This window comes from Engystomops pustulosus, chromosome 7, assembly GCF_040894005.1.
Source record: "Engystomops pustulosus chromosome 7, aEngPut4.maternal, whole genome shotgun sequence".
NCBI classification, from domain to species: domain Eukaryota; kingdom Metazoa; phylum Chordata; class Amphibia; order Anura; family Leptodactylidae; genus Engystomops; species Engystomops pustulosus.
This window is the reverse complement of record NC_092417.1, coordinates 71,622,902-71,767,080: the sequence shown is the minus strand read 5'-3', so window position 1 is coordinate 71,767,080 and position 144,179 is coordinate 71,622,902. Positions and strand designations below refer to the sequence as shown.

Genomic DNA, 144,179 nt, shown 5'->3' with positions numbered 1-144,179 from the left:
TGCTGTGTAATCCACAAAATATACTGGCAAACTTTTATCATGTACCGATATTATTTGAGCGCTTCTTGCTCACCTCCTTTGGTTCCTCTCTGACACCCATTGGTTTGAAGCCTGAGTCCAATTAGGGTATGTCGCCATGCCACTCTCTAGCCTGCTGCCGCTGCCTCTGCATGCCGTCCCCTATAGTGTCAGGGTCAATTATTGGATGTTTTAGATGCTATCTAGCTTCATTCTGTCACTCTGTCATGGCCATGCTGTTGCCCATAATTTTGGCATAATGGTGCGATTAGGCAGCCTCAGAGGCATCCATGCATGCTGCCCCTGCTGTTTCCTGTCCATTTCCGTGGTGTTTCCATCCTTTTCTGAGGTTCCCAGGTGTTTGGCCAAGCTTCCCTGTGCAGAGCCTTGGTCCCCTTGAAAAATGCTCGAGTCTCCCATTGACTTCAATGGGGTTCGTTATTCGAGACGAGCACTCGAGCATCGGGAAAAGTTCGTCTCGAATAACGAGTACCCGAGCATTTTAGTGTTCGCTCATCTCTAATCGTAACCAATCAACAATACACATGCTGATTTTACTCAACAGTTTATTGAAATGTCCTGGCCAAGTGCCATGACTTTATCATGCCTTTTATGCCAGAAAACTGATGTACTAGGCATGATAAACGCCTCCCACTATATCTATTTACCCATATAATTCAAATATGATGTAATTTATTCACTTTGGACTAATATATTAGAGATTGTATATGACTTTAGGTGCAAACTGTGTTAGAAGTACTTTTACACAAAATCAGCTTGAGTTGAGCTTGTAGTGACTTTCCTAAACTGCATCCTATTTATCTTTCTCGGACCCATGTTTCAGCAGGTTAATTGCTTTCCTTCCTTTCACCCTGTGGGGGTTTCCAGTTTAAGCAATTAATACTAAATGTCTACAAAACTTGAATCCTGTTGCCAAAACAGCCAGTTAGTAGTGACCTCCCCTGATTACCAGCTCCTGGGCCAGGTAGACAACAACGAGGAGACAATTCAACTTGTTTAGAGGAACCAGCACTAAATATGATAAGTATACAGGGAAATATACACTGATGCCATACACTGATGGGAATGTTGACTGGTATAACACATTAAACCACTGACATCATGTTATTTAAGATTCTTGCTCCCAAAAACCCTCATCATATGCGTGAAATTATGAGGCTAGGGCTGCATGGGAATAGATGCCCAAAATCCACAGTTATGTACAGGCAGTCCCCGGGTTACATACATGATAGCTTGCATAGGTTTGTTCTTAAGTTGAATTTGTATGCAAGATGAAACTGTATATTTGTTTTTCCAGTCAAAAAGTTTTTTGCCCCAGTGACAATTGGAGTTTCAAACTTTTTTCCTGTAATCGGACCAAGGATTACAAATAAAGCTTCATTACAGACACCTTACAGTTGATCATTGGGTGTGTCGCGGATCGCGGGCACACCCGTGCCTCTCCGTGTGGCGCGACACCCCCCTGCCCAGACTTACCTTTCCACGAGCCTGCTTCCCGTCCGACAAGGGCGTGCGTGCTCTTCTGCACTTTAAGGGCCAGCATCCTTCTGATTGGTGCTGGCTAATCTGGCTCAACCCTTATAATCTGGCACCTCCCTTCCTTCCTCGCCAGATCTTCAGCAGCATTTCCTAGGAACTTCCAAGGTTTCCAGACCTCGCTTACCATAGCGGTCCCTGTTGAAGTGAAAGCACTTCCCAGCCTTTCCAGACGCTCCTATGTCTCCAGCATTCCCAGACGCTCCTGTGTCTCCAGCGTTCCCAGATACTCCTGTGTGTCTCCAGCGTTTCCAGATGCTCCTGTGTGTCTCCAGCTTTCCCATACGCTTCCAAGTCACCAGCATCCTACCGTGGGTCTATCCGTTCCTGTCTGCCTGTGTCGTGTGCCAGCTCCTGCTTGCATGCCGTGAGTTCCAGCTCATCCTTCCAAGCCGTTCTCCTGCTGTCACCCCAGGCTTGGACTGTGTCCTGCATTTCCTCCCGCCGCACCCAGCCGCAGCAAGACCATCCCGCTTTTCGGCAGGCGCTGATAAAGACCAGGGGCCACTTAGACTCCGGTCCCGGGTGTCGGCTAGTACCATCATCTCCCACAGTGGTCCAGAGGGTCCACAGACTCTTCCCAAAGAGACTCTTGCTCCTGGTAGTCCCTAGTACCCTCTGTGATTGTGACACTGAAAGTAAAGAAAAGCATCCAGAGAGGTCACAGCGGGCAGAGGGGTTCGTCTTTAACTAGGAGTCGTCTGTAAATCGGGTGTCCTTAAGTAGGGGACCGCCTGCATTTGGAATTAGTAGGGGTCCCACCACCTAAAGAAAAGTTCTCCAAATTTGTAACTTACTTTTATTGTTTGTTGCTCACCATAATAAAGATCTATAATTTTTGGGGGGAGATACACTCCTGTGTCTATGAATATGAATAAAACTGTTCATTTTCATTGACAGCAAGCAGAGTTTTTGAAAATAATGAGAAACTAAAGCATCAATATTATTACAATGTCACAGAGCTTTAAATTATTCAATAAAAAAAGCTTTATTTTCAAAAACTGGCTTTTTAAAGTAGACTGATTGATCGTTCCTAGTAGAAGTGGAGGTAAAATGGTCCTTAGTGGGGCCACGGTAGAGATGCCTAGGCATGTGATCTGAAGAGGAGAAAACCCTCCATAATTCTCACAACAGGCCTTCTGCGTTGCCAGCAGCTAAATGACTGGTAGATGAGTGACATTCTCTGTATGGCTCCACGTTCCATCCCTCAGGGGTCATCAAGTTCAGTCCTCAAGGACAAATAACTTGCAGGTTACTATAAACATTCCCAAGATGTAACCTGAGCTGAGATAATTGGATAATTAAAAAATGGCAAGTAACACAATGATGGTGACCTTGGGAGCAGCACTTTTGAGATCCGGAGAGGATGAAATATATGAGGGATGTAACATGTTATAATATACCATTAACCCTCAAGTCAACAGCTTATAACACTGCAGAACTGCTATAAGAGAAGAAGATGATCTCACTGACACAAGGGGCAAATTTATCATTAGATTGTAATCTCTTGTCTTGAGCAAGACCCACATTCCTATTGTTTTATCAAAGAAGTTTATTATTTTGAAATGTCTTTTTTTGGCTTTGTGCACTGTGTTGTTTGCAGACAGTGAATAACAGACTCTGGTCCTTTATTTGCAGACCTGTCATCACCAATGACAATAGAAAGAGATTGTCACGGCTGCAAACACTGTTGGAGCTCGAGCAGTTGGCTCATACACTGGACCATGGAATTTATGGCCTTATGCAAGACCCCATAGGAAGAAATGCACTTCTGTCTACCACATCTGGATTAACATGATAAATCTGTAGTAAGACTGCATTAACACAGCCATTGTGTGGTCGTATATCCGGCTAGTAAAGTCCCCATAGACAGTCATGGAGGTACGGTGCCACACATGTGCAGGGCCAGTTTTAGAAAAAATGAGGCCCTGGGTAAAACTCAAAGTGAGGCTCCAAAATATAAATCTTCAAGCAGCACACTTAGGTTTTAAAATATTGGATGGTTCCATGCTACCTTAGGACTGGACAAGCAAAGCCCTCCAGAAACATACGTCGGAAATTATGCTATTTTTTCTAGATAGATAGACAGATAGATATGAATACATTATATATTAAAGATAGACAGTGACATTAGTGACATCAAGTTCTATACGGTCCATCAGGAAGAGAACTTCAATACCACTTCTCCCGGCTGTGACTTATCACTGCTGAATTCCCTACCAGATGTCTTCAGCTCTGTCGAGCACATTTCCACACTGGGCACCTAAAAATACCACAGTCACTTACAGTATACTGTCATCTAGATAACAGTGCTTACATACAGGAACCCCTAGTTATTATTATTAATATATATGTATTGTGGGTCTTCTCTACCCTGCTCTGCATATTGATGGCACCTGTGTCTAAACACAGCTGCCATTGATATGTGTAGGTGCTTACTCAAGCAATGCCCATGAGTAGCGCACATGCCTCCTCGCTTCAGCATGTTGCCGTATGCTCACCCGGCTACATGCGTGTAAATGAGGCCTAAGTGAAATGTGGAGTAACATTTTGAAATAAAATTGACACCTATACAAAACTGCCCCCAGTGTTTTTGAAGGTTATAGAAGAGCTGGAGCATTATAAGAGGATCAGTTGTTATCAGTCACATTTCATAGAAGAATGTATCTCTGGAGGTTGTACTAGTGCTAGAATATTGCATGCCTCCCTACTTCTGCAGGACAGAAAGAGGGACAAAAGATTTGTTGCGCGTTGCAACCTGTGGAAAACCTCTGTGCCCTGAGCACTGCCTGAGCTCTCCCTCATATTACCGCTATTACCGCCACAGCAACTCCCCCTTATATTACCACCCTGAACAGCTCCCCCTGATACAACACCCCTCAAGCAGCCCCCCTTATATTAGCCCCACCAAGCAGCTACCCCTTGTTGCTCCTTTATTAAAAAAAAAAAACAATAAACACCAGGTACTTACCTCTGCCCCTTTCCAAGCAGCAGCTATCCTCCTCTCCACCTGTGTGTAGCATTGGAGGCAGCATAGAGGCCTAAAGTTTAAGGGAACCTGTCATCAGAAATTGACCTAATAAACCACTACAAATATGTTGTCAAGCAGCATCACACCTTACAGATCATGTTTCCTTCATGACTCAGTGTGGTGGCATCATTCAAAAAATCTACTTTGAAGTGAGATGTACCCGAGTATAAGCCGACCAGAGTATAAGCCGAGACCCCTAATTTCAACACAAAAAACTGGGAAAACCTATCGACTCGGGTATAAGCCAAGGGTGGGAAATGCATTGGTCACAGCCTCCCAGTATATAGTCTGCCAGCCCCTGTAGCATACAGCCCACCTGCCCCCTGTAGCATACAGCCTGCCCAGCCCCTGTAGTATACAGCCTGCCCAGCCCCCTCTAGTATACAGCCTGCCCAGCCCCTGTAGTATACAGCCTGCCCAGCCCCTGTAGCATACAGCCTTCCCAGCCCCTGTAGCATACAGCCTGCCCAGCCCCTGTAGCATACAGCCTGCCCAGCCCCTGTAGCATACAGCCTGCTCAACCCCTGTAGCACACAGCCTGCCCAGCCCCTGCAGCATACAGCCTGCCCAGCCCCTGTAGTAGGAAAAAAAAATAACACTGTACTCACCTTTCCGACGTCCCCCGTAGCTCCCCTTCTGTCTCAGAAGAGGACCTACGTGTGCCGTTGGAAAGGTGAGTTTTGACTATTTTTTTTAGTTGACTCAAGTATAAGCCGCGTTAGGGTTTTTGAGCACAAATTTTGTGCTGAAAAACTAGGCTTGTACTCGAGTATATATGGTAGGTTGGTTGTAAAAAGTCACGGAGGCAGAGATTTTAACACCGAAGTCAAGCCCCGATCCCTATAATTGTTGATCCTTCATCCAAAGACGTCACTAACCAGATCTTCTGAAGTCTGAAGCATGATGTCAATCACAGAAGAGGAGGTGTTCCGAGCTCCCCACCTTTACTTCAGTGTTAAACTCTCTGCCTCCTTGAAATTGCTGATGATAGGTTCCCTTTGATGCAGAGAGCGGACGTGGATTTTGAGTTGAAAAGTTTTTCTTAATTATGATAGAAGTTGGAGGGTGGGCACTGTAGGTTGCTTTTTTTATTTGCAGTCTAGGAATTACACAGTATAGTATGTGTGGTGGAGGTGCTGGAGAGGTGTGATGCCATTTACATGTTATATGGGTTAACAGTGCTCACTCTGCTTCGTTGTAATTTTGTTTATTCCTCCTAATTTGGGATTGGCCGTCACTCATGTTAGGCTCTGCCCCCTGCCTGTTTCTGGGTGTCATATAACCGAGGTAGTTCCCCATCAGGTATGCCTTTGTACAGTATACTTTTGCTTTGCCGTTTGGTTCCCCTTCAGGTCCACCCATTTCTTGATTAAAAAGGGATTAGCTCTGCTCCCTGCCTTATGTGATTTGGGGCACCTGAACCTCAGGTGGGAGCGGGCTATTTGAATAGTATATCTAAGGCCGGCGGCACACTAGCATTTTAAAGCCGGTTTGGACCGTTTTTATGCAGTCCGTTAAAAACCTCATGTGTTTTAAAAACACATCCGTTTTTTGACAGTTTTTTCAAATGGTCTCATTCAGTCCTAATGCCACTGGATACCAACTCCATATAGGAAATGGGCTAACGTTGAGGGTGCTGTCACACGGGACGTTTTGGCTTCGTTTGCAAACGCAGACCAAACTACACCCACCGGGCCACGGCCCGATCGCATCGGTGTTTCTATGGAAACGCCTGCGATCGGGAACGACCCGCCGGTGTTTTGCATTACTTTATATGGAGTTGGTATCCAGTGGCAATAGGACTGAATGAGACAACTGAACTGAATGAATAATGGCGGGATCCCAATACTTAACTTCATATAGTGTAGGGGACAACACTGACCCCTTACCCTGAACAACTTAATCCAAACAGGTTGTTCTGCAACTTACTTAGAAATATAAATAGCCAGGGGCGCTGTTTATAGTGTGCTGGATTCTGCTTATTGTAAACTGAGCCAGCGTGGCATAGATTTAGGGTGCGATCACATATGGCGTTTATTTTGCAATGCAAACGCACAGAGCTTGGGACGATTGCATATGCATTTCCATTGTAACTCATGTAATCAGTAGCCACCTCCTCCTGTTTTACAACTCCAAAGTTCAAAGTTATGGACAAATCTCTCCATGCTAGATAGCCCTCAGGCGTATAGCTGTTTGGCTAATGACTGCTCAAAGGTGGCTAGCAGTCCAAATACAGTAAAAGGTGTGGCCCCTTTAATAGGAGGTTGCTCTTCCCTCTCTCATCTGCATGTATGAGAGGGACATGTGTTGGGAGCGGGGCTAGTAACATGGGCGGTACAAGAGGTGAGCACATGCTTCAATACTCTGAACAGCAGAGACTCAGTTTTCCCTCCCTCCCTTTTTTAATATAGTTTTTTTCAAGTTTTTTGTCACAGTGTCCGGGTTTTCTGAGGTAACACTGCCCTACATGCCCTTACATAAGGCATAGTCCAGTATATTACCATACCTCCCAACTTTTGGACAAGAGAAAGAGTCACAAAAGCCCCTCCCCCTTTTCTAAACCACGCCCACTGTCCCACCCACAAGCATAGTATAATATCAATTTTGACAGTCCCCACATAGTACAGTGCCCCTTAATTTGGCCACCCCTATGGACCCGTACAATATCCCCTAAAGCAAATCTGCAACATATAAAAACCCCTCTTTAATTTTATCCTCCCTTTACATTTCGTTTTCCACTTTTATTTATCTCCCCAAACTTACACATAATCCTATCTGTACTCCTACCCCCACCCCTCCTGGTCCCTGTTCTCTATCCTCCTAATAATGTAGCCTCCTGTCCTCCAGCCTTCTCCTTCAGCATCCTCCACCTGTCCTCCAGTCCCACAGTCCCCTCCAGAATCCTCTTGTCCTCCGACCTCTCCCTCAAGCATCCTCCTGTCCTTCAGCCTCCTCCTCCTTTCCCCCAGCCTCCTCCTGTAGCCCCCTGTCCTCCAGCCTCCTCCTGTAGCCACCTGTCCTCCAGCCTCCTCCTGTAGCCACCTGTCCTCCAGCCTCCTCCTGTAGCCACCTGTCCCCCAGCCTCCTCCTCCTGTCCCCCAGCCTCCTCCTCCTGTCCTCCAGCCTTCATCTGTCCCCCAGCAGTGTCCACCTGTCCTCCTGTTCCCCAGCCTCCTCAAGCATCCTCCTGTCCCCCAGCCTCCTCCTGTAGCCTCTTGTCCTCCAGCCTTCTCCTTCAGCATCCTCCACCTGTCCTCCAGTCCCACAGTCCCCTCCAGAATCCTCCTGTCCTCCGACCTCCCCCTCAAGCATCCTCCTGTCCTCCAGCCTCCTCCTCCTGCAGCCCCCTGTCCCCAGCCTCCTCCTCCTGTCCCCCAGCCTCCACTTGTCCTCCTGTCCTCCAGCCTCCTCAAGCATCCTCCTGTCCTCCAGCCTCCACCTGTCCTTCAGCCTCCTCCTCCTGTCCTCCAGCATCCTCCTCCTGTCCCCCAGCCTCAAGCCTCCACCTGTCCTCCAGCCTCCACCTGTCCTTCAGCCTCCACCTCCTGTCCCCAGCCTCCTCCTGTCCCCCAGCCTCCTCCTCATGTCCCCAGCCTCCTCCTGTCGCCCAGCCTCCTCCTCCTGTCCCCCAGCCTCCTCCTCCTGCCCTCCAGCCTCCTTCTGTCCCCCAGCCTACTCAAGCATCCTCCTGTCCTCAGCCTCCACCTGTCCTCTAGCATCCTCCTCCTGTCCCCAGCCTCCTCCTGTCCCCAGCCTCCACCTGTCTCCAGCCTCCACCTGTTCTCCAGCCTCCTCCTGTTCCCAGCCTCCTCCTCCTGTCCTCCAGCATCCTCCTCCTGTCTCCAGCCTCCACCTGTCCTGCAGCAGCCTCCTCCTGTTCCCCAGCAGCCTCCTCCTGTCCCCCAGCAGCCTCCTCCTGTCCCCCTGCAGCCTCCTCCTGTCCCCCTGCAGCCTCCTCCTGTCACCCAGCAGCCTCCCCCTGTCCCGCAGCAGCCTCCTCCTGTCCCCCAGCAGCCTTCTCCTGTCCCCAGCCTCAACCTGTCCCGCAGCAGCCTCCTCCTGTTCCCCAGCAGCCTCCTCCTGTCCCCCAGCAGCCTCCTCCTGATCCCCAGCAGCCTCCTCCTGTCCCCCTGCAGCCTCCTCCTGTCCCCCTGCAGCCTCCTCCTGTCTCCCTGCAGCCTCCTCCTGCCCACCAGCAGCCTCCTCCTGCCCCCAGCAGCCTCCTCCTGTCCCCCAGAAGCCTCCTCCTGTCCCCCTGCAGCCTCCTCCTGTCCCCCAGCAGCCTCCTCCTGTCCCCAGCCTCCACCTGTCCCCCAGCAGCCTCCTCCTGTCCCCCAGCAGCCTCTTCCTGTCCCCCTGCAGCCTCCTCCTGTCCCCCTGCAGCCTCCTCCTGTCTTCCTGCAGCCTCCTCCTGCCCACCAGCAGCCTCCTCCTGCCCACCAGCAGCCTCCAGCCCCCCTGTCCTGCTCCTGTGCCCCAGCCCCCCTGTCCTCCTGTAGCTTCCAGCACCCCCTGTCCTCCTCCTGTGCCCCAGCTCCCACTGTAGCCTCCAGCACCTCCCCTGTCCTCTTCCTGTGCCCTAGCCCCCCTTTTCCTCCTCCAGTAGCCTCCAGCCCCCCTGTAGCCTCCAGCACCCCCCTGTCCTCTTCCTGTGCCCCAGACCCCCTTTCCTCCTCCAGTAGCCTCCAGCCCCCCCGTCCTCCTGTAGCCTCCAACCCCCCCCCCTCCCCCTCGTCCTCCTGTAGCTTTCAGCACCTCCTGTCCTCCTCCTGTGCTCTGCAGCTCTAAACTACGGGGGCTGGAGGAGGCGGGACAAAGCGGGGAAAGTGTCGACTGGAAAACGGGACTGTCGCGCTGAAAGCGGGACGGTTGGGAGGTATGTATTACATAGTCCAGTATATTATGTCTATAAAAGTGCACATCCTTCATTCATTAGTGTGTCAGGTTGGAAGCCGGTGCCCCCTGACCCTGCGGGCCCTATAGCAGGTGCTACCACTATATTTATGCCCCTGATAAATGTGGTGCCAGATTTTTTTAATGCAAGTTATGACAGGATTCTGTTGTAGCCAGATTAATAAATCTCCCCCATTGCATATTATTTGCGCTCATTTTTGTGTGCATATTCCTCAGTGTACGGCTCCATTCAAACAATGGGGGGATATAATAGTTCTGGCGCAAGCACGACTGTCGGAGATCAGTCGGATCTCTCCAGAAAGCACAGCCCGATGTTTTAAAGTGGTGCACGGCTGTAAGTAAATAATGGGTAGACGGTAATAATCAGTCGTGCGCCATAAAAATGCCGACATCAATGAGATGTGCACCAAAATCATACATGGACTGCGCCTTAATTTTGCTCTCTGACCATTTTTTTCCTGGTCTATTGTGCGGCAAAAATTGCGCCTAAAAATGCAGACAAAATACACATAAATGTGACGGATAATGTGGAAACGTTAGGGCACGCCCACTTGCGCCAAAAAAAGACGGAGGAGTCGGGATAGTCGGAAACATCTGTTCTTTCTGGCAAAAACTCATTATAAATGATCCGCAACAATTCTGCGCCCAAAAAATGAAAGATGACAGCATCTTTTAGGCGCAGATACAACAATACATGGCCCCCAATGTGTTTTTTGTATATGTGCTAGCACTGTTTCAGCAGTGTTTCATGCTGATACACTGTAACAAAGACTCAGCTGTGAGGGTCATGCAATTAGGACATTTTTTTGAAAATGGCGAAAATAAAATGTGCAAGAAAGTTGCAGAAGTTACAACCAATTTGAAAGGGGAGACTGAGCAGCTGATCTCAAACAATGAATTCCTGAAGAGGAAGTCAGTAATGTTAGTTTATTATTTCACATTTGCGTAAGAGGTTCCTTTTATTTTGGGCACAGCTGTCTTTCAGGATAATGGAAAAGCTCAATTGTACTCCAGCATCACCCAGCTTTTAGTTGTGGCTTACTCTACAGATCTATAAATCTCTATGCTATGTGATGTCATATCTCTTGGCCGCCCTCTTCTCCTCTGCAGTTCAGGGGCGGAGGAGTTGCCATGTAAATTCTTGTGATCTCAGATGTGCAGGGAAGTCAAGCAGAATGAGTGCAGCTCTTCCACCGGAGGATTGAGATGTAGAGGTTGTTGAAAATAAAGTTTGCAAGTCAGTCAACGCTAAAAGAAGCTGCCACAAGAGGGAACTTCTGTGAAGGCGATAATTTATTTCGTAATCTGAAAATATGAAGAAATTGATGGTTCTGCTTTCACACAGAAACCACTGATATGGGAGATGGGTGACTTCTGGCTCGAGTGAGTATTTTACTTTATACATGAATTTGATTTCTAGATACAGATAATGCTATGTATGATTTAATGTGAGGCTACGTTCACATTGTGTTCACATTTCATAAACTTTGTGTTTACATTGTGCAGACATTGCATCTACTTGCAACCTTAACATGATATAGATGCCATGATAACATAAACGCAGTTAAATTGTAAATGTAATAAGAAACGCAACGTGTGAACACAGCCTTAATGAGAGATAGGTATAGCTAAGCTGATAGTAGTGTGTGTAGTACATTTAATGTGGTAAGAAATCTGATGTGTTTACATGTAAACACTTTCAGCTAATGCACCAGGAAAGCTCTATGTGTCTAGACATCATCTATCTTTATATCTGTCTAATATCTACAGCATAAATCCCATATCTTCGAAAAATATATAATCATCTTTCTCATCGATCCATATATCTCACCTCTATCTGTATTTTTTTGATTAACAAACTGACACCACACCAGAAATGTCTGTGAACATAGCACATATACATGGAACGTGTCAGGAGTGTGGCTCCTAACACAAAGTCCAGCGTCACATCTGAGGTGGTGTTGATATATGTCAGAAAACCTAAAACATACCTGTTATATAAACCCTACAGCAAAACACAAAGGAATAGATTTATCAACATATATAAAAGTAAGACAGAGCAAAACTAAATAGTCTTAGGGTGATGGCACAAGTGGCGTTTTGTACGCATTTTTGGTCCATTTTTAAGCAGTCCTTTAAAAAACTGACCAGTTTTTTTAAAAACGCTTGCGTTTTTTGAAAACGCATCCGTTTTTGACAGGTTTTACCAATTATCTTAATTAAAATTGGTCAAAAACGGATACATTTTTTAACGCATTCATTTTTTAACGGACTGCTTAAAAACGGACCAAAAACAGGTTCAAAACGCCATGTGTGGCATCACCCTTAGGCTGAATTTATACGAACATATACCCGCTGGGCAGGCATACGTCCGGCGCAATGGAGAGGAGAAGGGGTGACCCCTCCCCTCTCCATAGAGATGCACGGCATACGGGCATGTCCTATCTTTTCCCCGTGTACAGAGCAGTACGGTGCCGCACGTGTTTAGCACTGTATCGCTTCATGCGGCATTTGCCGTAAGCTTGTAGCCCTACATACGCCCCCCATACGGTCGTATGAATGCGGCCTTAAACTGTGCCAGATTTATATAGTATCTGATGGTGAATGATGAATCTAGACTGTGTAGTCGAATTTGTTGGCCATTTCACACCCCAAAAATGTGCCAAGTCACACCCCCCTTGCTTACAAATTGTAAAGGCATCTAAAACCCTTTCTAAATGTGGCTTGAGGTTTTTTAGAATTTTTGGGCACACATCACAACAGATTATTGTCATAAAAAGATAATAGGGGTGATCATTGTTTTTTTTTGTCTATGTTTGAACTGCGTTTTTTGGCACAGTTGTAGTACAAAAGACTACAAAACTAAAGTTTTAAGACTTTCCATTGGGCCAAATGAGCATAGGACAGTGCAAAGTCTCTTTGGCATAGACCCTGCTTGTACCAAATCCATTATTTGCATAGACTTGTTTTCACAATAGGACTGAATTCATGATTTGGGGTTTTCCATTTAGGGACAGTTCTGGCGCAAATTGATGCCAGTGCCTACCGTGTCCTGTGACTTTTGGTGTTTTTTTTTTTAGACTCTTTATCACAAACAACCCCCTTAGCGTAAGATGCTGCCAGCAGGTTTATCAAGGTACTTGTAGATTTCCTTTAAACTACACATACTCACCTATTGTATGCTTTAACCCCTTAGGGACGTGGCCCTTTTTCGTTTTTGCATTTTAATTTTTCACTCCCCACCTTCAAAAATCTGTAACTTTTTTATTTCTCCATGTAAAGAGCTCTGTTTGGGCTTGTTTTCTGCGTAACAAATTGCACTTCATAGTGATGGTACTTATTATTTCATGCCGTGTACTGGGAAGCGGGAAAAAAATTCAGAATGCAGTGAAAATGATGAAAAAACGCATTTGCGACGTTTTCTTGTGGGCTTGGATTTTACAGCTTTCACTGAGCACCCCAAATCACATGTCTATTTTATTCTTTGGTTCGGTACGATCACGATGATACCAAATCTGTACAGGTTTTATAATGTTTTCATATATTTAAAAAAATGAAAACCTTCTGTACAAAAAAAAAATTCTTCATTTTGCCATGTTCTGGCACTGATAACTTTTTCAAACTTCAGTGCACGGAGCTGTGGGTGGTGTCAATTTTTGTGAATTTTGATGACATTTTTAATGCTATCATTTTGAGGACTGTATGGGCTTTTGAACACTTTTTATAGAATTTTTTATATTTTTCAAAATGGCAAAAAAGTGACATTTTCGACTTTGGGCGCCAATTTCTGTTACGGGGTTAAACGCCGGAAAAATTCGCTAGTATATTTTGATCGGACATTTTGGGACACGATAATACCTAAAGTGTTTATGATTTTTACTTTTAATTTATATTTATATCAGTTCTAGGGAAAGGGGGGTGATTTAAACTTTTACTTTTTTTTCATATTTTTTTACATTTTTTTTACCATTATTTAAGATCCTCCAGGGTAATTTAACCCTGCAGGGTCCGATTGCTAATACTATATACTGCAATACCACTGTATTGCAGTATATAGCAATTTTACAATGATTTTTAATAGCCTGCCCTCTGGCTATTATAAATCATTGCACATGGCAAGCCTACGAGTCTCAAAGAGACTCTAGGCTGCCATAGCAACCGATCGCCGCCCTCCGATGACATTCCAGGGGGCGGCGATCGTCCATCTAAGATGGCGGCGCCCATATAACGGTATGTTATGTGCCGCAGTTGCGTTCGACGGCGGCACTTAACAGGTTAACTGCCGCGATCGGTGCCAGCACCGACCGCGGCAGTGACAGGCGGGTGTTGGCTGTGTTATACAGCCGTTACCCGCTGTGTATAGAGAGAGCTCAGCTCGTGAGCTCTCTCCATACACCCCTTGCCGCGCGAGGACGATATAGTTCGTCCTCGGTCGGCAAGGTGTTAAGCCACATGCCAGGATCGCCTGAAAAGAAAAAGCAGGCCGAGCGTGGGGACATGATGGCTGACGTTTTGGGCTCACTACCTCCCTCTCCCATGCTGGAGAGGGAGGTGACGTCAAGCAGGAGGTGAGAATATTAAGCAGCGTGGAGCACCGGACATTGTGTACAGACGCTCCAGCGTGTTTTTTATAAGTATTTTTTTCAGGCGATCCAATGTGTCAAGATTAACCCCTTAATGACCAGATACTTTTTTTTTTTTTTGCATTTCCATTTTTAAATCCCTTCCTTCAAAAATCTATAACTTTTTTATTGTTAAGCTTGTTTTCTGCATAACAAATTCCACTTCATAGTGGCAGCATTGAATATTCCAGGCTATGTACTGGGAAGTGAAAAAAAATTCAAAATGCAGTGAAATTGGTGAAAAAACATTTTCTTGCGGGCTTGGATTTTACGGCTTTTACTGTGCGCCACAAATGACATGTCTACTTTATTATTTGGGTCGGTGCAATCACGGGGATACCAAATTGTATATGTTTTATAATGTTTTCATTCATGTACAAAAATTAAAACCTCCTGCACAAAAAAAAAAGTACTTACCCGGTCCGGAGGAGATCCCAAAAGTGCTTTGTTCGACTTTGACTTTAGGCACTATTTTCCGTCACGGGTTAAACACAGTAAAGAAAACGTTATTATATTTTGATTGGGCATTTTTGGACACGGCGATACCTAACTTGTTTATGATTTTTACTGTTTATTTATATCACTTCTAGGGAGAGTGATTTGAATTTTTAGTTTTTTTTTATATAATTTTTTTTTTTTACTTTTTTACTATTTTTCAGACCCCTTGATTGATCCTACCATTAGGTTAATTGATCCTACTAATACAGTATGGCAGTATATGGGGATTATCCTCTTCATTCATTACAATGTGCGAATTGTACATTGTAATGAATAGGTTAAAACCAGACAGCCTGTGCCATGCGCCGCCATCTTTTTGAAGCCACTCGTAGCTTTGCGGCGGGGATAGAGGGTGTTACCAGTAAGTGTTTGCTGCAAGTGTATTTTTTTTCAACGCTTTCCAGTACATTGCATGGAATATTAAATGGGCCAAACAAAAAGTGCAATTTGTCCAGCAATCCTGAAATGACTGAAGATCCTACTATGACAGCCATGAAACCCTTGGTTATGACCTCTGATGACATCACGGGGGGTACTGGCTGGATCCAAGATGGATCATGTTTGATGGCGGTACCATTCAAGGGTGTTAGAGGCGTTATTAGCTGCATAATGCAACTACCAACCTGCTAAGTGTGGAGCAGCCTCAGCTTTAACAATTATAAGTGCATTGGAAAACATTTTTCATGCATGGTGTCAAAACATAGGTACTGTATTTTTGGACTATAAGACCCTCCTTACTATAAGACGCACACCAGATTTAGTCTTCCAAAAAAGGAAAATTCTATTTTTACATATTATTTATACAGTACAGACCAAAAGTTTGGACACTCATTCAAAGAGTTTTCTGTATTTTCATGACTATAACAATTGTAGATTCACACTGAAGGCATCAAAACTATGAATTAACACATGTGGAATTATATACTTAAAGGAAACCTACCACCACGGATCTACCTATTAAGGTAAATAGGGTGGTAGGTGCCTCTATTGTACGTGAGGATAGCCCTTTTAAGGGCTAATCTCACGTCCCCTGTATCTTTTTAAAACTTTAATTGTGGTTATATGCTAATTTTCTAAAGAGGGGTGTGAAGTAGCCGGAGCTGAGGCTACACTGCGTGGCTACTCCACACCCCAGCAGCCTCATTGATCCTCCTACCAAGACATCTTCAGCGCACAGCTACAAGGAGCTGCGCGCACTTGTCCGCGAAGCCGGAGTTGTGTGCATGTAGTGCGGAGAAGTGCGGAGGATCTCCTCTCTAAAAGATTGTGTGAGTTAAATGGGGTGTCCTCACGTCCTTTTGATCCATCCCCCAGATCTACCTTTATTGGTAGATTCGTGCTGGTAGGTTCACTTTAAAACACTCTTTGCGCCCAAAGTATACCCCACACTGAAAAATGTCACCTAAAACCTTCATCTTAACAAAAATAACAGATGTTCAGTTCTACAACTATAAGTCTGATCTGAGTTCTCTTTTTGAACTTCTTTTTAAATTCTGCACTTGGATATTTCATAGATCAGTAAGAGGCAGGATGCATTTACTGGCTACAGCTTTCTACAGAAACTTTCTTTTTCATGAAATTTAAGCAAATATATAGAATGGGTACCTGCTGGATAAAGTAAAACAAACTAGGCTATGCACTGAATGAATCCATAATCCACAGAAGTGCCGTAATAGAATCCAACATAGAGTATTATCACTGCAAACAGAGATAATACAGAATGTAAAGAATGAACAGTAAATAATATCCTACTCTTCCAAATGTATTCACTGCCATGCATGCAGTCGGCCAAAGGCAAAATCATGTCACTTTTGGCTCTGTCAGGCCACGAAAGTCTAGAGGGGAGACAGTGCAAGGCTCCCTGAAGACATTTCCTTATTGGCAGATCACTCCTAAACAGTATGGTGCAGAAGGGGAAGCTGAACAGCTTCATGAAATCTTGTTATTGGGATCCCAGGTGAATACCTTCTATGTCTCCTAACTTGCACCAGTCTCCCTGACTGACATCCTGCGGTTGCTCTGCAGCAGACTGTTATTTTGGCTCAGTGCTGCCCTGTATCACTGCTGGTTTAATATAGATTCTTCTCCCTCTCATGAGAAATTGCAGGCGGACAGCATGAAGTGATAAGACAGGCTGCAGCGCCCAGCTGTGCACAGCATAGGTCCTTGCCATGTTGGATACTAGGTAAGGAAATGATGTGCTATGTTCTGATGAAAAACAAGTTACCCAGTGAAATTCAATAGAGGTGGTGTCCTCTATCCCTGTCTAAAATGTAGTTATTCATTGCATTATTAGTTTCTGAAATATATGAACTTAAAGAGAATGGGGCCTACTGGAATTAATATAGTAGCCTAAAACAAATGAGCTGTGAGATCCATTATCACATGGCAGATAATGGTACCAAGTTCTAATAATAGTCATAAAGTGTTTCTTAGCATTTTTTCCCAAGTCTTACAGTATATAAGTGACATTTCTTCCCTAAAGTGATCAGAAAAACTGGGTAAAATATTGATGAATATTTTACCCTAATTTTGTAGTTTCCATTGGGTTCTCAAAATCCTCTGGAGGAATGTACACTAGGGAGAATTTATTAAGCCTAGCACATGTCATGATGGATTTACTAAGAGGTTCTAGCTACTTAGAAATTTCAGCACAACATACATGCATTAGAATAAAGTCTATCCAAGGTTCTGCCAGACATAGATTTCATCTGTAACCTATGGCTTGCTATTGTAAATTCGTCAGCCCAGGGTATCTCTACTCTGATCGCCCTGAGCCCTGTCCCTCTACATTCACTTTTTTAAAAAAAAAAAGTGCTGTGAGGAAGAAGGAAAAGTCTCTTAGCGGTGGGTAGTTTTCTACAGACTCTACACTCCACACCAGCATAGTGCCATGTCCTAGCCGCATCAGATTATGGCCACTATGTGGTCTATGGAATCCGGTCACAGAGTGAACACCATGTCTCACCACACTATGACTTGGTCGGGTGTCGGCTCCGGAAGAGAGAGATCATTTGTTTCCTATGAAAAGAGGAGGGGTGAGGAGCGCACAACCCTCTTCTGCATCCAACCTTGTACTATGACAGAGTTGTGGCCTAATTGAGTAAAAAAAAAAAAAATCAATCCTGAAATCCCAATTTCAATGGGTTGACCGTGTAGCCATTTACCCCGTGATAAAACATGAGAGAATTTTAGAGATGAATCAAGTAAATTAATGATGGTAAGACCCAGAGTTTCCCAAATGGAAAAATCCCATCTACCTTTTGTAGGACAATTTCATCCCCTAATGTACAAAATTGATAAAGTCATTGGAAAACACTACCATTTGATGAAAGAGTCATAACCACAGACACCGGAATTTTAGGAACCCCTGTTATGCAATAAAAAAAATTACCTACCCTACAAAATAGATTGGTAAGAGCAGATTTTGGCAGTGACAGAAATGTAATGCGACAAACCCTATTGGCCACAAGAAAAAATGTCACCTTTCCGTGTTTGGGTTTCCAACAGTACAGCAATATGAATAAAGCTGAATCCCTTTTCCATCCACACTTGGGACAAGCTTATAAAATCATAAAATGCCTCTGCGGCCCCCTGTACGTGGGCGAAACACGGAAAACCTTCCTTACAAATAAGACTTAACGAGTCTGTTCAGTAGTTGTATGATCGAAGTCAGGAAGCTTGTGACGGATCACATGACATAACCACATGAGTATGACGTGGATGATGGATGACGTGTAGTCCAGCCCAGTTTCAGGCTGGGTTTCCTTAGGCCCACCAGAGAAAATCAATTTGGGGGCCCACTCTTCATTATTCCCCAGGAAATAGAATCTAGCAGCCTTCAAATTGTGGTGTTTTATGATGGACCTCTGGGGTTCAGTATTGGGTTGAGGATCCTCTGGTACTCTGGTGGGCCCGTTCCGACACTGGTCTGTACTACTGGAAAAGACATACACGTATTGGACACAGGATACTTTAAAAACCAGTGCATACTAGACAGACACTAGATGATAAGACGCTAGATGAGGCTCAGGAGAGCCGAAAAACGTGTTTTCTGCATGTTTTTTTGTGAATGCATTATAAATAAAAGAAGAGATTTCATTCACCTACCTCGATGTGTTGGGATTCCTTCTTTTCACATTACTAATTCAGTAAATGGTCATGCACGTGAGGCCTAAAAACTATCGTGGAAGCACACAGCTCTGTGTCTCAGCTATCTGACGGGATTTCCAGGAGTAGCAGAAACGCTGAGGCAGTGAGAAGTTCTCTGGGGTCCTGAAATAGCCAGAGCTCAGAGGCACTGGTGAAGCCTCCCGGAGCACTTGCAATTTATTTACATAAAAATAAAGTTCTTTTTATAAGTAAAGGAGCACTGATCCTCATAACATATATTTTTATTTATGCTTCTGGGATTTACCAAACAGCCGTAATAGTTAGTCTACCACAAAGGAAGTGGTAGATCAAGTAAAATTATAGATGTTTAAAAAGTATGCAGTAGGTACTTAGGGCTATTAAAATGTATAAAAGGTGGAGGATTTTTTTGTTTGAGGAAGAAAAAGTAAGTTATGGAAAATAGAAGGCCAGGAGTGACCATCCTAAATAATATCTAAATAACGGGTAGATACAGGTGGGTACAGTGATAAAAAATAGAAGCTAGGTCAGGTGGGATCAGAAAGGCAAAGGCATGAATTTGGGCAGAGAGTTATGTAGTTTATGTCTTATAGATAAACTAGTTGAATACAGTGGTATAGTATATGAACTAGACTATACTTCAACTGATCCACCTAACCTGTGATATTATGGGCTTACAACAGCTCAGGCTGTTGTGCAGTAGCAGAGCTGTCAGCAGATCATGGGGATTCCGAAATGTCTTGTAAATTAATAGTTCATGTTAACTTATTATATTGTGGGGCAGATTTACTTACCCGGTCCGTTCGCGATCCAGCGGCGCGTTGTCTGCGCTGGATTCGGGTCCGGCCGGGATTCATCAAGGTAGTTCCTCTGCCGTCCACCAGGTGGAGCTGCTGCGCTGAGAAGCTTCTGAACGCGCTGGAGTTCACTGGGCTGGACCAAGTGATTTCCGATTTCCGTCGCGTGCATGCCGGCGCCGATGCGCCACAATCCGATCGGGTGCGCCAAAATCCCGGGGCAATACAGGGGAAATCGGCGCAAATCGGAAATATTCGGGTAACACATCGGGAAAACGCGAATCGGGCCCTTAGTAAATGACCCCCATTGTCGTATATTTTATCAGAGGGAAATCCCTCCACCACTGCCACCAAATCTCCTGTGCTAAGTCATCTCCTTTCTGTTAAACTGAAAGTTTCAGTGAGACGTGTCAGGATTCGGGATGAGTGGATTCACTGGACCACCACGGGAGGTGATACTAGCCGACACCTGGGACCGGATTGTAAGTGGCACCTGGTCTTCACCAGTGCCCGCCGGTGCGGCAGGGTACCACCAGGTCGTTCCACAGGTGTGACTAGCCCGCGGTGGCAGCCAAGGTTGAGATAGTCTTGTGGTCAGGCACAAGGTCAGGGCAGGTGGCAGAGATGCAAGGTCAAGTCCAATCCGAGGTCAGCAATGGGAGGTCCAGGTAGATGGGAATGGGAACACAGGCACATGGGACACAGGAACGCAGGAACACACAGGAACACAGTAACACGAGAACACAGGAACACACAGGAATACGGGAACACAGGAGCTGGAACACACAGAACCGCAGGAATATCGCTGGGGATCTTTCTCTAAGGTGTAGGCACAATGATCCAGCAGGGTGTGTTGGGAGAGGCAGGTTTAAATAGCCTTCCAGGAAAATGGGCAGTGCCAAATAATGGTGCGCTGGCCCTTTAAATGTTATGAAGCCCTAAGACACAGGGAAACGTGGGCACGGAGCGAGGACGGAAATCAGGGGTGGGGACAGGTGCGTTGCGTTGGAGCTGCGCCCACGGATGAGCTCGCGACCCGCGATATGGGTCGTAGGAACACTCGTGACAATGAGCAACTGTGTATGGGGATACATGGAGGCAAAGACATAGGGGAGATTTATCAGAAGTGTCTGAGAGCAGAACTGTTCTGGTTAATCATGAAAACCAATAAGAGCTCAGCTTTAATTTTCCTAACAGCTGTTTATAACATTACAGCTGATCTCTGATTGGTTTCCATGGGCAACTGAAACAGTTTTACCTCAGACATTTCTGAAAAATATCCCACCTATTAAAGAGATAACTGGAAAGTGATAACAATAAGATACCTTTCTAACCAGAGCTTTACTGTAATTGGGGCTTACTTCCATACAGACTTGTTAAAAATACATCTGTTAAAGGAAACCTACCATTTAGAATGGTAGGGGTAAGCTGTAAGTACCGGGCACCAGCTCAGGGTGAACTGGTGCCGGTACTTACTTTCGTTAGTGTTATAAACCGCGGTATCGCGGTTTTAACACTTTTTAAACTTTAGAGCAGAAGGGGCTTCGGCGCTGCGCGCAACCGTGCGCGCGCAACATCTCCACTATTTCCTATGTAGGCGCGCGCACGATCGTGCGCACGCAGCGCCGAAACCTCTGCTGCTCTAAAGTTTAAAAAGTGTTAAAACCGCGTTACCGCGGTTTATAACACTAACGAAAGTAAGTACCGGCACCAGCTCACCCTGAGCTGGTGCTCGGTACTTACAGCCTACCCCTACCATTCTAAATGGTAGGTTTCCTTTAAGTGTTGGTAATAGGTAGCAACCACTAGCAGGATCACTCCTTAAAGGCACACTATCACAAGATTTAACCCCATTACACTACGTGCACCCTCAGGTTGGATATGAAATGTCCTTTTTAGTATTCCCTATTTAAATGTGAAATCTCACCTGTTTACATATAAAAAATTATCTGAAATGCCATCTGCAAATAATGTGGGATGAGTCACTTGTAGAGGCTGGAGAGGCAACGTTACTTTATATGCCTGTATCTTAATTTCTGTAGTACCTTGGTGACAAATGAAAAAAAAAGAATCTCATCTGGAAAGATGTGTCAGCACTATTCATTTTCATAGTTTCATAGTTTATACGGTTGAAAAAAGACACTTATCCATCAAGTTCAACCAAGGAAGGGAAGGGATTGGATGAGGAAGGGATTTAGGGGAAACCATTCTATATAACATAACCATCAATGTTATTTAGGTTTAAAAAGGCATCTAGACCCTTCTTGAAGCCCTCTAGTTTTGACTAATTAAAACCATCACTTTCTCTAATGTGTTTCTGATTTTAGATACTGATATACACTAGGCATAGCATACATATGACTGAACTTGTGTTTATGTTAAAATTATAATTTTTTTTCTCTAAATGTGAAATTGCTTGTGTTTTATCCTAGAAATCCCTGAGAGAACATAAAGAGAGCTGATCTGGACATTGGGCAGTGATGGAGATTTATAGGTGGCAGAAAAAATGTCATCGATAAACCAGCAACTGCAGACATCTGACTATGAGCAGCAACATCATAGAATTAAGGACTAGTATTTTATTATAATGAATCATAATCATTCAGTTCACAACGCCAGTGAGATCTGCATCCCGGACCACAACCTAGATCAATACCTATTCCCTATCACTTACATCTTTGTGTTTGTGCTGAGTGTCCCAGCCAACTGCATCTCACTATATGTATCTTACCAGCAGGTTATGAAGAAGAATGAGTTAGGCATCTACCTGTTTAATCTGTCTTGCTCCGACCTCTTCTATGCCTTCACTTTCCCTCTATGGATTGACTTCAGTCTGCATCATGATAACTGGAGGTTTCCAGTGTGGCTGTGCTCCTGGGTTGCATACAGCCAGCACACAAACCTGTACTGCAGTGCTGCCTTTCTGACATGCATATCTCTGGATAGATATCTGGCTGTGGTCTATCCTCTAAAATTTCAGCATCTTAGGACTAGGAGAATGGCGATTTGTATAAGTCTTGGCGTGTGGATGGTGCAAAGTGCATCTAATGTCATCATCCTACTAAATGAGGAAGCTGTTAATAACTCAAAAGACCTATTCTGCTATGATATTTTCCCAATGGAGAAATGGAAAGCACAGTTCAGCTTCTTTAATATCAGCATCGGCCATTTTCTTCCACTGTTGATCATCATCTTGTGCTACTACAGAATCTACATGGCAGTAAAGCAAAACCAAGCCACAGAGAGTAAGGAGAAACAGAAGATCAAGCAGCTACTGCTCATCATTGTGGTCATGTTCATCCTTAGCTTCACTCCCTACCACGTTGTGCTCTTAATGCGTAGTATATGGGAGAGTGAAAATTGTACATTTGCAGAGAATATATTTGTCCCCTACAAACTGACTGTTGCGTTATCAAGTATCAACTGCCTGGCCGATCCCTTACTGTACTGTTTCATGAGTGAGATCGGGCGGGCTGACGCAAGGAACATAGTACAGTGCTGCCAAGCCTCAACACACTCTGTGCCAAGCTCGGAGCTGCAAATGTTCACTCCATCCGAGCGGTTACATAGAGACAAAGAGTTTATTGTTGTAACATAAATGTAGAATTATTACTATATATTTGTTAACACCCAAACAAATTAGACCCGTATTGCACTGGAGTTTTAGAAATACTGTTTCTTTTTGTGTTTTAGAATAGTGAGCAATGTCTAGGGTGAAACACGTCAGCAAGTCCTATTAAAGCAGTACTACATTATTTTGTTATGGCTTTGTATACATCTCTTCAATTTTGTTAGAAGACAATGTAGAAGATAATGTTAGAACTAAGATCTTAGCTTCCTTCTATGAAAACTTAAAATACAATTTATTATTTAAAAATATACAGATGGAAGGGTATTTATACTGTCCATCCAGGAGGCTGACACTGTCCATGTGATGCTGTGCTGATGCATGATTAATTGTGCTGGTGCAGATTTATGATTGGGGACTGAGGAAAGGCTGACCAGAAGGCACATGAATACAGTATTCATGAGAGAAACAAATGTGAAAGTAACAATGAGGTGAGCGGTGCAAGGATGGGGGAAAATGTGTTTGCTCTTGGAGTCCTTCTACATATCCTTAAAATGAACAGAATGCACTATATGAGCTCAATAACAAACAGAGCTGCATTGAGTTAAAGGATATGTATTGCTAATTTGATTTGGAGACGTGATTCCTTTAAGCCCAATAGCCAAAATAAAAGTTGTTGGATATAGTATTTTTTTGTATTATATGTAGACAGACATTGAGACATTTTTATATGCTAATCAAAAGTGTATGGAATTAAGGGATTTGTTCCTAACATTCTAGGATGTTTTTGCATGCTGGACCCATTGCTGCACGATTGACTGTTAGATTGCAAGTTATTGGTCTTGTCCTATTAATCCCACTATAAAAGTCACCTGCAATAAGTGACACGTGGAGTATTTGATTGTATTCATATGGAATACAGTAAACTAGGTGCAGTGTATACATCCAGGAAGTGGTTATTATATCTGCTGAGCTTATCTGTGATATTCTTACTGCAAAGCCTGGTTATGGTTTCCACTCCCTGCACTTGCTCTACTTCTACACCGCTGGCCTCTTTACACCACTCATGCTATGTGTTCACTTCCTGCAAAATGACATTGCTCTGAGCCATCATCGAGTCCACCAACAAACATCAATGTTTCCTTACTTCTTTGTGAACCTCCATTTTCATGGATTGAAAAAATATTTCTTTTTTGTGAAAAATGAATGCTGCATCCATTATTGTTCTCTGTTCTGATCCATCTGCATATCAGTACAACGGACAATACATCAAGAATATGAACACAGCCTCACTTTGCTGTGAAGTAAAGCCTTGTAGGCTGATGTGAGCCAGAATTCTGGAGATCACATATATCAGGTGAGTCCTGACCATGCTGGCAGATACTACAGACAACCCCAGCACCTACTATTCACTACTTAGATGACACTATTAATTCCAACTGCGTCTCTTTCAAGTATCACAGCCCAGAAACTCAGGTTTGCAGCAATTAATTTCTCAAAGCCTACAGTCTATCAAAGACTCCGCCATGATCATGATGCCACCCCCTCCCCTAACCGTGACATTATCGCTGATAGGTAGCCATCACTTCTGGAAGCCTAGCAGAGCAAAACATTGCCTACGTCTGACTGCTAGAATTTGAGCCTTTTTTGGGGGGGACAATTCTACAATATTTGGAATTTTACATTGAACACAATATTAAATGGTGACAATAGAAAGTGGTTTTTGGAATGCAAAAATGAGCTGCACATAAAGGGGCACATTTACTTATCCGTCCTGCGCGATCCATGAAAGTGCATTGTCCAACCGGAATGCACATCTGCCGCGATTCACTAAGATCGTGCGCCCAATATCCTGCATGTGTCGCTTCCCCGCTCAGGTCCGCCGGAGTTCACCTTCTTCTTCCTGGTGTATGTAAGTGCATTGTCTTGCGACACAAATGAAGTCTTAAATACAGCACTCAGTTCGAATCAGTTGGATCATCCGACGGCTCGACCCCCGTTTTCTGTCGCATGAAGGCCGGCGCCGCTGTGCCAAAATCTGATCGCAAATCCCAAAAATGTTGGGAAGTCCAACGGAAATGAAATCCGCAGACCCTTAGTAAATAAGCCCCATAATGGCAAAGCTTCCCAGTACATTGAATGACATATTAAATGGAGCCAAAAGAAAAAGTAAAATTTCTCCATAAGCTCTCATACAACTCTTTCAGAAGGTAGGAATTATAAAAAGGAGATACCAAAAAAATAGCTCTGTCAGAAAGGGTAAAAAAAAATCACAAAAATTATTGTACTCTCACTACATTTATGGGATGATGTAAAATGTGGAGTAACCTCTACAAAAGGGAGACACTAATATAAGTGCTAAACATATCAAACAACTTATGATATTTTTGTGAATTTTGCATCAATGCATACATTTTCCACATGATAAAAAGTGTGACGTGGCTTGTAGCCCAAGTAGGCTGACAACTAGACTGGAACTCCCTATATACTTCTTTTCATGTTGCAATATTCTGAGGGTTTTATATTTCTGCTTTCAGAAGAGTCAAAAACCACAAAGCTGAGTTGTAAAATGGGAAATAGAAAAAGAAAGTCAGTGGGGGAAGGGTGGGGTGCAAGTTACGAGATGCATAAACCCGACACAGCGTGGATACATAGCAGGTTTAGCTGCAAAATCAAGAGATTAGAAGATATTAGCTAGCAATTTATATAGTGTCAGTATGTGGTAAAGCTCCCTATGGGCAAGAGCTGTGCCATAGCTGGACTGTGGCTGCTATGTGTGTCTCTTACGTGGCAGAAATTCCACACCTTGAAACTGAACAGTTTATGTCAAACTTTGGCTAAGTTCACACCATATGATTTCTAATGGCCCATTTTATGGAAAGAAATGTCTGGCTGATGAGGTAGTAGACAGGAGGCTCCAACTTACATATCAAGAAAGCGTTGAGTATTGGTAAATTATTTAAAGGGGACCTACCACCACAATTCTACATATAAAGGTAGAACGGGTTGTATGTGCATGTATGGGATGTGAGGATAGCCCTTATTAGAGCTAATCCTCACGTCCCCGCTATCTTTTTGAAAACTTTATTGCCCTAATATGCAAATTTTGTAAAGCGGCTACTGTGGCGTGGAGTAGCCGGACATGAGGCTACACAACGCGGCTACTCCACACCCCAGTAGCCTCTTTACTCCTCCTACCCTAAGATCTTCGGCGTGCAGCTTCTCATAGCGCGCACCCTCGTCTGAGAAGCCGTAGTTCTGCGCATGCACAGTACCTCCAGCCTCGGAGCTGTGGCCGCGCAGCCACTGGCCTGCATTTTGCGCATGCGCCTGCATGTCATACCCCTGCGTGTCTTCTTGGAGTAGTGAGAAAATAGAACTGTCATTATTGGGGACCATCATTTAGGGCGGTCGCTGACAGTCACTTTCAGCTGATCTATATTGAGTCCTTATTCAAAGAAGGGGTACATATGGCTTATTTTGTGCCCAAGCTTTTGGGCACTTGTGCTCTGTACCTACAGGTTGTCAGATGCAGAGGATAATAACAAGCAAATTCTGCAAGCAAATAGAATATGTTTTTTAATGTTTATGAAGTCATTGTGCGAGCCGCCACGGCCGGCATCAGAGCGCGGACTCGCAGAGGTAGTGCCTGAATGGGTACCAGAGATGAAACCGCATCAGAAACCCAGGCTAGCCATCAGCAGCCATTTGAGGAGGCCCGGGGACGGGTTGCCCTGTAAAGGCAGCTCTGGTGGAGGATAGGGGGTCCCTGTTATTTTAGCTCTGGGGGGAGAGGGGCCCCTCTAATGGCAGCTCTGGGGTACGGGAGGGCCATGCAAGGACAGCTCTGTGGAGGGAGGCTGCTGTAATGGCAGCTGTAGGAGGAAAGGCACCCTGTGACTTTAACCCCTTAATGACCTCGCCCTTTTTTGTTTTTTCATGTAAATTTTTTACTCCCCACCATGAAAAATCTATAACTTTTTTTTATTTTTGCATGTACAGAGCTGTGTGAGGGCGTGTAACAATTTGAACTTCATAGTGATGGTATTTAATATTCTATGCTGTGTACTGGGTAGCAGGAAAAAATTCCAAATACAGTGAAATTGGTGAAAAAAAGCATTTGCGCCATTTTCTTGTGGGCTTGGCTTTTATGGCTTTCACTGTTTGCCCCAAATGACATGTCTACTTTATTCTTTGGGTTGGTGATCACGGGGATAACAAATTTGTATAGGTTTTATAATGTTTTCATACATTTTCATATACATTTTCATTTACTAAGGGCCCGAATCGCGTTTTTACGGCGGGTTACCCAAATTTTTCCGTTTTGCGCCGATTTCCCGGGTTTTTGGCGCACGCGATCGGATTGTCACGCATTGGCACCGGCGTGCACGTGTCGGAAATCAGGGGCGTGGCCGTACAAAAACCCAACGGATTCGGAAAAAAAAAAGATGTCGCTTGAAATGCACTTACCTGCACCCGACCCGGCTTGGTGAACTTCAGTGCACTCCGATGGAATTCAGCGAAGCAGCGACACCTAGTGGACATCGGGGGAACTACCTAAGTGAATCGCCGGAAGACCCGAATCCTCCACACAGAACGTGCCGCTGGATCGCGAATGGACCGGGTAAGTAAATCTGCCCCAATGTGTTTATGATTTTTACTGTTCATTTAAATTTATATGACTTCTAAGGAAAGGGGGGTGATTTAAATGTTTAGGGTTTTTTTATATAATTTTTTTTACTATTTTTTAGACCCCCAGGGTAGCTTGTTTAATCAATCCTACCATATACTACGTGAGACAGGGTACCACCTGCAATCGGTGCCATGCATTTTTTTGCAAAAGCAAATATAGCAGGTTTTACAATTTATTTACGTATAGGCTTGCATTCTTTATTTATAATGGGTGGGCCCCAAATGTCATTTCCTCTGGTGGGCCCCAAATACTCCAGTCCGACCCTAAGCTAAATTACAGTATTTCCCTAGGGCACTTGCTGTCACGGGTGCTCCCGCGATCCCTGTCTCGGATCGCGGGCGCATCCGTGTGCCCCCGCTGCAGCCCGGTCTCCTCACTCACCTCTCCCGGCTCCTGCTCTTCTCCTGACTGTCGTGCACGCGTCCCCGCCTCCTAGGGCGCGCGCGCGGCTCCTGACGAAAATTTAAAGGGCCAGCGCACCGCTAATTGGTGCACTGGCTGAACACCTCACCTTTAAGAATCCTGCCTCTTCCTGTGTCTCCTGCCAGATCTTTGTGCCTCATAGCCTTAGAGAAAGCTTCCAAGCGAGTATTCCTGCGTTCCTGTGTATTCCTGTATTCCTGCGTTCCTGTGTATTCCTGCGTTCCTGTGTGTTCCCATGTGTTCCCGCTCCTGAGTCCTGTGTTGCCGTGTTTCCCGAGTTCCTCCGTGTTGCTGTGTTCCGTGTGCCTGTGTTCCCGTTCCCACCTGCCTAGACCTCCTGTTGCTGACCCCGGACTTGGACTTGACGTTGCATCTCTGCCGCCTGCCCTGACCCTGTGCCTGAACCTGACTACGAGATTGTCATACGCTAAGGTACCTCGACCTTGGCTGCCACCGTGGGCTAGTCACACCTGGGAACGACCTAGTGGTATCCTGCCGCAGCAAGTCCAACCCGCTTTGCGGCGGGCCCTGGTGAATACCAGGTGCCGCTAGGCTCTGGTCCCAGGTGTTGGCTAGTTCCATCTCCCGCGGTGGTCCAGAGGATCCACTGATCCTAACAGTAAGATCCGGCCATGGATCCCGCCGAGGTTCCGCTTCCCACTCGACCAAACTTTGCCGCCATAGTGGTCCAGCAATCCCGGGAGATTGCTGCTCAACGCGAACAGCTGGATCAAGTTACCACCATGCTGCAACAGCTGCTAGCCGCCCAGCAACAGGTTCCCGTGTCTGCTCCCGTGGCTCCTGCAACCCCGGTCTGCCTTCCTGCTGCTGAGCCACGACTACGGCTGTCTATGCCCAGCAAATTTGACGGAGACCCCAAACAGTGCAGGGGTTTTATTACTCAATGCTCTCTACAAATAGAACTTATGCCTTCGCAATTTGTCACGGAGCGTTCCAAGGTGGCATTCTTCGTCAGTCTTCTCTCTGGGAAAGCCCTGGCCTGGGCCACTCCTCTTTGGGACAGAGGCGACCCGGTCACGGCTACTCTTGCGGCTTTTCTGGCGGAGTTCCGGGCCGTTTTTGAGGAACCAGCACGGGCTTCTTCTGCCGAGACTGCGTTGTTGAACCTGCGCCAAGGCAACTCATCTGTGGAAGAGTATGCAGTTCAGTTCCGCACCCTGGCCTCTGAACTTGCCTGGAACGATGCAGCTCTCATTGCCACCTTTAAGAAAGGACTCTCGCCGCAGGTCAAAGATGCGCTGGCGGCTCGGGATCTACCGTCAACTCTGGGTGGTCTCATCACACTGGCCACTCGGATTGATGTCCGGTTTAAGGAACGCGCCGGGGGAACTTCGTTCTGAGCATCCTCAAGCTCAGGTAAGACGTTTTCCTCGCCTAGCACCTGCCTTCCAAAGGCCACTCCAGCCTCCACCTGTATCGTCTGCTGAGGAACCCATGCAAGAGCGTTCCAGAAGACGACAGGAGAACATTTGTCTGTATTGTGCCAGCCCAGGGCACTTCATCGGGACTTGTCCTGTTCGTCCCCAACATCCAGGAAACGCCAGCACCTAGGGCTCTTGGGAGAAGTATCCCTAGGTGTGTGCCAAGCTTCTCCACGTCTGATTATTCCTGTGCTCCTCAGCGTAGACACCGGCACCCAGATCCAAGTTTCTGCTTTCCTGGATTCAGGCTCTACAGCGAACTTTATGGACGAAGCCCTGGTCTCCCGGCATCACTTCCCTGTGGTTCGTCTTGAAAAACCATTGTCCATTGCCTCAGTCAGTGGCCAGATTCTTTCCGTGCCTATCCGGTTTTGCACGGAACCCCTGCTTCTGCAAGTTGGAGCCTTACATAAAGAAAGACTTTCTTTTTTTGTACTACCCCAAAGCACTTCCACCCTCCTGTTGGGTCTCCCCTGGTTGCAGCAACATGCCCCTGTGCTGGACTGGTCCTCTGGGGAGATTCTCCGTTGGGGCCCGGCTTGTTCTTCTCATTGTATGGAGATCCCTCGTCCCCCTGGAGGGGCTCCCCGCTCCATACTTGGATTTCGCAGATGTGTTCTCCAAAAAACAGGCTGAGACTCTTCCTCCACATCGTCCCTACGATTGCCCCATCGACTTGCTGCCCGGCTCTTCTCCTCCACGGGGTCGGGTGTACCCGCTCTCGGTACCCGAAACAGCCGCCATGTCTGAATATATTAAGGAAAATCTGCAAAGAGGTTTCATACGTAAATCCTCCTCTCCAGCTGGCGCAGGTTTCTTTTTGGCACCAAGAAAGATGGCTCTCTTCGCCCTTTGGACTTTGTAATGCGCCAGCCGTTTTACAGGAATTTGTTAATGATATCTTCAGGGACTTATTGTACAGCTGTGTTGTGGTTTACCTGGATGACATCCTCGTGTTTTCTGCTGATCTCGAGTCCCATCAGTCCCATGTACGGCAAGTGCTCAGTCGCCTCAGGACTAACCATCTCTATGCCAAACTGGAAAAATGCCACTTTCATCAAAGGAGCCTTCCATTCCTTGGCTACATTATTTCTGACAGAGGCCTGCAGATGGATCCCGCTAAACTATCTGCAGTTCTTCACTGGCCACGCCCAGTGGGACTGCGTGCTATCCAAAGATTCCTGGGCTTTGCCAATTATTATAGGCAATTCATTCCACATTTTTCATCCCTGGTAGCTCCACTGGTGGCGCTAACAAAGAAAGGTGTCAATTCTCGTCTCTGGCCCCCAGCGGCTGAGGAGGCCTTCACGAGATTAAAGACTGCGTTTTCCTCTGCATCAAGCTTGCCTTGGAGGAATGGCGTCATCTGCTGGAGGGAGCTCGATTTCCAGTCAGTATTTTCACGGACTACAAGAACCTCCAGTACCTACAGACAGCTCAACAGTTGAACCCACGTCAAGCCAGGTGGTCCCTCTTCTTTTCCCGTTTTGACTTCCAGATCCATTTTCGCCCAGCCGAGAAAAACATCAAGGCTGACGCCCTGTCACGTGCTTCCGATGTTTTGGGGGAGGATATGCTCCGAGACACATCATTCCTCCAGAGAGGCTTGTGCTGGCAGCGCCGGTGGACCTTCAGCAATTACCTCCCGGCAAGACTTATGTACGACCTGGACTTCGAAAGAGGATCCTGACCTGGGGACATTCTTCTCGAGTGGCTGGGCACCCTGGGGTGCAGCGCTCTGTGGCCCTGATTTCCCGTTTCTATTGGTGGCCTGATTTGGTCAAGGACGTTCGGGATTTTGTGCGGTCTTGTGCCTCTTGTGCTCGCAATAAGCCCTCACGACAAAAACCAGCTGGTCTTCTGTTGCCGTTACCCGTGCCTACCTGCCCGTGGTCTCATGGACTTCATTACTGATCTGCCGCCATCATCTGGCAATACCGTTATCTGGGTGGTAACAGACCGCTTCTCTAAGATGTCCCATTTTGTCCCTCTACCAGGTTTGCCTTCAGCCCCACGTCTTGCCAGTCTCTTCTTCCAGCACATCTTCCGGCTTCATGGCCTTCCCCGGCACATTGTTTCTGATCGAGGTGTTCGGTTCGTGTCCAAGTTCTGGAGATCTCTGTGCAACCAACTGCAAGTGAAATTGGACTTTTCCTCTGCCTATCATCCTCAGTCCAACGGCCAAGTAGAGAGGGTGAATCAGACTTTGGGTAGCTATCTCCGCCACTTTGTGTCCGCTCGTCAGGACGACTGAGCTTCTCTTTTACCATGGGCGGAGTTTTCCTACAATTCCCTGGACTCCACTTCTGCTGGTTCTGCTCCCTTCTTTATTAATTACGGACTGCACCCACGGCCTCCTCTTCCGTTACCTGTGTCTGCAGATGTTCCTGCTGTGGAGGACTTGGTACAGGATCTAAAAGCCATCTGGGAACAAGTCCGTACCTCATTGCTCCAAACCTCTGCCAAGACCAAGTATCAAGCGGACAAGAAACGTCAGCCTTTTCCTGTCTTAGCTCCTGGTGACAGGGTCTGGTTATCCTCAAGGTACGTCCGACTGAAGATCCCTGGCTACAAATTGGGACCCCGGTTCTTGGGTCCATTTGAAATCCTCAGTCGCATCAACCCGGTGGCCTACAAATTGCGGCTGCCTCCTAGCATGCGCATACCCAACTCCTTCCACGTTTCCCTCCTCAAGCCAGTCATCTTAAACCGCTTCACCCGACAAGTTCCTCTCCCTCCGGCACCACAAGCGGACTCTACTGATGTCTTCGAGGTGAAGGAGATCCTGGATACTAAGACAGTGAGAGGTAGGCGGTTGTTTCTGGTAGACTGGAAAGGATTTGGTCCTGAGGAGACATCTTGGAAGCCAGAGGATAACATCTTGGACAAAAGCCTGCTCCAACGTTTTCTCAGGCCCAAGGAGAGAGGGAGGCCAAAGGGGGGGGTACTGTCACGGGTGCTCCCGCGATCCCTGTCTCGGATCGCGGGCGCATCCATGCTCCCCTGTGTGCCCCCGCTGCAGCCCGGTCTCCTCACTCACCTCTCCCGGCTCCTGCTCTTCCCTGGACTGCCGTGCGCGCAAGTCCCCGCCTCCTAGCGCGCGGCTCCTGCCAAAAATTTAAAGGGACAGCGCACCGCTAATTGGTGCACTGGCTGAACACCTCACCTTTAAGAATCCTGCCTCTTCCTGTGTCCCCTGCCAGATCTTTGTGCCTCATAGCCTTAGAGAAAGCTTCCAATCGAGTATTCCTGCGTTCCTGTGTATTCCTGTATTCCTGCGTTCCTGTGTGTTCCCGTGTGTTCCCGCTCCTGAGTCCTGTGTTGCCGTGTTTCCCAAGTTCCTCCGTGTTGCTGTGTTCCGTGTGCCTGTGTTCCCGTTCCCACCTGCCTGGACCTCCTGTTGCTGACCCCGGACTTGGACTTGACGTTGCATCTCTGCCGCCTGCCCTGACCCTGTGCCTGAACCTGACTACGAGATTGTCATCCGCTAAGGTACCTCGACCTCGGCTGCCACCGTGGGCTAGGCTCTGGTCCCGGGTGTTGGCTAGTTCCATCTCCCGCGGTGGTCCAGAGGATCCACTGATCCTAACACTTGCAGGTCTGTCATCAAGTCCATGGAACTGCTGGTCCCTCTTCCATTAGTTTAGGGCATAACCTTCCAAAGGGAAGGATGTGTGGACCCTTAGACCTGACACACATTTCACGATAGATGACATATGGAGATATAACACAGTGGTCTACCATTAGTGGGGAGATATCATTCTCTTGGTTATAGCAACTGTAGGATGCCCACTGAGCATGGAACTGTGATACTTGCTTAGTAACTGCACCCATAGAGAGAAAGAAACAAACAATTCCCTGAGGAAGAGATGGAGAAGCAGTTCTTGTTCTAACCCAAAGTGAGAGAACGGTTGAGACCACAATACGCGGTGTTAACATAGACGTTTGGGATCATGATCTGACAAATGATTGGCTAGAAAGCTACAAGATGGAGCATCAGAATTGTATTTTTAGACACTGGCCTGAGCAATTGGTTCTTATGATAATAATTACAGAGCCAGGATCTGAGTGCCACTTCTGGCACCCGGGCCATAGGTTCTCTAAACCAGATCTAGAATATATGCCTGACCTGTGAAAAACCATAGCTGTGGAAATAATTAATATATAATCCAAATAAACAAGGAGCAAAATAACTGATACAATCCCTCAGTATATCAATTACAAAATGTTGAAAAACCATATGGGCATTACTGAATCCAAAATCCATGACAAGGTACTCTTAATGTCCTTTGGGAGTATTAAATGAAGTTTTCAACTCATCACCACTTCTTATGCAAATCAGATTTTAAGTTCTTTCCTATATTTGGTTAAACAAATCAGGAAATAAGGAACAGAATATTGATTCTTAACAGTTATCTCATTCAGACTTGTATAATCAATAAGAATATCACAAGACAACAGTGTATGGGGAAGTGACATTCAGTGGTCCAAAGCAGGTCCTGTGACCCCCAGCACTTCCGGCCTGACTGAGGTCCTGAAGGCCTAAACTACCAGGGTGATCTGGGAACTAGGAAAAGATGCATGGAAGTACACCCACCCCCCACAGGGTTTTCCAGAAATCCTGGAGAGCCCCTTTAAGAGCAGGACATAACTTATATATGTTATGTTATAAGCTCTTAGGAGCAGGATGTGCATTGTATATTAGATTCTGCAGGAGATAGATGTATGGATATTCTATTAGAATGAAACCTCTTCAGAGAAGGATGTATCCATAGCTGTAGCTCCTGCAAGCATTTTACTACATACACACAGTAATTTACAGCAGAATAAACATGATCCAGGGAAAAATCGCATCTTTGAAGGAATTTTCTCCCTATTGAGATATAATTTAACTTGTGTTTATTTATTGTCCGTTTGCTTTATTGTCTGCTTCATCAATGTCTTTGCTTTTAAACATTTTCAGGTTAGTACAGGCAGTCCCTGGGTTACATACAAGATAGGGTCTGTAGGTTTGTTCATAAGTTGAATTTGTATGTAAGTCGGAACTGTATATTTTATCATTGTAATCCCAGCCCGAACTTTTTTGGTCTCTGTGACAATTGGATTTTAAAAATGTTGGGTTGTCATAAGAACCAGGAGTAACACTAAAGCTTCATTGCAGACGCCTCTGATAACTGTTATAGCTGATTATTGTAGCCTAGAACTAAAGTACAATAAATTACCAATAGCCAGGGGTCCGTTTGTAACAAGGGGTTGTATGTAAGTCGAGTGTTCTTAAGTAGGGGACCGCCTGTACTCAACTTACCTGCTGATCAGCATATGATAAAATGTATCATATTCCATACAGAACCTGTAATAACTGAAATTATAGAGTTGTCCATATAAAGGGTAGAGATCATACATAACACCACCCATTGTGATGGACCAATGTCAAATCCTCTGCAAAGTTACTGAACATTCAATTGTCATAGGGTTAATTCTTCATGATGGAGTCTCATTTGTATCAGGTCTTATTTATAATGGGTGCAGATGATATACACAGGATAAATTGGACAGCATCCAAACTACACAATTTGAATGTGTTCTTAGATCTCTACGTATGATATTACTGCCATGTCATGATTTTGTATATATTGTGTAGACGGTCGTTATATATATAATTTCCACTAGATGGCAGTATTATACTATGCGGCAGCTTTGTAGGAAGGCAAAGAAAGAAAATGAAATCTCCGTTTGTTGCTGTTTTCATAAACTTGGAGATTAACTGGCGGCAAAAAAGTCATCTGGAAGCAAAATTTCAATGGGGTTTCAGCTTTTTTTTTATTTGATAGTCTATTTTCTAAATAGGCCATCAATATATAATTGGTAGGGGGCTGACATCAGCTGATCAAGGAAGACTACAACACATTGGGCTACATTTATCAAAAGTAGTGCAAACTGTGCAAAAGTTTACAGTCTTCATTAATCTGGCGCACCCTGCATTGCTCTGGAAGTGTGCACCAACTTTTTTGGGTGCACCTATAACATAGAGTGTGCAACACAATTCTGCCAAGTCATTGGAGGTCATTTACTAAGGGCCCGATTCGCGTTTTCCCGGCGTTACCCGAATATTTCCGATTTGCGCCGATTTCCCCTGAATTGCCCCGGGATTTTGGCGCACGCGATCGGATTGTGGCGCATTGGTGCTGGCATGCACGCGACGTAAATTAGGGGCGTGGCCGAACAAAAACCCAACGGATTCGGAAAAACCGCCGCATTTTTTTAAAAAATGTGTCGCGGAGCTTGCACTTACCTTCACTCAGCCCGGCTTGGTGTATTCTAGTGCGTTCCGATGCTCTTCAGCGCAGCAGCGCCACATGGTGGACATCGGAGGAACTGCCTTAATGAATCCCGGACGGACCCGAATCCACTGCAGAGAACGCGCCGCTGGATCGCGAATGGACCGGGTAAGTAAATCTGCCCCATTGTATTAAATGTGGTGCACAGTCTGCCTTTGCACTGGAACGCCCCTTTATGCCGCAAAAGGCATAGTGCGGTCACGACACAAAACTGGGGAAGATACTTTAGAAATACATCTGTACCAGTTTGCGCATTCTTATCAGTGCAAAGTCAGGGAAAAAACTGGCGCAAACACTTTAGTAAATGTGGCCCAATGTACAAAGACAAAAGTAGATGTCTCGCTGTGCTCTGTAGTATGTGTCACATATTAAAGCAGGCTTGGCTTTAAATGGAACCACATCAGCAGGATTTCACATATCAGGTAACGCCATGCTGCTGCAGGTCCCAACAGAAATCTTAGACAAATATGCATAATGGGACCTGCAGCAACATGCCATTACCTGATATGTGAAATCCTGCTGACAGGTTTCCTTTTAACGGTTATTCTGTTTCCCAGCAGTCTCTTCCCCTACGCGATTTATGAACAATCATATTTACATGTCTGGGCAATCAACATGGATAAAAAAATGGTGAGGAACTTTAAGGGTTATTAGTAGAGATGGGCGAATTTGATGAAATTCGGTTCGACCCGATTCGCCAAATTTTTTTAAAAGATGTGATTTGACCCGAATCGAATCCTGAAGAATCACGTTAAAAAACAGGTATTTCCTGGCTGCAGAGAGCCTGTAGGGTATTGTAGAACATTGTGCCATGCTTAAATATGCATAGGGTGCGTGGTTTGGTCTTCAAACAATGCTGTGTTTTAGTGCGACACGCACATGACAGCCGCGGCTCTTAGAATCGCTTCACTCTTCACTTCCATGTGTACTTACATAGGCCAACTTCCCCAAATAAGCGAAGCGGGAACGCAGCCTGACAAGGTAACGTCAGTGCCAGCTCGAAAGGACTGAGCTGAGGGCCAAGATCACACTATAACATCAAAGAGTGCACTCTTTTTACACTGAGATCAGACGATTCCATATTTTACGACAGAACCTGTTCTGTTAAACGCGGATACATGTAGAAAACCCCCAAAAGAGTGCAGACGGTGTTGGCAGTAATTCGGCACTGATCATTTTGCTGTTCATTCAATCCGTCATTGTCCGCTTTCAATCAGTCAATAATCCATCATCAGTATTGCTGAAGCCAAAAACAAACAGGAGTGGATCCAAAACAGATCCAATTGGATATTTGCAAGTCCTCTGTGTTCTGTATGCACTCCTGCTTTTGGCTATCAATCCTGAGGCTTTTCATTCCCTCTCACAACGTCATAGAACGGTGGAGGGTGAAAACCGCATTCTAGAAATCACAGGGTGTTCCAGGGAAACAGCGGTCAGTTGGCAGCAGCATGAGTAGGCCTCAGAGTGGCACAATGAAAAATTATGTAGGTGGCGGAAACATGGTAGGCCACAGAGTGGCACAATAACAGAGCGTGGAGGTGGCGGCGGCAGCAGCAGCAGGAGGCCACAGAGTGGCACAATGACAGTGTGGAGGTGGCAGCAACCTAGTAGGCCACAGAGTGGCACAATGATAGAGTGTGGAGGTGGCAGCAGCAGCAGGAGGCCACAGAGTGGCACAATGACAGTGTGGAGGTGGCAGCAACCTAGTAGGCCACAGAATGGCAGAATGATAGAGTGTGGAGGTGGCAGCAGGCGTCCACAGAGTGGCACAATGATAGAGTGTGGAGGTGGCGTCAGCAGCAGCAGCAGCAGGAGCCCACAGAGTGACACAATGATAGAGTGTGGAGGTGGCGTCAGCAGCAGCAGGAGCCCACAGAGTGGCACAATGAAAGAGTGTGGAAGTAGCTGCAGCAGGATTCCACAGAGTGGCACAATGATAGAGTGTGGAGGTGGCGTCAGCAGCAGGAGCCCACAGAGTGGCACAATGATAGAGTGTGGAGGTGGCGGCAGCAGAAGCAGCAGCAGGAGCCCACTGGTGGCAGCAACATGGAAAGCCACAGAGTGGCACAGTGATAGAGTGTGGAGGTGGCAGAACCAGGTAAGCCACAGAGTGGCACAATGATAGAGTGTGGATGTGGCGTCGGGAGCAGCAGCAGGAGCCCACAGAGTGGCACAATGATACAGTGTGGAGATGGCCGCTTGATGCCACACTACTAGCCGGGCAGGACAGCTTCTCTACTGCAAACTCTGCAAGTTGCGGCCACGCATCAAGTTTGGCTGCCCAGTAGTCCAGGGGATCCTCTACCTGGGGTGGTAAAGTGCTGTCCAAGTATGGTCTGCTCCATGTCCTGCTGCTGCTGGTGGCAGCTACACTCCTCAATAGGCGGGTGAAGGAAGTGTCTGATTAAGGACTCCAGACTTAAGCTGCTGCTGATGGAGTTGCTACTGCTCCTACTCCCCCATCTCCCCACAGCAGCCATGGCAGTAGTACGTGAGCGATCCTGCCAGGAATCCCTCGGTCAGACCTGACAGAAGATGGACAATGGTGCACAAAGGCAGCGGCCAACTGTGTTTTCAGTATTTCTCTATAGTGCGCTAGTTGTTCCCCCCCTCGGCACCTGGAAAAAAAGCCACCCATTTTTGACCAATATCGAGGGTCCAAGAGGGTGGAGAGCCAAAACTCATCCCTATGCTGGATGTTGACTATTCGGCTGTCACTAGTTAGGGAAAGCAGCATGCTGCGGGCCATCTGCGCAAGTGACTCTGAGGGACTCCCGGCCTCCATCTCCACTGTATACTGCCACGGTGCTTCTGGGTCATCTGCCTCGTCTTCTACCTCCTCCGGATGCTCCTGCTCCTCCTCTCTTGTCACCTGAGTGGAAAAACCACTGATTTCACCAGACTCTGCTTGTGCTCTAATATCCTCCTCCTCCAGTTCAGCACCCACCGGACTCATGTGGCCATGAGATGTAGTCTCCACTTCTCCAGTGCCCTGACCAGACAGATTTTGCAGCATGAGTTCCAGGACATGAAGTAGTGGAATGGATGACGTTATTCATCCCGCAGTCCTGGCGACTTGCGTGGCCTCTTCAAAGGGCCTGAGCAAACAGCAGGTGTCACGCATGAGCTGCCAGTGACATCAAAGTTACACAGGAAAGTACTCTATTCCGCTTGCATCATCAAAAAATCATTAATGGCTTTTCTCTGTTCATACAGGCAGTCTAACATACGGAGGCTGGAATTCCAACGGGTGGAAACATCGCACATCAGACTATGTTGGGGTAGGCCGTTCTGACACTGCAACTTGAGGAGGGTGTGCTTGGCTTTGTAAGAATGGCTGACGTGCATGCACAGTTTCCTGGCCATTTTAAGAATGTCTTGCAGATGGGTGGAATACTTGAGGAGCCTGTTGACTACCAGATTGAACACGTGCGCCATGGTGCAGCGTGGACACCATGTTCCTCCCATTGTCTGTCACCATGGTTCCAATTTTCAGTTGTCGCAGAGAAAGCCACAGATTTCTTGTTGCATGACGTGGATCAGTTCCTCCCCTTTGTGACTTTGTTCGCCCAGGCAAACCAGGTGTAGAACTGCGTGACACCGCTGTCACCTGTACATGTGGTTAGATGGGGCAGCACTTAGACTTGTGGAAGCAAAGGTGGTGGTGGAGAAAGAGGAGGTGGACACTGGCACAGGAGCAGCAGTTTGACAACATTGAAGAAAAAGCGGCGTCTCTTGTTAAAGTTGTTGGTGTGGCTGGGCGAGAAGCACATTCACCCAGTGAGCCGTAAAGGACATGTACTAGCCCTGACCAAAGTTACAGCTCCACACGTCCGCAATGCCGTGCATGTTGGTAAAAAAAAACTTATAAGCTAAAAGATTGTCCCACCTTCTGTTCTACATATTTGTGAAGGGCTGGCACTGCCTTTTTGGAAAAAAAATTGTGACACCTCGGTTCGGCACAAGCCATTAGTTCTCTGAAGGGTGCAGAGTCCATGACTTGGAAAGGGAGAAAATGCAGTACCAACAACTTGGACAAGAGCACGGTCAGCTTCTGCAGCTTAGGATGGTTGGACACATACAGTTGTCTCTTTGTAATCGCCTCTTTCAACGACTGCTGGCACCATGCGTAGCAAGTAGCAGGAGCATCTGGACCAGGAGATGATTTCAAAGACAAACAGCCTTTGGCAGAGGTGATGGAGCCTTGACTAGCTGAAATGGCATGTGTGCCACTAGGTGCGTCTGCTGTTGCTGCGGCCGCAGGATGGACGGCCACATTTGTTCCACATTTCTCCCAGGCCATTGGATGGTGAAACTGCATGTGTTGATTCAGGGCCGTGGTGCCAACATCAGCTCCCTGGCCACGATTCACTTTCTGCCCGCAGATTCTACATATACACATGCTCGGCTCCTCTGGTGTCTTAACAAAAAACTGCCACACCACCGAGGTGTTGATTTTACTGTCAACACTCTGCAGTGAATTCTAACGCCGCTGCCTCGCTGACCCCCTGCACCACTGCTTGCTGCCTGCTCCACTGCCTGACACGCAAGCTGGCACTCTCTTTGCCTGACAATGAATTGCTACACTTAGCTCCCAAGTGCGATCGGCTACATCATCGTCAATTTGCGTTTCCTGTCACAGCTATTCTCCTCAACGGTGTCAGTATGCATAGCCTGCCTACTGCATGAAGCAGCGGATGTCTGCCCCACCTCTTCACTGCCAAGCAGCTGCTGACTGTCCTCAAACACTTTGTCCTCACTGTATAGTGGCGCTGAGCCCAGACCACCTAGTAGCTCTCTGGCTGAGGGAAATGAACAGGACAGATGCTGGTGGAGGAAAGGTGAGGGTCGTTGACCTGCTCCTGGGCCATGCCAACTAATTGTTGTATCCGATGAACCCACAGACTCTTGGCTGGATTTGTCAGATGTTAAATTTGAGGAATTGAGTGACCTAATCAACCAATCAACAACCTTTGGGTTGTTGATGAACATACTGCCACTAGATGACAATGGCAGTTCTGGCCTCACAGAATCACCCCTGCTACGCCGTCCCCTTACTGTGCTCTGACCTTTGCCTGCTCCACCTGCCACCTTTCTGTTTGACATAGTGGTTAATCAACTGTGTACATTTGACACATATTTCTTGCTCTCAACTTTGGCACCACAAAAGTATGGGAATTTGCGTTATACAGATACCCCACAACGGACAACCTGTAATTGGAGCGAAAATCACTCTATAAAATTTGTGCATTTGACGTGTATTTCTTGTTCTCAACTTTAGCAACACAAAAAGTATGGGAATTTGCGTTATACAGATACCCCACAATGGAAACCCTGTAATTTGAGCGAAAAATCACTATATAAACTACGTGGATTTGACACATATTTCTTGCTCTCAACTTTAGCAACACATAAAGTATGGGAACTTATGTTATACAGATACTCCACAACGGGCACCCTGTAATCGGAGTGAAAATCATTCTATACTTTGACCCATATTTCTTGCTCTCAACTTAAGGATACATTCACGGCATACCACCGTGTGCTGGACAGGAGGAGGAGGTGACCCCTCCTCCCTCCATAGGAAACAGTGGCGCGCGGCCACACACTCACAAAAAGATAGAGCATGCTGATGGCCATGTGAATGAGCTCTTAGGAACACAAAAGTATGGGAATTTGCATTATACAGATGCCCCAAAACACACACCCTGAGAGAGGAGCAGAAATCACTATTGAAGCTATGTGGATATGACACAGATTTATTCCTAGTCGCTTCAGTAACAAAAAAGAACTGCTTTTTGGGGTATACAGATCCCTCTAAACGCAAACCCTTGGAGAGGATCAGAAATCACTACAGCAGCTGTGTGGATATTGTTAGAGATTTTTATCTAGGACTCAAACAGTCCTTCATGTTGTACAGGTGACTTTCAAATTAAATATTTCATGGCTCCCGGTACCAGGAGGAGAGAACAAACCCAAGACACACGTCAGTCTCTTAGTATATGTAAAGATCTTCTCTCTCGTTTAATCTCTCAAATGCATAATATCACAGACAGAAAAAACAGCATTGGGGGGGCGTGAAGAAGGATATAAGAATACTGTAATGCTATTGGCCATAATGAATACAGCGGCACATTCTGTGAAAAAAATTAACAGGCCTTGTTCACAAACATGCTTATCTACAGAATGTACAGAGAATGTCTCCAGAAGCTTCTTGATAACCAAAACAAATTAAAAAAAACATCATAGAGGCCTAAGGACAGCAAAATGCCAAGGATAATGTAAAAGGCAAACAACAGTTTAAGGAAGAAAAATTGCTGAATTAAAACATTTAACTCTATAGCTTCTGAGTGGGCAACATACCCCACCCCCCAGGCCAGACTTGTAATGGCGTCTGTTTAGTTCTCTTGCTCAAGATGGCCGCCGTAGAGGAATATATCACCAACAATATGAAACAGATTTCTTCCTAGTGGCTTCAGTAACAAAAAAGAACTGCTATTTGGGGTATACAGATCCCCCTAAATGCACACCCTGGGAGAGGGGCAGAAATCGCTACAGCACAATACAGTAATAGCAGCTAAACGCTACAGACAGCACTTGCACTGTGAAATGCCAAGATTGCAAATGGCTGACAGTTTTTATAGCCTGTGTGACATCACATAAGCCTGGCAGTTGCTGATTGGCTTACAGGTCGCAGATCTCATCGAGGGTGTTCCTTTCTCCTTTCCAGAGTTCTCTGCCCCATGTAACACAGCAGGGGTCATTTACTAAGGGCCCGACGGATTCGGAAAAACAGTTTGTTTGTTTTTTTTTTTTACAATGTTGCTTACCTGCACCCAGCAACGTATCGGGAACTCCAGTGAACTCCGATAGACTTAAGCGCAGCAGCAACACCTGGTGGACCTCCGGCACACTACCTTAGTGAATCACCGGAAGACCCGAATCCTTCACAGAGAACGCGCTGCTGGATCGCGACAGGACTGGGTAAGTATATCTGCCCCTTTGTGCTTGTGCCCATTTAGCTAAAAAAGCGGGGGGAAAAACTTTGTTCCAGCGAATCAGTGTAAACTTCGGATTCTTGACTAATCAATTTTTCCATGAAATTCGTATCGAATTCCACTTCATTTGAATTGATTCGCCCATCTCTAGTTATCAGAAAGTGAATGCATTTTTCATGTTATAACAATTATGCTTTATTTAGAGTAAACCACTTTGATGACCATAAGCTGGATGTACTGTAACACAACTATTTCTACTGACCACTGAGGGGCACTCTGCGCTCAGCTATGGTATTTATCATTCCATAATTATTGGCATCTACGCTCATGTGTATTACTACACTATTATCTGACTGGATAATTGTCTGGTGTTATCGCTCCGTCTTTTATTCCTCTAAATGTCATCTTTCCTTACAGATGATTTATAACTAGAGATGAGCGAGCACTAAAATGCTCGGGTACTCGTTATTCGAGACGAACTTTTCCCGATGCTCGAGTGCTCGTCTCGAATAACGAGCCCCATTGAAGTCAATGGGAGACTCGAGCATTTTTCAAGGGGACCAAGGCTCTGCACAGGGAAGCATGGCCAAACACCTGGGAACCTCAGAAAAGGATGGAAACACCACGGAAATGGACAGGAAACAGCAGGGGCAGCATGCATGGATGCCTCTGAGGCTGCATAATCGCACCATTATGCCAAAATTATGGGCAACAGCATGGCCATGACAGAGTGACAGAATGAAGCTAGATAGCATCTAAAACATCCAATAATTGACCCTGACACTATAGGGGACGGCATGCAGAGGCAGCGGCAGCAGGCTAGAGAGTGGCATGGCGACATACCCTAAATGGACTCAGGCTTCAAACCAATGGGTGGCAGAGAGGAACCAAAGGAGGTGAGCAAGAAGCGCTCAAATAATATCGGTACATGATAAAAGTTTGCCAGTATATTTTGTGGATTACACAGCAGGGTGGCGACAAAGTTAACATGGAAGCCATGAAAACAACCCAAAATTCTGCCTGACACAGCTCGTTTGATAAGGGGACCATGTATGGAGGCAGTGAACTAGTAGTAGATTAAAGGTGCTGCAGTTAAAACTATGTTAGTTGGATCTTGGCATGGAGCTGGCGCTCCGCTGCCAGGCGAGCTTTCGCCAATCCAAGCCCCTGTCTCTAGGCTACTCCCCAAACAGCACTTCTAAGAACCTTTTGTATAAGATCAAGTGTAGTAGCGTTCTTATAAGTTTAGGATATGGCGGGTGAGGGGAATGTAAACAGATGCGCAAGAAGCGCTGAAATAATATCGGTAAATGATAAAAGTTTGCCAGTATTTTTTGTGGATTACACAGCAGGGTGGCGACAAAGTTAACAAGTTTGTTGTGGAAGCCATGAAAACAACCCAAAATTCTGCCTGACACAGCTCGTTTGATAAGGGGACCATGTATGCTTACAGTTCATGCCAGTCGCTGCACTGGCTGCCAGTCTCCTTTCGAATACAGTTTAAAATAATAACCCTCATTCATAAAGCTCTGTATAATGCTGCACCCCCCTACCTCTCCTCTCTTATCTCAGTCTATCGCCCAACCCGTGCTCTTAGATCCGCCAGTGATCTTAGATTAACCTCTACCCTAGTGCGGACCTCCCACTCGCGTCTCCAAGACTTCTCTAGAGCTGCACCAATTCTATGGAATGCTCTGCCCCGGACTATCAGACTAATACCTAACCTCCAAAGTTTCAAACGTGCTCTTAAAACCCATTTCTTTAGGCAAGCCTATAACACTCATTAACTGCATGAAGTTTTAACTCTTCTACTAACCAGTCCTGTGTCGTCCTCCCATCTGTTATCCAGCAACCAACAGGCACCAGACTTCTCTGCAGTCCCATTCACCCTGGACCTGGTATATAAGATGACGGCTGAGTGGTTCAAGCGACAGCAATTCCATTTATTATATTTTGTTCTATTCCCTAAGAAGAATGGCTTGACCATTAAATATTCTTTTACCTCGTGTTACCCCATCATCTTCATAAACCGTAAGCTCTGGCGAGCAGGGACCTCACTCCTGTTGTTCCATACAAATGTTGTGCTCTGTTACATTACATTTGTATTTGTTTCCTATGATTTGTAAAGCGCTACGGAATATGATGGCGCTATATAAATAAAGATTATTATTATTATTATTATGGAGGCAGTGAACTAGTAGTAGATTAAAGGTGCTGCAGTTAAAACTATGTTAGTTGGATCTTGGGATGGAGCTGGCGCTCCGCTGCCAGGCGAGCTTTCGCCAATCCAAGCCCCTGTCTCTAGGCTACTCCCCAAACAGCACTTCTAAGAACCTTTTGTATAAGATCAAGTGTAGTAGCGTTCTTATAAGTTTGGGATATGGCGGGTGAGGGGAATGTAAACAGATGCGCAAGAAGCGCTGAAATAATATCGGTAAATGATAAAAGTTTGCCAGTATATTTTGTGGATTACACAGCAGGGTGGCGACAAAGTTAACAAGTTTGATGTGGAATGCCCTGTAATAGCTCTTGGGCGGTGTGCCTTTTATCGCCTAGGCTCAGCAGTTTGAGCAGCGCCTGCTGTCGCTTAGCGACGGCACTGCTGCTGTGCCTAGAGCTACCGACTGATGGCGCCATGGCCACGGATGGTAATTCGGAGGAGGAGGAGGTGGAGGAGGGGTGGGAGGAGGAGGAGGTATAGTAGGCCTTTGAGACCTGGACCGAGGTAGGCCCCGCAATCCTCGGCGTCGGCAGTATATGACCAGCCCCAGGGTCAGACTCGGTCCCAGCCTGCACCAAGTTAAGTGTAGTAGCGTTCTTATAAGTTTGGGATATGGCGGGTGAGGGGAATGTAAACAGATGCGCAAGAAGCGCTGAAATAATATCGGTTAATCATAAAAGTTTGCCAGTATATTTTGTGGATAACACAGCAGGGTGGCGACAAAGTTAACAAGTTTGATGTGGAAGCCATGAAAACAACCCAAAATTCTGCCTGACACAGCTCGTTTGATAAGGGGACCATGTATGGAGGCAGTGAACTAGTAGTAGATTAAAGGTGCTTCAGTTAAAACTATGTTAGTTGAATCTTGGCATGGAGCTGGCGCTCCGCTGCCAGGCGAGCTTTCGCCAATCCAAGCCCCTGTCTCTAGGCTACTCCCCAAACAGCACTTCTAAGAACCTTTTGTATAAGATCAAGTGTAGTAGCGTTCTTATAAGTTTGGGATATGGCGGGTGAGGGGAATGTAAACAGATGCGCAAGAAGCGCTGAAATAATATCGGTTAATCATAAAAGTTTGCCAGTATATTTTGTGGATAACACAGCAGGGTGGCGACAAAGTTAACAACTTTGATGTGGAATCCATGAAAACAACCCAAATTTCTGCCTGACACACCTCGTTTGATAAGGGGACGATGTATGGAGGCAGCTATATGGACGACTTTTGGAGGTAGCAATGGAGACAACGTGTGGAGGCTGCTATGGAGACAATTTAATTTGGATAGTGCCTGTATGTGGCAGTCCAAAAAAGTTTTTAAACCAGAGGAGCAGGTAGGTGGCCCTCCAGAAAAATGGAATAGATTGAGTGCCTGTATGTGGCAGTCCAAAAAAGTTTTCAAACCAGAGGAGCAGGTAGGTGGCCCTCCAGAAAAATGGAATAGATTGAGTGCCTGTATGTGGCAGTCCAAAAAAGTTTTCAAACCAGAGGAGCAGGTAGGTGGCCCTCCAGAAAACAGGCGTGTACGCTTATCGGTGATGATGCCACCAGCTGCACTGAAAACCCGCTCGGACAAGACGCTAGCGGCAGGGCAGGCAAGAACCTCCAAGGCGTACAGCGCCAGTTCGTGCCACATGTCCAGCTTTGAAACCCAGTAGTTGTAGGGAGCTGTGTGATCATTTAGGACGATGGTATGGTCAGCTACGTACTCCCTCACCATCTTTCTGTAAAGATCAGCCCTACTCTGCCGAGACTGGGGACAGGTGACAGTGTCTTGCTGGGGTGACATAAAGCTGGCAAAAGCCTTGTAAAGCGTACCCTTGCCAGTGCTGGACAAGCTGCCTGCTCGCCTACTCTCCCTCGCTACTTGTCCCGCAGAACTACGCACTCTGCCGCTAGCGCTGTCAGAAGGGAAATACTGTTTCAGCTTGTGCACCAGGGCCTGCTGGTATTCATGCATTCTCACACTCCTTTCCTCTCCAGGGATGAGAGTGGAAAGATTTTGCTTGTACTGTGGGTCCAGGAGAGTGAATACCCAGTAATCGGAGCTGGAATAAATTCTTTGAACGCGAGGGTCACGGGATAGGCAGCCTAGCATGAAATCTGCCATATGCGCCAGAGTCCCAACGCGCAAGAATTCACTCCCCTCACTGGCCTGACTGCCCATTTCCTCCTCCTCCAACTCCTCCAACTCCTCTTCTTCTGCCCATACACGCTGAACAGTGAAGGTCTGAGCAATGCTCCCCTCTTGTGTCTCGCCAACATTCTCCTCCTCTTCCTCCTCATCCTCCTCCACCTCCTCCGATATGCGCTGAGAAACAGACCTGAGGGTGCTTTGGCTATCAACAAGGGAATCTTCTTCCCCCGTCTCTTGTGACGAGCGCAAAGCTTCCGACTTCATGCTGATCAGAGAGTTTTTCAACAGGCCAAGCAGCGGGATGGTGAGGCTGATGATGGCGGCATCGCCACTGACCATCTGTGTTGACTCCTCAAAGTTACTCAGCACCTGACAGATATCAGACATCCACGTCCACTCCTCATTGTAGACTTGAGGAAGCTGACTGACCTGACTACCAGTTCTGGTGGAAGTTGACATCTGGCAGTCTACAATCGCATTGCGCTGCTGGTAAACTCTGGATAACATGGTTAATGTTGAATTCCACCTCGTGGGCACGTCGCACAACAGTCGGTGAGCGGGCAGTTGGAGGCGGCGCTGCACTGCCCTGAGAGTGGCAGCATCTGTGCTGGACTTCCTGAAATGCGCACAGATGCGGCGCACCTTCGTGAGCAAATCTGACAGATTGGGGTATGTCTTGAGGAAACGCTGAACTATCAGATTTAACACATGGGCCAGGCATGGCACATGTGTCAGTCTGCCGAGTTGCAGAGCCGCCACCAGGTTACGGCCGTTGTCACACACAACCATGCCTGGCTTCAGGTTCAGCGGTGCCAGCCACAGATCAGTCTGCGCCGTGATGCCCTGTAATAGTTCTTGGGTGGTGTGCCTTTTATCGCCTAGGCTCAGCAGTTTGAGCACCGCCTGCTGTCGCTTAGCGACGGCACTGCTGCTGTGCCTAGAGCTAGCGACTGATGGCGCCATGCCCACGGATAGTAGTTCGGAGGAGGAGGTGGAGGAGGGGTGGGAGGAGGAGGAGGCATAGTAGGCCTTTGAGACCTGGACCGAGGTAGGCCCCGCAATCCTCGGCGTCGGCAGTATATGACCAGCCCCAGGGTCAGACTCGGTCCCAGCCTCCACCAAGTTAACCCAATGTGCCGTCAGCGATATATAGTGGCCCTGCCCGGCAGCACTCGTCCACGTGTCCGTGGTCAGGTGGACCTTGTCAGAAACAGCGTTGGTCAGGGCACGGATGATGTTGTCTGACACGTGCTGGTGCAGGGCTGGGACGGCACATCGGGAAAAGTAGTGGCGGCTGGGGACCGAATACCGAGGGGCGGCCGCCGCCATGAGGTTGCGAAAGGCCTCGGTCTCTACTAGCCTATAGGGCAGCATCTCCAGGCTAAGCAATCTGGAGATGTGGACATTAAGGGCTTGGGCGTGCGGGTGGGTTGCACTATATTTTCTTTTCCGCTCCAGCGTCTGGGGTATGGAGAGCTGAACGCTGGTGGATGCTGTGGAGGATCGTGGAGGCGACGATGGGGTTTTTGTGCCAGGGTCCTGGGCAGGGGGCTGACTATCAGCTGACACAGGGGAAGGAGCAGTGGTGTGCACGGCCGGAGGTGAACGGGCTTGGTGCCACTGATTCGGGTGTTTAGCATTCATATGCCTGCGCATACTGGTGGTAGTTAAGCTAGTAGTGGTGGAACCCCTGCTGATCCTGGTTTGGCAAAGGTTGCACACCACAGTCCGTCGGTCATCCGGTGTTTCCTTAAAGAACCTCCAGACTTCTGAAAATCTAGCCCTCGCCGCGGGAGCCCTCGCCACGGGAGCTTTACTACGTGACACATTTGGCGCTGATGCACCTGCTCTGGCCCTGCCTCTCCGTCTGGCCCCACCACTGCCTCTTCCAACCTGTTCTGCTATAGGACTCGCCTCCGTCTCAGAAGCACTGTGTTCACCCGGCCTCTCAACCCAGCTTGGGTCTGTCACCTCATCATCCTCCGATCCCTCAGTCTGCTCCCCCCTCGGACTTCCTGCCCTGACAACAACTTCACCACTGTCTGACAACCGTGTCTCCTCATCGTCCGACACCTCTTTACACACTTCTTCCACTGCGTCAAGAAGGTCATCATCACCCACAGACTGCGACTGGTGGAAAACCTGGGCATCGGAAAATTGCTCAGCAGCAATCGGACAAGTGGTTTGTGACTGTGGGAAGGGTCCAGAAAACAGTTCCTCAGAGTATGGCGGTTCAAATGCCAAATTTTCCTGGGAGGGGGCAGACTGGGGGGGAGGTGGCTGAGGTGCAGGAGCTGGAGGAGTGCCGATTTCGGTGACATGGGTGGACTGCGTGGAAGACTGACTGGTGGACAAATTGCTCGAAGCATTGTCGGCAATCCACGACATCACCTGTTCGCACTGTTCTGGCCTCAACAGTGCTCTACCACGAGTCCCAGTAACTTCAGACATGATGAACCTAGGGAGTGTAGCTCTGCGGCGTTCCCCTGCTCCCTCATCAGCAGGTGGTGTCTCACCCCACCCAGGACCACGGCCTCTGACCCCTGCAGTAGATGGACGCCCACGTCCCCGCCCTCGTCCTCGTCCTCTACCCCTAGCCCTCGGGTTAAACATTTTGAAAATGAAAGTTATATAACTTTAATTTTTTTTTTTACTTTTTTTTGTGTTTTTTTGTGTTTTTTAGGTTTTTTTTGTGTTTTTTAGTTTTTTTTTGTGTTTTTTAGTTTTTAAAACCAAACAATGCTATCCTATTGCTATGGCTATTTTCTAGCCAAGTATGAAAGCACACTGATGAGATGACGCTGAGTTATGAAAAAATAAAAGGAAAATAAAAAGGAAATGGCAGACTGTGCCTAATTGAAATCCAACCCCTAATAAATTTTCCCACTTCGGTCTTTGCGATGGATATGTGCGTCACTAAGCGCTAAACACAGCGGTCGCAAGTCTCACTCCAAATTCCTCACAATTGGCTAGTATATGCACTGCAGCAAGGACAGCCACCAGCAGATCAACCAGAAATAAAATATATATAACGCTATTGTAGGCGTAAGTAAGCCGTTTGGATTCTCCTTTGGCTATTTTCTAGCCAAGTATGAAAGCACACTGATGAGATGACGCTGAGTTATGAAAAAATAAAAGGAAAATAAAAAGGAAATGGCAGACTGTGCCTAATTGAAATCCAACCCCTAATAAATTTTCCCACTTCGGTCTTTGCGATGGATATGTGCGTCACTAAGCGCAAAACACACCGGTCGCAAGTCTCACTCCAAATTCCTCACAATTGGCTAGTATATGCACTGCAGCAAGGACAGCCACCAGCAGATCAACCAGAAATAAAATATATATAACGCTATTGTAGGCGTAAGTAAGCCGTTTGGATTCTCCTTTGGGGTGGATATGTGTGTCACTAAGAGCTAAACACAACGGTAGCAAGTCCCCCTGCAAATTCCTCACAATATGGTACTAGCTGCACTACTAGTGCCAGCAAGCCCAGCCACAAGCAAACAAAAAAAAAAAAAGTATAATGTTATTGTAGCCCTAAGAAGGGCTGTTGGGTTCTTGTTGAATCACTCCTGCCTAACAGTAATCTACTAGCACCCTAACGCTGTCCCTGACCAGCAGCAGCTCTCTCCCTAGCGGCATCCAGACACAGAATGATCCGAGCAGCGCGGGCAGCGGCTAGTCTATCCCAGGGTCACCTGATCTGGCCAGCCAACCACTGCTATCGACGTGTAAGGGTACCACGTCATGCTGGGTGGAGTGCAGAGTCTCCTGGCTTGTGATTGGCTCTGTTTCTGGACGCCAAAAAGCAAAACGGTGGGAGCTGCCATTTTCTCGAGCGGGCGAAGTATTCGTCCGAGCAACGAGCAGTTTCGAGTACGCTAATGCTCGAACGAGCATCAAGCTCGGACGAGTATGTTCGCTCATCTCTATTTATAACCCAATGTGTTCGGCACGGCCGCAGATCGCCGATAAATTTTTGTTTAGGCTGTGGTCTCTTGGGCACCTGGTTTGGAACCACTAGATTATCTCTGCATGGAATGATATCTACATGGAGTCTGACACAGGGGGTTAAAAAGGTTTATTGATGGAGGTATTTTTTTTTTATCAATACCAGATCTGAGGCTGTGTATATATCGGACTGTGGAATATCATTCTCTCTCTAGCCTGTGGAAAATTTACTGAAAACCCAAAATGAATAAAAATCTGTAACAATGTGCAGGAATAAAAATAAAACAGCTTTTAGGGCTCCACTCAGTGCCCACAGATGTTATATAAACCGACTGTACAACCAATTTGTTCCAAAGTAGCACATGTCCTATTCAGAACCATTTTTTAGACTAAAATTTATAAAGATCCATGAAAAACGATGCAAATCGACAGATGTGACTGGTGACATTCATGACAGCCATCCCATGCAGGAAAAGTGGTACAATGGTGCACATTTACACATTTACTTACCCGGTCCTGACGTGATCCGCAAGGTGCATTGACCAACGAGGATGAAGTCCGGAGCGATTCACTAAGATTGTGCACCCGATATCCTGCATGTGTCGCTTCCCTGCTCAGATCCGCTGGAGTTCACCTTCTTCTTCCCGGTGTATGTGAGTGCATGTCTTGCGACACAATTAGAATTTAAAATCCAGCTCTTAGTCTGAATGAGTCGGCCACACCCCGGCGATTTGTGTCGCATGAAAGTCGGCGCGACTGCACCAAAATCTGATTGCATGCGCCAAAAACTCTAGTTAAATGCGGCGCAAATTGGAAATAGTCAAGAAAACCGACGGAAATGCGGTGTGCTGACCCTCAGTAAATGTGTATCTGAATGTCCATTATCTCCTCTTTCTATCTTACTGACACAACCTTTATCTGTCCCGAGATACGCAGCACATTTTTCCAGTTATTTATGCGCTGAGTTATGTGTGGCTACTAGTGGATTTATTTCATTGGAAATAAATGAATGCATAGACTGCTGTGGGACAAGAACTAAACTCAGATAGAAGATCTAAAGCTTTGGGACCATTGTTATAAAATACAGAAAACAGATCAAATCGCCCTCTGACACTTCATCCATCAGATATCGACCAGTTTCGAAGCACAGGCAAGACAAAAACAGCAAACATGATGACTGTTAAAGGAACAGTAACTTTGCAGTCTTGAGCTTACATCAAAGCAAGAATTCAATAGGAAAGAGTTGTAAAGCATCTGATTTGTGTTCGCAGTTAATAACAGTACAAGAGGAGCAGCTGATATCAGTCACGAAATGTAAATTTGATATGACAATGAGGCAATTTTTTTTGACTTGATACAAAAAGTAACAAAATACAATAAGAGAGGAGGGCTCCTTGAGGTGTGTAAATAAGGGTAACCCAAAAAAAATCACTTATAGCTATCTAAAAAGAATACAAGTAGTGATTTGAAGTTAAAGAAGTGCTGTTTTATTTACACGTATTTACAAAAAGGGGGTGTAAGAGTAGGGGTATTGTTAGACGTATTCGGTTCCTCGGCACTGATGAGTGGTCTATGAATAGAAAGAGATAGATGAGCGTATAAGGATTTACCCAGAGTGTCTTCTTGTATGTAATAGATATGTATGTAGAGGACTCACCTCAAAGGGTTTGTTTATACGTCTCAAAAATCTTAGGTAGGTCATCTATGTTGCTCCTTGGGGAGGTATCAGGAATGGTTCACCCCAGTGTGAGTGACTGTCTGGAGAGTCAATATAGTAAAGGTAGATAGGAAATACATGAGGAGTACATAGAGTGTAAGGTACAGGGAGGAGTGATAAATGTCCGTATGGGCTTGGGTCTTACCGACTTGTTAGTCTTAAGAAATCCCTAGAGTAGCCCTAATTTAGGACACAGTTCTATCACACCCTGATAGCCTAGCTTCGGAACCGTGGTCCTATTAAACCACAGTCCCGACCGGAACCTGACCCTGCAATATCTGGCCCTATTACAGACCTATTCGGTAGGTATAGTCAGGTAACGAGTATTACTTGCGTCAAAAATGAGTCACAGGTAAGATATAGGTACAGTGTCATGATATTATGTCACAGTAAAGAACTGAACCCCATTTCCCATTTGATACAAAAAGTACATACAATTTTTATCAACATAATTGTTCTGACAAAAAAATAAAAGGACTGCAAAGAGAAATCTGTAAAATTAAAGCCTGTAAGAAAATGGCACATCCGTTTTTTATTGTCAATTATTGTGCATTTGAAATTTTTTTTCCAGCTGCCAAAAACATGGACTATTAAAGGCATAAAACTGAGCAAGGGACTAGCACTACTAATGTAAATATACTAAGGATCAAAGCATACAGAAAACGACCAACTATAAATACACAAATAAAAAAAGGAAGTATGCTATGAGACCCAAAAGTAAAAAGTAAACAAATGTTATTTGTACCATAGTACACCACAACACAGCAATATTAAAAACATTTAAAGGTGTGGACTACACACTGTCATTCACCTGGTCAGGAGAGGCTTTGCTCATTGGGGGGAGCTGGTGTTGGTCAGGTTGACCAGCTTTATCATATGCCAGGTCTCCCTGTTGGTTTACATTTGTGTGTAGTCCACACTTTTAAATGTTTTTAATATTTCTGTGTTGTGGTGTACTATGGTACAAATAAAATTTGTTTACTTTTTACTTTTGGGTCTCATAGCATACTTCCTTTTTTTCTTTGTGTATTTATAATTGGAATATTAAAGGCAGACACTAAGAAGTGCAAATTGTATCAAGTTAACAAGCCCTCATAAGGTTCTGTGAATGGAAACAAAAGCTTTTCTAAGGTGGGGCGTAAAGAACAATATATTTTATATACAAGAGTCACAGCATTGTCAGTTGTAAGCAATTTATGTCAGATGTGGGGAGGACAAGGTGTGGTTGCTTGCAGGGGTGTAACCAGGAGAGGCAGGGTCCCATGGCAGACATCTGAATGGGGCCCCAACCCCCTGAGAAAAAAATTGTATATTTACTCATGCATACACATTTATGCACTGATATATACATTTATACACTTATACACTTGCCTGCACCCGGCAATGGATCGTGAAATCCGGCGGACCTCGGCAGACTTCAGCGCAGCAACACCTGGTGGACGTCGGAGGAACTGCCTTAGTGAATCGCCGGAAGACCCGAATCCACCGCAGAGAACGCGACACTGGATCGCGAATGGACCGGTAAGTAAATGTTGTACAATGTGTAATGTCAACTGTGACTAAGGTTGCTGCTGTGTTGGGATCGATTGATGATGCACATCCTCCATTCTTTAGTGTGTCAGATGCCAGGGCCCACTGACACTGCAGGTCCCATAGCAGCTGTTATGGCTGCTATTGCTGTAGTTATGCCCCTGGTTGCTTGTGTTGTGAGGGGATTTATTATTTAGGAGCAGATTTTGGGAAATAGTTATCCCAAGGGACACTATACTGTACATTACTATTTCTTTAGAGTCGCAGTGTGTACATGTACTGCACTGAGCTATGGCACGGGTCCCAGCTGTGGCACTCAGAGCCCCCTCTGTGGGGCACCCAGGACAGCTCTACCTGGGACTACTGGAGGAGTGGGAAATGTGGACAGATCTGGATTATCATTGTAGCTCCTGCTCCGGTCCTGACAATTCTTCTTATTTAGGGGACCCTGGAGGGAAGCTACAATGATCATCCAAATCTCTCCTATTTTGTGCTTTATTGGTGTCCTCAGGGTGCTGATATAAATTAAAGCTGTGACAGAGAGCAGAGCATAAAACACTAATTAAATTTCTGTGTTGGCACTTTGCGATAAATAAGTGGGTCTTGGTGGTAGTTTGGGCACTCGGTCTCTAAAAGGTTCGCCATCACTGCTCTAGGGATTATATCGGTACAGGAGTGTGATCATAATAAGTGCTGACATCAGTCAATTCCATGATGTAAATGTCTTTTGAGGTTATAATAATTCAAACATTTTATATGCGGAGCAGCAGAAATATAATATATCAGATCACACACAACAAAACTAGCTTTCCATTAGCTCTTACATATACCTTGTATACAGTGAGATTCACTACTGGAACGGAAGTAGTTAATTATTCCCGCTCCTCGTGATTTATGGCATCTTCATGTGAGTCTGTCCCTCCTTCAGTAAATTACAAGGAGCAGCGGAGTGTCATGACTTATATCCAATCAATGTCCATTCAATAATGCAGGGAGCGAGACACAAATTCTCTGATCATTTACAAAAATCATTTCCTGCATGTACAGTGATGGATTGGGTGTAAAGAGGACTGGCTGGGTTTACAGGTCCTACCTCTCTGGTGAGGAATTACCTGCAGTCCCATGTAACATTACACACAACACAAAAGTGAAGCCCCTAAAACCTGCAGTCCCATGTAACACCACAGATAACATGGAATGGCATTGAGTTTAGCCATAATTGTAACCTGACCGGACCGTGATTGTGAAGTTACTGGCAGTGGACAGTCAAGGTAAAACTGCTGTAGTGAAATCCAACTATTCAAATAATCTACAAATCCATCTCATGTTCATAACAGATATTTCCCTTGAACCTTGGAGACCCCTGTGTACAGACATACATTTTAAAGAGTGATATCATGATACTTTCTGGAGAAAGTTGCATTCTATGCAAATGATCTATTGTTCTTTATTGGTGCTTGACCAAGTTCACTTACTGCAGCTATGACTATTTAATCTTTTGGTGAATTACCGTATATATACGAGTATAAGCTGACCCGAGACCGCTAATTTGAACACAAAAAAACTGGAAAAATCTATTGACTTGAATATAAGCCGAGGGTGGGAAATACATTGGCCACAGCCTCCCAGTATATAGCCAGCAAGCCCCCTGTAGTATATAGCCTGCCAGCCCCCTGTAGTATATAGTCTGCTAGCCCCCTGTAGCCCCCCAGCTGTGTAGTATATAGCCTACCAGCCCCCTGTAGTATATAGCCTGCCAGGCCCCTGTAGTATATAGCCTGCCAGCCCCCTGTAGTATATAGCCACCAGCCCACAGTAGTATATAACCTGCCAGCCCCTGTAGTATATAGCCTGCCTCCCCCTGTTGTATATAGCCTGCCAACCCCCTAGTATATAGCCTGTAGGAAAAAAAGCAAACGGTGTACTCACCTACCCACGCCCCCCTGGAAGGTCCTCTTCTATACAGTGATGCTCCGGCATCGGCTCCGTGTCCCTGCGCTGTCCGTGGCAGGCACCATGACGTCAGCTGCTCGCTGACATCGTAGAGTATGCCGGCACACATAGTAGAATGACATCGAGTGGCTGACGTCACGATTTGCAACGAACAGCGTGGGGACACAAAGGCGATGCCGAAGCATCGCTGTATAAAAGAGGACCTGCCGAAGTGCAATAATGATTCACAAGCTAACAATACTGCAACTATTGTATCTTGCTTGGAAATTGATTCTCTCTCCTACTGTCTTAGAATTTAAAGGTAGAGTAAACCTGTCTCAATGACTGGAGAAATTTGTATACCAAAAATGTAATTCTATACAGAAGTTTGAGACTTTATGGGGCCCTTGGTTAGACCACCCAGGTTTGGCTCTATTGACGCTGGTGAGGGATAGAATATTTCACAATCTCCTTACCTTACCCTTGTTTTCCTCTGTTAAAATATTATTGTACTTAGAGCTATTCTTGTCTTAAGCCTCACTTGTAATTCTATTCGTATTTCTGGTGTTTTCTATGGGATTGTACCATACTAATGTGGTATTAGGGTGATATCTAAGGCCATGGACATATGTGCTCATCTGTGTAGAGGGGGGATAGGGGGGGGGGGATGTTTGTGTGTATTTTGTTGTCTGTTTTCAAAAAACAATGTAAAAATTGAAATAAAAAGTATTTGATTTAAAAAAAAAAAGAGTCATATCATAGTTACATGCTCCCCATATGCTTGCACTACCCTTATATCCCAGGTCTCCTATTCTGCTGGGTCCGACCAAGTTAATGAGAACATCACAGTAATGAAAGAAGGAAATACATGGTCGCTTCCCAACCACACAACTTCCTCCTAATACGTCCATTAGACAGATCAATAGTTTCTTATTTTACTTTCCTGCTGTGAACCAAGATGACATCGTCCAAGTGTCACAGCTTCCAAGAAAACTCAGGCGTTCAAGTAAAATGACCCCTTCTTTAAACCCCAAAATATCAGATGCAACATTGTTACCCATGCTCACAGTTTTTTCCATCAATATGTGCTACAACAGAGAAGAAACTTTTGAGTAACTGGCACCAAGCAGTCAATGGCAGATCTTCATATAGGTGGTATGGAGAGGCGCTTTAAGCCTTTGGCTTCTCAGGGGCCCACACCTGCCTATACCCAGGCCCTATATGAAGATCACTAGGTTAAAAAAACCTCTATACTCACCTCGGGCTCCAGCTCCCCTGCAAGATGGAGCCGCTGGGAGAAGAAGACGGAGGTGAGTATAGCATTTTTTGTCTCCAAGAGGGCTAAATGTGGACATTTCTGTAAATGGAGGGGCCCTGCTAAGGACATTTCATTTATGAGGGAGGGCTCTACAGTGTGTATTTCATTAAACAGGGCTCTGCAGTAACCATTTCATTAAAGGGCGGCTCTGCAGTGCACATTTCATTTAAGGGGGGCTTTGTAGTGCACATTTCATTAAAGGAGGGCTCTACTGTGGACATTTCTTTGAAGCGGGGCTCTGCAGTGACCATTTCATTGAAGGGGGGCTCAACTGTGGACCTTTCTTTAAACGGGAGCTCTGCAGTGGATATTTCATTTAAGAGGGGCTCTGCAGTGGAAATGTCATTAAAGGGGGCTCTGTTGTGGACATTTTATTAAAGGAGGGCTCTGCTGTGGTCGATAAGGCTAGAGAGGGGGCTCTACTGTGGACATTTCTTTAAAGGACACCTGTCATCAGGTCTGTGTCACTTGTCCTGTCACCTCTACCTGTTGGAGCAGCTCACAAGGATCCCATCCCAGCCTTTATCTAGTTATTTCATACATTATTCATTGTAAAATCATCTATTCTTTATTATGTAAATGAGGCTGGTCACATGGTCAGAGGCAGTGATGTCACCCCTGTTACCCCTCCCCTCTCCTCCCCCTGCTCATGTCTGTGTGTAATGTATAGTAAAGCATGGCTAGTGTGTGCTGCATCTGCTGACATGCTGCATCCTCCTAATATACAGGTGAGAGACACAGTACCTGACATGTTCTGCTATAACATGGCTGCCTGGAGCTGCTGTATCTCTCCTAAACACACACACATGCACACACAGGCTGCAGGGGGCGCCAGCACCAGGAAGCACATCATTATACAGCCTCACATCATTATACAGGCTGTCAGTCATGTACTGGGGGTGTGGCTGTGCCTCCCACTCATGAATAGAGTGGACAGCTTGAATATGCTAATGCTTCATTGGACATTTCACAGGTCATTTGCATACAGCTTTAGGACCTCATTGCTTAGGTTTACAGGCATGTAGAGGGACAATGAAGGGATAGAGGCAATGCTCTCTAATGGCAGTTTATGAAAATATATTTAGTTTAGGGGGGTTATTTTGCATGACGGGTTCTCTTTAAAGGAGGGATTTTTGTAAAGGGGGGCTCTACTGTGGACATTTCTTTAAAGGGCTGTGTTTTCCAGCTGATCGCCACCGGCAATCGGGGAGTGACGATCTGTTGCCATGACAGCCTCGAGTCTTCCGAAGACCCGAGGCTGTCTCGTTTTAACCTATTCATTACAATCAGCACATTGTAATGAATGAGGAGGAAAATCCCCATATACTGCCATACTGTAGTATGGCAGTATATGATGGGATCGATAAGACAACCTAGGGTTAAAGTACCCTAGGGAGTCTGAAAAATAGTAAAAATAAAAAAATTAAAAAATTATAATAAAAAAACCTAAAAATTCAAATCACCCCCCCTTTCCCTAGAACTGATGTAAATATGAATAAACTGTGAAAATCATAAACACATTAGGTATCCCCGTGTTCGAAAATGCCCGGTCTATCAAAATATAATAACTTTTTTCTCTGCGTGTTACCACGTAACAGAAAATAGCGGCCAAAGTCGAAAATGGCACTTTATTGCCATTTTGAAAAATAAAAAAAAATCTATAAAAAGTGATCAAAAGGTCGCACAGTCCTAAAAATTATAGCAATGAAAACGCCATAAAAATTTGCAAAAAATGACACCACCCTCAGTTCCGTACACCAAAGTATGAAAAAGTGATTGGCGCCAGAAGATGGCAAAATTTTAAAAAAAAAATTTACAGTAGGTTTTAATTTTTGTAAATGTATGAAAACATTATAAAAGCTATACAAATTTGGTATCCCCATGATTGCACCGATCCAAAGAATAAAGTAGACATGTCATTTGTGGTGCACAGTGAAAGCTGTAAAACCCAAGCCCACAAGATGTACCCTAGATGGTCTAAGAATTAGTGAAAAAAAAAGAAAAAAAAAAGTTTAAAAAATAAAAGAAATCAATAAAATATTAAAATTCAAATCACCCCCCTTTCCCTAGAACTGATATAAAACATAATAAACAGTAAAAATCACAGACACATTAGGTATCGCCGCATCCCAAAATGCCCGATCTATCAAAATATAAAAGCGGTTACGGCCGGCGGTGACCTCCGAGACGGAAATGGCGCCCAAATGTCCATTTCGGACTTTTACACCTTTTTACATCACATAAAAAATGGAATAAAAAATGATCAAAAAGTCGCACAGACCTCAAAATGGTAGCAATGAAAACATTTCGCAAAAAATGACACCTCACCCAGCTCCGTGCGCCAAAGTATGAAAAAGTTATTAGCTTCAGAAGATGACAAAAAATTTTTTTTCTTTTTTGTACACATTCGTTTAATTTTTGAAAATGTATTAAAACACAATAAAACCTATATAAATTTGGTATCACCGCAATCGTACCGAACCAAAGAATAAAGTAGGCATGTTATTTGGAGCGAAGAGTGAAAGTTGTAAAAACTGAGCCAACAAGAACGTGAATTTGGAATTTTTTTTCAGCTTCGAAGTACACGGCATGTTAAAAGAAATAACATTAGGGGAAAGTAAAATTTGTTACGCACAAAATAAGCCCTCACACAGGTCTGTACACGGAAAAATGAAAAAGTTTTTGAAGGTGGAGAGCGAGAAATGAGCGAAAAAACCCTGCGTTCTAAAGGGGTTAAAGGGGGGCTCTGCTGTGGACATTTCTGTGAAGGGGGGGTCTCTCTTGTGGACATTTCTGTAAATGGGGGTTCTGCTGTGGACATTTCATTAATGGGGGCCAGTTAGGGCTGCAGTGGTGATGTATAGCAGAGAAGATTAGGCCTCGGGGCACAAGGTTGGTTTGGACACTGGGGGAGGCCCTAGTCGTGTGAACAGCCCAGGGCCCATGGGACACTTAATCCGCCACTGCAAGCAATTACCGTATTTTCTGGACTATAAGACGCACTTTTTTTCCCCAGAAGATGGGGAAAAAACAGTGGTGCGTCTTATAGTCCGGATGTAGCTGCAGGAGGGAATGGAGGGCACCCGGCTGCGCTCTGCCAGCTAATGCTTCACAGTGAAGCGCAGCGGCTGTACTGAGTGCCGCTGCGCTTCTCTCCTCCTCTCAGCCCTCCACTGCTGGAGGGAATGGATGGCAGCACCCATGCGCTCTGCCGTCCACAGGGCACTGATATACAGGAGCTTTGTGGCGCAGCAGTGGGGAGAGAGAGGGGGAGGAGAAAGGCACGGACTCTGTGGCCAATCCCCGCTCGGCTTGAAAGTAGCCCGGGAGGTTCAGAGGGAAGAGAGAACATGAAGGCTACTTGAGAAGAGGAACCTATACAGAGCTGTGTGCAGTGTCTGACCTGTAACTTCTCACAGGATCAGATAAGTGATAAGTGCTCCCTTCCCCTGGGTCTCTGCTCTCACATTCTTAACCCCTTGTTGCCTGGTATGTAGTGGCTGCTGTCTTGTAAAGGTACTTTATCCCACAGACCAAGCTCTTGTGGCCATTGTACAAGGACTGTCACCTCCTGTGTCCCCTCCTCCTCATAGATTGTAAGCTCTTGTGGCCATTGTACAAGGACTGTCATCTCCTGTGTCCCCTCCTCCTCATAGATTGTAAGCTCTTGTGGCCATTGTACAAGGACTGTCATCTCCTGTGTCCTCCTCCTCATAGATTGTAAGCTCTTGTGACCATTGTACAAGCATTGTCCCCTCCTGTGTACCCTCCTTCTTATAGATTGTAAGCTCTTGTGACCATTGTACAAGCACTGTCATCTCCTGTGTCCCCTCCACATAGATTGTAAGCTCTTGTGACCACTGTACAAGCACTGTCATCTCCTGTGTCCCCTCCCCATAGATTGTAAGCTCTTGTGGTTATTTTACAAGCACTGTCACCTCCTCTGCCCCCCTCCTCCTCATAGATTGTAAGCTCTTGTGACCATTGTCACATATACTCATACCTATGCAGCCCTGGTAACTCTTGAGACCCCCAGAATTATGTATCTATCTAAAGATAGATGGCGGTGCCTGGAGAGGAGGAGGGTGCCTGGAGAGGAGGAGGGGGTGACCACTGCTCGCCCCTGCCCCTATCCAAAGAGAAACATGGCTGCACTGCACCGCCCAGTTATTTTACTGTTACTTTATTAAATATTTTAGCATACTATTTGGGGAAAAAAACATTTTTTCTTATTTCTCCTCCTCTAAAACCTTGGTGCGTCTTATGGTCCAGTGCGTCTTATAGTCTGAAAAATACGGTAAATAAAATATACAAAGATTACTTCTTTTCAGTGTTTCAGTAGCTGTGTTTTTTCACAATTTGCCAGAAATTTTACATTTCAGTTCACTCCCAGGTTGTAATGTTCCTAGCAGTTTTTCTTGCTGTTGATCTTGTTACATTGTGTCACTTAAAGGGGTATTCCGGGAATATGAACGTCTGACAAAAAAACCCATGATGATATAAATAAATGAATACAATAATACTCAATGTCATTAGTCACAAAATGGAGCTTAAATAGTTTGAATTTATGATTTACAAAATGTATGGCCTCTCTAAAGTAGGTGGAGTTATCACTAAGATGGCCGCCACTGGAAACTACAAGTTCCATGATCCTTTAGTTCTCAGTAACTCCTCCTACCACTTATGCTCTACTCCCAGTGATGATCTAACAGGTTTTCTTGCTCTGTTACCATAGTAATGATGTGTAACTGCCATCACCACAACACTGGCCATACTGGATGCACTGCAACCAACCGACTACAGCCAAACTTAGTGGTGATCACATGACCTGCCCAGACAGGTAAAGGACATGTGATGTGGACATGTGACCAGCGGCCATCTTCTCTCCTGTGTCTGCTCTGCAACGGACCGCGCGGAGGAAATTAACGGACTGATTAAAGGGCCAGTAGCATTTTAATTCTTCATTACAGTCTATGTCACCAGCATTTTCTGCTAAGGGAAGCAAAATTTTAAATAACAACTAATTACATATTAGCTTATATTTTGAGTGCCCACTTGTATATGAATTATGCTGATTCCTGGAATACCCCTTTAATGTTTTTGTCATTGAGATGCTGAGTCTTTGTATTGCTCTGTCAGAAGTGATCTTGTAAATAGCGCATTATCATTCAGCAGCGGAGAAATGCGCCCACCAGGGCTTATTCCACAGACCGCCTGGCACAGGGCGCCACTGGCAGATTAATAAAGGTCTAGAGGAGATGGTGACAGCAGATAACACTCTCTAATGACTCTTTCTAGCAGCTCTGCAACATCAAGGTGCAAGGTCACCGGGGACAATGTGACGGGGACGCTGCTGAGAGACAGCAAATTCAGCACATGTGAAAGAAATGAAAGGATAATATAGCATGTATGGTGTTACAATAACAAGATCTTAAAGTTAGAATAGACTTGGCTATTATAATCCACAAGGCACAACCCAGAAACAAGCCAAAAATAGACAAAAGGTGCAAACCTCAGTTATGGTCCTGGTCCCCATGATAAGCAGGGTCAGTGAGTCCAGGCGAGGATGATACTGAGCTATTTACTAGCACGTAACCATCTGCTGTAAATGGTGCTTCATATTTAAAGCAATCCTTACCTCTGGGGACCACTACTCCATGAGTACTTTATCTTATCCTAAATTAGGAGCTATTGATTGGAAGTCCTGTGGGTTCTGAAGTCACTTTACAGTGTATAAGGGTCTGACCTCATCTATAATGTATTTTGTGGGGTCTCATCACAGATTAGCAAAGATCTTTGCAGAGATCTTCATTGGAGATCATTGAAGGGCTTAGTTTTCCCTTCAGAAGTAGCATTTGTTCAATAGGGTAGTGTGGACCTACAGATGGAAAGTTCAGATAACCCAAGAGCATTATGAGCATAATACCAACCTGCTCCTTATCAGTCCTGATCAACTATACTCCTACTGGCCAAAATAATGGGGGATCATTTTTAACTCTTGATCATTGAACTCTTCAGGTAGGTTCACTACCTAGTGGGAGCTGGATTTTACTAACTGGTGCAGTAGAACAACACCAGTTAGTAAATAAATACTCATGATTCAGGCAGATTACAGGCCTCAGAAATCCCCAATAGATAGTAGGTGAAAGTTCCACTAGATGGAAACTAAACATCAAACCAGTTGTACAATGCTCAGAATGGGGCAGATTTACTTACCTGGTCCATTCGCGATCCACCGGCGTGTTCTCCGTCGAGGATTCGGGTCTTCCAGCGATTCACTAAGGTAGTGCGTCCAATGTCCACCAGGTGTCGCAGCTGCATTGAAGTTCACCGTCCTATCTTGGGTGCAGGTAATCGCGTGTCAAGCGACACATTTTTTTAAAAAAATTATGTGTTTTTCCGAATCCGTCGGAATCTGTCGGTTTTCCGACGGCCACACCCCCAATTTCCGTTGCGTGCATGCCGGCGCTGAAGTGCCACAATCTGATCACGTGCGCCAAAAACCCGGGGCAATTCGGCGCAAATCGTAATTTTCGGGAAACCCGACGAAAAAGAGCGATTCGGGCCCTTAGTAAATGACCCCCAATGTGTCCATAGTATGTAACAGCTAGTAAATATGTCAGTCATCTACAGTTTTGGTAGATCAGATTTTGTTGTCCTAATCGTTAGAAGTGAAGCTATAGAATAGAAAGCAAATTATACATAAATCTGTGGCTTCATATCTTGGAGTGGTATGAACATACCTCCCAACTTTTGGACGAGAGAAAGAGGGATGAAAGCCACTCCCCTTTTTCTAAACCATTCCCATTGTCCCACCCACAATCATAGTATAATATCGACCTTGATGGTCCCCACATGGTACAATGCCCCCCCCATGGACCCGTATAACACCCCCTAATGCAAATCTGCAGCATATAAAACATATAAAACCCCTCTTTAATTTTATCCTCCCTTTACATTTGGTTTTCCACTTTAATTTATCTCCCCAAACCTATACATAATCCTGTCTGTACTTGTACCCCTACCCCTCCTCACATTGTGTGGGCACTGCTTTCTATCCTCCTCATAATGTAGCTCCTGTCCTCCAGGCTCCTCCTGTAGCCTCCTGTCCTCCATCTTCCTCCTGTAGCCTCCATCTTCCTCCTGTAGCCTCCATCTTCCTCCTGTTCTCCATCTTCCTCCTGTTTCCCATCTTCCTCCTGTTCTCCATCTTCCTCCTGTAGCCTTCTGTCCTCCAGCCTCCTCCTGTAGCCTCCATCTTCTTCCTGTTCTCCAGCCTCCTCCTGTAGCCTCCTCATGTAGCCTCCTGTCCTCCATCTTCCTCCTGTAGCCTCCTGTCCACCATCTTTTTTCTGTAGCCTCCTGTCCTCAATCTTTCTACTTCTTTAGCCCCCTGTCCTCCATCTTTCTTCTGTAGCCTCCTGCTCCTCCTGTCCTCCAGCAGCCTCATGTCCTCCAGCAGCCTTTAGCATCTTCCTGTGCTCCAACCTCCTCTTCCTGTCCCCCAGCCTCCTCCTTCTGTCCCCCAGCCTCCTCCAGAATCCTCCTGTCCCCCAGCCTCCTCCAGCATCCTCCTGTCCCCCAGCCTCCTCCTGTCCCCCTGCCTCCTCCTCCTGTCCTCCAGCAGCCCCCAGCCTCCTCCTCCTGTCTTCCAGCAGCCTCCAGCATCCTCCTGTCCTCCAGTGGCCTCCTGTAACCCAGCCTCCTCCTGTCCTCCAGCAGCCTCCAGCATCCTCCTGTCCTCCAGCAGCCTCCAGCATCCTCCTGTCCTCTTGCAGCCTCCAGAATCCTCCTGTCCTCTTGCAGCCTCCAGCATCCTCCTGTCCTCTTGCAGCCTCCAGAATCCTCCTGTCCTCCAGCCTCCTCCTGTCCTCCAGCAACCCCTCCTCTCCTCCAGCAGCCTTCTCCTGTCCTCCAGCCTCCTGTCCCCCAGCCTCCTCCAGTCCCCCAGCCTCCTCCTGTCCCCCAGCCTCCTCCTGTCCTCCAGGAGCCTTTCCCTCTATAATCCTGTCCTCTAGCCTCCTGTCCCCAGCAGCCTCCTCCTGTCCTCCAGCAGCCCCCAGCATCCTCTTCCTCTCTTCCAGCAGCCTCCTTCTCTCCTCATTTAGCATCCTCCTGCAGCTTCCTCCTCTTCTCCTGCAGCCTCCTCCTGTCCTCCAGCAGCCCCCAGCATCCTCCTCCTGTCCCCCAGCAACCTCCAGCCTTCTTCTGTCCTCCTGCAGCCTCCCCCTGTCCTCCAGCAGCCTCCTCCTTTCCTTCAGCAGCCTCTTCTCCTCCTGCAGCCTCCTCCTGTCTTCCAGCAGCCTCCTGCTCTCCTTCTGCAGCCTCTTACTGTCCTCCAGCAGCCTCTTCCTGTCCTCCAGCAGCCTCCTCTTGTCCTCCAGTAGCCTCCTCCTCTCCTCCAGCCTCCTGTCCTCCAGCCTCCTCCTGTCCTCCAGCAACCCCTCCTCTCCTCCAGCAGCCTCCTCCTGTCCTCCAGCCTCCTGTCCCCCAGCCTCCATCTGTCCTCCAGCAGCCTCCTCCTGTCCTCCAGCAGCCTCCTCCTCTCCTCCAGAAGCCTCCTCCTGTCCTCCAGCTTCCTGTCCCCCAGCCTCCTCCTGTCCTCCAGCAGCCTCCTCCTGTCCTCCAGAAGCCTACTCCTGTGTCCTTCAGCCTCCTTTCCCCCAGCCTCCTCCTGTCCTCCATAGCCTCCTCCTCTCCTCCTGCAGCCTCCTCCTGTCCTCCAGTAGCCGCCTCCTGTGTCCTCCAGCAGCCTCCTCCTGTGTCCTCCAGCAGCCTCCTCCTGTGTCCTCCAGCAGCCTCCTCCTGTCCTCCAGCAGCCTCCTCCTGTCCTCCAGCAGCCTCCTCCTCTTGTCCTGCAGCCTCCTCCTGTCCTCCAGCAGCCTCCAGCCTCCTCCTGTCCCCCAGCTTCCTCCTGTAGCTTCCAGCCCCCTCTGTCCTCCTCATGTGCACCAGCCTTCCCTGTCCTCTATCCTCCTCCTGGCCCCCGTTTACTGTGGCCCTCTGTTCCCTCAGGTTCTTACCTCTCCTGGTTCCAGTCATTCTGTCTTCTCCCGGGCTTTGACTGACTCTCGGATGGGGCGGGGCCAGCCAGGGGCGGAGCTACCTCCTGGTCCCCATGCCTCGGCTTCTCTGCAGCTCTAATGTAAGGAACCAGGAGGAGGCGGGACAAACAGGGGAAAGTGGGTGGAGCCCGGGACATTCTCCCAGCCGCCCGTGACAGAGCCCAAAAAAACGGGACTGTCACGCTTAAACCAGGGAGGTTGGGAGGCATGGTGTGAAAAGAGTAGGGAGTTCCCTGAGCTACATGAAACATCCCCCACCTGGGCCTAGCCTTTTCTTGGGGCCTGGAGGCAGCTGGGGCCCAGAATACCGGATTGGCTTGCAGTTGCGGCCTAGGGCATGCTGCTGTCACGGTGCTTGGTATGGGGACCGGAGGGCTGTCCTACAGCCTTGCAGGTCTCCAGTAGGTGGTGTGTGCAAGAAATATGGAGGGAGAGGCTGATGTACTCGTTCTCCCTGGGGCAACCCCTGAGTGTCCATAATATATGTCCCTGGGTGATGGATGGGGAGCCCTTGGTGGTACAGCCTTATCCAGGGAACAGATGGACGTAGAGCAAAATAACTCAGTTCTTTATTAGAACAACTGCAGGCAACAGGCCAGAATGATCCCAATACAGATTCCAGATCACTGGAGATTCTGGATTACTGGAGTGGTCATGGAGAGTGGTCCTCAGGAATTGGGTCACCAGCCTGGTAGCAGATGCAGGCTGGGATGGAGCTGTGTTCAGTTGTGGAAGCTGCAGCTTTTATCCTGGGTGTAGCTGAGTGTTAGTGCTGATGGTGCACAGACACTGTTTTTCTCCTCTGTGATAGGAGGTGCTCTATAGTGAGAGCTGAGGCCTAAGAGCCCTGTGGTGAGAGCAGGTACTCTAAGATCTGACCTCTCTGGTAGGAGGTAGCTGGTAAGAGAGCTTTCTGGAACTGACCCAGGCCTCAGAGACCTAGCCCCTCCCTGTCCAGGGTTTTCATTACCCTGGTCAGGTGGTGGCTTACTCTCCAATCACACTCCAGTGTACATGGTGAAATACAATTGGTAGACAGAATCACATCTACTTAACCATTGCCTGTACAGGCAGAATCTACAGCTGCTGATTACCTGAGACTCACTGCATTCCCTCTTTATGAGTTGATCAGACTCTCTAGATGGGTTCTAACTAGAGATGAGCGAGTATACTCGTCCGAGCTTGATGCTCGTTCGAGTATTAAGGTACTCGAAACGGCTCGTTGCATCGGACAAGTATTTCCCCTGCTCGAGATCGAGCATTTAATTAAAAAAACACAGTGAAGAACAATGAAGAATAGAATAAAAACAGTGAACACAGGATCATTTAAGTGAAAAACACAGTGAAGAACACAGTGAAGAATAGATTACAGATGTTCGGCACATCTGCTTACTTGTCGGAAGATACGCACGGAGACATCGGGGCAGCATGGAGACATCGGGCAGAACGGAGACACCGGGGCAGCACGGAGACACCAGGGCAGCACGGAGACATCGGGGCAGCACGGAGACATCGGGGCAGCACGGAGACATGGGGCAGAACGGAGACACCGGGGCAGCACAGAGACATCAAGGCAGCACGGAGACATTGGGGCAGAAGGGAGACACCGGGGCAGCACGGAGACATCGGGCAGCACGGAGACATCGGGGCAGCACGGAGACATTGGGGAAGCACGGAGACATCGGGCAGAACGGAGACATTGGGGCAGAACGGAGACACCGGGGCAGCACAGAGACATCGGGGCAGCATGGAGACATCGGGCAGAACGGAGACACCGGGGCAGCACGGAGACACCGGGGCAGCACGGAGACACCGGGGCAGCACGGAGACATTGGGGCAGAAGGGAGACACCAGGGAAGAAGGGAGACATCGGGCAGCACATAGACATCGGGGCAGCACGGAGACAACGGGGCAGCACAGAGACATCAGGCAGAACGGAGACATCGGGCAGAACGGAGACACCGGGGCAGCACGGAGACATCGGAGCAGCACGGAGACATCGGGCAGAACGGAGACACCGGGGCAGCGCGGAGACATCGGGGCAGCACGGAGACAACGGGGCAGTACGGAGATATCGGGCAGAACGGAGACATTGGGGCAGAACGGAGACACCTGGGCAGCATGGAGACATCGGGCAGCACGGAGACATCGGGGCAGCACGGAGACATTGGGGCAGCACGGAGACAAAGGGGCAGCATGGAGACATCGGGCAGAACGGAGACACTGGGGAGCAGCAGCACCGATCCCAGGACAGCGTATCTCCCGACAAGTAAGAAGATGTGCCGAACATCTGCAATCTATTCTTCACTGTGTTTTTCACTGCGTTTTTCACTTAAATGATCCTGTGTTCACAGTTTTTATTCTATTCTTCACTGTTCTTCACATCTGCTAACTTGTCTGGAGATAATATACGCGCGGAACAGTGAAGAAGAGATTGCAGATGTTTGCATACATCTGCTAACTTATCAGAAGACATTCTTTTTCAATTAAATAACACATTTTATTCCCGAACCATGGTCCCTTTGAAAAATGCTCGAGTCTCCCATTGACTTCAATGGGGCTCGTTATTCGAGACGAGCACTCAAGCATCAGGAAAAGTTTGTCTCGAATAACGAGCACTCGAGCATTTTCGTGCTTGCTCATCTCTAGTTCTAACAAGTTGAGGGTCTTATTCGCAACTACTCCTCTGCCCATGTATTGGCAGGGGGGTTGCATACAACTTACACTAATTCCAGAATGAAGACTAAATCTACAAATGACCTACCTGCAACAAAGCTTGTGAGAACCTGTCTTGTTTCGAGTTTCCACTTCGCCTGCCACCCCAGTGTCCATCAAGGAACCATAACAGATATTGTACCCCCATCAAACGGAGGAAAGCAGCGTTGCAGGGAAATGATATACCCCTCCTTAAGCTTCAAAATGGATTTTCCCAGTGGCATAACTACCACCGTAGCAACTGCTACGGGACCCGTGAGGTTCAGGCCGGTGACTCACATGGCGTTAAAGTGTCTTAAATTGACATTTTTTCTGTTTTTGAAAACGCATGTGTTTGTGGTTTGCATTTTGAAATGCATGTGATTGCATGCACAAACAGCAGGGAGAAGATCACTGCGTTTCTACAAATTCCAAGAGACACAACTTAATGCAGTTAACGCACATCAAGTATTGTAATTGTAATTGCTGTATATACTGTATGTAAACGCAGTATGTGTGTATATGGTGTGTTTATACTGCAAGTATGTTTATATAAATGTGTGCTTGTAAGTGTATACATGTACGTATGTGGGTGCGAGTATAGAAAAGTTATGGTATGAGTGTAGAACTTTACGTGTGTATATAAGCATATAAATGAGTGTATATATGTCTGTACAAATTTGTATGTATCTTTTAAAGGGGAAGTTGGGGGCCCATGCAGAAATCTGATGGGACCCAGCCTCTCCTAGCTACGCCCCTGGACGTTCCAGAATAGTACTGGTTGTCAACACACAGTAAAGCATAAAAGAATGAATGAAAATGGAAGTGTAGCTGAAATCTAACTGGATCTGTAAAGCATATTTGCTCAGCCCATTCACTGCACTAATGTCTTGGGTTAATAACTGTAGATTGTCCTTTAATTCTGCAGACGGAGGTCAGTGGCAATTAATCCTGACTGCTCCCATCTACCAGGTGTGACCTTGCTCTGCTGTGACTGGAGCTGCTGGGCGGGAGCTACCTTCTCAGGCATAGAACAACGGTTTCCGGGAAATGTCTTCATACTGACATGATCCCCCCGAGACCCTCCAACCTCTTAAGTGCAAAATTATTGTGATTGATTTTTCATCCCTGAATTGCTGACTTAGCCTGAGAAGAAAGTGATCCTTGCACTCCGCTTAGTACAACATGGCTTCAAACACTCCTCTGCTTCATCATTTATAGAAAACTCTGGAAATAACAACCAGCAGACCTAAGAAGAATGACACATAAGTTTGTATCCTTAGGCCCCTTCCACACTAGCGTTGCATTTCACGTCAGGGTGCAATGCGTGAAAAACTGACGTTTTTGGCTGCGTTTTTTTCCATTTTTCCTTGGAGTAATAAGCGTTTTTGCGTTTTTCACGCGCGTGTTGTTCGCGTTTTTTTGGCGTTTTCGGTGCGTTTTTCACGCACGTTTATTAAGTAAATGGGAGACTCAAGCATTTTTCAAAGGGACCATGGTTCAGGAATAAAATGTTTTATTTAATCGAAAAAGAATGTCTTCTGATAAGTTAGCAGATGTATGCAAACATCTGCAATCTATTCTTCACTGTTCCGCGCGTATATTATCTCCCGACAAGTTAGCAGATGTGAAGAACAGTGAAGAATAGAATAAAAACAGTGAACACAGTGAACACAGGATCATTTAAGTGAAAAACACAGTGAAGAACACAGTGAAGAATAGATTACAGATGTTCGGCACATTTGCTTACTTGTCGGGAGATACGCGCGGAACGGTGCGAACAAAATAGCATGTGAATAACAATATATATGTGTGAAGAAGACATTGCAGATGTATGGAAACATCTGCAATGTGTTCTTCACACACATATATATTGTTCTTCACGTGCTATTTTGTTCGCACCGTTCCGCGCGTATCTCCCCACAAGTAAGCAGATGTGCCGAACATCTGTAATCTATTCTTCAATGTGTTCTTTACTGTGTTTTTCACTTAAATGATCCTGTGTTCACTGTTTTTATTCTATTCTTCACTGTTCTTCACTGTGTTTTTTTAATTAAATGCTCGATCTCTAGCAGGGGAATTATTCATGTCACCTAGCAACCCATCCGTTTAAAACGCATTGCACTCGCATTGCACTTGCAATGCTTGCGAGTGCAATGCATTTTTGATGCGTCTCCATAGACTTGAATGGGGCGGGAAAAACAACGCAAATGAGGAAAGACCCATTGGAAACAATGGGACAGAGTGCAATGCAAGTTCTGCGTGTCAAAAGCACGCGCAGAACTCGCGCTTGAAAAACGCTAGTGTGGAAGGGTCCTTATTCACACCCTTGCCCCTCTTTATTGCTCTATCTACAAAACAGTCAATCTTCAGCTCCATGTATTTCTTTTCATGAACCAGGGGGCTCATGATGAACAAGAAACATACTCACAGACAGCCTAGAAAACATACTTCTTCCCGATCTAATACTGCTCCCGATCTAAGTATATGTTGCAACAGGGGACAGAGTGTAAATTACAGCAAATTTCCTCACTCAAAGGATTGTGAGCATTCATCGTGATATTTACCTCCTGGTATCTGTCAGACCTGTGTCTCTAACATAATATCATTCCCTCTTCATAAAACTGAAGTTTCTCTGAGGGTTTTCTCTTTGCAGGTGTAGAGATGATGTACTGATGTAGATTGTCAGTCCATCACAATGTTATGCTGTCGGCTCAGTTGCGCCTCTGATACATTCTCTGCTCTTCTGGTTCACCATCTGTTCTGAGACTTCTGAAGGATGAAGTGTCAGAGATACAGATAATGCTTCATAGGATCGGAAACTGGGGATCAATCTGGAAACCGACAAGCAAACCTCTGCTGTAGTAAACACGTGATTGGAGACCTGCTCTTGTTTGTGCCCGTAAATATGTCTACACGGGAAGAAGATAGGACACGTCCTAACTTTCCCCGTGTTACGGTGCAGTGCGTCGTGTATCTCTATGGAGAGGGTAGGGGTCACCCCCTCCTCCTCTCCATGGCGCCGGACGTATGCCTGTTCGGCTACAGCCGGGCGGTTACCCGTTTGTGTCTATGTAGCCTTATTATCTACATCCCTGTCCCCCCCCCCCCCAGTAGTCTTAAGTATAATCTAAATATGATGTGCGTTATTCCTCACCATTTTCAGAAGATCTTACTGACAGTAAATGGTAATGTGTAATTCACACGGCCATGGTCAGTACATGAATCACAGACCAGGCCGTGTCCTGTTTCATGGACCGTTTACACAGCTGGGGACAGGATTCCTTGCATCATAGAGACTCAGCAGAACCGTACTGTACACTAATCATGATGACAGTTCGGAGCTGCTGTTTAGGAATATAAAATGCACAATCACATTCCCAGCAGCGCATTTAGTCCATGAAACAGAAAGCGGCACAGGCTGTGATTCACTGACTCAGGAATGAGCCTTAAAGGGAACCTGTCACCAGGAGACCCATTTTTAGCACTCCCCCAGTCCCCACAGAGCATAGTACATACACTGCCAAAGTGTTTTTGTATAAAAAATTGGTTTTACAGAAAAAAACATATGTTATATTGTACCTTTCATTAGCATCTGCTGTGTGACTAGGCAGCTGCCCAACAGGAGGGGCTGGAAAGGAGCAGTCCCCCCCCCCACCCTTGGGGAACAGCTACTCCATGTGACCTTTTCAAATATATGAAAACACCCATCACTTAGCGACGCCCCCTGCTCCTCTACAGCCAATCCCGAATGTGGGGAGTTATTCATATATTAGAAAAGGTCACATGTTTCCCAATGGTGGGGGGGGACTTTCCAGCCCCATCCATTAGGCAACTGCCTAGTCACACAGCAGATGCTAATGAAAGGTACAATATAACATATCTTTTTTTCTGTAAAACCAATTTTTTATACAAAAACACTTTGGCAGTGTATGTACTATGCTCTGTGGGGACTGGGGGAGTGCTAAAAATGGGTCTCCTGGTGACAGGTTCCCTTTAAGGCTGAGGCTCATCTGGTCCTGCTGGGTATCCGTGTAGATGAAACCTACAAGCTTGTGCTTCTACTTTATTTAGCTTGCAGAGGATAAAGCTTTGTAAACTCTCAGGTGTGAAAAGTTTTAGGCCACATTCACTCTTATCCATTTGATAAATGCAATGTAAATATGGCATCCACTGAGTAAGAGCTACAGCTATATAGTGTGAGGTTCCGATCTTTCCACATTTCCTCAAAATCCCCTAATAGAAATTTGTATTATTGCAGATTATCTACATATATAATCTAAAATGTATCCACAACCTAGTTTCCTGGCTTCTGAAAACGGTAGGGTCTTTAAAGGGAACCTGTCAGCAGAAATTAACCTAATACGCTACTACAGTCTGTTGTCAAGAAGATTAACCCCTTTCAGATAATGTTTCCTTTATGGCCCAGTGTGGTGACATCATCCAGTAAATCAACTTTGAAGTGAGATTTAAGTTGATTGTACTGTATAAGTCATGGAAGCAAAAATTAGCACAAAAGTCAAGCTCTCCTGCCTCAGGATACCCCCTTCTTTGGGATTGACATCAAGCATCAGGCTGAACGCAGGGACATCAGTTACAGTGAAGAGGGAATTCTTAAGATGGGAGAGCTTGACTTCAGTGTTAAACTCTCTACCATGTAAATTTATAAAACCAATTTCACATCTCACTTCAAAGTATATTGTCTGGAAGATGCCACCAGACTTGGCCAAGAAAGAAACATGATCTGGAAGGTGTTAACCTGCTTGACAACATACTTGTTTATTAGGTCAATTTCTAATGACAGGTTCCCTTTAAAACAGTAGTTCAAATGTCCTATCACAACCTACAGCAGGAACAGATGACCACTACATATACAATGCTTATTCTACCAGGACTCCCATTATTTAACTGCAGATCTGACTGTTGCGCATTTAGGTTTTCACAGTTGTGAGTAACAATGTATCACCTCATAGTCACAGTTGTATCATTGCTTCACACTGTATGTTACAGCACCAGTCAACTGCAGGATGGATTTTACTATATGCATGCTATCAGCAATGCACATGAAGAGACTCACAGCAATCTAATGTGGTCACAATTGAACTGATTATATATAAAATAATTCTAGCCGAGTAGCTCAGTCATTGGGCCAATTTGCCTGTAAAGGATGCAGTGTGCGACAGATTCATGAAATGTGTCACACGTTCTTCATGAATCTGGCGCCCCCTGCACTTCTCCGGTAAAAGCACCATTTTTTTTTCTGCACTTTCCTAATGTTTTATTATTGTGGCGCTGACACGATTGTGGTGGACGTCAGATAGAATTGTGGCACACGATACAACTGTGCACCGAAACGGCCCCCTACGTGGTGCACATTTTTTCTGCTGCAACATTCTTTCTAGTGCAAATCAGACAGAAAACTAGTCCAAAGACTTTAACCCCTTAACGCTCTGTGCCGTAGCTCTACGGCGCAGAGGTATAAGGGATGTATGAAGAGGGCTCACGGGCTGAGTCCTCTTCATACAAAGGTGGGGGTTTTTGCAAAATGCATAAAACCCCCACCGCTAATAACCGCGGTCGGTGCTAGCACCGATCGCGGCTATTAACCCCCCCGTTGCCGCCGGCAAAGTCGCCGGCGGCAACGGCATTTTTTTCGATTGCCACGCCCCCGAACGTCATCGGGGGGCGGCGATCGGTTGCCATTGGCTCATTGTAATGAATGTGCTGCAAAAATGCCATATATTGCAATACAGAAGTATTGCAGTATATGGTAGCAGCGATCTGACCATCTAGGGTTAATGTACCCTAGATGGTCTAAAAGATAGTGAAAAAAAAAATAAAAAAAAAAGTTTAAAAAATAAAAAAAATTAATAAAATATTAAAAGTTCAAATCACCCCCCTTTCCCTAGAACTGATATAAAACATAATAAACAGTAAAAATCACAAACATATTAGGTATCGCCGCGTCCCAAAATGCCCGATCTATCAAAATATAAAAACGGTTACAGGCGGTGGTGGCCTCCGAGGCGGAAAATGGCGCCCAAATGTCCGAAATGCGACTTTTACACCTTTTTACATAACATAAAAAATGAAATAAAAAATTATCAAAATGTCGCACAGACCTCAAAATGGTAGCAATGAAAACGTCGCCTCATTTCGCAAAAAATGACCCCTCACACATCTCCGTGCGCAAAAGTATGAAAAAGTTATTAGCATCAGAAGATGGCAAAAAAATTTTTTTTTTTGTACACATTCGTTTAATTTTTGAAAATGTATTAAAACACAATAAAACCTGTATAAATTTGGTATCACCGCGATCGCACCGAACCAAAGAATAAAGTAGGCGTGTTATTTGGAGCGAAGAGTGAAAGTCGTAAAAACTGAGCCCACAAGAACGTGACGGTTTTTTTTCAATTTTTCATAGTTTCATAGTTTCTACGGTTGAAAAAAGACACTTGTCCATCAAGTTCAACCAAGGAAGGGAAGGGATTGGATGAGGAAGGGATTTAGGGGAAACAATTCTATATAACATAACCATCAATGTTATTTAGGTGTAAAAAGGCACATTTGGAATTTTTTTTCAGCTTCGCAGTACACGGCATGTTAAAATAAATAACATTACGGGAAACTAAAATTTGTTACGCACAAAATAAGCCCTCACACAGGTCTGTACACAGAAAAATGAAAAAGTTATGGATTTTTGAAGTTGGAGAGCGAGAAATGAGCCGAAAAACCCTCCGTCCTTAAGGGGTTAATAAATGTGGGCCATTGTTTGCAAACATCACTTTGAAGGACAAATAAACCAGAGACCCTTAATCATAGGTCCAGGTACCATGGGTGTGGTAATCTTCTTATATTTCTTATACATGTCCTCCTAGCTTCAAAAATCAACTGTTAAAATTATGCTAATTAGCCTGAAGGGCTCCTGGGGTGTGTTACCAGAGCCCCTCCATACTGTAGCTTTACAGGCTATTACACTGTCTCACCCTCCCGCTCTGTTCCCTCAGCTCTAGTAACCGCCCATGACCATGTCAGGATCATTCATAAAATTTTCAAAGTTGATTTTAGAAGGGAAGAGGCCATAGATAACACATATTATCACTTATCACCACAGTTCCAGGATCTATGAATAAGTGTCTCCTGGTTTATCATGCTTGATTTTGAAGGTACATTTCCTTAAATTACTCTTGTGTTGATCCAGAGTCACAAGTTGTACAATGCTCCGTTGATGGACTCACTGGGGGGATGTAACAACGTGTCTCAGGTTCCGCTAGTCTCTAGCTGACAAACACTTGGTCTTTTGTTGCGGCAGATTTATCACTGTGATGATGAACTCTGGTTCAGTATAAGACTGTCGGTTCCTACTTTAGATCTACTTTTAGTTGGTCTAAACTGTGCGCCAGAATTTTGTACACAAAATGATTTCTCGCAATCATTGCCCCTTTCTCATGAAGCCACAGCATTTTAACCGGACAAGTCGGGAATGTGCCAAAAAAAGTCTAAAAGCCTTGATAACTGTGGTGCAAGGCATTTTAGACAGTGTTTTGGGCGCAAAACCATCAGAATTGTGGCGCAAGTGCACTTATAAATCCCCCCCACTGTTCTGTTTGTGATGCCACTTTGTACATTTATTTCATTACTTATTCCGTGCTGATCCTGTATTATACCTCAGAGCTGTATTCACTATGCCACTGGTGGAGTCACTGGGGGACAGTCCTTGGGACAGTTCTATATCTTTGGAGTTCCGCTGCTCATCAGATTCATTAAAGTGGCTTTGGCCCTTTAATAAATGTTCTTATGCTCTGGTATTTTTTCTTACAGTAAAGGTTTTCTGCGACTTTTAATTGCTTAAAAGTTGCACAGAACTATTTCCACCACTTCGCTATACTGGCGCAAACAGAACTACTGCTAGTTCAGCACCTTGCAAAGCCACATTCATGACTTTTTTTAAGTCGCAAAAAGTTGCACAGTCACTCCAACCCCCCGCTGCCACTTTTAGTGCATTTTACCCCTTTTTGAAAGAAAAATCCCAGGCACAAGTAGAGTGGCCAAAGCCACTTTAATGAATCTGATGGGCAGCAAAGCTCCAAAGACAGACCAAGGACTGTCCCAAGGAGCCACCTAATGATACAGAAAATAACCTCACATTGCCTTCAAGAATTAGTTGGGCCTAAAGTCACGTGATTTTTTTTCCAAATACAATAACCAGAATAGTGAGTGATGCTGTGAAGTATATAACAGGATGTGATAGATTATTTCAGTGTTTCTATAAAGACTTAGCCACAATACAAATTAAAGGGGGTTTCAGTAATGTATCAATATCACACACTTGTTAAGTACAGTATAATGTACAGTGGTCATTCTTGATATTGCAGTTCTGGCTCATTTACATGAAAGGATTGAGCTGTCACATATGGATGTTACCTTGTACTTCTGTGAAGCAGGAGTAGCGCTCACTTGGTTGCCTGCACCAGCTGACTAGTTGTGGTGCTGGGTGACAGAGCAGAGCACTTCCGATATTGATCACATATCCTATTACTAAAATCTTAGGATCCTAGAATATCCTATAGGCCTTCTATAGGTGTGTATGTCATTGCAGGGGATTCACCAATACAATCTTACCATTAGAGTTATTCTTTATAAGGCTTTGCTAAAATTAATGAGGCTTACCATGATAATTTAGGAATGCATGTGGTATTTGGTAGCTCTCAGGTTAACAACTCTATCCTGCATGTGTTGATACGTTGAGGGTCATTTTGAGAAAAGAGATATTGTGGTAAATGTATTAAACTAGTGCAAACAGTGGGGGGGGTGTATTAATGCACTTGCGCCACAATTATGGTGGTTTTGCGCCAAAAAAACTGTGTGAAAAGCCTTACACCACATTTATCAAGGCTTTTGAGACCTGTTTTTAGCCATTTTCCGACTTGTCTGATGGAGGGGGCGTGGCCTTTGGAAAAAAGTAACTGGAAACCGACAGTCTGATCCTGCACCAGATTCATTAACACAGTGATAAATCTGGCGCAGAAAATGACTAGGGTTTTCCTCCACTGACGGAATGTGGGACACATTGATAAATCCCCCCCAGTATCTTATAGCAACTCTTGTCCACACTAAACCCTATCCCAATATAGTTATTGCTATATGTATTGAATCTTCCTATGGTCAGCTTGGGTCAATGACCTATTGGTACAAGGGCTGTAAGGTGCTGACAGAAGACAAAGACTGAGGTTTGGTTACATTGTACTGTATTGTTTTCGATCATTCATCATCTGATACACCATTCGCCAGGACACACCTCAACTTGTGTGGCCATTTACAAAGCTGCAGACAGAACAAATTAGTGCAACACATCGAGTCTTCTGCTGAAGTATCCTTGTCCCTCACTGTACAATGTATCCTGTTTTACAGAATTGAGAACATATCAACAGACAAGTTATCAAGTCATAGCGAAGAGCGAGGTCAGGACCAGCAGAGGATATGTCTTCTGTAATGACCTCTGAAGGGCTTAAACCAGACTGGATGGGACAAAGTCTCTTTAGTCAAGGTCTCTTGTGAAATGCATAAAAATTCAGCTGGATTTGGTGTTCTTAGAGCAAGAAATGACATTCGCTGCTGACTGAAAAATAAAGTCTTTTTAAAAAGTGAGACTGCAACATGAAAGGATTGAAGAAAGTCCATACCATCCGCAGTGCTCCAGAGGCTTCAGGTGAGGACATGACAGATGGTCTGCAGAACAACCATCACTGCTTTCTACACATGAAGACACACAACACACAAGCACAAGCTTTGCATAGTAAATTTCCAATTTTTTTCATCCGACTAAATCAGAAAGAGAAGTAACATCACCCCATCTTAAGACATCATCCAGCTCAAAGACATCGGTGCAGGTCAGATACTTGGTAGCTTTATCATTACATGAGAAGTCCATTAAGTTATCTCTGGCTGTAAAGGTGACCGTGACACTGGCAGCCCATAGTGACAAATAGTAATATGATTATGTGTCATCCTAATGTTATCATTAAGTTATGATCTTTAAATATTCTAGTAAGGCAGAGGTACCAGAACAGAATCTGTTCCATTCACACACTAACATTTATGGTTTATGTTATGCTTAGGATGTAGAAGGATGGATGATAAGCAGGTTTCATGGCTGGGTAACTTAATGAAAAGCTTTATCCACTATAAAACATGGAGAAAAAGGTATAATGATGTTTGGATAAGTTGGGGTGGATGATTGGATGAATGACTTTGTTGGGTGGATAGTAGCATGGCTTCATAGATTTTTGGATAGATAACGTGGGATGGTAGCTTAGACTGGGTGCTTGGATGGAACGTCATAGTAGCTTGTACTAGTAGATGATTTATTAGGCCCAGTTCACATGTCCTTTAGGTCTTCAGTTATCGTTAGCCAAAAGCAGGAGTGGTCAAACACACAGAACAGGAGCAAGTCTTTCCAGTGACTATACATAGTTATTCATTAAGGTATAATGGAAAGACTTACACCTGTTCTGTTCAGCTGTGTTCATCCACACCAGGTTTTGACTCACAATAAGTGAAATAACTGAAGACCTAATGGAGATGTGGACTGGGCCTTAGATGGATGAGTTGGGTGAAAGATAACAAGTCTTAATGTTTAGATTGAAGGACATGTTTGGCGGATGGTAGCTTATCTTAGGGAATGTTTGGATACAAGGATGTGTTGGTTAGTAGAACATAGCTTGGCTAGTTGTATTTCTGGATAAATGGATATTTAAAAGACATCTACCATCAGATTAGCTGATGGTAGATGATTACAACTCACCTCCCTGTCCCATCCCTGGGTGCACTGATCTTTTATTATAACTTGCAATGGCTATACGTGCTATATAATTTATTCATGCCCCCGGCCCTACTTGGTACAGGGAGCCGCTGACGTCCCCAGGTCTCTCTGCAAAACTCACGTATGTGCGAGAACAACATTGCCAGCTGTGCGATGCAGAAGATTTGCAGAGAGAGAGAGCCAGAGACTTCACGGCTCTATACACTATGGAGGACGGACCAAGTAGAGTGGGGGGCATGGTGCTCTCCAGAGCATGTTTTGCTCATTTACATATTTTATCAAGTTATATTTCTCCATAGCAAGTTATAATAAAAGAAGATCAGTGAACCCAGGGATTAGACAGGGAGGTGAGTTGTAATCATCTACTTTCAGCTAATCTGATGGTAGATGTCCTTTAATATGGCTAGATTGTTTTATTTATGTAGAAAGATTGCACATAAATTATGGTATGTTGTTATGTAGAATATAAAAAGAATCAGTGGAAGGGTGGAAACTTTGTAAGTGTCATAGATGAATGTGGCTTGGATGGGCAATTGGATGTATTAAGGCATGTCTGGGGGACAATTCTAGATGAATGGAATGATCTGTTACATAACAGAAGTAAAAACATGAATCACTTTAGCTGGCTGCTTGATACAAGTAACACGTTCTATTCTGTTTTCTACCTTCATATAATCCTGTGTAATAGTTTAGTGTTAACATGTGTTCTTTTACAACTTGATTCTTTAAATATTATCATTATTAGGTGTATCCATTTTATCTCATGACTTTTACCCCTCAACTCACAGAAGGATGCTGAACTTATAATGAACATTAAAATCATACTGTAAGATGGAAACCTCAATAATGTAAGAGCCAAAATCCATGTCTATCAGCAGCAACACTAATGGTGAATAATGGACGGTTCAGCCTCTGATAGGTTTATGAGATGATTTCTTTTACTGGATGTCTTATAACAGATCCTTATAACATTGACACATTCTTTACATTCCCTAATAATGTGCATAAATGTACACAACAAAAGGGCTCATTCACACAAACACGGACAGAATGGTGGCTGCATACCCATGGGAACACCCTGCCTTATTGTTACCATGTTTTTAGAATGGCATTGTTGCCCTGGGAACTCCTTGCAATAGATGGAACTATAATTTCCCAGGACATGCAGCCACCACCAAGTCTGTATTTCATGGAACAGACATTATTGTGCTCTTTCTTAGTTTAAGTTTATCCAAGATTCAAAATATTCCTCAAGTCCAGAACCACCACATGCTGACACATGTATAAGCTGACACATGTATATAGCCGGACTGGGCTATAGGAATATTTTTATTAATTGTTATTTTTTATCCTAATTTATAGCTTTTTAGCCACCAAGGGAGACTTGACAATGATTTTTCTAGTATTATTGATTTCCTGTATGTTTTGTTGCAAAATTGTATACAACCTCTAAGATGGAGCTATGGAAATGGGTGTGATGTAAGAAGACTCTGTATATACTGAGGGCTATTCCACAAATTTTTAATGGATAAATCCCTCTGCATCTTGATATATTTTGTTGCACAGTTATTTCTCTTCTTATCACAATGTATCCTCCTCCTAGGTCCTATCTTCTTTGCACAGCATGAGTGCCTGGTAATATTGCTCTTCCTCAAATTTAGTACCCGATACATAAGCTTTTATGGCAACTATTGGAAGTAAAGTTCATGAATATGTGTATTTACAGCTTTATCCAACTGTGCACAAAAGTTATTCATGAGGTCACAACAAACTTACTGTAAGATACATCAGAGTAGTGACATGGTGGAGGGGGACCAAGTCCTTGCATTACAAGGAGGGGGGAAAGGGCCAAAAGCTATGCAAATGCACAGACATTTGGCAGTTTTCAGGTGTAAACTTAGCCAATTTATAGGAGGTGAAAACTATAACCAGACAGTCTTATACTACGTGCATCAAGCACAGTGAGAAATCTGTTGTAGCATAAGACTGTCTGGTATAACTGTGTACTGTCATCTTTAAAGAGGACCTGTCACCTCAAATAAGTGCCCCCATTCAAACATACCTACTGAATCTACTCCCCGGCCCCTTTCTAATGCTGCCCTGGCGTTAATCAAACTTCAGTAATCAGAGCTTAGTAATATGACACATAACATACAGGATGTCCGATCAACGGACCAGCAGTCTGGCTTATTCATTAGGGGGCCGTCCAGGCACTCCTCTTTCTTCACAGGCCGCCACTACCCCAATCACCAGTTCTTTTCTTGTGCACTAGATGCCGGCAATCGTGGCATCCAGTGCACAACCGCTGCCGCTTCATGCTCTCGGCACTTACTGCGCATGGGCAAGTGTGACAATTGAAGCCCGGGAGAGTGGCAGCCTGTGAAGAAAGAGGAGTGCCTGGACGGCCCCCTAATGAATAAGCCGGACTGCAGGTCCGTCGATCAGACATCATGTATGTTATGTGTCATATTCTTAAGCGCCGATTACTGAAGTTTGATTAATGCCAGGGCTTTGAAATGGGCAGCATTAGAAAGGGGCGGGGAGTAGATTCAGTAGGTATGTTTGGATGGGGGCACTGATTTGGGGTGACAGGTCCTCTTTAAGACACTTAATTAATCTGCTCCAGCTTGCCCATTATGGGACAAAATCTCTACATTCCAGTTATTTCTGTAAATACTTAGTGTTTCACTAATGACTTTTATCTGAATTTTCATTTCTCCCTTTCACTTAAAACCAAATAAATGGCTAAAGTTGATCATACAAGGTAAGACATTTTTAAATCCTAAATTCTTGTCCTGTTCATAATAATCCAGCACTTCTATTCCTGTTATAGCCATGGTGGTAGCAAAGGAAGTTATTGGAACAGAAAACTTAGTGGTGGACAATGGACACATTGTTCCCCTTTTTATTTTAAATAAAAGGAGGGGCACAAGTGGGCACAATGGTTAAAGCGGGTCTGTGAGCAGTTCGTCTGCTGCTGAAAGTAAATGTATATAATGTAAGATTAGATCAAGTTTGGAAGAAGTGGTTGACCAGTCCTGATGGAACCTTTCAAGGGTCATATGTAATAGGCTATGTAATGAATTATTATTACTAAAATTAATTAGCAGCAAGTAAAGTGAGTAGAGGCTGGAGATCTAGTCATGTGTAAGAAATATTATGGGTTATGTAAATATGTGTGAATGAGGGGACAGACAAAATAAACTCTCCACAATGGTCCAGATGGTTCAGATTGCATGGCTGCCTCAGAATCACTCAACCGAGTACTGGACTTGCATGATGGCACCATGTACAAGCAGCTTTACCCTTCCATTAATACTTAACAGAAACAATGAAAACGTTTATGTCTCCTATTGGTTTATTGTTCAGTACCTCTAATTATAAATCTCCCTCTAAACCTGCAGGATGTGCAATAGAAAATCTAAAGAGGAACACTGATAGAGAACTGGGCATCCAGCAATGCAAAAAAAAAATTTGAAAATACTCTTAAAAAGTTACAAAATAAGATGGCACAAAGCGGTGAGCACTTCTCGTCCCTTGCCAGCTAGACTATGTGGAGGGACTCTTACGGAGGGCATGTTATGGGGGGGGGGGGGTTTGTTGTTTTTTTTCGTACTTTAAGGGTGCATTTTTTTGAGTGCCCATGAAATCCTTCACTGTAAAGAAGGGTACGAGCCCTGAGAATTGCAATAACATCCCCTATGTTGTTTATGTCTCTAGGTCCTGGGACTATTACAGTCTTATAGCGCGGGGCGGCTTCAAACCACATGCAAGACGCTCCGCTGATTCCTCGTGATACAGCATTGGAAACTGAAATTTCTTCAGCACATATAAAGTGTTTGCAATAAAAAACACACATGACCCACACTGCCATGTTTTTAGAACTGACATCTTTCCTTTTCTCTTGGGGCTTGCAATGCCCATGTCTGCAGCTAGGGGCGCTGTCACAGTCTCTGGTGTTTTCATTGGTAATGGTTGCTGCCACAGTGCTTGTTTAGGGTTAGAAAGCTGACACACATTTATTCTGTGGGCTGTGCTGATGTTGTTACTGGCCAGGAAAGGTTCTGACTCAATGTAGAGGTTAGAATGATGAGTGTCGTTTAAGTATTTCTTATTCTTATTATGTGCCACACAATGCATATATGTGTTTATTTGCAAGCTTGGAAAATGCTTCCTAACGTGTTTGAGTAAGTGAAATGCGTAATCATCACATCCCATTGTATGCTGGACTTGCAAGATTGGAAATTGCTCACTGCCCCTGTGAGTTGGAGTGTGAAACGCATTGTTATCTCCAAATTTCCTTAAAAGTTCTATTTGTAGACTTAGGCATGGTACCCTGCCACATCTAAATTAGTTAATGAGATGAATTGTATCTTATAATATTTCTATACTATTTTGCCAGAGTGGAAAATGCTTCCTGGGACTTCAAGTTGTATACCATACATTATGCTTTACCATCTTAAAATCTTCTTAATTAGCATAACGCAGTTTTCCACATCCTGGCTGCTAATTTGTGATCATTTAATTCTTAGCTGTTGGGGCTTTTGGCAGTCAGTTATGGCACAGTAAAAGTTTTCACCAAAGCAGATTACAGAGCTCCAGTTATTTAAAAGTCTGCATTAAGGCACATGTCTCGAGAGCTCCTTTGACGTAACCAATTGCTGTCAGTTCTGGTTTCCCAGGGCAAAATTTAAACCCCTTCTGTGCTGGAGGAGGCAGTGGCCAGATAGAGTCACTGTCCCCTCCAACACAGAAGGGGTCAAAGGTTACTGCTGAGTCAAAGTACAATCTAACTTTGGGCTCCAGAATGGAAACAGAAAGTCAATGGCCCATCCCACATTGCAGCCCATAGCTTTTTTGTGCCATGACAAAGCAATGATCCTCCAGTTTGCCCTGTTAGTTTCGTTCTTCAAGTAATGCTTTGTTTTCGTGCTCCTCATCTTTGGTTTCACAGGGGACTGAGCCATTCTCCATTATGGAGTGGTGGATGAAGTCAGAGAGAGTTGCTGTGTCAGAGGTGGACATTCTATCACCCTCCACCCCCTCCTTCTTCTCTTCATCCACCGAATATTTTCTGAAGTTCTCATAAATCTTCCGTACATCCTCTGGAAGGTTCTTCTTTAGGTCCTTGTTTTTCCTTTTGGTCATTTTTGACGAGCAGGAGCCAAACTTATTGACAATATTGTCTTCTGAAAGGCCCTGACCATGTAAACTGTTGAACTGTTCTGCCCCTTTAAGTCTTAGGTTGTTGGGTCTGTTGTTTATACTTTCTTGGGATGAGGCCTTAAAACGCCCATTCTCCAGCTCTGCAAACACGGAGCGTTTTTCTGGGGACAGCATGTCAAGAGAGTGCGCTCTCTGGTCAAGCCCAAGCCGCCTGCGCTCCATGCTTCTGATTGTAGCCGCCCTCTGAAGCTTGTCATGGATTTCAACACTCAGCCTCCTTCGTGTCTCTCTGAATTCAGCAGTCACATTGGCTTTCCACTCTGCAGCATGAGCCTTGATTTCTCCAACCTAGAGAAAAAGATCAGATGGGGGATAAGTGACTTGCATATAATTGAAGATTTCATTGGGAACATATGACCCAGATGTTCTGTTTTGGTGACCCTTCAACCCTGTACTATGACAATGAACTCAGCTCTTCCACCAGATCAAAAAATGAGCTATGTAGTTTGTGTAATTTCTGTTTTAGAGGCAGTCTCTATATGCCCTTATGACATACACTCACCGGCCACTTTATTAGGTACACCATGCTAGTAACGGGTTGGACCCCCTTTTGCCTTCAGAACTGTTTCAATTCTTCGTGGCATAGATTCAACAAGGTGCTGGAAGCATTCCTCAGAGATTTTGGTCCATATTGACATGATGGCATCACACAGTTGCCGCAGATTTGTCGGCTGCACATCCATGATGCGAATCTCCCGTTCCACCACATCCCAAAGATGCTCTATTGCATTGATGGCAAACCTTTTAGAGCCTGAGTGCCCGAACTTCAACCAGAAGCCACATATTTATTGCAAAGTGCCAGCACAGCAATTTAAGCAGTAATTTATTTCTCCTTGCTCACTGACAACTTTCAATCCTTCAGCCTCCAAAGGACACCAACGCAATTGAAAGGAGGTGGGCAAATTCGTCTAATATTGTAGGAAGATTCTGCAGGTAGATTCTTTGAGTCCTGTCTGGTGAACTTCATTCTGGGGTGATGACCTGGGTGCCCACAGAAAGGGCTCCGAGTGCCACCTCTGGCACCAGTGCCATAGGTTCGCCACCACTGCTCTATTGGATTGAGATCTGGGGACTGTGGAGGCCATTTGAGTACAGTGAACTCATTGTCATGTTCAAGAAACCAGTCTGAGATTATTCCAGCTTTATGACATGGCGCATTCTCCTGCTGAAAGTAGCCATCAGATGTTGGGTACATTGTGGTCTTAAAGGGATGGACATGGTCAGCAACAATACTCAGGTAGGCTGTGGCGTTGCAACGATGCTCAATTGGTACCAAGGGGCCCAAAGAGTGCCAAGAAAATATTCCCCACACCATGACACCACCACCACCAGCCTGAACCGTTGATACAAGGCAGGATGGATCCGTGCTTTCATGTTGTTGACGCCAAATTCTGACCCTACCATCCAAATGTCGCAGCAGAAATCGAGACTCATCAGACCAGGCAGCTTGTGCAAATTGTAGCCTCAGTTTTCTGTTCATAGCTGAAAGGAGTGGCACCCGGTGTGGTCTTCTGCTGCTGTAGCCCATCTGCCTCAAAGTTCGACGTACTGTGCGTTCAGAGATGCTCTTCTGCCTACCTTGGTTGTAACGGGTGGCGATTTGAGTCACTGTTGCCTTTCTATCAGCTCGAACCAGTCTGCCCATTCTCCTCTGGCATCAACAAGGCATTTCCGCCCACAGAACTGCCGCTCACTGGATGTTTTTTCTTTTTTGGACCATTCTCTGTAAACCCTAGTGATGGTTGTGCATGAAAATCCCAGTAGATCAGCAGTTTCTGAAATACTCAGACCAGCCCTTCTGGCTCCAACAACCATGCCACGTTCAAAGGCACTCAAATCACCTTTCTTCCCCATACTGATGCTCGGTTTGAACTGCAGGAGATTGTCTTGACCATGTCCACATGCCTAAATGCACTGAGTTGCCGCCATGTGATTGGCTGATTAGAAATTAAGTGTTAACGAGCAGTTGGACAGGTGTACCTAATAAAGTGGCCGGTGAGTATGTATGTATATATTATATATGCAACAGTGACTCAAATCGACACCCATTACAACCAGGGTAGGCAGAAGAGCATCTCTGAACACACAGTACATCGAACTTTGAGGCAGATGGGCTACAGCAGCAGAAGACCACACCGGGTGCCACTCCTTTCAGCTATGAACAGGAAACTGAGGATACAATTTGCACAAGCTCATCGAAATTGGACAGTAGAAGATTGGAAAAACGTTGCCTGGTCTGATGAGTCTCAATTTCTGCTGCGACATTCAGAATTTGGCGTCAACAACATGAAAGCATGGATCCATCCTGCCTTGTATCAACGGTTCAGGCTGGTGGTGGTGGTGTCATGGTGTGGGGAATATTTTCTTGGCACTCTTTGGGCCCCTTGGTACCAATTGAGCATCGTTGCAACACCACAGCCTACCTGAGTATTGTTGCTGACCATGTCCATCCCTTTATGACCACAATGTACCCAACATCTGATGGCTACTTTCAGCAGGAGAATGCGCCATGTCATAAAGCTGGAATCATCTCAGACTGGTTTCTTGAACATGACAATGAGTTCACTGTACTCAAATGGCCTCCACAGTCCCCAGATCTCAATCCAATAGAGCATCTTTGGGATGTGGTGGAACGGGAGATTCGCATCATGGATGTGCAGCCGACAAATCTGCGGCAACTGTGTGATGCCATCATGTCAATATGGACCAAAATCTCTGAGGAATGCTTCCAGCACCTTGTTGAATCTATGCCACGAAGAATTGAAACAGTTCTGAAGGCAAAAGGGGGTCCAACCCGTTACTAGCATGGTGTACCTAATAAAGTGGCCGGTGAGTGTATATAGGTATTATTTGAAGTAGGTTTCTCACTCATCGGTTAGCTTGTATTTAGGACTTTTCAAGGTTGGTGCCCCTACTGCAGGGGGGCAAGACGGCTCAAGGCATGGTTATGCAAACAGATACCAATGCTTCTTACTAGAGATTCTCTAAAGTGCTACTTAAAGGCACCATCACCAGATTCACTAATAAGCCCAATAAAAAATGAAGTTTGTAAGCCTACCTGCCTGAAGGGCATGTGCTATTCATGCAAGGCAGTGTGTCTCTATGCTTATGTCTGCCGGCAAGTCCCTCCTCCCCCTCCCTTGGGCTGATGAGTCATCCTTTGCTCTGCACTGCAGGAGGGGGGAAGAGACATGAAGCAAGAGACACACTGCCGTGCATGAATAGCACACGCCCTGCTCCTTCTGGCAAGGTTCCAGGTAGGCTTGCAAACTTTATTTTCTGAGGATTGGAACTATACATTTTTTAGCTAAAATTGTGTGGGCACAAGTTAGTATGTGCCATGCAAACTAGTTATTAGGCTTATCAGTGAAAATCTGATGACAGGATCCCTTTAAGAATCATTAAAGGAAAACTACCAGCAGAATAAAGGATTGAAGCAAACTTACATGCGGAAGTGTGCCCCTCTGGCAGGATCTGCTCTTCTTTTAGTTTCTTATGCCCTGTTTTTTTAACAAAGTCTTTAAAAATGTTGGAAATAAGCATCAGGGGCTCCAGGTTCAATTAACAGCTATAGAGTCTGGATGGACCCCTTTATGTTCATTTGAATACATTTTTTAAGCCTTTTTTGGCTTAAAAAATGTGGTTTGTCAGTGTGCTTGGTTGACAATGTTTCATTTTGCTGGTAGATTTCTAATAAATATTTGAGTTATCAATAAGGAGTCCATTGATCAAATTTATCTTTGCAAGTAGATTAGCATCTTACATTATAATATTCTCCCAACAATTATTCTGCACTCCATCTTTATTGAAGAGGGTTCAGTTTGAAAATATTGAAGTCAAATCAAATGTAAAGATTAATTATTCCTATATTAAATAACTACTACTGTTTCCGTTGTAACCCTGTACATAGATGTGTGATCACATTCTCCATGTACATTTTGTGTTATCCGCTGTCCATGGTGCTGATGATCAGGACTATTTTCTACATACTTTCTTACAATTTCCAGATCTCTCTTCCTTTGTCTATGTGTTTCAAGGTCCTACTTGTCTTTCAATACTAGTTGTGAGTATGACATGCCCCACAATCTCCGATTCATGAAGTCAGACATCTTACAATGCTAATGATGATTTTGCCACAATGGTTCCCATTATTGTCTCTTTAAGACATGGTCTGTGAAAGGTAATGTAAATCATAATGTCACAGATTTGTCAGAAGCCTGCACTAAAAGTGACTCATGCAGGCTCCATTATATTAGTATACAACATTAGACCCAGATACAATAAACACAGATATGTTGTTACAAAGCAGACAATACAAAGTGCTGCATGTTTAGTACTGGAGGTGACAATGTTAAAGCCATTATCCAGAATTTCATTCTTTTTTTTTTTTACTTCTATAGAGACAATGAGAAAAGAAAACCGACCTAAACAGTGTTCAGAATCAAAGCAATGAATACTATGAGGTATAACAATAGGGTGGGGATAACTAGTGCTGAGCCTTCTGGTCTTAGAGTATGGACTGATGGCCAGTATATTTGCTCACTACACCAGCTGAAGTCCTCTACGCAGTAGCTTCTGTAAGGACCTGTAAGATAGGGGCCATACATCCTATATCATAGGGAATTATGTAGCTTTTCAATTTCTCCAAAGTGTTACTTAGGAATCCTATTATTAGTCAATGGCAACTTTACCTCTTCTTTTGTTTTCTTTGATATCACTCTAAGCCAGTCTCCAATCATACTCAGGACAGCAGCAAAGTATGCAAGCCCAACCAGGATCCAGAACCATACCAGTGGTTTGTACCACTCCCGGTACATTATACCTGTATTCCCACCTGTAAGAAAAGAAAGAAACTCAGTGTTACACCGGTAGAACATGTGAGAAAAAGACTAATATGTTATAATACATAGTCGTAATGATTTTTGTAACAGATGAACATTAAAATGTAAACTTGAATGCCAACTAACATCTAGAAAGCAGGAAAGAAAACACCACTGCTAAATAACATGGGGATGTCACTCCTATGACTTACATCTGGAGAGCAATGATGTCACTTGACTATATTGGAACCCAAATACAGAGAGCGATGAGGTCACCGTTGTAGATGTTATATCTGGAGATGGTTGCTGTATAAATTTAACGTTTATCTGTTTATCTTTGGTGACGTCACTACTGTATAACATAATAGAAAACAGCGAGGATATCACTTGTATGTAGTGTATACGGGAGGGAGGTGATATCACTGCTGTAATGTCACTCTTACATAACAGAATGTTCATCTGGAGAGAAGCGAGGTCACTGCTGGAATATATCATCTAGATTGGTCTATTTTCTATAATACATTTTATACCTGGAGATAAGCAATGTAACTATTATAGCAAAGTAGGCAGCTACAGAATTAGCATTGGAGCCCAGAAGCTGTAAGTTGATCATGCAGATGATGGCCTCATGTGTTTCTATTGAATAGACAGCGTCTGCCCAGCTTGCTTGCTGGCTCTACAGGCATCTCTGTTGTCATGTCCACCAGCAGATTAACATCTCTGTTGTGCAGACAGAACCGAGTGTCTCAGAGTCTGAGATTTCTCATCCCTGAAGTCAATCAGGAAACTGCTCCACAGACAGCAAGAACCTGCAGAGAGTTCTACTTCTCCAGTAATGGATTGTGCTGCGCTGCATGCCTCGGAGAGCCGTACCCGGCCTTCCCCACTCTACAGACCCTTATTCAAAGAGCTTGCTGCTTACACTAATTAGAAGGAACATAATTAATTTAAAGCAGTTTTAATTGGACGCGATAACATCTAAGGTGGAGGCTGATTCTCAACTGCAGACTTCTCCTGACTTTGTAAACATATGAATGTAAACTAATATTTCAGTATGATAAATTATGTGACAACATATAACAAAATGGTAAAACAAACAATACATAATACAATGCAAAGAGTATTATTATATTACATAAATATATCATGTTTGAGAAGTAAAAAGTATAATATACACAATACAACAAATCAAAATTATTAAAACATTTATGCATCATAAGTAGCTGTATATGAAATGGTAAAAATAGTACTATTAGTAGTATATATAATGTATAAGGCTACATTCAGATGGACATGTTGCCCGCTCAGCTGTAGGCATGCATCCGGCATGGGTGGGCATGCATCCGGTGCGCTAAAGAGGAGGAGGGGTGACCATTTTCTATCTCTTCCCCGTATATGGAGCGGTACGGTGCCACATGTGTGCAAGGTGCGGCCATACATACCGTATATACTCGTGTATAAGCCAAGTTTTTCAGCATAAAAAATGTGCTGAAAAACCTCACCTCAGCTTATACACGAGTCAATGATTAAAAAAAAAAACATTAATGCTCCCCCTGCGGTGTCCCCGATGTTCCTCGCGGCTTCCAATCCCCGTCGCGGCTCCTGGCGGTTCCCCGTGTCTCCTCTTCTATCCTCTCTAGCCGGCAGAGTTTATTTTTTTTATCTGTATATATTACATGGGGGCAGGCTGTATACTACATGGGAGCTGGCTGGCTGTATACTACATGGGAGCTGGCTGGCTGGCTGGCTGTATACTACATGGGAGCTGGCTGGCTGTATACTACATGGGGGCTGGCTGGCTGGCTGTATACTACATGGGGGCTGGCTGGCTGGCTGTATACTACATGGGGGCTGGCTGGCTGGCTGTATACTACATGGGGGCTGGCTGGCTGTATACTACATAGGGGTGGGCTGGCTGGCTGTATACTACATGGGGGCTGGCTGGCTGTATACTACATGGGAGCTGGCTGGCTGTATACTACATAGGGGTGGGCTGGCTGGCTGTATACTACATGGGGGCTGGCTGGCTGGCTGTATACTACATGGGGGCTGGCTGGCTGGCTGTATACTACATGGGGGCTGGCTGGCTGTATACTACACCCTCGGCTTATACTCAAGTCAATAGCTTTTCCCAGTTTTCTGTGGTAAAATTAGGGGGCTTGGCTAATACTCGGGTCAGCTTATACTCGAGTATATACGGTACATCACCCACACGGTCATGTTAATATAGCCTTATACTAAATTAATAAAACATGGTATGAATAAATATATAAAATACAACATGGAAATATAATTGTAATATAAAAAGATGATAATACATCAAACTTGTTGTTTTTACAGATTCCATTTTATGTACAGGGGTGTAACTACAGCGGTAGCAGCCAGAGCAGCCGCTATGGGGCCCGCAGTGTCAGGGGGCCCCCGTCATCTGACCTGATCGAATAAAGAATGGAGGATGTGCACCATTATATCTTTATTGTACTGCACATGTACAGCATAATATGTATATAACATATACTGTGAGGTATATATGCAGTATCTGTCATGTGTATATGGTGTCTGTATACACTGTATGTGAGTATGTAGCATAGGGAACTGTATGTATGTGTATATGCACATGAGTGTATTTATATATGTGTGAGTATACAAATATGTATATTTTTTAAGTGGGAAGGGGGGCCCCATGCAGTAGCCTGCTAGGGGGCCCCATCTCTCCTAGTTACGCCACTGTTTATGTATTCATATACAGTGAAACGTCTTTGAGAAGAGTGCCAAAGTTTTCACCAAAAAAAAAAATCAGCTTTTCAAGGGGTGGTCTGTGCGTAGGGGGAAGTTTCCATAGAGTAGAATGGAAAAAATAAATCAATTACTGAAAAAAAAGCATTATTTTAGGGAGGGGGTCTTATCAAAGGGGTAGACTTATGTCGAGTTTTGATGTTTATGATGTTCATTCTAAGCAGGAGACATAACAGTAGCCTCTTGCTCTCTGTTCACACTACAGTTCTACACTGTACACTACACTCCAGTCACATATTATACAGTAACCTTGTTGTGTGGCCACCATTACTTGCAGTCTCAGCACCTCAGTAATACAGATAAAGACTCCTGTAGCAGTCACCCGATTAATAACCCTGCCTCAGAACCTAACGTGTCTCATGTATAATTCATAGGACTATGAGATCATCGGACAATCAGAGGGGGATGCGAGGAAGCATTTACTACCAACATGGACTGGAAGCAGTTGTTAACTCCTTCTGCCACAAGCATTCTGCAGTTCTAGGAGACTCATCAGCAAAGTACCCAAGACATCATGTTCAGAACATAAATGAAGCCATGTGGTTCAGTGTGGTACGCTATGTGCTGTAGTGTGATACAGAATCCCATATGATAGGTTTAGACACAGCCACTCAATTAGATAGTATAAGACACAAAAGGCTTAGATACAGCAGAACTTACCAGCTACATAGTCCCCAAAGCCAACAGTTGTGAGCGTAACAACCACAAAATAAATGGACTCCAGCTCCGTCCATCCTTCGATCTGCTTGAAGATCACTGCTGGAATTGTAACAAATACAAGACATCCAGCCACGATGAATAATATGGTGGATATTACTCGAATCTTGGTCTGGCTCACCTGCTTCTTCTGAAACAAAGATTCATCATTAGATCACTTGTTACTTTACTAGATACATTTTAATACAGTGTATTGCAATTATAGAGAAATATATGAGATGCCAGGGTTTTCTTTTAAATTAGGCTTTAGCTCACATCATGGTGCAAAACATAATGCAGAGAATACTCCGAGCAGGTGGTGATATGGAGATGTGAAGTCATCTACTAATAAGGTCTACTGAGCACTACAGTGAGTATATGACCCGATTTACTCATTGGGGCACATTTACTTACCCGGCCCATTCGCGATCCAGCGGCGCGTTCTCTGCACAGGATTCGGGTCCGGCTGGGATTTAAGATGGTAGTTCCTCCGCCGTCCACCAGGTGGCGCTGCAGCGCCGAAAATAATCTTAACGCCCCGGAATGCACCATCCCATAGAAGGTGAAGGTGAGCGCTCCCCAAGCGACACATTTTCGGTTTTTAAATGCGGCGTTTTTTCCGAATACGTCGGGTTTTCGTTCGGCCACGCCCCCCGATTTCTGTCGCGCGCATGCCGGCCCCGATGCGCCACAATCCGATCGCGTGCGCCAAAAACCCAGGGCAATTCATGTACAAGCGGCGCAAATCGGAAATATTCGGGTAACACGTCGGGAAAACGCGAATCGGGCCCTTAGTAAATGACCCCCATTGTGTCAGTACCCGGCACAATTTAAATTTCTGTTTCTGTCTGTAGAGAAATTATATATTTTCTTTTTTAATTTACATAAAATGTATAATGGACCGTATATGCAAATGAGGAAGTAATTAGCTGCAAGGAAGGGACCATTAATATTCCGTCTCAGAGGATCCTCACAAGAAAAGTGACTGAGCAGCTCCAAGGACCCAGGGGCAATGACTATAAAATCCTGCTGATCTCATATGTCAGGAGCATATAAATCGTATTACTGTTCCCATGGCGACCAGTTGGGCTCCTGTAGCTATAAAGCTTGATAATTCATGAATCAGCAGCAAATTCTTCTGAAGGTCCTTTATAATATGACCATCCTGTCTAACCCTGGAGCACAATGATACCAAGGTCAGAAGTTTCAACATTGTCACTAGATGGAAAGGGAGTCTCGCTGTATATAGAGTTTGACTATATTTGAGCCATTGTTAAACGTTGCAGCATGGAGGATATGGCTACCTGGGAGTATATAGCAGAGAAGAGGACCCCTCTGGTTACACACCTCTTAGACTCCTGTCCCATCCCATTTCTGTAATACTTTGGTTGATCTCCCACCTTTGTTTTGTACCCTCAGTGGACAGAGGTTAATTGCATAGGTTTTATCCGCTGTACACAGTGCCTCTATGGCAGTGCCACTCACTGTGCCAGAGACACATACTGAATGTAAGACACCACCAGCACATCTTTTCTAAGAAATTGAGGGAGAAAGGTAGAAGAGATCAATCTGTACAGAGCATGTCTAGAAACTCTTCATAGACCTCAACAAATTGTCTCTAGATCATTGCTGTCATAAGCATAATGGTAGACCCCACCATTATCAAGGACTGTTATTTTTGTATATTTCGTTAAAACAAAATTGGCAACACATTCCTTTTTAAATGTGTGGGGCAGTTGGTTTCAGCTTTTTTCTTAAAGTATTTTTACGAAATGTGGAAAAATCTATATTGTTTCCTTTATTCCAGGCTGTTGACCTAATACAGTATACATGAACTCCGTAATGAAAAGTTTATATAATTAACTGCACCGTTTACTTTCTACTTTATAGAACCTTCTATAAGGTCACCATGCATGGGTCCACTCAATATGAGTCCAATTTACACACTTGTAACTGTGCTTAGTCTTCTAAGACTTTCATAGTTCAGCTCATTAAATATAAAAAACATTTTTCAGATCTTAGCTTATTAGGGTAATAGGCTCAGCTGGAGTTTGGTGGCCCTGCTGAAACAGAGGGGTTGGCTCTGTTTATTAAGGGGCCAATTGTAGGAATCCTGACATCCAGGTTTCAGTGGGGGCAGCAGATCTAACGCTGACATGCAGAGCCGACGTGAGCCTGGAGCCCTCATCCCAACAGGCTACTGCTCGAAGTAATACTCCATACAACCAACACAGGCTGCTGGAGTATCATTAATAATCAAATGTGTCTGTGTATATAAGGAATGGGAAAGGTTCTCTATGAAACTTTACTTTGGAAGTTACTGTATATGTTTTAATTTGGGAGAGAGGGGCGTGTATATAATTGGGGGACTTTTTCAATAGTTAATTCAGAGGGTGAACTATATTGAGGCTTAACATTGTAGCTTTCAAATCCAGGGGGCTTGGTATAATGTTTAAAATATGCGGATAGCACCCGGTTGTCAGTTGTGATGGGTATATATTATTTAGAAGCAAAGTGTGGGTAAAACTATTTTGCAAAAAAAAAAATGCCTCTCTCACAATAAAGTATATAAGGCTGGAAAAAGATGCAAGTCCATCAAGTCCAACTTTTAAGAATTAAACTAAACTAATGTTTTTTCCCATAACCTGTGATATTTTTTCTCTCCAGAAAGTCATCCAGGCCTCTCTTGATCATGTACATAGAGTCCACCATAACAACCTCCTGCGGCAGAGAGTTCCATAGTCTCACTGCTCTTACAGTAAAGAACCTTTGGCTATGGTAATGGTAGAATCGCCTCTCCTGTAGGCGTAGAGGATGTCCCCTTGTCCAGATCACAGGCCTAGGTATAAAAAGATCTTTGGAGAGATCCTTGTAACTTTTTCAGGGCAACATTGTGGACACAGTGGAACATTGTGGACAGAACATGGTGGACACATTTGGGCAGAAACTCTGCAAAAACAAAAATATTTTCAAGGAAAGATCTCAAAAAGATGTGGACATGATGTTATCAGAGCCAGAACAGTACTACAGGCGGTCCCCTACTTAAGGACACCCGACTTACAGACAACCCATAGTTACAGACAGACCCCTCTGACCTCTGGTGAAGCTTTATGAATGCTTTACTTTAGTCCCAGATTGCAATAATCAGCTGTAAGGTGTCTGTAATGAAGCTTTATTGATAATCCTTGGTCCCATTACAGCAAAAAATATTTAAAGTCCAATTGTCACTGGGGACAACATTTTTTTTGCCTGGAGCTACAATTATAAAATATACAGTTTCGACTTACATACAAATTCAACTTAAGAACAAACCTCCGGACCCTATCTTGTACGTAACCCGGGGACTGCCTGTATTGTCATTGTAATTTAACTATCAGGGTGTGAAGTGTCATTGATAGTGTTTGTGAGCCAAGTCTGCCTTCTGAAAGTGGACGAGCAATGCCAGAGTGGGTCCTGATATAGTGGCTTTATTTGATAACTATATATGTACAATATCTAAATATTCTGTGTGGAGTAAACAGTTTATTAGAGTTTAGTATCACCACATAATAATCTACAGATACCACTACTTACCCTGAAGACTTTCTCCACCCTTGCAATGCTTTTCCCAAAAATTGTGCCCAGTTGATCTCCAATTCCAGCCAATAAGAAGCCAAAAAGTGGTATTCCAAATATAGCATACAGGATACAGAAAATCTTCCCCCCTTCTGTGCTGGGTGCAATGTTTCCATAACCTGATGAGAGAAGATAAATTGATCACATTGTAATTGGATAGGATTAGCAGATATCCCTACCATGGTGAAGCATGCTTCTTACAATATTGCTTGCTTCTTACAAGCTAGATTTGGATTTATATCAGACAAAGCCAGATCGTATGTGACACCATATTCATTAGTTTCTTTTCCTTTACAAACACAGAATTGCATTAAATTATGTGCCAAAACAGGTGCAGGGGATAGATATGAATACCCCATACTGGCCCACTCCACAACCCGGGGCAACCCCCTTTCACTGGCACATAAATGGCCTTGATAAATCTCCCCTATGTATACATCTATGTTTATGTGTAATTATAAAAATACGAAATGAAGTTGGTGTTGGCAAAGTGTTTCAATGGAACTTGGAACAGCAAAGAAGAACTAAGGAATGCAGCACAAAAAACTCACCAATTGTGGTTATAACTGTCCCAGCAAAAAAAAAGGCGCTGCCCAGGTCCCAGTGGCTGCTGCTGTTTGAGTAGTTTCCAATGGGATTGACTCCAGCATTGTCAGCGTCAATGGCTTTCTAGGGAGAGACAAGAGTTTAATTATAGACGCTGTAACATGTCCAAGAATTAGGATCAATATCTCTAAAGGAAATTGGGGGAAAATAATTAGCAATCAAGACTATAGATCTAAGGGTAAAATTCTATTCTGCAGGAAACAGCAAAATAACAATTTCTAACTTGTTCCGACTTTAATATAATCATGTACAATAATTAATTCTTGCAAAAAAATATTGCCTCTCTCACAAAAAAGATATCATAGTATATAAGGCCGGAAAAAGATGCAAGTCTAAATTTGATATTTTTTCTCTCCAGAAAGGCATCCAGGCCTCTCTTGAACATATACATAGAGTCGCCATAACAACCTCCTGCGGCAGAGAGTTCCATAGTCTCACTGCTCTTACAGTAAAGAACCTTTATCTATGTTGATGGTAGAATCGCCTCTCCTCCAGGCGTAGAGGATGCCCCCTTGTCCTGGTCACAGGCCTAGGTATAAAAAGATCTTTGGAGAGATCCTTGTACTGTCCGTTCAGGTATTTGTACATTGTAATGAGGTCTCCCCTCATCCGTCTTTTTTCTAAATTGAATAACCCCAGTTTAGTTATCTGTCATTGTATTCAAGTCTGACAAGTGATTTGTATAAGGGCAAAACTATGTCCTTATTCTTAGAATCTATTCCTCTCTTGATACATCACATCATTGTATTTGCTTTAGCAGCATCTGCCTGGCTCTGGTCACTAAAATTAAGTTTACCATACACGAATACCGCCAAGTCCTTTTCAGCTCCAGTTTTAGCAAGTAATTGACTGTTTAGAACATAATTATACTTTTTGTTTCCAAGTGCATAACTTTACATTTATCTACATTAAACCTCATCAGCCATTTCTCCACCCACTCCACAAGTTTCCACAAATCCCTCTGTAATGCTATACTAGCCTCAGTATTAATTACTTTACACAGCTTAGCATCATCTGCAAGTATTGAAACTTGACTGTGTAAACCCACTACAAGGTCAATAATAAAAAATATTAAAAAGAAGTGGCCCCAATACTCACTCCACTCTTAACGTCAGCCCAATCTGAGAATTTTCTATCACTAAGCCAATTGCTTATTCAAATACACAGATTTTCCCCTACTCCCATTTTATGTATCGACCTTTTAGGCGGTATATGACCACTAAATATGACACAGAACTCTTATAAACCTTACCATTAAACTATTATCCTCCTATATAAATAATGAATGCCTCATATGAACAAGAATAGAATTACTATAATACTGCCCCTATATACAATATACCTACTATAATGATGCAGCTATGCCATAATACTGCCCCATGTGCAAGAATATAGCTAGAATATTGTACCATTCAACAGTATATATAAGAATATATTTACTATAACTATGCCCCCTTCTATAACTATATCTTATTTCAAGTACAGTATTCTATTTTCAAGAATACCTCCTATGTGCAAGTATGTAAATGTATACTTGTACACAATTGTAACTGCAAAATATTAAGTTACTGACACTATTTTTCACATTTTATGAACACAGATTCAATCAAACACGTTTGTGTAAAGTGAGGGGGGTGGAGCCGGAAAGGTTTCTTAGTGTACAGTGTATATATATATATCAGTATAACAGAAGATGCACATTATCCACTACAGATATTACAGGCTTAGGCACAGGCTATTTGCTGTATACATTTTGAGCCTATATGTTGCCATGTATCTTCCAAACGTGCATAACAAAGAGGGCTAATAATTTGCTTCACTGAGATGCGCATCATTCTTGCAAACATAGCAAGCCATCAGAATAATTCATATATTGGCAAAGAATCACAAAATCTGTGTCATAGCTGTTATGTGTGAACACTTTTTTTTTTTTGTTTTAGACTATCACACTGTAAACAAAGGAGCTCCAAGTCTATTTAAGGACATCTACCATCAGATTTACTGATGGTAGATGTCCTCAATGAAAAGCTGTCCAGGGGATGATCTTGTTTTCCCATAATCCTCCGAGTCCTTTATTTAGGTATAAAATAACATAAAATATGTAAAGAAGCCAGAGGCGCTTCGGTCAACGTCACCGGGCACCTCTTGACTCCGCCACATCATAATATCTGCACGCCCTCCACTCCGGCTGTCCTTCCTCATCTGCCTGCAAGTCTCACGATCATACTATCCAGCTGGCTATGCTGGATCGCAAGACTTGCAGACAGCTGGTCAGCCGGAGCACCTCTGGCTTATTTACAGATTTTATAAAGTTATTTTATACCTTAATAAAATGAATGAGGAAAAAGTAGATCATCCCCTAAACAAGGTAACAAGCATTTCGTTGAGGGCATCTACCATCAGTAAAACTAATGGTAGATGTCCTTTAAAAAGGGTACAATGGTTGTGCTTGGCATAACTGCATTTACGGTACTGTGTTTCTCCAAAAATAAGAACTATCTAGTTACAAAAGGCGGTAACCAAGAAGCAGAGGGGCAGCACTCTGAAAATTGGTGAAGTTTTTATTCACCCATGACAAAAGGTGTGACTTTACAGCTCTTTGATGGAGCTATTTTCAAGCATACATATTAGTGTAACAAAGCAATACTTTATACCGATAGGAAGTTACATCATGGATGACATCAGAGTGTCAGAGGATAACATATACAAATGTATCTTTGAATATGTCAAAAAACATCTATCGAAGATGTGCAGTTAATTTGTGCAATGTGAACTTATCAAAAATTGTACAGAAGTTAAGAAACATAGGCTTACCAAAGCAAACACCTACCACTACCTAGGAGCCGATGATATTGAAAACATGCTACAATGCGCATGCGCCCTCTGGATACATTCACTGAGGGATAATCAACGGTGGTAACATTGGACATAAATAAAATAATGCCATCATAGAGGTCATACAAATGCATATCTAGTGGAGAGATAAACAGCTTGGAGTTATCCCTTGGAGATATCGTATTGACATATCAGCCGAGGACCTCGCGCACACACTAATGAGAACATCAACTCCAATGGTCATGTACGATTGTTCAAGATGCCATATTTGTTTAGGAAAAAAAAGCCCCTACTGCCATAAGTATTTTGGTGATTAAAGTTTATTAGTTCACATTGCACAAATGAACTGCACCTCTTTGATTTACACTCTGATGTCATCCATGATGTAACTTCCTATGGGTATGAAGTCCCACTCTGTTACACGAATACTGTATATAAAATTAGAAATAGCTCCATTGAGGAGCTGAAACGTTGCATATAAATAAAAAAGAGCATCTATTTCCATGGAGTGCTGCCTCTCTGCTTCCTTTTTTGATTACCACATTTTACATTCCTGCGGATCGGGATTGTTAGAGGTTTGCACCCATACTGGGACTTGATCCTTCATACTTACTGTGCTGCTCCACAATCTCGCTTTCTAGTTTTTTCTACTTTCTAGTTTTCTGAACTGTGGCACCTACAAAATGTTCTGATGTAATTTTAGTAAAAAAACGTTTAATACCCCAACTTATTTTCAGAGAAACACAGTACTTAAAAGAGGCCTGTCATCAACAATTGGCCTTATAAATCACTACCAGTATATTATCAAACAGCATAATACCTTCTACTTTTTGTTTTTCATGTCCCATTGTGATGAAATCATCCAGAAAATCAGTTCTGAAGTGAGATGTAAATTGGTTGTATAAATTAGGGAGGTAGAAAAGTTAAAATACAGAATTTAAGGTGGGGAGCTCTGAACGCCTCCTCCTCCTCTGTGATTGACATCATGCATCAGACTTCAAGAGATCTGGTTAGTGATGTCTCTGGATGAGGGACCATCAATTACAGTGACGGGGCTTTCTGAGGAGAGAGCTTGACTCTCTGCCTCCTTTATTTTTATATGACAAGTTTATATCTCACTTCAAAGTTGATTTTCTGGATAACACCTCACCGAGTCATTAAAAGAACCATGGTAGTGGTTTGTCAGGTCATTTTCTGCTGAAAGGTTCCCTTTAAAGGGAAGTGAGCTCTTACGCAATAATGTAATTGACCTACAATGTGAAAACGCAGATCACACAACACTGCAACTGTCTGTGTCAGGAGTTTAGCTGTAGAACCTCTACAAGTCTCCAACTGACCTATCCTAATTTAACCCTAAGATTCCTCTCTTTGAACAAGTAACAAAACCAAAAAGGTTCTGTTATTACTTATCGAAGCAGAGATATATATGAGATATCTGGTAGATATCATAGATACATATGAGATACTACTATTTCCATTTCCCAAAGACCCATCTCTGGAACCCACATCTAAATCGGAGAACAAGGGGTCCTCACAATCTTTTTCCGAAGTTTGGCTGCACAGAGAATTTGACACTCTCCAATCAAGTCCATATTGGTAATTAAAATAGACAAATGCATTCCTGTGGATATGTCATAAATATTAAACATTGGAATAGCCCATTAAGATGGCCACACACTTTAGATAGTTGTCAACAAAACATTTTTTCAGAAAACATCCCATCTAAACCCACATACATGCTTAGCTCAGAGGAGAATAATAGGATTGGGCAGTTCAGTTCCTATTCTTATCTGCCAAGGCAGAATTAGGAGGCATAAATACACATAACAAGGTTGACCGGTCTACATTTACAGATTCACCAACTACACATGCAACGTCTATGGACACATTTAGAAGACAAAAAGATTTCAAATAAGGACTACATTTCAGGAGGACACAGGGCAACATTCTTTTGAATTCTCAGAATTTTTTTTCTACTGTACCTATTGTCTTGATAAATCTCAGAGGCTGCAAGTATCAAATGACATGGGTCAGTGGAGCTTAAAACTTCTTCTTAAGATGGTTGTGGCACGAAAAACAGGCATGATCAATTTCAAAATGCTATGTTTTGAGCAATAAATTAGCACCAAAAGTGCCTTGCAACACCCTACCCAATCTATAACACAGATGCAGTCCTGTTACAAAGCATTGTTATCTATTGTCTGTTTTTGCACAAAATGACTATTCTTAGGATGTATTGGGTAGAGACAGGGAGAGATGGGTCCACTTTGAGACAGTTTCATCTCAATAATCAGGGGGCATTACATAACATCTACCCAGTCTCCAAAAATATTGGTTAAGGACAAGGTCTTGTTGATGGGATGGAAGACAACACAAAAACAGTATTTTTCTGACTGGCATGTCCATTAGCTAGGGAGACCTGAGAATGGTACCACATGTGGTATGAGGACAGAAGCAATGGGCATAATCAAGTAACAGAACTGGATAAAAATCTGTGATCTGGTAGAGTTTAAGTTCTGTGAATGCTGACTTCAATGTAAAGAATGGGGGTGTTCATTCTGGTTACTATAGTTATGTCTAGAAATATTAAAGGGGTATTCCCAAAATATACTCAGGATAACAAAATAACGCATTCTCTAACTCAGTGTTATTAACAAAAATACAGCATTTCACAGATATAATTACAACACGTCCCTATCAGTGTGTCAATGTGTGTTACAGTATATGCATCTGATGGATCTCATCATCTCTCATCTTTGATCTGTCTCAAATCTCTTTTTCTATGTGTCACATACTAGTAGAATGTCCAGAAGCCAAATAAAAGTGTAGATAAACCTGCACCCTGATAATTTAAGCACATCGTCAGCATATAGAATCTCATAGCACTAGAAGGACCATAAAGTGTCTGCTTGGAGAGTCCCCTCCCACACTCTGGAATTTTACACTGAACAGCACTGAGTGATAGGAGCTAAAACAGCAATAAAACTGAGTAAAATTGGAAAGTAAGGGGTTAAAATGAGCTTTATTGTGTAAACATCACTAGGGGATTGAAATTTGAGAACTTTCTTTCAGGAGCAAACCTCTTTAACACAGATCTGAACACCATATATTTTGATTTATACATTTAGTTATTATACACTCATGTAATATAACGTACAACGGTGGTACAATGTTTACTTATAAATGCAAACACGTGTTCATATCAATAGCCTGGTCAATTAAGATGCACAGAACTGGAAGTTAGCATAGAATCGAAAAATTAAAACATGTATTTCTTTATAATGGAGCGAATTATAAAATGTTATCATCACCCACAATTTAGCATGACCCGGAAGAGTGGGGTTTACAAATGCATGGCGAGAATTATATATTCAAAGATCAGGACTGTATATTGGATTCATTGCCTTTGGATGTATAAAAGAGTGACTCTCTTCATTAAAATCAAGCATTGATCTTAAAAAACAAATTAAAAAACAACATTTAAATAAAAACTATAGTTTTAGCTGTCGAACTTTTCATTGTTTTTTGTTTATAAAATCAGAAACCCCTTTAAGCGTAAACATTTATCTTTGTGGAAATAATCAGAATTGTTTGTTTTCCTCGGAGCAGGAAAAGTCTTCAATAAATAACTTTGGCACGTAAGCAATAGAAGATTTCTCCTGCAGAAAAATGACAACACAAGGAGAATTTCTTGTCAACACAATTGGACAGAACATCATGAACTTAGTACTTGAGCTTCTGCAATCAATAAGCCACAAGGTTATTATGGACAGGGACCCATTATACATTACTCAGAAGAGTAGACATGTATGAAAAGTTCTTCATTTCAGCAAAGTGTTTCCCATTCCCATATCTAGTGATCCGCTGCAGGACCTAGAGGTTTAGTCAGAGATGGTGCTGGCATCAGGATCCCTGCTGTGTGTTGTGTACCTCCGCTTGTTCCGTCATATCGCCTGAGTTTCTGTAGGCTGGGGCTGGATCCTGCTGCATTGCAGTATAGACTGGAAGCCTCAGATGCTCAGATATCAGCAGCCTGTAAGCGTCTATACTGTCTGCTGGTCCCTGCAGAAGCCAATGGCAGAGCACAGTCCCCCACAGGACACGAGGTGTGATATTAACATATAACAAAGAAAAACTGGAAAACTAAACTTGTTCTTCCAAACAACAACTCCCCACAGCAAGAATACAAAGTACTAATAGAATGAACTTGGATCATGGACCCAGATCTATCAAATAAAATGATAGTTGACAAGACAATATTTATTTTAGCCCTCCCCTTCTTGATTCCTTCTTCTTAAACATCCTTGCCCTTCTTAAAGTGGCAATATACATTAGATTTTTGTTGGTTGAACCTGGCAATTTTAAAAGCCCTTTACATGAGCATTTTTGACATTCATGTTTTTTTCTTTTTTTTTTTTTACAAATGATCATGCATTTTCTATGGGGAGGAATAAAAAATGTATTGCACTTGAGTACAATGCATTTTTCACTGATCCATTGCTATAAAAAACAAAAACTGACATCAACAGTTTTTCGCTGAATAAAATATGAAGATTTCTGCTCCCAACATCCCAAATTCGGCAGGACTGTCCCACCATCCAGGGAGTTCGGGAGATTGTCCCAGACTGCCCCAGTTTGTCCCGCCTCGTCCTGGTCTCATAGATTACAGCTGCAGAGCAGCCAAAGAATTGGGGCCAGGTGGAGACAGGATCAGCTGCCCAATACCTGCTCACACATCTGAAGGAGCTGGCCCCGGCGCCTCCTCTAAGCCACAGTCAGAGCCAGACACGAATGATGTACAGAAAGGCACAGATCCTGCCGTCTGTGCCGCTCTGTAGGACTCGGGCAGCCGTAGAGACGGGAAGAGGTCGCAAGATGCGGTGGCTGGTGGCTGTACATAATAGAAAAAGGGGGGGCTGTACATAATAGAAAAAGGGGGGGCTGTACATAATAGAAAAAGGGGGGTGTATATAATAAAAAAAGGGGGCTGTAAATAATACAAGGAGCTACATATTATATAATAGAGGGGGCTGTATGTTATAGAATAAGGTGCTTTATATAATACAATATAATAATGGGGGCTGCATACAATGTAATAATGGGGGCTGCATACAATGTAATAATGGGGGCTGCATACAATGTAATAATGGGGGCTGCATACAATGTAATAATGGGGGCTGCATACAATGTAATAATGGGGGCTGCATACAATGTAATAATGGGGGCTGCATACAATGTAATAATGGGGGCTGCATACAATGTAATAATGGGGGCTGCATACAATGTAAAAATGGGGGCTGCATACAATGTAAAAATGGGGGCTGCATACAATGTAAAAATGGGGGCTGCATACAATGTAAAAATGGGGGCTGCATACAATGTAAAAATGGGGGCTGCATACAATGTAAAAATGGGGGCTGCATACAATGTAAAAATGGGGGCTGCATACAATGTAAAAATGGGGGCTGCATACAATGTAAAAATGGGGGCTGCATACAATGTAAAAATGCGGGCTGCATAGAATGTAAAAATGCGGGCTGCATAGAATGTAAAAATGGGGGCTGCATAAAATGTAAAAATGGGGGCTGCATAAAATGTAAAAATGGGGGCTGCATAAAATGTAAAAATGGGGGCTGCATAAAATGTAAAAATGGGGGCTGCATAGAATGTAAAAATGCGGGCTGCATAAAATATAAAAATGGGGGCTGCATAAAATGTAAAAATGGGGGCTGCATAGAATGTAAAAATGGGGGCTGCATAGAATGTAAAAATGGGGGCTGCATAGAATGTAAAAATGGGGTTGTATATAATATAATAAGGGGGTTACATATCATTTAAGGGGGTTGTATATTAGAAAATACGGGAGCTGCATATTTTATAATAAGGGGGGCCTTATATTATATAATATGGGAGGTGAGCTGGACATTATATAAGCTGGGGGTGGCTTTTAACCATAATTTAACTACATATTATATAATCAAGGTGGGCTGTATATAATATAACTTGAATGTAAAGCATTATATCAATAAAGGAGGGGGCTGTATTTAAAAGGGGGGGTATATGGGGTACTGTATGTAATTTCAGTGAGTGGGGGCACGATTTAAATAAAATTTTGGGACGCTAAATCTGTATATAGTTAAACGTGGGATTTTTAATATAGTTAAAGGGGGCGGATTTTAATTAAACTATAGGAGCTGTATAGAATTTAATTGGGGGAGAGGAGCTTTTATTATAAATTTCATTATAAGGGCCACATTGTGGATTCGAAATCCAGGTGACTATGGTATTTTATGGGCACAGTGTGGAGATGTGGTGGAGTGAGCTGAAGACATCTGGCAGCAAATTCATGGGCGGGAGAAGACGTAATGAAGTCCTCATTATGATGGAGCAGATCCTCACCTCTAAGGTACTAGATGCCACTACTGTCTGTGACACTGACTACTAGCTGTTAGCATGTGGCGCTATGTGGTGGTAAACTTCTGTATGGGCACACGGCCGGGCATAGAACGAAAGGAGCGTCATTCAGAGCAGGCTATATTTTACAGGCTATAAAATGTTTATTTTTTTTGTAATTTGGACATATGGGAGATTATTTTTTGTGTGGATGAGATCCACACCTCAGGTACATAATTTACGGGGGATTCAATAGCTAATAACCAGATTTTATTAACTCTTTCTTGGTGGAGGTTAAAAAAAACAATCAGTAATTCATGTTTATGGTTTTTAGCATTTTTTTTCCTGGACGTTCACCATACCATAAAAATAATGTGTTATCTTTATTCTATTGGTCATCATAGAACTAATTTTTTTGAGAAATTTGCTTGTTTTAGCAGCGTCATGTAACAATGGGTATAAAATGTATATTTTTTGGTTTAAAAGCTGTACTTTTTCTTGGTATCATGTCAGGGTAAATGTTACTTTTTGATCACTTATTATGCTCTTTTTATGAGGTCAGATGTGAAAATGTCATAATTTGTGTGCGTTTTTTGCGCTCTTTTTTACAGCGTTCACCGTATGGGTTCAGTGACAATTTTATTTTATTGTACAGGTTGTTACGGAGGAATTTCACTTTTTTATGTTTTTGATTATTGCATGAGATGGGACTTCAGGGAGCTTTTATTAATTGCACTTGTATTAATTTTTAATAATTTTTTAATGACTTTTTTCACTGTTTTATTTTGATTTTGATCATTTGTTTCTTATAATATACTGCAATACTAATGTATTTCTGCATATTACATAGTGAGCCTATGCATTATGCATAGGGTAACATTAGTTAGCACTGTTAGGATCGGGAGTGCACGATCCTAACAAGCTGCTACTGAAGACAGCCCTGGGGTCCTTATCGGACCTCAGCTTTTCCATGGAAACTATCGCGCCAATACACTATAGACGCCTTGGTCACACTACTACCGCGGTGTCTATAGGGTTAAACAGCTGGGATCGTGATAGTCGCATTTCCAGCTGCTGCTACTGCGGGCATCCCGGCTACTGAGCCCAGGCGATCGCCGCGGCGTGTTTTTACATCAAGGTGCGGGAACTAGCCACATCCTATGACTTAGAATCACGTCAAGTTGCGGGAAGTGACATATCCTGGAAGCAGAAAGTACCCTAGAATCAGCCCTTGATGGGGGACAGGAGGACCCAGTAAGAGGGAGGATGGAGGACAGGAGGCCCCAATATGAGGGAGGGTGGAGGACAGGGAGCCACAATATAAGGGAGGATGGAGGACAGGGGGCCACAATATAAGGGAGGATGGTGGACAGGGGGCCACAATATAAGGGAGGATGGTGGACAGGGGGCCACAATATAAGGGAGGATGGTGGACAGGGGCCACAATATAAGGAAGGATGGAGGACAGGAATGCCCCAATGCTTGGACCCCCACTGATCAGCATTTTATCCCCTATCCTGTGAACAGAGAAAACCTGTTGTGACACCTTTTCACCTAGTCTTTGTTTTAACAACGAAAAAGCGTTTGTCATGTTTTTTGGCTGTTAGCTCAAGGGAGTAATTAGAAAAAGGAAAACAAACAAAAAATGTGTCATGACAACTGAATTTTAGACAATCTCTGCTCGTTTACTAACAATCTGAAGTCCAAGCTGGACACTGGAACAAGCTGAGATAGGGGCTGGCTATGTAATGAATAAAGTGTAAATAAATAAAATCACATCACATTTATCTAAAAAAAATTGTGAAAAATTTCAATACAAGGTATATTAGAAATTAGAATGTATATTCATCAGTAGTTACATAAGAACTAACCCCTGCATCCTTTTATATCTTGGTGGAAGCCATTTTAGCAACCGTTTACCTCTCCTAACCTCCAGACACAGGGGTCTGTCTAATACACACAGCAGAAGTAGTTATGACAAGGTCACCGACAGTGTGACAGCTGGGACTTCTAAGTGAAGGGTATAGTCACCTTGCACCTCTGATAATATGGAGCTTATTACTTAATAGAGTATTCAGCTGTAATAAGAGGAGACGTTATGTTACTTGTCATCAGTTAATGTGAATGCTGTGCTATATACAAATAACTGTTCTATCCAGACTCCTGCTGAAAAGAGTAAGTCGCTAATCACCACATTCCCCACTATATCAACTTAAAGATCAATTACACTACAAGATTTCGACATTTCCAGCAGAATCAGCGCATGTTGAGTAATAAGTGTATAATGCGGTATGGTAAAACTGCATGTATGCAGTGATTCATGGGTAAAATCACAGGGGAGGGGGTAAAAAATATCCCATTGTATAAAAACATATTATTAAGTCATCGCCACTGAGTCGCATTGACAAGGGCAACAAAGCTGCATCCTGGGGATCATTCTTCATCTGCTAATTATATTGAATGAGCTTGGTATCTATGTACGTAATATAATGGAATCATAGATTATAGGTATTCATTTTGGAAACAAATGGACAATAATCTCAAACCTATACCACGGTGGGGATCTATGATACAGCAATACGCCACTTAACAGATTATATATAAAATTATTCTACATAAACAGTAGGATCTCTGTGCCCATTCACTACATTACTCACCCTTATATTAAGTATAATGCTGCAGAGCTGAGCTCACTATTCTGCTGGTGGAGTCACTATGTACATACATTACTTATCCTGTAATGATCCTAAAGAGGACCTGTCAACATATTTTGGCCACCCTGACTAACAATGCCTGCTGAAAAGTCCTCCCCATATCACCTAAAATTAGCTGCCAATGGGGCACTGTACTTTAATTACAGATAGTTTTCTGATATGGAAATTAGATTTTATGACTCATGTCTTGGGTTTGTGACTCTTCTCTCTCTCTCTCAGGCTGGCAGTGAACCACGCCCCATTATTTTGACTGACAGCTCTGGGTCTCTTCAAATCCCTGCTTTGTCCCCTTGTACTTAAGGACTGTCTGCTAATATTCAACTACAGACATATAAAGCTCTATGTACAGATGGGAAATATTGTGTAAATATTTTTACACCGTGCTTTGTGTTACACCAGTGACATCATCGCAGGTCCTTTAGCCTTCTAAGAATAGCAAACTGTACACAATGTATGTGATGACATGAAATCACGGCAACCTCCATGCAGGATGGAGAGGAGTATAAATCCATGGATTTCCATTGCCAAAGTGCAACTCACCAGCCTTATAGGGCACCAGAGTAATCCTCCAGCATCAGACACAGGGATTAATCTGGTGCAGCAGAGAACTGTCTAGTTCAGTGATGGCGAACCTTTTAGAGACCGAGTGCCCAAACTGAAATCCAAACCCACTTATTTATCGCAAAGTGCCAACACAGCAATTTAGACAGTAACTTATTGCAATCTTTTTGCTCCGTGCTGTACCACAGTTTCAACGTTACTAAGGAAACCAAAAGTTTTGACAGAAGGAGGTAAAATTTGAATTGCGTTTAGAGCTTCCCTTGACAACCAAGAGCAGGAGTTTTGATAATAATCTGACCCTGTCTATACCTTTTCTCCCTGCAGTCTGAGATGCTCCACTTTAAACGCTCAGCGTGTCATATCCTGGACTACCTGGGCCTGCAGGAGGATCCCTTAATCTCCTGTCCGGTGAACCCGGTGAATTCTGTCCTGGGGCAACAGCCTGAGTGCCCACTGAGAGGGCTCAGAGTGCCACCTCTGGCACCCGTGCCATAGGTTCGCCACCACTGGTCTAGTTCTACACTGCACTGGTCTAATGTACAACATATTAATACATCTCCCCCATTACTTATTTTGTACCGAGCATATTCTCTTTTTACTTCAGAGCCGAACTCGCTACTCTACTTGTTGAGTACCTGTGTACATAAGTTACAATACTAATATTGATTGGATACTTAGTTACAGTCATTTTTTCCCCCACTTGTCCAATCCAGCATCCACTGACTTTATTATTATACAGTGATCCATCAACTGAACCATCTGTACATTATCAGATAAAATAACTAACCCATTGATCAGTGACCAGGAAATCCTGACATAATGGATGGAACTGATCACAATATGAGCTTTAAGCTCATGGAGATATATATATATATTATATATATATTACACACACATCTGGTTAACTATACATTTAAAACATGTTTCTGCATAAATCTGTATAGGATAGTGTCACTCTCTTCATCTTCTCATCTTACTGCAGCTTGTTACCCCATCCTGCTACTGTGGGATCTATGTAACACAGACCCCAAAACAAAGTTACTACAGTAGCACAGTACATTCTAGACAAGAAGAAGGGGAGAGAAAAGGGCTGCAGCTGCAGAGTTCTCTCCATTTATATATCTTTATGCTGCAAGAGGGGAGATGGTGCATCAGTGGAGGTATCTGTCCGACTCCTAATTCCATACACAGCAGTATTTCATATGTGGGAAGCAGGAAACTTCACCAAAAGACAAGGGCAAACATTACAACAGGAACGGTATGCCCAACATATGTAAGTTAAAAACAAACCACCATTGGTACTATAATGTGTACTGCAGCCTAACAATGGATTGGGACATGTATTTATTGCCCCTCCTTCATTACTACCATCATTTATAAAACTATACCTTAATCAGAGCGTCCAGCTCCTGCTGAGTGACACACGTATGCGTCTGAAGAAAATCCAGCTTCTCTTGGGCTATCGTGCTTTTTTGGCTGCTTTCAAAGGGCTGCTCAAGAGCCCGGAAGACAAGGCCGCCACTAACAAGGTACACCACCACCACCACGAAGATTGCCAAGACTGTCTTCCACTTCATGACTGAGTGAAGACCTCTGGAGGTGTTGTCCATCGTGGTTACCATAGTAGTCCGGGAACATACAGACATTCGAGGGGTTGGTGTGGGAGTAGGGTGGTGACCGTTTGGTTTTGGGTCAGAAGGGGGGACAGGGAGAGGGGCAGGTGAGGGCACATTCGATGGCACAGCCACTGCAAGAAAGAAAAAAAAGAGTTATTGGCAAATGATACTTTGTTACAGTAATATACATGTTCTTATTTAAAGCCTTATTCATAGTTTTCTCTTAGATGGTGTTGTTCTCATGTGGCACCTTAGGCAGCGTTCAGATTTGATTTGCTTTTAGAAATGCAATTCAAGTGCCGCAGGGAGCAGCTTCTTCCAGTCGAAGATGCTTTTAGACATAAATGCTTGCAATCAGAAACAAACACTGCTTATTTTGTCAGTAAACAATGAAAAACATGTTGTTCTCATTCACAATCCAAAAGACCGGAAACAACGGCTCCTCAATGCGCATGAATTACGCTTCACAATGCAATTCAAATGCAGAGTGTGAACACAGCCTCATAAGGCGCTAGGGCCGGGTGCAAATAAACAGTTTTCCAACATTTATCCGAATCAATATCAGCTACTGCTTTCAAGGTCAACATCTTGAAGTCTGACAAAATAGGCTTCACATGAATAGTAGCAGACCCCATAATAGAGCCTTTATTTTCTGAGCTGGGATGAGAAGCAACGATCTACGGTCTCTTTCTTGGCTATTCACTACAGTTTTCTTCCCATTGTAATTAACTTAAAAGATGAAAAAAAAAAAAAAACCTGAAAACAGGGTGCAATAGATTTTATTGATCTGTCCAACAATCATCCTCTCCCAAACAACAGATTTCATTTAATTGCTAAGCAAATGGACAGATTGCAGATGTAATGTCCCTTTAAGATCCTTTCTCTAGAACTGTAAGAACACCAGCGCAGCAGATGAGGCAGTCTTGTAGATCCCTGTAGCGGAGATCATCCTTTTCAGACCTTTGGAAATTCAGGACATGGTATTCCTTGTCTCTTACTACTCATTACATAGATATTCAGGAAACATAACTGTATATCTGTCACAACAGCAAAACGATGGTAGACTCTGAGATATGGCATATATTTAGTATAGACCCTGCTATAGAGCTGGAGAATGACACCCCAACTCCGGCCTCTCTTCTTAGAGGCAGCAAAATACTAAACCCAAACCATACATATTTATATAAAATCTATATAGATATAACCTTTAGATCTTCTCCTCTCATGTATGGTGTCATTACAGACATCAGCTAAATAATCTAGACCAGTATAACCTATACACCCTTTACAAATATAGCTTATACTGATCTATACAAATTCTAAAAATCTAATTTACCCCAATATAACCTGTTAGTAGAACTTATATGTGATCTCTACAACAATATTGATATTGTGTATAACAATGTATGCTAGTATACTTCACACCAATTAATACAATGTATAATGATGAAACCTACACAACTGACACATTGAAACAGAACTCTCGCCTTCCTGCTCAGCACAAGGAATGACCTCAGGTCCTCTGAGCACTTGATCAGTTAAAAGCTCCCAGGTGCGCTGTCCGCTGTGTTACATATTCATCCTACTTCCTGACAGCTTCCACCATTAGTAAATCATTATCAGAGACGTATAGTAAACCCGAGATTTAAACTTCTTAAATAGGGGACCTTACCTTACAGAACTGTTGCCCTACCCTGATACAGCTTTAGATGAATTTAGGTGGCAGCGTGGGTTAACCTGCAGGAGCCAAGCTGAAATAAGATATATTCACCTGCACTAAGACATGGCTGCATCTCAGCATGCAGCACCAAAGCTAAGGGACTCATTTACTTCACCGAGCCAAACCTCAGAGCCCCAGAGGCCCCAGAACATTATCAGAAGATATTCTCCTGTGTTTTACAGGGAGTTAGACTCTGATTTCAGGGCTAGATAGACAGCAAACACAAAAACAATCACGACTTTTCTCATAGACTATACCTGTGACAGAAACTGCACATTACTCTGGCAACAGTATTATAGGCAGAAGTAATAGTTACATTATACTTTTCTACATATGGCTGTATTCTAGTAATTTCATTCTAGTACAAAGTATGTAGTATTACATTAGATATATCCTTATACGTAAGAGGCAGTATTATAGTAGTTATATTCCTGTACATAGGGGGCAGTATTATAGTAGTTATATTCTTATACGTAAGAGGCAGTATTATAGTAGTTATATTCTTATACGTAAGAGGCAGTATTATAGTAGTTATATTCTTGTACATAGGAGAAGCATTATATAGTAGTTATATTCTTATACGTAAGAGGCAGTATTATAGTAGTTATATTCCTGTACACAGGGGGCAGTATTATAGTAGTTATATTCCTGTACACAGGGGGCAGTATTATAGTAGTTATATTCCTGTACATAGGGGGCAGTATTATAGTAGTTATATTCTTATACGTAAGAGGCAGTATTATAGTAGTTATATTCTTATACATAGGGGTCAGTATTATAGGGGTCAGTATTATAGTAGTTATATTCTTGCACATAGGGGGCAGTATTATAGTAGTTTTATGCTTGTACATAGGGGCAGTATTATAGCAATTATATTCCTTTACTTAGGGGGCAATATTATAGCAGTTATATTCTTGTACATAGGGGGAAGTATTATAGTAGTTCTATTCTTGTATATAGGGGGCAGTATTATAGCAGTTATATTCCTTTACATAGGGGGCAGTATTATAGCAGTTATATTCTTGTACATAGGGGGCAGTATTATAGTAGTTACATTCTTGTACATAGGGGGCAGTATTATAGTAGTTATATTCTTGTACATAGGGGGCAGCATTATAGTAATTATATTATTGTATATATGGGCAGTATTATAGTAGTTATATTCTTGTACATAGGGACAGTATTATAGTAGTTATATTCTTGTACATAAGAGGCAGTATTATAGTAGCTATATTCTTGTATATTGGAGCAGTATTATGAAGACAATGAAAAGTGCCATCACCACATAGAAGTCAGCATGAAAAACGTGTTAATTTTTTATCAGTTTTTATGCTATATAACTCCCCTGGATTTCTGTCTTTGTCCTCCTGTCCTGCTCAGGGTGGAGGTGCGGCCTGAGGCATCAACTCTATTGGTGGCGGGAGCAGAGTGGGGGGCATAACAAGGAAGGGGAGCAGAAAGGTGGTCACAATAAAATAAGGAGCAGAGAAGGGGGAACAATAAGAGGGGAAGCTTAATAAGAAGGGGAGCAGAGAGTGGGCATAATAAGGAAGAGGAGCAGAAAGGGGGAGGCACAATAAGGAAGGGGGGCAGAAAGGGGGGGCACAATAAGAAGGGGAGCAGAGAGGGGGCATAATAAGGAAGAGGAGCAGAAGGGGGGGCACAATAAGAGGGGGAGCACAATAAGGAGAGCAGAGAAGGGAGTGTAATAAGAAGTGGAGCAGAGAAATGGGGAGAAATGATATAGGAAGGGTAGCAGAGACTGGTTCATAATCAGAGAGGGAGCAGAGAAAGGGACCACAATAAGAGGGGAGGGGGAATGGGGCATTGTACAATGTGATAATATTTGGTGTAAGAGCCATTATTCTAGGTATAAATACTGTAACTCAGGGTGTGGGAAGGAATCAAAACTCCCTATAAAGAAGATTTTTGCATGTTGACTGCTATGTGGTGTTGGCGCTTTTCATTGTCTTCAGCATTTAACCTGGCTTTGGGAAAATGTCTGTGCACCGAGGCCGATCGCAATAAACTGTTCTATTGTGGAGAGTGGGATACGCTGTGTTTTTCCATTCTCTTTCCTGTGCATGTGCTTTCCTATTTGTTTTCTTTCCTTCTTAGTTCTCAAACACCACACCAAAAATTAAGAAGTTGTTTAAAATATTCACTTACATCATCATATCAAAGTTGAGTTGGCCAATACAGGTCAGACCAGTCTACTTAATGAACTCTACCATATTATCATATATAATTGTCCCTTAATACTACCTATAGCAAAAGCAAGATGGCTTATTTTGAGATAAAATATAACTTTCTTCAGCTGCTGAACTGATTTCCATATTTTCTGAGCAGGAGGTTTTTACCTTCTGTTAACCAACAAACGTTCCTCCCCAGGAAGATCAGTAATAAACCAGTGGCAGCTGCTCATAACTGTTAGTTAATGAGGAAGAGGGTACACTGTCTGGGTCCCTGTTAGCGATCAGATACTCTCCCATTACAGGTTTATCTCTCTCTAAATGACTCAATGGGTACCCTGATAGTGGAAATAATAATTTGGGTTGGACCTATGAGGCATGAGAAATATTGGCATTTTTTGGGTTGCTATAATGTTAGTATTGTTCTGAAGAATAAGTAAAAGTCTACTATGTCCTGAGCTCCCACTCTAACACCAAACTCCCCAATGATCACTTTGACCTTAACCTCCTACCCAATAATAACCACATCATTAGCCTCAACCTTCAACCTAATAACAGTCATATTAACGTCCACTATGGCCGGCAGCAACAACAATATACCATCTACAGTGGGTATGGAATGTATTCAGACACCTTAAATTTTCCACTCTATGTTTCATTGAGTGACAGAGTTGTCACAGAGTGGTCACAGAGTTGTTCTGAAGTCACTGCTTTATTTTATTAAAAAAGCATTCTTAGGGTTATTGTCTTGTTGGAAGGTGAACCTTATGCCCAGTTTGATGTCCAAAGCATTCTGGAAGAGGTTTTCATCTAGGATATCTCTATACTTAACTGCATTAATCTTTCCTTTCTCTTTCTCCCATTTCTCTACTGCACCCTGGAACTCAGTGATCTTGGGGTGCTTTTTACCTCTCTTACTAAAGCTCTTCTGCAACACTTGCTTAGTTTGGCTGGACGGCCAGGTCAAGGAAGAGTTGTGGTCATCCCAAACTTTTTCCATTAAAGGATTATAGAGGCCCCTGTACTCTTAAGAACAGTAAGTGCTGCAAAAGATTATTTTGTAACCTCGGTCAGATCTGTATCTTGCCACAATTCTGTCTCAGAGCTCCTTGGGCAATTCATTAGACCTCATGATCCCCATGTACTCTGACATACACTGTGAGCCGTGGGGTCTTCTATTGACAGGTGTATGCCTTTCCTAATCCTCATGTTTAATTAAACAGCTGGACTCCAATGAAAGAGTAGAGCCATCTCAGCATCTGAGTTAAATAATAATGTCACAGCAAAGGGTCTGAATACTTATGACCATGTGATATTTTAGTTTTCAATAAATTAGCCAAGATATATACATTTCTGTTTTTGTCTGGGGTGTACATTAATGAGCAAATAAATAACTTTTTTGATCTTGACTATTGGCTGCAATGAAACAAAACAAAGATTGAAAAATGTAAAGGGTCTGTATACTTTTTGTACCCACTGTATCTCATCCATTGCCTCTGCCCTACATGGTCTTAGCCTTCTACCTAACGTTGGCCACACTGATGGTCACAATGGTCTTATCCTCTGATGTAACTACAATAATGGCATCTATGGCCGTAGCCTCCAACTTAATACCAGAAACATCAATGTCTCTCATTTCTCTTCTTACCATATGTAATTTCAGCTACTGCTTTCTTGTCTTGCTGTGTTTAAACCATCTATACTGTAAGAACGCATTAACTTTGTATACAATTCCAATATATATCTTATTAGAGCTGGGTTCCATTCCTTATGATTGTATCACATTTTAGTACAAGTTTCTACTGGGAAAAGCAGGACTGAGATGCCTGAAAAGCAGCGAGTGCCTGGAACATTCTTTACAATAGGTGAAGCACTGTAGTGGAGATAACTGCATCACCGGAGAGCATGACACTGATACTTTGTATTTCTTTACTAAATCAATTATTTTCCTGTCAATCAAATGTATTACTTAACACAGCGCCAGATGTGAGTGGAGTGGCACTCACTGTCTGGGGGGACTCTGCACTGCGAAGAGAAAGTATTACACTCTCATAGAGCATGCAGAAATTATGTTTTTTAATATATAAACATGGGGGGAGGGAGGCAAAAAAATTGATCAATGCAAAGAAGCCTAGCATACATTGCACTAAAAGATATAACATGAATAGAAGATTATAACCAGTCAATATCAAATGTACATGGAATACATGTCTACAGCTGCTTGGACCCTCATGGTGAACAGTCACATTACATAGTTCTCACCCAACATAAATATGTACTGTATACCTGGGATATATCTTGGTATATTCCCGATTCAAGATTTGGATGTGGGATAAAAGGTAAAACCAAGTAAACTTGAATTTTTAGGGATAGCACCTGAACAGGGGGATGATAACCAGTGTGGTATTTGTAGTATTGGAATATTCATACCTTCTTGCATGCAAGTCTCTAACTCTTGAGTTCATTATAACCAATACCTCTGAAAAACCCCTTTTTGGAGGAGTTCCTAATATTCTGTAATTCTCTGTGTCCAAATTTACCTTTGAACCAGGTACAAACTCCTCCATTATTACTTTATATTGACTTTGAAATGTTTTTATTGTTTAATAGGAAAAAAACTAATTTTATTACAAAAAATGGACCAATTGTCACGGCAGGGGGTTTATTGCTCAAAAGGACACAAAGCTGCCACTGGCAGAGAAAAATTTACCCATATCCGGTCAAAGAAGTGTGTCATAACATATTATAAAACATCACTTTTATTATACACAAAGCTGAAAAAATGTGTGAAGTAGCATTGCTACAAAGTGCTCTAGGTAATTAATATTAAAAGCACAGTGGGGTAGGTGCAATAAGTCAAGGAGTATTCACTCGCTACTAGTATGTCACATTGTGGCCATATGTGCGATCTAAGATCTCTGGGACATAAATGTGGCGTGACTAAAGAGTTAGCAGACTCCACTGGATCACCAGCGTAAAGGGTTACTTTGGGGTAGCTGGGTCTAAAGTGTTGTGACAGATATTTGCCTGTTCACAAACCCTGCACTAAATCATGCTTCATAGAATCAAATGGACGTCTCACTTGTATTCATATAGAAGAATTATAGACCAATTGATGCTAACCCTCTGTTAGTATATGTGGGTTGGTCATGTAGCATGACCAGAGCCCTACACTACAAGGAGTCTGTGACTAGATAACGTCCTATTGGTCACACTATGCTGTCCCTGAGAGATCAAAGCTGGCTAGCTGTATATTGTGAGTTGACTCAGAGCTTAACCACACTGTTGATTAAAAGGAATTATGCATGCAGGGGTAGGGCTATTACTAATACTACTAATTACTAATAGCCCTACCCCTGATGAAACCAGCTTGCTGGTGAAACATGTCGGGGGGCTAAAGTGCATAATTCCTTTTAATCAACAGTGTGGTTAAGCTCTGAGTCAACTCACAATATACAGCTTTGATCTCTCAGGGACAGCATAGTGTGACCAATAGGACGTTATCTAGTCACAGACTCCTTGTAGTGTAGGGCTCTGGTCATGCTACATGACCAACCCACATATACTAACAGAGGGTTAGCATCAATTGGTCTATAATTCTTCTATATGAATACAAGTGAGACGTCCATTTGATTCTATGAAGCATGATTTAGTGCAGGGTTTGTGAACAGGCAAATATCTGTCACAACACTTTAGACCCAGCTACCCCAAAGTAACCCTTTACGCTGGTGATCCAGCGGAGTCTGCTACCTCTTTAGTCACGCCACATTTATGTCCCAGAGATCTTAGATCGCACATATGGCGACAATGTGACATACTAGTAGCAAGTGAATACTCCTTGACTTATTGCGCCTAACCCACTGTGCTTTTAATATTAATTCCCTAGAGCACTTTGAAGCAATGCTACTACACACATTTTTTTAGCTTTGTGTATAATAAAAGTGATGTTTTATAATATGTTATGACACACTTCTTTGTCCGGATATGGGTAAATTTTTCTCTGCCAGTGGCAGCTTTGTGTCCTTTTGAATAGGGAAAAAACAATACAATTTAGAACCTCAATAATTGTTACTGTTGGCATATGTTATAGTCTGAAGACAGATTTGTCTCTGCTTTATCAGTGATACAATTCAATGTGATGAGTTTTACAATATGACTGTATCATGTGTCATCCCAACACATAGAGAATCGGAAACACGAGGCCCTGTGTACTGACCAAGCAGTTACATAACACTTTATAGGACGCTCAATCACATTATTGTCCTGTGACATCTGAGAGCAACACAGAATAAAGAAAGCAATGTGAATAATATATGACAAGTGAAATAAACAGGAAATCCGACAAATTCCCAAACTCTGCCGATGGAACACTGAGATATAAGTGAGATATTTCCCTGGAGAAAAATCATTTATAGAAATTCCACCCACAGCTCTATATCTAGGCAACGATACAGATACTATCCTGCCCAGCACATGTTCGTATTGTGTTATAGGTGAACAAGAAGAAATACCGCAAAGTAGAAGGAAATCTATATAAAGGCAGTATACAGGTAGCAATATTAAAGTAGTAGAATTCTTGTAAATAGGAGGCAGTATTATATATGTATAGTAGTATATTTGTATATAGGTACAGTATCATAGTAGATATATTCTTTTATATAGGAGGCATTAATATAGTATCTATAGTCTTGTATATTAGATGTAGTGTTAAAGTAGTTATTTTCTTGTACCTGAGTAGTCATATTATAGTATTATAATCTTGTAGCATTATAGTAGTTGTATTCTTCCATATAGAGAGAAGTATTATAAACCGTATATACTTGTGTATAAGCCGCGTTTTTCAGCACCAAAAATGCGCTGAAAAACCTCACCTCGGCTTATACACGAGTCAATAAAAATAAATAAACTTACATACTTACCTTCCGGCGCCCCCCATGCCTGGCCCAGCTCCCCGATGCTTGGCTGGGCTCCTCTTCTGTCTTCTCTGCGGCTCCTCTTCTGTCTGCCATAACAGCCAGTAGAGATGCGGCATACTATGACATCATCAGCGGGGACATCACAAGAGGAGCCGCGGGGACTGAAGCATCACAGAGAAGAGAGAACAGGAGACGTGTAAATGTAAGTTTATTTTTTTAAGTGCTGGACAAAATGGGGGCTGGCTGGCTACTAAAGGGGGCTGGCTGTATACTACAGGGGGATGGCTGTATACTAAAGGGGACTGGCTGGCTATATACTGTCAGGCTTGTAGGTGTGGATCCTCTGGACCACTGCAGACGATGACACAAGCCACTACCTGGGACCGGAGTCTAAGTGGTACCCGGTTCTCACCAGAGCCCGCCGCAAGGCGGGTTAGACAAGCTGGCGTGGTACCACCAGGTCGTTCCTCAGGCGTGACTTGTCTGCAGTGGCGGCCAAGGTAGAAGTACAGAGACGGCAGACAATCTCGTGGTCGAAGTCCAGGCACAAGGTCAGGGCAGGCAGCAGAGGTGCAACGTCAGAGTCCGGTCCAGAGTCAGCAACAGGAGGTCCAAGCAGGAAGTGATCAGCCAGTGCACCAATTAGTGGTGCACTGGCCCTTTAAATTTCCTGAAGATGCCGCATGCGTCCCCGTCTCCTAGGAACCTGGCAGCGATTCCGGAGCGGGGAGAGGTGAGTCGCGCCGGCACCACGCCTGCGAGCCCCGGGAAGCACGGGTGAGCCCATGACCCGCGATATGGGTTGCGGGACCACCCGTGACATATACTAAAGGGGGCTGGCTGTATACTACTGGGGGCTTGCTGGCTATATACTGGGAGGCTGTGGCCAATGAATTTCCCACCCTTGGCTTATACCTGAGTCAATAGGTTTTCCCAGTTTTTGGTAGTAAAATAAGGGGCCTCGGCTTATACTCGAGTATATACAGTAATTGTACATGGGAGGGAATGTTATTATTTTTAATACACAGGGGGCAGTAGTTATATTGTGTAGTGGGAGTCATACTGTAGAACCTATAATCTTTTACATAGAAAGTAGCATTATAGTAGTTATATTCATGTACTTAGGGGAGGCTATGGTTTAAGAGAAGTTATATTGTTTATGGTTATTAGTAGTGTATTAGGGAATAATATAAGTCACTACAATGCCTTACTTTGCAGATTTATTGCTGTTTCAATCTTTACTTAAATTATCCACTGCAAATGCTGCAGTTTTTTACATATGGCTTCTATCCCCACCATAAATTATGAATAGTTCTGGATTAGAAAATGCTCAGAACAAGCAGGAAAATTGTAGATAATTTAGCTCAGTGAACTCACCGGATTCGATGGTGGTAAAAATCAATTGGTTAATACGTTTAGAAAACCTCAAGTGTAAATTAGGAGTTTCTGCTGTAGCTTTCAAAAACCTCACACAAGCCACAGAAAAGGGAACTTAAAACATAAAATCTAAACCTTCCAAAAAGTATCAGAGATGACAGAATAATCTGTACACATTAATTTGCTTTCTAATTATTAAAAGGATTATTTATGGAATTATATGTTTGTACTGATGAATGTTTAATTGATGAAATTGTAAGCTCACGTTTCCAATTTCATATATACTAACTGGGGGCAAATGTAGGGATTTTAGAGCATCTTCTTTTCCTCTATTTGTACACATGGGGGGTCATTTACTAAGGGCACGATTCGCGTTTTCCCGACGTGTTACCCGAATATTTCCGATTTGCGCCGATTTCCCCTGAATTTCCCGGGATTTTGCCGCACGCGATCAGATAGTGGCGCATAGGCGCGTGGGGCGTGGCCGAACGAAAACCCGACGGATTCGGAAAAAATGCCGCATTTAAAACAAAAAATCTGTCGCGGAGCTTGCACTTACCTTCACTCAGCCCGAGCCGGTGAACTCCAATGCGTTCCGATGCTTTTCAGCGGACGGCGGAGGAACTGCCTTAATAAATCCCGGCCGGACCCGAATCCAGTGCAGAGAACGCGCCGCTGGATCGCGAATGGACCGGGTAAGTAAATCTGCCCCATGGTGTTTTTGTTTTGGGCACATTAAATGAAAGATAAATGGCTAAATCAGGAAATAGGGGGCGTACTGATCTCTTAAGTTAATACCTAAAAACTGTTGTTCGAGCAAAGTGATATCTAGACCAGTCCCCCTCAATCCTAGAAGGGCACATGGCCTACTGTGGTGACATTGCTAAATTATGGTTTCCATAAAGGTTCTCCTCCACTGTCTACACTACATCATTGCTTGAGAATTGTATTGAACATCTGAAATGTTGCTGCTTGCTTTTTTCCCTCTTTTAGAGTGCTGCTTCTGTTTTACTTTTTTGTCTATTGTGGGTTACTTTGTTAGAACTTTGGAATCTGTGCTTCCAGATATCTATCTATCTATCTATCTATCTATCTATGCCTATTCTATCTTCTACTTATGTCACTTTTCTGTCTATCTGTCTATCCGTCCATCTTATGTTTAATTAATCTATAGCACCAAAATATCATAATATATAATCTCTGTACAGAGATTGTCATCTATCTGACTACCTGCTCTTTGTTATGATTGTTCTTGCAACACCCCTGCCAATGCAAAGGCAAGATGGGTGGTAGTTGCGAATAGTTCCCTCTCCATGTCAGGAGCTGTTAGGGAGACTGATCACCTCTCTACGAGGTCTTTAACTAGTGGAGAACTTAGTAATTGCAGCTGTAGCCACTGCCTGGTAAGGCAAGAGTTAACAATACCTAATGCTATTGTCATCCTACAGACACCTCAGGGGTTGCCCCAGGGAGAAACTATTGCATGAGCGTCTCATCTCCATATTTCTTGTACACACCACCTACTGGAGACCTGCCAGGCTGTAGGACAGCCTTCCGGTCCCCATACCAAGCACCATGACCACAGCGTGCCTAAGGCTGCACTAGTATTCTGGGCCCCAGCTGCAGACAACCCCTAGTTACAAATGGGCTTCTGGATGTTGGTAATTTACTGTACTTTAGTCTTAGGCTACAATGATCAGCTATAACAGTTATCAGAGGTGTCTGTAATGAAGCTTTATTGTTAATCCTGGTTCTTATGACAATTTAACAATTTTAAAATCCAATTGTCACTGAGACCAAACAATTTTTGTCTAAAAATGTAGCTACAATTTTTAAATATACAGTTCCAACTTGCATACAAACCTCCAGACACTATCTTGTAGGTAAACCGGGGACTGCTCGTACTTACAGCAGATATGAGGATCTGACTGACAAGGTGTGATTGTCCTTTTTTACCTAAGTCATGTTCACACAGAACAGCAGGGGAATAATCACTTCTTACATTGATTTCACATCAATGTTCTCTTCCAGGCAGTTATAGAATTGGCAGTGCTTGAACTTTTTTTTTTACCTTAGAAAACCAAAGTAATCATGAGTAACATACGTTTCTAGTGCTGATAAAATTTTGCAACATTCACTGAGAACTGGAAAATAATGATAATTTTAATCCTAATCTATAGCAGCTCCTCCAGTTTAATATAAAATCTCTGCTTCATTTTTGTTTACATACAGAAGAAAAGTTCCTATAGGATTTTTATGGGCAGATGTTTTGGTACTTTACTACACCTTGCCAGAAACATAAGGCATATGCTAACCTCTCTAGAGATCCACAGAACATCCCTTTCTTCTCCATGTCCTGAATGATAAACGGATATGTTGTGCAGATGATTACACCACTGACCTTTTTAGAGATCTGCATAACACTGCTCTGTCCCCACCACCTTCTGCCATATATAAGTAGATTTTGCAAATCATTACACCACTGACCTCTCTAGAAAGCCGAACAACATTATACTACCCCATTACTGACAAATTGATATATTCCTTTAGGTTATTGTAATTATTATCTGCAGTTTATCAGTTTTAGATCCTCTTTACTTTTCTTGATCCCTCTGTCACTTTGCAGACATGACACCAGGACAAAAATTATAAACATTACACAGTGACCATACAAGTTATCATGAGGTCTAGAGTGTTGTTATGAGAGCCCAATACCCTCCATACTCACAGTGACACCCAAATAGTGGCATCCTATAGAAGTCAGTCAGTAGGAAATCGACAATCACAAAAGAATCCAACAAGTGACGGCCACCATTTATTGGCCTGTCCTGCACCCCATAGTGATTTAAAGTTGTAATCCACACACGGGCATCATGTCAGGTATGTGATTTGCTTCTGGGTAGCAATAGCTTTTGCTGGGTATGAATTTAGCTATGGTTAATTAATGCATTTGGATTACTAAAATAGCAAGACCAGCCCAGAGATGAATATTTTATCAGGACATGGAGTACAATGGCTCCGGAGAACAAAAAACAAATGCTTTATAACAATCACACATCTCGAGGCCTGTGGCACTTACACACAATAGATCATGCCATAGAGGTAACTGCAGAAGATGCCAACCAAAGAGCCACTACTAGTACAGCAACTCTACTGTCACAAGTGTCAACAATGAAATATAGACCAAGGGAGCTGAGTACCAAACCTGCAAACTACACAACTTCACACAAGGCTCCTTCTCCAGTTGAGGCCCCTTTATGTGCAGAAGTTTCATGTCAGTTTCATGGCCCCAATAAACGCAATACTTTTTAATGGGTCAATTCAAACGCCATTGTTAAACTGTACTGTGTGTCCGTTCAATTAAAAAGTAGAGATGTCCAAGTCCCAAATGTTTTTCACAGATCACTCATTAGTGGGCATTTATCCAGACCGGAGTTTTTTATTCAGCCTAATAGCCTAAGAAAATACCGGAATTTTCCTAAATTAGATACAGGGTTCTCCACTATTGACTCCAGTTTAGAAATAGAGTCAATTGGAACCAGAACCGGTTTTTCGTCAAAGTGGGGCACCAAAATACAACTATTTTATGAACAGTCACATTCAGTTAGAGGCTTCTTTACCCCTGCAATAATAAGAGATAGATGATAAGTATCTTCACCCGGGCATTCAACGATGGGCTATTAAAGGAACAATACATCCACTGTCCACAAAAGTCCACATGCATGGGGCCCCTTTTAGGACAGTGGACCCTAGGCAAATGCCCAGTTTGCCACCCCCTAATGTTGGTTCATGCTAGATAAGTGTTGTAACAGATAATAAATTTAGCTGAGCCCTATGGTTCCACCTATTCTTCATCCTTGTCACTCTCCTTTTCATATAGTGGTGAGGACTGGCAAAACATTGGGGCTCATTTACTAAGGGCTCCGCAGGCTCACCTTTGTCGGGTTTCACAACTTTTTCCACCGAATTCCGCCAGGGGATTTCAGCGCCTGCTTTCACGCGACAGAAATCGGGGGCGTGGCCGTCGGACAATGCGACTGATTCAGAAAAACTGCGGAATTTAAAAAACGAAGTGTGTCACAAAATCAAGCACTCACATGCACCGTGTAGAAGATGATGAATTCTGGCGGACCTCGGCGCAGCAGTGACACTTGCAGGAAGTTGGACGCACGAGCTTGCTGAATCGCCGGAAGACCCGAATCCTCGTCTGAGAACACGCCGCTGGGTCGTGACAGGACTGGGTAAGTAAATGAACCCCATTATGTGCAAATGGATTACAAACAGATGCAACAAATTGTATATTGTATGAGGATTAGTTAAAAACATATGCTTCATAGATAAAACTCAGAAATGAAAAACTGATGAAAGGTTTTTCACAGCCAAGAATCATCTTGATCGTGTGAATATAGCCTAATTCTTTTTTTACTCCTACCCAGGCTTATGATACTTTAGTTTAGTATCTTGAACCCTGCAGATATACACAGATTTTCCCAGTATACGGCATAGAATATTAAATACTGTCACTATGAAGTGCAATTTGTTACGCAGAAAACAAGCTGTCACAGAGCTCTTAACTTGGAAAAATAAAAAAGTTATAGATTTTTTGAAGGTGGGTGTCACGGCCCTACCCGCGATCCTCGGTACGGATCTCGGGTACACCCGTGCCCTCCGGTGTGTCGCGGACACCCCATTGCTTTGAATTACCTCTCCTGGCTCGGCTCCGGTCCCGACCAGGCCGCGATCCTGCTGTCTGTCTGGGCCGCGCAGACAGACAGATGCCTCCGTTTTTCCCGTGTTCCTGTGGCATTCCTGTGTTCCTGTGGCATTCCCGTGTTCTTTTAGCAGTCCTGTATTCCTGTGGCGGTCCTGTATTCCCATGTTGGTCCTGTATTCCTGTGGCGGTCCTGTATTCCCATGTTGGTCCTGTATTCCTGTGGCGGTCCTGAATTCCTGTGGCAGTCCTGTATTCCCATGGTGGTCCTGTATTCCTGTGGCAGTCCTGTATTCCTGTGGTGGTCCTGTATCCCGGTGATCATCCTGAGGTCCTGCCATCCCGAGGTCCTCCCAACTGGAGGTCCTGCCATCCTGAGGTCCTGCCATCCCAAGGTCCTGCCTTCTCGAGGTCCTGCCTTCCCCGTGTCCGGTTTCCTGCTTCTTTGGCTGCCACCGCCGGCCTAGTCACCCCCGCGGCAAGACCATCATGCTTTGCGGCAGGCTCTGGCGAAGACCAGGGGCTACTTAGACTCCGGTCCCGGGTTGCGGCTAGTACCATCATCCCCCGCAGTGGTCCAGGGAGTCCACAGACTCTGGCCCCAAGACCCTCTCACACCCCCGTGTGTCACAGTGGAAAGTGAAAAATAAAGACGGAAAAAACTAAAAAGGGCCTGGTCCTTAAGGGGTTAAAAGTGTCTTAAAGGAAAACAAAGAAAAGTTAAATTTTGGGATTTTAATTTTCAGTATAGTATCCTTAAACTCTGATGAGACAGGAGGCACTTTATATGTAGTATAGTGTAGCTCACTGTCTCTGCCCGCTTAGTTACGATGAAGAGCTGATGGAAGAGGAGCCGTGGGGAGCTTCAGGAGGCGCCGGAAGGTGAGTATGGAGGTTTATTTTTTTTATAGACTCATGTATCAGCTGGTGGTGTTTTTCTGTACATTTTTTGTGCTGAAAAACTCATCTTATACATGAGTAAATGCGGTATGATACATGCAGGTGACACAATGCGGTCAGTTGTGTGGGGAGAATGAAGTAGATGTAAGTGGAGACCGAATCAGCCTTAAAAAGGGTGAATGTCCTTTTATAAATATATATAATACAACTTTATTGATCCCATTGGAAATTGTTTCTATGTATAAATGTATTTACTCCTTGACAGTTAAGCAAGCTGTTCAGTAGTTACTTTTAAGACAGTATTACCATTATAATCAGTGCTTTGAGAACAACCGCAAAGCTGAACATATTTTAAAATTACCTGAGACACCAGAATGGCTTATATGTGTCCCTACAGTAGCCAATATTCACAGTTTCCCTTACACAGTAATACTCGCTGTACCCTTTTGTAGTCAATAGTCACAGTGTCAACCAGTAGCCAACAGTGCCTTCTTTGAGTCAATAGTCACAATGTCCTACAATAGCCACAGGTCTCAGTGCCTACCCCACCGTAGCCACTAGTTATAGTGTCTCCAGTAGTCAGTAGTTACATTGCCCCACAGTATCCAACAATCAGTCTTTTCTGTAGGCCCCTCCTTATAGTGCTCTGTTTTCTGTAGCAGCCTCACTTATATTGCCCCCTGTCTGTAGCCTCCTGATATATGCCCCCTCAATTGAAATCACCACCCAGCGGCTGCACAGAGGAGAAAAGGAGAGCACTGTTGCTACTTCTGGAGGACTGTGGTCAGAATTGGAGTACTGCAGGTCACATGCTGCTCTCCCGACTAGAGGAACATAGGGGCAGGGAGTCAGTCCAGATAACACAAGGCCGCCTAGTGTTTGACACCCTTGTGCTAGATGCAACTTCTACCTGTACTGTAGTCACTGACTAATGTTCTGGGGACAACTCTCACATTTGTAGTGCCATATCTGTCTTCCAAATGTGAAGGGCTATGTCATCAGTTTGCATAGTGTGCTTAAAGGGGTTATCCAGGATTGCAACTTTTCTATTTAACAGGTGGTACAAAAAAAATCAAACAACCTCCTGCTGGTGTTCTGGACAATTGCAGTGCCTCCAGTCACCACTGGCCTTTGATTTAATACAGAGGCTCAGCGGTGAAGTGCCATCAATAGCACACACCCGTTACAGCGGAACCCAGGCTGCACCCGAAGGCTGATTCATTCAGTAAAAAGTCATTTTCTTTTCCTTTGGTCACTGTACCTATACAGTACCTTGGGCAAAATGTAGAAAGGAGATGTAGCACAGTTTTGGGGTCCATAAGACTTATTCATTACACTTTATGAAAATTTAGTTGGAATGCATGTACTATATGGTTTAAATAACATTTTATATTTATTGTTTAGGCTATTAGGTCCCATGCACACAAACATATAGGGGCTGTTGATATGGCCCCCATAGACAGCTATGGCATCCAGTCAGACCGGCACAACCGGTCGCCTTACTAAGGAGGGGTGAGGAGCGCTCACCCCTCCTACCTCTTGCACTCTTTCAGATGTTTTAATTCAATATTTCTGTACATTATTATAGTGCCAAATATTATGTCTGAGTTGCTGTTAACACCATTAAGAGATTTATAGCTGCTACATGACCCAGGGAAAATGTTAAAATACTAGTAACACAAAAACTTGATACAATAGTTATTATCTGATTACACATTTCCTTTAAATTATATAAAGGATAATTTAATTTCAAAATTGTACTTTGTACATACGTTATAACAAGCTTTATTAAAATGAACCAATAGTGACGCTTTGAGACTACGAGACTACTGAATTTCACAGTTTTACCTTCATTTTAAACACAGTGCGTTACATTTGTGGGCAGGAAAATGTCTTCATTTACTAACTTGGAAACAAAGGCTTCATGACTCAGAGAAAGGATCTCATCCATGGTGACATTGGTAACGTCATGGATTGTGGTGCTGTGATTTTTACAGTCCCACAGGAAAATATGATGAATACAGCTATACAGCGCTCTCGCCTGGTCAATCGGAGTACTGTTTTACCGTCTGCTAAACACAGCAGCATCAGTGATTTCTGCTCAACACTGGAACCACAAGCGCTCATCATCTGCAGTCACAGTAATACAGGCAGAGTGTAGGTGGTTAGATTATCATCTGTAATTTTGGGGGATAGAATAGTTTTTAGAGTCACAAATATCAAAATCAGATTGTAATATTATATGAAAAGGCTATTGCATAATATCACATCCTATTAGTTTGATCATTGTGGAACACAGGCTTTGATCAATGTAATCACAACCATGCCCTATCAATATACTAATAAGGGATCTTAAATATAATCTTATAAATGGGTATGACCCAACTAGAAACAGATATTGTTTCAATCCATAACTTAACAGATACCTATATGAAATATGGATGCATGACAAAAATTCAGAAAGCCTCCTACCCATGATATGGAGCAGAGATTGGCCCACAGCAAACATTTTAGCAACACTATCCCTTCTTCTTGTAACCTGATGCAAAAGATTATATTAACAAAACACTTACATTTGCTTATTGTGATTGTCAAGAAGAAAAAAAGAGCCATGTACTTGCAGTGCTTGAAGAAGGGTGATGGGACAACCTGAGCTGTCATCCCACCTATTGAATTGCTATACTGCCCACATGATATTACACTGTACATGGTATCATAAACTAAAATAAGCAGACATTCACATTATGTATTATTATGAGCCTCTCTCCGTGCTGGAAACACCTCTGCCTCAGTCCATTCCTCCGAACAGTTAACCTTTCTTAAACTGCTGCCAAACTACAGATCCCAGAATTCTCAGCCAGGAAATAATTTCATTCTGAAGACAAGCTAATCATCCAGTATTGGCTTTGAGGACTAATGGCTCAGTTGTCTGTGATCAGCGGCCAAGATCAGTAGCTAATCTGATTAATATCCCAGCACCTTCACCTGTAAGGAAATAACAAGAAGCTGTCCAATGCTGGGAAGACTGAATACTGAAGGGAAACATCATTCCAGCATCAAAGTCACCTCTGTCTCTAATGGTTACAGTAAATTTCAATGTACACAGTTTAATGCATCCAACTAAAAAAAAAAACTTACAAAAAACACTCACTGTCAAAAAAATGTATGCATTATAACTCTGTAAAAAATTGCCTGCACACACACTAAACAAGCTCTGGACAATCCAGGTAAACTACCAGTAGAGTATATCACACCAAAAAGCACAGGCAGATCCCACAGTTTTTTTGTTCACCATCCATACACAGGTTGCATCTTCACTATCATGTTTGTGTGCAGTGGTGTGGTAAATGGAAAAACATGTCATATTTTAAGCGATGAATCAAGGTTCTGTTTGGGAACAGCTGAGTTTAAGTAGTGAAATTTTGTTATGAACACTTCAATCATGCCTTTGCTGTGGTGTGATATACTACCCCAAAAGCTGACCATGAAGTAGGAGAGTTTGACACCCCTAGAAGTGATACGAGGGATCCCTAGGCTTATCTGCACATGACTGTAGAACTGACCCCAGCAGTAATTCTGAAGCCACTCTGCAAGCATCAGAAATCAGCCCAAGTGGTCTGGTTTTATGACACGAATTTGATGGGTAGGGGGAGTGGTGCTTAAAGTTGATTCTTACACCAGAATCTGCAACAGTAAGATAACATTCTACAAATCATAAATCCATAAATTGGTAAGTCATTTCGCCTGCAGATTTTATCCTCAGTGTGTGTATGAGATTTGACATGTCTCCCAGAATGCAAAACGTCCTGCCTGATCCCCAAAGTTATTGCCAATCAAGCATTCTTGGTACCAGTTGGCATGTCAACTTCACAAACTCAAGCCTCATGTACCTGGACATAGCACAAGGCAGGAAGGAGGTGTAAGCGTTTATACCCCTCTCGATTGAAAGCTGAGTAGTAATGGTGCAGTTTAACTCCTTGTGCTCACTGAACCGTGACCGGGTGCTATAGACCTCTATGGGGTCTCGATATGGCAATAGTGTGGCCTTATCACAACCCTCCATACGGTCACCTGTATGAGACTTTACAAGTATGCAGGTTCTTCCTGTGTACAAAAAGTCTTCTTTATTGTACAGTTTCTACTAATAACCTCTGCACCCTAATATTGTAACAACTGATCCATATTACCAACAACTGCTTCTTGCATTATATGCACTTGAGTATTCAGATGCTTGATCTAGCAACTTATGTAGAGTAAATATATTGTGATACGTAGACAGCCGAACTTTATGGCCCACATTTACTAAGGGCTGTGTGCCGCGTTCATTTTCAGTGCATATAAGAAGTGCTTGTGCCACAATTATGTTGTGCACGACCGTTTTGTGGCGCAGCTGCACTATTCTTCATGCAACAGAAATTTCTGCACTGAAATGGGCGTTCCGGTGACAAGTGGGACTGTGCGCCACATTAATTATGCAATGTCCGACATAAATGTGTCGAAAGCCCCATGTTAAAGGTGTTCCAAAAAAAAAATTGGTGCACTCTGTCGGAGCTGTGCAGATTCATGAAGAAGGTGCGCCACAATTCATTAATCTGGTTCAATCTGCACACTTCAGAGGCACATAATGCAGTTTGCACTGTTTTTTAGTAAATGTGGTCCTATATGTTTATCCATGTACCTATGGGGTAATACTATAGTAATTATACATATGACAAAGTATTTTAGTAGTTATATTCTTCTATACCAGGAGCAGTATGATGTAAAAAGAAGCAGAATAGCAATGTTTATATTCCAATACAGTACATAGGGAGTAGATTTATAGTAGTTGCATTCTTGTACTTATTGAGGAGTATTAGATGTTTTCCTGTAAAATTGGGTGATAATAAGTTACTTTCTTTTACTTAGGGTAGTGATGATGAAGCTTTTATAGACTTTTATAGACTAAATGTCCAAACTACAACTAAAACTATTTATTTATTACAAATTGTGAACGAGGCAATTTAAGCTGTAGGTTATTGATCCTTGCTCTGTTCCAACTTTCAATCATATTGGCATCCTTGGGACACCGATACAGTAGAAAGAAGGAGGAGGAATTCAGATTATGACTGAAGCTTCCATCCAGGGTCTCCTGAACATGAAGAATCAGTGGATTCTTGTCCACACCTTCTCCCCCTTCTGTAGTCCCAGGCAGCCAAGGATCTGTCACTTTAAAATAGCACTTTCCTTGGACTGCAACCACTGACTTAGGGGATAGCAGACAGCATTATGGTGGTTGTATTTTTGTACAGGGCAGCAGTAGTAGTCATAGTCTTGTACTTGGAGTTGAGATATAGTAGTTATATTGTATATTACAGCAGTATTGCAGAAGTCATGCATATGGGAAGTATTGCAGCAGACCTTGTTATATAAAGGGGGAATTATTATACACAAGTGCTATATTATGTTAGTTATTTTCTTGAAGATAGGGGGCAGTATTATAATATTTGAAGTCTTTTAAATAGAGGGAGTATTATAGTTGTTGAGTCTAGGACAGTATTATAGTAGCTATAGTAGCTATATAGAGGAAAATATTCTAGTAAGTTACTATATTCTAATAGTTACTATAATACAGTTCAATATGTCTAAGAATATACCTACTATAACAGGGCCGGCTCCAGGTTTCAGTAGGCCCCTGGGTGACAGAACCTCAATGGGCCCCTTTGCAGTGAACTCATGTGGCGGCATTAAAAATTCTGAATCTAAAACAGTCTCCTGTTCCCGAAAATATTCCATAGTTTATCATACAAAATATATTGCCTTATGTGGGTCCTCCCAGCAACCCCGGGTATGCCCAGTGCTGGGTAAATAGTATTTACATTATTCTACAGAAGGAGCAATATTATAATAGCTATATTCTTGTGTTTTGTGTCTTGTATTTCTTGTGTTTCAGTTATTAGAAAGCAGATAATGATTCTAGTAGAAGGACAAGCATTTCATTCTCTGAATCAGATGGAATTACAAAAGATCTGATTTCAGGAGACAAAACAGACACCAAATAGTAAATATTTACCACAAATGCACCAGAGACTGATTATAGATTTATGCAGCCGAGAACAGCGACAATGAGTGTTCAGCCCCACATTCCAGAGGATGAACATGATAAGGAAGAGCAACACAACTCTTTGGCTGGGGTTGCATATTGTACCATTTACTAACAGGAGGTAAGTACTGTTTCTTAATAATCCAGCTGATAGGAGCTTATAAGTCAAACACATAAATGTAATTGTCTCTGGAGGTTCTCAGCACTGAAGGCATGTGACATCAGGACACAGGAGTCATCATAAGGAATTCTTATCCTATTTCAACTTTAGTCAGTCACACCCCAGCCTGAAATACTTTATAGGACAAGGCAATTGCATGTATTAAAATACTGATGCATGAACTTGGAATTTGCAGCAGCATAAACATAGAGATATATGGAAGAAACAGCAGATGTTATTGACCGCAGAGAGAGAAGGGTATTCTCTCTATTCAAGCCTGGGATAAAGTTGTGCACAGACATGGTGGAATGGCCCAGGTAATGATATGGAGATGAATAAACATTCAAACTTCAAGCAAAAGAAGCAAAATGTATATGAAAATGTAATCTGGGGGAAAAAGATATTTAAGGTCACCTATATAAGAGGTCATGATCTTCAAGATGATATCCTCATTGTCTAGAGGAAAATCACCCATTGTAGACAGGGATTCGTTATTGTAAGTGCAATAAGAGTATGGAGCCCACTGCCACAAGATGTTATGATGGTTAATTCATTTAATGGAGATGTCTTGTTAAAAAAAATATCACAATTAATCCAGGTATTTGTTTTGATATTTGTGGTTGCCTATGAATTTCTCCATTACAATATAAGTGGCATAATAGGGGGTTTGCCTTTCTCTTGGTCAGAAAAATGTTGTCATATTGAGATTGGACATGATGGACCTGTGTCTTTCATAACTATATTAAAAAAAACTATGTAACTATCATGGTCTCTGTGATAACTGTCTCTACAATCATGGCCTTTGACCTGTGGTCACAGTCTTGAAAAATCAGGGTCTGAGTGGTCATATTCTCAGTGGTGGAGGTCTCTATGGTCATAACTTCAGTACTCATGGTAGTCATTGAGCTCTATGGTAAGAACCTGAACTGAGGTCATAGGTGGTCATGGTCATAGGAGTAAAGTTTAGTAAGAGTAAAGTATAGCCTGTGCCATGTAATTGTCTGGGAGCGCACCAGCCCTCCAGATACTGGATATCAGACCAGAGCCTCTAGCGGGGGCACGGTTAACATCATACCCTGGTCCACCATGCGCCAGCGTATGATAGACACCCACCCACTATCTTTATACTCATGGTTACTGGAGTGGATTATTGCCACAATGTCCAATGTTTTCAAGTAAACAAAAATAAACTTATACTTACCTTCTCGGGCACTCCGGTTGTCAGTGCCGCACCTCTGTTTGTTTGCAGTGGCAGGCATGCTCTGACAACTTCTGCCTGCCTGGCACACCCACCCAATCCCTGTCCCCACGCCCAAAACAGCATTAGTTTCAATGTGTATCAGGCACGTATGGTAGGAGACGAGTGGGCGTGCCAAGAAAGCAAAAGTTGTGAAAAGGAAGCACAGTACTGACAACATGCACCAGAAAAGGTAAGTATACATTTTTTTCACTGTCCCATCCCCCAAGGCCACCTATATATTTTTTTAAACTCTAGGACAAGCCCTTTAATAATTCTCTAAAGGAATGGGCTCCATTTCTGTAATGTTACAGTACACTTATAGTCTGTATAATAACAATGCCTAAAATGAAGGTCTCCATTGTTCTGAACCTTATCTGTTGTCATAGGTTTGATTGGTTGTTAACTATCTATACACTCATAGGGCCATTTTTATCAATTAGGGCTAGGAAACCTAAAAACTGTCTTACAAGCCCTGAAATAGTTGTCTATGGTGTCTAATGGCCTCCCAGAGTCAGGGTTTCTATCTCTGAGATGTTTACAGTCACAGGGGGACTTTTATCAGGGCTTGTAAGCCAGTTTTCTGGTGTACAAGCCCTGAAATAATTGCAATGGCTAGCGAAACCGCCAGACATTACGATTATTTTCCCCTTTATTCCACATCCATGCCAAGTAAGCCTGGAAGGGCCTGAAGGGGGTGGCTGCCACTGTTTAAGCCTGCACACTCGCTGGCTATAGCGCAATTCTACACCAGGCAAGGCGGATGCCCCAGAGGGGAGGTAAATGTTTCCCATAGTCTTTCATAGGTATTGTCTCCATTGTAATTGTCCTAGTGGCATTTACATTGACATTGACATTTAAAGGGTTTTCCCCTCGCCTAAATTTATAGAATCCTTCATTCTCTTTCTCAATTTTTCCAAAAGCCAATGCTTCCTCCTAAACAGTTCATGGATACCAGGGAAAGATATAAGTGACAAATGAACATGATTTATTCACAAAGTTCATACATCCCATCTATAGAATGTATTTCTGAAATGCAAATCTTCTCATGTTCTCCTCATACCCTTTGTTATAGGTTGTCACCCAGTTATTACTTATTCGACTACTGGCTCTGACTACTAGCCACATGTGCAAAGAATTAGATATACCAGTAGGGCTTTAATCTCCCAACATGTCATTAGGCTTCTTGAAAGTCATGCTTGATGTTAAGGGGGCTGGCTTACAAGGCAGCAAAAAGAGGCATTGTTTTCCTTGTCCCATCAAGAAAAATGTATTTTCGTATAGTACATAGGAAGAAAGTAAAATGATGTCTGTGTGTTAATGCATAGCGGGCGACAATATACACAGCTGACACCAACATCTCTAAGCTGCATTATTCAACCAGTTAATTTATATCTGATCAATGTTAATTAAATGATAATGGAGAATTACAGTCGTTTTAGGGAGATCTATGCTGCGGCATCTAGTAAATTATCCTATAGATACATGGATTTTACAGCACTACAAGATATCTCCTAGACAAATTTCTTTGTATCCCACCCATAATGTTTGCTGGATGCGGGTATAAAGGTATCATGTGATGCACAGACAACTTTCCAATCTCTCCAGTACAAAAACAATGATGTCATATGATGTTCGGTTAAGCACTATAGTATAACAGGCAGGATCTGTCACCATCAAGGATAAAGAGTGTCTTCAAACCCGAGAGCCCAGCCTCGTAACTGGGGACACATTAAGTATGCAGCAGTAGCATTCAGTTATGCAGCCCAAAGGTCCATTGATCTGATGCCTGGAACCTTAAGCTGTCCATACATATAAATTTGGCATATGTCCTTTGTATGCCATTTAATGCCAAAAAATAATTAACAATGGCAGACTTCTGTCTCCGGAAGATGTGATCTGAGTTAATTTATGAGCCCTAAACCTGAGTCCCCATTACACAACAGAAATACAGATGAAAAGCTGTCTACATTCCCTGTACATACACATTGCATAGTGGAGTCTGCCCTTGGCAACTTTTTTCATTTGCAATTTTATGTTGTGTAGGAGGATTTTCTCTTGAACTCTTCTATTATGTTTGAATCCACAGCAGAGGGGACCCCAGCCTCCAAATGATCTCAAAGGAATCCACAACACAACCTTATTATGATACTGTGCTCGTCATGGCTATATACATACATACATATATATATATACAAAATACTATGCCTGCCTCAGCTGTATAACATGTCCATGTACTGAGTATCAGTATTGTGTGATTTTTCTAGTTAATATATTGTACTCTGTTCTACATGGTTCAGTGTTTAATAGAGGGCATATAAAATGTTATGTTTTATATAAATAATCATTGTAAATTGACTTTCGGAAGTAACAGGGCATTTGATTTGGATACAGCTTATGTCCAGACAATGTATTGTTATCTGCATATTTTTCAGAATGTTTACATTATATCATATATAACATTTATATGATTAATGTAAATATGTTATGATTAATAAGCTGTAATTTCTGGTTGTTTGTATGTTATTTACCCATTTTTTTCATAGTTATTTCTGGGCAAGAAGTTCACTGAATAAACCTGAGGCTCAGATAATGTATTAATGTGTGTCTCTATAGCTCAAGGGTGTATAATAACACATAGTTATATAGTTTATCTGTTGTTTTGAATACTTTCTACCACCTACCCTAATAATTCCTCCCTCCTTGCTATTGTGTTACCCCAGGGGCTTCCTGCACCTGCCTGACCTAACAAGTACAGACAGGTAAATGCTTCTGCATCCAGACAGAGCTCTCCCATCATAATAAGACTAATGATAACTTCTACAGACAAGAGGGAAGTCCTGCTAAAATTAAGGACACGCTGGGATGACCTCACACAAGTGTTCCTGCTGCTGCGGAGCTTTCACAATGTTAATGGATTAAAGAAAGACTGGAAGTCCCCATGGGCTCCTTTCTGGAGACGGGGCACAGCCGGTGGCAGTCTGCAGCAGCTGGCACACACAGGGCATAAGGGCAGGAGACACAAACAGCCATCACCCACCCACACAGCGTAAGAAAACAGCTTCCATGCAGATACCAGTCTAGCAGGCAGTGGGCACTGTGCTCTGCGGCAGAGCCTGCACCCATGTGCGCAGGGTATATGCACCCACCTTGCGGATCCCAGTTCACCTGCTTCCTCGGGGTCTCTATAGGGAATTTCATGTCTGCTGTAAATGAGTAGCAGCTACCCCAGGTTACTGCACCATGAATGTGGAGGAAGATGAGACAATCCTGAAGAAGGGATGAGATGAGACAATCCTGGAGAGGGGGTGAGGTGGTCCTCCCTGTGTCTGATCACATCAGCTCCAGGCTGGAGGCTGCCCCTCTTCTGGATTGGAGCACACTGGTGTAGCCTGATGGAGCAGTGACTGCAGCATTACACATGTGCATGGGGCTGCACAAAGCAAGGAGAGGATGAGGAGCATCTGACATAACGTCATGGCTGGTGGAGAAGACTGCAGTGTGTGATCAGGGATCCCCCACCCCTCCTTGCCAGGAAGAGAAGTTACCTCCTGATGAGGATGGCAGATAAGGACACATGAGCCCCCTCCCTGTAGTGGATGGCAGGGTGATGATGCCACTGGATACTTACTGGCCAGTAGAGGAAGGTGCAGTGCTCCAGGCTGGGCTCCTTGGATGGGGACACGCTTGGATGGTCAGCAGCACATGGCAGATCCCTGCAGCAGAGGGTGGCTGTCTTCTCACAATACATATTCAGATGCACAGCACAAAGCACAAGACAATGGCAGAGCCCACAGCCGACACATGGGCTTCCCCTGGCAGCACAAAGGCTCCACAGCTGAGAGAGCGCTGTGCCCCTTCATCCATGCACCAGCTGCTGCTTTATATGCCCCAGGTGCCAGGGAGGAGCCGGGCATTCCCAGAGCAGGTACAGGTGCCCGCCCCTGCCAGGTAACCAGGGTGTGATGCCAAGCTCCAGATTACCGGGTGACATCAGCCCCTCCTGCAGCGCAGGAAGCTCCACACTATCCAAAGGAGGGAAGAGAAGTGAGGAGGATTGTGTGCCCCCCACCCTCCACCCCCAAAATCATCAGCTGTGTTTATCTAGTGGCAGGCTGCTCCTCACTCCTTCTCATTCATTCTTCTGTTCTCCTCATTCTTTATCTTTCTCTTCCTCTCCCTTCTTCTTCCCGTAGACCTGTCATAACTGGGAGTAGAAAACCAATGTTATTTTAGCAGAAGGAGGGAGAGAAATATAAGAGCTTACTGGATCCTTGTTTTCCTGATGTAAGGGAGTCTCAATAGGTACAATCTGATATTCTCAGGAATGAATATACTTCAGTATATAGGAACTGTGGTCTAATAAAGCTTGGAGACAGATCAGAGGAAAAAAGGATTTTATTTGATAAAATCCCTTCATATATAAACATGGTCATATTCTGACTCTGTAAATGTTCTCCCATTAGTGATGACAATACCTTTTATAAGATAATAGCTGATAATTATAGTGAGATAGGCAAGGCACAGTTACATCATTGTAGAATCTGGAGAACATATCTGTAGCTCCATTTCACTTACATGAACCACTGAGGTCTGTGGGTTCTCAGTGGTCATGTGTTGTCTCCCTCATCCACCTTGTTATTTATTGTAAGACATCATGAACATTACTCCCTTAAGTTACTGAAACACTTCACATCCAATGATCTTATCACATCCAAACTTATTACTCTGAGCAATCTGTGTTTTTAGTTTTGTACTGCTAAGTTAGAAGCAATTCCAAATTGAAGATAAGGCTGATTTTTTATAGCTTTCACTTTGCGCCAAATGGACATATACCCTTTTTCCTTCTGGTCAATACAATTGATGACAGAAATACCAAATTGCTATAGCTTTCATCTTGTTGTAAAACCTTTTTAAGAAATGGAGTCTTTGAATAAAAATAAAATTTTTCCAGGTTGCAACAAAACTTTGTAGAAGTTGGGGGCTACAATTGGTTACAAGATGGCTGCACCCATAGATAACCGCAGCATTTAAAGGATAAACAGGTGTTAGTGTCAGGGGTCTGCTGTATAATAACACCTTGTATAGAGACTGCTCAAAATAAGCCACAGGTACATCCTATAAGATAAGAGTATAGAGTTTATTCACCCTACTACATCCTTTCTATAACTTGTAAAACATTTACCCAACCTTTTAATGTTCTTCTGGAGGGTGGGACCCTGGACGGATTCCAGCAAGAACACAGGGAATAAAATCAAACAGCGTTGGACCTCTCTCTAGGGCAGTAGTCTGCAATTTATTTTTCCGTGAGGCCACATTAATTATTGGAATGATTGGGCCGGACTAATATACTTAGTTCTACCCAATACCTAATGCTCCCTCTCATTACGTGCCCATTATAATGTCCCCTCTCATTATGCCCCTTTGTATAACACCTGCTTTTATAATGCCTCCTCTCCTTAAGCCCCCTTTTATAGTGCACCCTCTCCTTATGCCCGCTTTTAAAGTGTCCCCTCCATTATTTCCCCCTTTTATAGTATCCCCTTTTATAATGCCTCCATAAGGCCCCATTTATGTTGCCTCCTCTCCTAATGCCCCCTCTCCTTATGTCCCTTCCATTATGTCCCCATATATAGTGCCCCCTCCATTATGCCCACTTTTAGAATTCCTCCTCTCCTTATGCGCTCTTGTATTATGCCCCCATATATAATGTCCCCTGCATTTTGCCCCCTTTAATAATACCCCCTCTCCTTTGCGAAAAAAATACCTGCCTGGTGGCAGCTCCCAACGTTGCTGAAGTAAGCGCCCAGCGCTGATGACATAGTGACGTCATAACATTGACGGCGATGGGAACCATGCTTTCCCTGATGGCAGAGTAGGGAGTGGATTAATCCCTACTCTGCCACGGCACAAACAGCAGTCAGCTGCAGAGCACAAGTCAGTGGGAGTGTATGAGCAAGGTGCCGTTTGGTAGTTGGGCTCCTGGCTCGTCCGCTCCTGCTGTACTGTATGATGGTGCTGGCCCCACTATCCCCGTGTGACCGTCTGCCCCTATCGCAGGGGATGTGGATGAGGGGATACTCAGCAGGCCGGATGAGGTCCACAGGACCACATGCAATGTATGCCCTTATTGCTAAATGTGTCATATTGTGGGGTTGTGGTCACAGATATCAGGATTTAAATTTTTAAAAAAAGCATTAGACTGTAGTCACACAGCAAATGGAGAGAAGATTGTAGAAAGACAGTTTCAAGTTAACTCCACATAAAACACAGGAATCCAGACGCCGATCTTCAGCAAAGGATTGTGGGGGAGCAGGCTGCCACCTGAAGAGCTTATGAGCCTCGCCTTGTAAAGATGCAGCCTGGTACCAGCCTTGCCTTGCAGCAGTATATTGTGCAATAGGCTCTGTCTGCAAATCTATGGGTTTATTTTAATTACCTTCCATTATTCCCATACAGTAGAAAAAAGCGCAGTGATTAGACCCGCGGAGCAATGACAGGGACTCTACGTGCCTAATCTGTCCTGTGGCTGGAAGCGTGTTACATAGGAGATAGTGCCCTAATTCCAATAATAATTACATTATCTGCAGGTCCATGTGTGAAGGGAAAGCTAATGCACCTGAAAACACAGAGCTGTAGCACCACCGCACAATCCATACAGCTAATAATGTCTGAATAAATCAAAGTGGGGATTCTAGACTTATGTAAATGAAGCTTTATATAAAGAAAAATTAGCCAACTTTCTAAATGTTTTTATTTTTCTGAGGCATAATGTACAAGTATAAATGGACATGGAATACAATTAAACATCTATATGACATGTAAATATATGAACATCCATATAGTAATGTTCCTTTTGTAACAGACATGGTGATGTATAACATTCTTCCATGGTCGGCTTCTGTGCCTCAAAAAACAAGGGGAAAGGGAAGAGGGTGAGGGGGACACTTCAAGACAGTTGGAAAGTGGCCTTAATCTGACATTCACGTCTGTGTTTGACTTTGCTTGGCCAATAAATGGGTTGGTAATTGGTCTTTAGGTCCTGTGCAAGGTCTCACGTATTGTTATGGCTCTCTGTATTATAAAATTCTAGGGTAGGAGTAGTGTCCCATGAGAAAACAATAGGGGAGGGTCAACATAATCATACAATTGCGACAAAAGTAACAGGAAAACAGAATACACATAAATCCAGTAAAGCTGAATCCCAACTAATAACATCACGTGCCTCTCCCCCATGGTCTGTGTAGCTAACCCGGCGGATCATTCATCCTGATCATATGTAACAATACCCAGGCAGTAGCATTCCTTCTATGGAGGCAGACCACATGGCTGATTTGTGGGTAAGCATTGCACATCTGCATTTACTGCTGTCCAGCCTCTACTAGGGGGAGCTTATGGCCTGGTGTTCTACAGTTTATATTTAGTTTTGTACTCTAGAACTACTATCTAACTTATACTCTATAAATTGTTATGCAGGCAAAGGTTTATCTTCTACAATGGAAAAGGAAGCAGCTTGTTGGGAGCTGACTTGGGAAATTTATCAGTGCATTAATATCAATTTTATAGCATTATTTATATCATTATTTATATGTATGATGTTTTGGTAAGACAAAGTGGAGGGATTTATTAAGCCCTCTATTAGGCAGTTGTATGGCTCACAAGGCTGGACATTTTTGCACAAACTGCATGTTACCCAGAGACTTATGCTACAAGCAAGCAGCCATGGTCTGTCTGTAAATCACAGATCGCACCTCCCCCAGCTCGGTAATATTTGGCCAGCGCACGGTCTGTGATTCACAGACCTAGCACAGACGTTTTTCTCTAGGGTTAGTTAGATTAGAGAGACTGGTCACTGCCCAATAGAATTGCTATAATTTAAATCAGAATGGGTCATAAATTATAATGCAAATCTATGCCAGCTTACAGATGGTATAAATGTGATATTCTAGCACATGGAGTGTCATCAGAGCCAAATGCATCTCATTTGTTGCATCTTACTCCTAATTGAGGTCTCTTTCACATAGGAAACATGTCCTATATTTATCACGGATGTGGATTACGGAAGGCATTAGAAGTCTATGGGTCCGCAAAAAAAATTTTTAAACATCTATTTTTTCACTGATGAGGCTGAAAAACCAGGTGTGATGTTTGTGGATGCGGAGAAAACACGAAAGTATCACAGAGAAAAAACAGAGATAGAATGGAGACAAAACTCAATGCATTGGGGAAGGGGGTCCTTTCTAGACTTTGTCATGGGACCCAATGATAAAAAGAGAAATATCTACAATTCTAAACACCCAGCTGTGGAGAATATTGTGAGCATGAGGTTTTAGTAGCTTGAAATAGACAATACAAGTTTTCATTCACTGTCAGCAAGCAGAGATCTTGACTGTGATGAAGGATTGAAACTCAACGTCCATATAGTTTTCAGTCTCTATCTGCATAATATTAGACTAACCACACAAAGAGGATTTTGCAAATATTTTACTGAAGGCGCAAAAAGTAATGTGCCATAAATGCAATTGCTTATGGAATCTGAGCGCTCCGTCACGCTCCATGCTCATTATACTTGCAATGTGATATTACATCTGCAGAAGGAG

General features: G+C 43.6%; 2 protein-coding genes and 1 long non-coding RNA gene across 10 annotated transcripts; 2 read left to right on the top strand and 1 right to left on the bottom strand.

The window, feature by feature from the left end:
* The first annotated feature begins 10,506 nt into the window (after positions 1-10,506).
* On the top strand, positions 10,507-24,240 carry GPR65 (G protein-coupled receptor 65). 2 transcript variants are annotated; one of them, XM_072116724.1, is made up of 2 exons: positions 10,507-10,903; positions 22,001-24,240. In XM_072116724.1, exon 2 carries the CDS (start codon positions 22,156-22,158, stop codon positions 23,164-23,166), a length of 1,011 nt encoding a protein of 336 aa, XP_071972825.1. In that variant the 5' UTR covers positions 10,507-10,903; positions 22,001-22,155; the 3' UTR covers positions 23,167-24,240. The 2 variants fall into 2 exon arrangements, with proteins under 2 accessions (XP_071972825.1, XP_071972826.1); XM_072116725.1 differs by lacking the exon at positions 10,507-10,903 and adding an exon at positions 16,739-16,825.
* Positions 24,241-82,948: 58,708 nt separating this feature from the next.
* On the bottom strand, positions 82,949-139,590 carry KCNK10 (potassium two pore domain channel subfamily K member 10). Of its 7 annotated transcripts, none has more exons than XM_072116717.1 (7): positions 138,729-139,067; positions 112,060-112,418; positions 98,114-98,231; positions 97,521-97,681; positions 93,912-94,095; positions 90,327-90,469; positions 82,949-85,923 (listed from the first exon to the last, which is right to left on the bottom strand). In XM_072116717.1, the coding sequence occupies exons 1-7, from the start codon at positions 138,778-138,780 to the stop codon at positions 85,306-85,308; spliced, it is 1,635 nt and encodes a 544-aa protein (XP_071972818.1). In that variant the 5' UTR covers positions 138,781-139,067; the 3' UTR covers positions 82,949-85,305. The 7 variants fall into 7 exon arrangements, with proteins under 7 accessions (XP_071972818.1, XP_071972821.1, XP_071972817.1 ...); XM_072116720.1 differs by lacking the exon at positions 138,729-139,067 and adding an exon at positions 139,211-139,590 and having other exon boundaries at positions 82,950-85,923; positions 93,912-94,098; XM_072116716.1 differs by having other exon boundaries at positions 82,950-85,923; positions 93,912-94,098; positions 138,729-139,065.
* Positions 121,244-130,592, top strand: LOC140068831 (uncharacterized). Its single transcript, XR_011848577.1, has 3 exons — positions 121,244-121,317; positions 128,794-128,907; positions 129,969-130,592. It is a non-coding gene; the product is annotated as an uncharacterized lncRNA (long non-coding RNA).
* Positions 139,591-144,179: the final 4,589 nt, after the last annotated feature.

Excerpts from the sequence above, each read along its gene's own strand:
- GPR65 (XM_072116724.1), top strand. The coding sequence starts at position 22,156 with ATGAATCATAATCATTCAGTTCACAACGCCAGTGAGATCTGCATCCCG.
- KCNK10 (XM_072116716.1), bottom strand. The coding sequence starts at position 138,780 with ATGAAATTCCCTATAGAGACCCCGAGGAAGCAGGTGAACTGGGATCCG. Across the intron at positions 94,099-97,520 it reads GGGTGGAGAAAGTCTTCAGG|AAGAAGCAGGTGAGCCAGAC; the intron begins GTAAGTAGTGGT and ends TCTTTGTTTCAG. Across the intron at positions 85,924-90,326 it reads CAAAGAAAACAAAAGAAGAG|GTTGGAGAAATCAAGGCTCA; the intron begins GTAAAGTTGCCA and ends CTTTTTCTCTAG.